Consider the following 144,179-nt stretch of genomic DNA (forward strand, 5'->3'; position numbering starts at 1 on the left):
GTGTGTGTGTGCTGAGAAGTAAATATAATGGTAGTGATCAATGCGATGGTGAGGATGGAAAATCCACTCATCACTGTAGACAACAAGCTAATAGTTAACAACTCACTGACTATCTTTAGCAATAATAAGTTTAGCATTAAGTTGGACAGTACTCACACTGTACTAATATTAAAATGCTAATGTTAATTACAAACATTTCTATCCCAGAGGAAGCACAGTAAGATTTTCCCAGTAGCACTTACTAAATGCATGTTTTCATTCTGCAGAACAATTGAAAGCCTCAGTTCAGAGTATAAGACTCCCATCATGTCTTGGCCTTCATCATCCACTGACAGCCTGGAAATGGACAGCGGAGTTGAGAGTGATATCAGGTAAGATTATTTTTACTGGTCTTCATCATCATCATCATTCCTCAGATAGAGGAGAAATATATCCTAACTGTGTGTGTGTGTGTGTGTGTGTGTGTTTTTAGCTCGATTACATCGCATGGTGAGGTCTCCATCTCTGAAGATGACCCAGACCTCCAAAATCCAACACCTATGAGGCCGGGTGCAGTCATGATCAAAGTCTGTCCGGCCAATACCGAAAATTCTGAGGCTGTCGTCGATGATGTGACGGACCAGGACCAGGACCAAGACCAAGACCAGGAAACGGACCGGGACCAGGACATGGACCAGGATCAGGACCAGGACACAGACCAGGACCAGGAAACGGACCAGGACACGGACACCATGGACATCAAAGAAGACACCCACAGTCCACCTCCAACAACACCAAGGTTAGAACTGAACTGGTAGATGGCTGTGTGTCCTGACCAGTTGGGTTAGGAATATGTGAACCTTATTTAGTTGTAATTTATCTTTATGTAATATTCTTATGAACTCAATGCATGCTTAGTATGTTTTAGTAGGTTGTGGAAGTGCACTACAACATATATAATTTGATTTCATTGATCTCATTTGTTACATTCAGTTTTGTATTGTTTCTAGTGTTGAATTACACGTAATGTTTAAGGATGTTTTCATGACAATAACAGGAATGTGTGTGTTTAGTTGTCAGGCTGAGATGAAGACGACGTCAGAGTCACTCCAAGACACAGAGAGCGACTCAACAGCTACGTCGTCTGAGGACTTCCCCGTAAAAGCTAAGACCAACACTCCGAGGGGTGAGGATGTGTATCAGCTGTTCACGGTGAAGGAACAACAGCCACAGCCACAGCCACAGCCACATGAGAGGCAGGAGAAGAAGAAGAACTGTTTCAGGCGCTTCGTCTCATGGATGAGGAAGAAATGCTCCCGTAAGATCGGTGTCGAGGTGGTGTAGGACGGTTCAGGGGCAGCACGGAGGCTCAGTGGTTAGCACTGTGTCCTCACAGCAGAAGGTCCTGGTTTTGAATCTCTCTTCCTGTCTGTGTGGAGTTTGCATGTTCTCCCCGTGTGTTTGAGTGGGTTTCCTCCGGGTTCTCCGGTTTCCTCCCACACTCCAAAGACATGCAGCTCAGGTTAATTGGACATTCTAAATTGTCACCAAACTTTTATTATTTTTATTCTATAATTACTATCATTTTTTTATTTATCTATTATTTATATGGAATCTATGTCTAGTCAATATTCACACACACACACACACACACACACACACACACACACACACACTAACCTCTCATCCATTCACAGTATTGTAAATATTGTAAATAAAACTTTAAAAAATATTCAGCTTTATTTGAATCTTAGTTGTGTTCTTCAAAATCTTTCATCATTTATTTGAAATTGTTTTTATTTCCAACATAACATGCACACACACACACACACACACACACACACACACACACACACACACTAATCTATCATACATTCACAGTACTGTAAATACTGTCTATATTGTAAATATTTGTATATTGTATGTATTGTAAATATTGTAAATAAAACTTTAAAACATATTCAGGTTTATTTGAATTTTTGTTTTAATGGAAGTCTGAAAAAACAGTGAAAGCCACTCTTCTTCAATATCTTTCAAATCATTCATGATTTGAAAGATGACTCTCTCATGAATTCAACATTTTCATATTATTCAGACTTTCTACACAATCACAGCACTGATTTCATGAAATGTATGTCTATATGTAATGTGAAAGGTGTCACTTGTGAGAATTATCCTCAGAGATCTATCATCTTATAAAGTTCACAAACATCAACTAGCATGAAACCTTGTATTTGCTACAGAGCTGTCTAAATAACACACCACAGTGATGCTGTCAAAAGTGAAGATTTAGAAAAATGTAAATATTAAAATCCTGACATTTCCTTTGTTAATGCTTTGGTAGAATAGGCAGAGTGTCATGTGATATAACATTTGGTTAAGTTTACTATGGTTAAATAGATCTAAAGGGGAAGCATTGACACTTGAGAGCTGCAGTTTATCACACACAAGAGGTCAGTCTGAGTTAAGCCTGATTTATGCTTCTGTGTCGGACCGACAGCGTAGCTACGAGTAACCCTCTGCGTCGACGTGGACTCCTATGCTGTAGCCTGACGTGCACCTCCAAAAAATCCTAAATACACGTCACGGCAACATGGACCGCAAGGGTTGTGATTGGTCCGGTCAAAACGTCAGTTCCTCTGGCAGTTTCTTTATTTATTAATAATGAACAAAAGGTATATGTTTTCTGTTATTAGCGCACATAGCGCAATGCTACATGCTACTGTGACCGGAAGATAAACAAGGATACAGATAGAGACTCCTCTGAAACCACACACACACACACACACATACACACACACAGTCAACGCAGAACTTCAAAAGGTCAATGACGGCGTAGCAACGGCGTCGCTCCGACGCAGAAGCATAAATCAGGCTTTAGCCGACTAAGTTAGCAACTAGCATCGATTTAATAATATTCAAGAAGGTAAAAAAAGCTGGTGGCAAAGCTGAGTGTAAAGGGGAAAATAGCTGACATAGCTGCTAACGGAAACAGAATCTGATCCTGAACCAGGAGGAGAGACTCCTGCAGGAGTTCACACATTAAGAATGTGGCTGCACGTTTCTGAACAGTGAGTCAGCTTTTTTCAACAGTTTTACACTCCTGGATGTGAGCGTCACTACAGCAGTTAACATGTAGCTAGGTAGCTAATGCTAACGTTAACTTTCTACATTCCGTCAACGTGGTCAGTAATTATCTAGTGATGTGCAGTTGAGCACTGCAGTAGTTTCATGTTGTAATTTATAAGATATTATGATTGATGTAGACAATTTATTATTAATACAGCATCCTTTATGTAGCTTTAGCCTTCTTTTTTAAATTATAACTGGTATAAGGGTCAATGACATGATATGAATAGTTTTGTGTCCGAGTCCATTTAAAAAAAAAATAATAATAATCTACTCATGACATCTATCACTTTATTCTATAAAACCTTTTTGTTCTCCATACATTTTTCAGTTAATTCAAATTATTATATTCTATGTTTTGGCTTCTCACAACCCTAAAATGTCAGGTGGTGCAACTGTCCAAGCAAGTGAGCAGGCTAAGAAAACTATAAAAAATGTTATTTTAATAATGATTAATTCAAAATAATGTACTCTGGCATTGTTTTATGTTTGAAGTCTTTTGGATAATGCTTTTTTTCTTATATTAATAGTTTTAAAGCTGTTAAAATCACTGCAAAACTTTTGTCTAGCAATTTACTTTTCCTAAATATCAGGGTGGCGCAACCATAACCATTGGACTTTTATTTTGAAGTTAAGAGACAATAGCTGTAAACAGGATGTTGCATCAGCCAGAGGACCCCAAGTGACCCTTGGGACTAAGCTAAAAGGTTTGTAGATCTTGTCACTACCCTAAGTGAGTCGCTACCATAGACTGTATATAAGAAATGGACGTAACATCCGTGACGTCACCCCTTGGTTTGTGGACTGCTGCTCGGAAGCCAATAGTATCGAATCTAGGCAGCGCCATCTTGAAAATTTCAGGTGGATTCTGGGAAAAAATGAACACGGATTCTACTTATATGGGCATGAGGCGGAGTCATGAACGGACGTATGGGCGGGACCAACGGTGGAGCGGGGAGGCTGCGATTGGTTGCGAGGGCTGGATCTCAAGGACATTGGTCAATCAACCTGTCAATCACAACGTAGCCACGTAGCTTGCTTTATCGTCAAATATAAAATCAGGGAGGCCAAAATTTGACAAATGAACATCAGACTGCATTGAAGAAGGCTTTAAACTAGCGATTGAGACCATAAATACATTTTGAAAACGTTTACTATATATATATTTAAAATACAAAATAAACTAAAACCATAGACATGTAAAAAGCACTCAAAAGTTCATATTTCTCACGAATCGCGATTGAGTCGGGTAAATATTGTGTTTTTTCACAGTACAGGAAACGGTTTGGAGAAATAGAAGAGGAAGGGAGTGGAGGGGCTGGGACAGAACTAGAAAGGGTGATACCTGTGTCTTTAAAAAAGTATAAAAGAGTGCACATCAAACATCAGATAAATCTTGGCCTCTTTTTCATGAACAAAACTGTTCCAAAAATAAAGCTCTATGAATGTAAAATCGATGTAATGTGATGTTAAAAACTTCTGTTAGTTTATACCATTCTTAATAGAAAAAATATAAAATATATATTGTGCATATACATATACACACATATATATGTGTGTAAATCTATCAATCTATATACTATATTATTATTAAAATGATAATATAATATACATATATACATAAAAAAGATAGATAGTGGATAGATATAATTATTACTATTATTTTGTATTATTTTATTTCCATGTCTGATTTCCAGATATTTCCATGATATATATACTTACTCTTAACCTCTGACAACTATTTATAACTAAACTATTTATATTTATTCCTATTTATATATTTATACGATTGATTTATTTTATTTATACAATTGATTTATATCGCGTATCGCGTTTTGAGTCTGGCAGAGTTTTTTCAAGTGGAGTTGCCGTACATACATAACCGTCCAAGATGGCGGACGCTACTGCGCATGTCAGACTCAAATCGGGTAGCGACCAGGCGGGGAGTTCCTGTCCTCTGAAAAGAAGCCAATGCGGAAGCAACTTAGAGCTGCATTCTATCAAAAGGCCACCAGGGGGCGATCGTTTTGTGTTCAAAAAGACTTCCGGCTCTATACAAGTCAATGGAGAATTCACCAACTTCTCATTTGATTTCTAACCTCAGTAAACGTTTTCAAAATGTGTTTATGGTCTCAATCGCTAGTTTAAAGCCTTCTTCAATGCAGTCTGATGTTCATTTGTGAAATGTTAGCCTCCCTGATTTTATATTTGACGATAAAGCAGGCTACGTGGCTACGTTGTGATTGACAGGTTGACTGACCAATATCCTCGAGATCCAGCCTTCGCAACCAATCGCAGCCTCCCCGCTCAGCTGTTGGTCCCGCCCATACTTCCGTCCATGACTCCGCCTCATGCCCATATAAGTAGAATCCGTGTTCTTTTTTTCCCAGCATGCACCTGAAATTTTCAAGATGGCGCTGCCTAGATTCGATACTATTGGCTTCCGAGCAGCAGTCCACAAACCAATGGGTGACGTCACGGATGTTACGTCCATTTCTTACATACAGTCTATGGTTTGTACAGCTGTTGCTCCTGGCTCACATCCAAACACAGCAGACACAACGGAATTGTGCTGCTCGACAGGATTGAGATGGTTGTTAGCCTTTGCTGTAAGCTAACGTTAGCCGGCAGAGCACAGCAAACTCACAACGCAAATGTGTATGAATTTCACCATCAGTCAAATGTTCAAGGGATAATTCACTCTTTATCTATTCACCACTATGCAGTCTTTTTTGTTGAGGTTGGTCTCAATAACCTCGACCCCTGCTCCCTAACATAAGCGGTTCTTTCTTCTGGTCCAGCAAATAACTGGTGCCACTGTGGAACCAGTTTTTCTGGCCGGGAGCCGGTTCTTTATCTGTTGAAGCTGGAAAACCAGTTCCAAATTAAGCAACTGGCCCAGAACCAGCACTGGAACTGCTTTGGTGGAAAAGGAGTATCATTCATATTTTCTTTCATTGTGAAATAACAAAAACGTTTTGGCCTAATTTAAATAATTTCATTTTCAATTCACACAATGTCACTGATATTTTTACTCTTAAAGATATGTTACTATGACAACAGAAACAATAAGTTGCTGTATTCTTTATCCATAAACATAAGTTCTTAGGTTCTCAGGCCTCATGTCCTCCTTTTTCTGTAGAAATTAATTCAATTGTCAAATCACTTTCCTTGATAAACAACATGAAAAGTAATAGATTTATAGAACATTATACAAATATATGTTGAACTCTGTTGAAAATAAAACTTACCCCTTTTCTGTACTGTAAATTGTTGTATAATTTATTGTAATGTATATAAAATGTATTATTCTTCTCTATTTTGTTTTCATCCATTGTTAGTTAGTTTATTTAGTTATATTTATTCATGTGCATATATGTTTTTTCTATTGTATTATACATTTATATAATACATTGTGTCATTGTTTGTGTATTTTGTTAAATAAAGTTTTTTTTAAAGTGACATCAGAACTGTATGATGTCAGAAGTCAAAAAAGTCAAAAATGACATCACAATGAAAGAAGATGGAATTGTTATCACTCATATAAAGGCACCTGTGTGAATTCTACTCATTGTACTTGTAGCAGTTGAACAGACAACACTCAAATCAACAAGCAAGTAACAAACCAAAGAAACACACAAAAGTCAAACCAATCAACCACTGTGACAAAGGTAAATCACCATCTTTCTCTTTGATATAGCAACATTTCTGAAAAGGACAGAAATGTCCAATGTTAAGATGTGTTTAGTCATTTAAAGGTGTTTAGTCTACATTGAACAGTGAAGTGAGCCGTAGTTAAGCTAACATTTAACAATCAGACAGACAGGTGAACACTGAAATATGTAATGTGAGTTAGGAACATGTTCATCTATGTTAAGACCCAAAGCAGTGGTTTTACATGTTCTTCAAAGGAAAGAAAACATAAAAACTAGGGCTGTCACTTTTTATTCGATACTCGAACACTCATTCAAACTATAATTAACTCATTCGGCTTTTAAAATGTCACCCGTAGCGCTTTGTTATATATGGCTATAGTATGCGCCCTCTTGACCCATCTGTAAATTAAGCAAATTATACGTTTTGTTTGAAAATTGAAATGGAGATATACAGATCAGCCGCAGAGCGGATAATTATGACCCCCAGTCATCTGAAAATCAGTGTGTGGAAATATTATGGGTTCTAGCCGTGGATGGTAAGGTCACAGTTAAAGATAAGGCTGTCTATGTGTGTAAAATAATGGTAATTCGGCTGAGGCACGAAGATATTCGAAATATATTCCAACGCATTGCGTGACATTTGGTATTCGTTCAAACTTGATTTTTGACAAAAGTGACAGCCCTAATAGAAACTATACACAAGCTGTAGTTGAAACAATTAAAACACTGTTGTGGTCCTTTAAAGTGAATGAAAGCAACTTCTCCAATCTCTTTTCAGCTTTCCGAGAAAAAGAAAAATGGCTTTCAGGAACCGTGTGAGAACCACAGTCTCACTCCCCAGACAATATCAGTACATGACGGTTCTGGGAGAGGGCGCCTATGGAATGGTGATGAAGTGTGTCAAGAAAGACACTAAAGATGTTGTAGCAGTGAAGATCCCCAGACGCTTCGATCACAACACCAGCTTGGAGGTAAGTCTCAGATCATTGTTAAAGTACTTTTTTTACTTTGTACAGTTAGACTAGTATTAAGTTATATTTGGTACAATATTTGTAAAAAGGCAATTATTAGGGAATAATGTACTTGGTAAAGATATAGTGAATAATAATACAACTATCTGTAGTGAGACTGAATCACCACAGCTCTGCCTTTCTGTATTGTCCCATCAGTCTAACAGTGTAACTGACTTTCAACAAGTTAACATATGAACCATCTATAAATAACTAATCTTGTCAAACTTGTCTCCAGGTTGCCATGTTGGAGAATTTAATGTCCCACAAATTGGATCAGCGCAACATTGTCAAGTTTTTGGAGTCGTTTGAAACCAGTCACGGCACAGCACTGGTCTTTGAGCCGCTGGATATCAGCCTGCACAGTTACATCAACTCCAAACCCCCGTTACGTCTGAATGACATCAGACTTATCACACAGCAGGTATGAATACACTACCACTAGATAACAGTGTCACTGTGAAACTGCTACATGTCTCTTATGTTCTATTACTGACCTTATTACTGACCATGCACTTGTAGGTGGCCACAGCATTGGATGCACTGAAGAGCATCCAAATTATTCATTGTGATGTCAAACCAGACAACATTATGATAGTGGATCGTGAGATACAGCCCCTCAAAGTCAAGCTTATCGACTTCGGCTTGGCCATCCCCAAATCAAAGATGAGGGAGGGCATGACACGTCAGACGCTTCACTACAGGTGAGTTCTTTAGAGATATTGATTATTGTTATACTGGAGTGTGTTTGTATTATAAGTAACTGTGTGCTTCCTGTCCATATTTGCTATTGGTTTAGTCTGTCCCTGTGCTAGATTTTATTTAATATTTAAAATATGACAGTGTTCCTCATTCTGTGTACTGCTTTTCTTTCACCCTCAGGTCTCCAGAAGTGATTTTGGGCCTCCCCTTTTCTGAGGCCATTGATATGTGGGCACTAGGATGCATACTGGCCGAGATGATCCTTCCCTATAGACTGTTTCCAGGATGCGATGAATATGAATCAGTAAGCCATTATTATACTATAATGGACTGTCCACTTGCTATTCACTCTGTTTATAATTGATCAAGTAATGTTACATGTACTCCTCCTGAGGGCATAAGTCTGCTGTCTAAAGAATGACTGGGTGGGGGTTTTAAAAGCAAAATTGTCTTTAGTTTTGTAAAACTTAAAGTGGTCTTTGAATACTGTCAGTACCACAGTAGTAAGGTGCTGTGATCAAGGTTATACATTAGTGAGCAGTTTTAGCAATAGCACTTAGACAAAAACAGATAAGAAGCATGCCTGTTTCATAACTTATTGTAATGTTGTGTTTTATTTCCAGCTGAGATACATGGTTCAACTACTGGGCAATCCGGCAGCTCGTCTTATTAAAAAGAGTCCAAGGAATCTGTCCTATTTCAACAAGGTGTTCTTCACAAGCTGGAGACTCAAGGTACCACAATAAGTCATATTTACTAATCTCTTTTCTGATTAAGATGATGTTTCATCCTTCCAACATTTAACAGTTAAGCAGTTAGACTCATTGCTATATATTGAACCTTCTTTTAGACGCCTTGGGAGTTCTATGGAAAACCGATGGAAGACCGCAGGAAGTACAAGCTTTCATCCCTGGATTCCCTGAAACATGTCAGTATTAATTGGGGGCGGTAGCTGTCATTGCCATTATCAGTTGATGCATTTTAATGAATTATGAGGACTTATGAAGTTTTGTGCTGGATTTGACCATTGTTTCCTTTACTAGGTACGTTTGTTGGACAAAGACACAGACATGTATCAACAGGAGCAGATGATCGAGCTGTTGAAGGCCATGCTCCACATGAGCTGGACTGAGAGGATTACACCAAGTGAGGTCCTACGTCATCCATTCTTTGGGGATTGCAACTACAACTCTAGGTAAGTGTGTGTGTGTGTGTGTGTGTGTGTGTGTGTGTGTGTGTGTGTGTGTGTGTGTGTGTGTGTGCTGAGAAGTAAATATAATGGTAGTGATCAATGTGATGGTGAGGATGGAAAATCCACTCATCACTGTAGACAACAAGCTAATAGTTAACAACTCACTGACTATCTTTAGCAATAATAAGTTTAGCATTAAGTTGGACAGTACTCACACTGTACTAATATTAAAATGCTAATGTTAATTACAAACATTTCTATCCCAGAGGAAGCACAGTAAGATTTTCCCAGTAGTACTTACTAAATGCATGTTTTCATTCTGTAGAACAATTGAAAGCCTCAGTTCAGAGTATAAGACTCCCATCATGTCTTGGCCTTCATCATCCACTGACAGCCTGGAAATGGACAGCGGAGTTGAGAGTGATATCAGGTAAGATTATTTTTACTGGTCTTCATCATCATCATCAACATTCCTCAGATAGAGGAGAAATATATCCTAACTGTGTGTGTGTGTGTGTGTGTGTGTGTGTGTTTTTAGCTCGATTACATCGCATGGTGAGGTCTCCGATTCTGAAGATGACCCAGACCTCCAAAATCCAGTTTCTGAAACGGACCAGGACCAGCACACAAACCAGGAAACGGACCAGGACCTGGACATGCACCACGAAACGGACCAGGACCTGGACATGCACCACGAAACGGACCAGGACCAGGACACGGACACGGAGCAGGACCAGCACACAAACCAGGAAACGGAACAGGACCAGGAAACGGACCAGGACACGGACAAGCACCACGAAACGGACCAGGACCAGGACACAGACCAGGACCAGGAAACGGACCATGACATGGACACCATGGACATCAAAAAAGACACCCACAGTCCACCTCCAACAACACCAAGGTTAGAACTGAACTGGTTGATGGCTGTGTGCCCTGACCAGTTGGGTTAGGAATATGTGAACCTTATTTAGTTGTAATTTATCTTTATGTAATATTCTTATGAACTCAATGCATGCTTAGTATGTTTTAGTAGGTTGTGGAAGTGCACTACAACATATATAATTTGATTTCATTGATCTCATTTGTTACATTCAGTTTTGTATTGTTTCTAGTGTTGAATTACACGTAATGTTTAAGGATGTTTTCATGACAATAACAGGAATGTGTGTGTTTAGTTGTCAGGCTGAGATGAAGACGACGTCAGAGTCACTCCAAGACACAGAGAGCGACTCTACGGCTACGTCGTCTGAGGACTTCCCCGTAAACCATAAGACCAACACTCCGAGGGGTGAGGACGTGTATCAGCTGTTCACGGTGAAGGAACAACAGCCACGGCCACAGCCACATGAGAGGCAGGAGAAGAAGAAGAACTGTTTCAGGCGCTTCGTCTCATGGATGAGGAAGAAATGCTCCCGTAAGATCGGTGTCGAGGTGGTGTAGGACGGTTCAGGGGCAGCACGGAGGCTCAGTGGTTAGCACTGTGTCCTCACAGCAGAAGGTCCTGGTTTTGAATCTAGGCTCTCTTCCTGTCTGTGTGGAGTTTGCATGTTCTCCCCGTGTGTTTGAGTGGGTTTCCTCCGGGTTCTCCGGTTTCCTCCCACACTCCAAAGACATGCAGCTCAGGTTAATTGGACATTCTAAATTGTCAAACTTTTATTATTTTTATTCTATAATTACTATTATTTTTTGTATTCATCTATTATGTATATGGAATCTATATCTAGTCAATATTCCTTCCACATTTTATTGAAATTGTTTTTATTCACAACATACAACACACACACATCATAAATCTGTCAGAAATTCACAGTATTGTGAATATTGTAAATAAAACGTAAAAATTATTCAGCTTTATTTGAATCTTAGTTGTGTTCTTCAAAATCGTTCATCATTCATTTGAACTTTAAATGGGTAATTGGACTTTCTCTCATTAATTCATCTTTCAACCATTCAGCTTTCTACACAATCACAGCACTAATTTCATGAAGTGTTCAGGTCTTCTCAGATTTTAATAGCAGTGTGTGTTGTGTTATATCTTCAGACCCTCAGTGAGTGATGTCACTCGTGACATCAACACACGTCTTCATCACTCTCTCCTCTTCAAAATAGAAGTGTTTATATCATCAGGGCTTACAACATGTTTTAAATGTCTATTTTAAAGGGTTATTCCACTCAAATGTTTTATATTTAATCAAAGACTGCTTTGACAGAATAGAGTCTTGTGTGATATAACATTATGTTACATTTACAGTTGAGAAATAGATCTATGAGGGAAGCAGCTCTCTGACACTTGAAGCTGCAGTTTATCACACCGATTTTTAAGAGCTCAGTCTGATTTAGCCAACAAAGTTAGAAATTAGCATGCATCCAATAATATCCAAGGAGGTAAAAAAGTTTCATTCTTGGTTTGGTTGCAGGCATCACTTGAAATGGGGAAATAAAACAGTAAAAGTCTATTCATGGATGTTGGTCCTTTGCAGTGCAAGTGACGCATTAGTCCCATATTATTTTTGGCTTCTGTGCACATACTTAGTTAGTGTGGGTCCTACACACTGTTTTATAAATGAGACCCCTGGTACACCCACTAACAGTGCCTGGCATGGGCCCATGTGGGTCTCTGCCTGCCTTTTGCTGTTGTCAGAAAAACCTACAGAAGAGACTGGGAGAGATTTGTTTAATACATGACCATCACCCCATTTTGGTAGTCTATTCCACCCTTTTCTGTGATGGTGCTTTGATCAGGATTTTTGGGGCCAATCACCAATCGCTGGAAGCAGTATTGGCTCATACCGATGCCGAGTCTATTCGAAGCCTTCTATTTATCATGTGGCATTATTTGTTTTTCAGCTATTCTTAACAACACTGTATATTATATGAATTGACAACTGTTCATGTATTGTCTTTGAGGGACACAAGTTAAACCATAAGCCACAGCCAGTGTTGTGAGCAGGTTAGGGATAAACAAATATAGCTTTCATGTGGGGTTAAATAAATAAAAATTATGTAAAATATAAAATCAGAATAGAAGCTAGATGTGCACAACACACCAAGTTGGAACAATAAATTGTGTATACCGTGGCAACAAAAATCAATTCCAATAGATGCAACAAAACACAGGGTCTTCACTCAGCTTTAGAGACTATAAAACTGCTACAAAAAAAGAAGCTATAATATTGTTTCAATTGAGTCAGCCCTAAATTTGTTTCTGCGTTTAGAAGATAACAGACAAAAGGCAATACAGTGCACGGCAAGAAACAAGAAAAAAAACTTGTACCTCTGTCTGTTGTCTATCTATATCTCTAACTTCATCTGACTTCTATGGACAGGTGTAGGAAGCCAGGCCCATTGCACGTTGTGGCTTTGGTCGTTTATCGTGTTGTAGGGCTGTGTGAGTGTCTCTCCATCCATCTATGTTCATATCTTTGGGGATGTCAAGAAAAACACTCTGACGCCCTAATAACAGGACCACTGCTGCACTGTCATGACAGCTTTTTCATCACGGGTCGATGAAATCTGGAGTAGCTGCGTTTTGTTTTGGGAAACTGAGGCAGTTTCCGTGGCCTTTTAGAGGAGTAGAGAGAAGAGAGAAAGAGAGGGCGAGATAGAGAAGGAGAGAGAGGGGGAGAGGATGAATCCGTATGATTCATATCTCCTGAGGCTTACTTCCTAAGCATCAATGGCACATTTTTCATTATAAATATAAGAATCTCTGCATTTTTGGCAGACAGCAAGGTCCTCTTCTCATCTACAATATTCCCTGCTGTGCTGAAAAGTCACTCACTATCTACACTTGTGCACAGTGCACTGAAGTAGGCTCGTGCTGCTTGTGTGAGAGCGGAAAAGCAGATTTTATTGTCCTACCAAAAAACACCAAGCGGCTGTCCGCATTGGGATAACTGGCTCTGATACGTAAAAGGTGCTGATGTCGCTGCCACCATGTTCCCCATCTTCACCCAACACACATTGCCTGCTACTGTATACAGTATATGCATCATACATTGCATACACAGCATGCACGAAGCCAGCGCACTATTACTTTGTGTACTCTTCATAGTAGCCTAAATTTACTCTACTCTCAGTCAGTTTAAAAATCTGTTTACTTTTCTCATAGGTAGACAAACTTCATATTTTCTCAAACTAATAAATAGTATTGGCAAATGACAAGTGAAAGTATTCTGTGTTTTAATCCAAAATGTAACTATGTCTATGGACTACATACAAAAAACAAAAATGAAAAGAAGGTTCCGAAGACTGTTTTTTTTATACCCAAGACAGATCTTTAGGATTTGTACCTGCTGTAGCTGGAACAGGGCTCTGAACACATCATCACTAAGTGGAACTGGACTTCAAAAGCATACACGATTACATTTAAATGTATCTCTTTATCAAGGCTCGAGGGGAATCTTCACCTCTTGCCGAACAGAGCTTCCTTTTAAACACACTTCAGTTCTTGGTCAGAAATGGACTCTCAGGAGGTCTGTTCAGTCTCCATTTCGTCACAGTGTTTAACTTTGGGGTAGTATCCTGCTAACAGATACCCACTTGGCAAAGAGGTCAGTTCAGGATCCAGGCTCTCTCCACATCTCTGTGGAATTCACTCAACAAACTCAATTTGAGATTAAAGAAAGGCTATATTATCCCTGGAATTAAGGAAAGGTTGTAGTGTCCTGTTGGGTAAATCCACATCCCTGATGGCCTTTTCTATGTTCTTGGCATTATCCATGAGAATGATGTGTACTTTTTCCTTCGGGATTCCCCATGCTCAGAGCACGTTGCTGAATGTGGCAGCAGCAGGTTCTGTGGTGTGTGATCCTAAGAACTCTTGAGAATGAAGATCAACTTTTTGTAGTTGGGCTCAACATGGACAGAGGACAAGGACGAGTTGTCCAAACTATTCATCTTCTACCACAGACGGTGGATGGTAATCAAGGCTTATGATAGTCCCGCTCTGCCTGCTTTAGTGCTAACTAGCTTAAAAAAAGTATACTCATATGTCTTGACGTGATCTTCAAATGTCTTATAAGGCTTGCCGTGCTGAAAAATGTCTCTATGAGGGACTAGGCATGGGATGATAACCGTGTTCAAGGTATACCGCGATTTGAAAAACCACAATAACTGAAACCGCCAAATTTTCATGTCATACCGTTCCTAAGGTATGAGCTGTTTTTTGTCTGGTCAAAGACAGGAAGTGCTGGTCAGAAATCCCTCAGGTGGTGCAGCTGCAGCATACGAGTATCACAACACCTCACACTGTCATTACAGTGTATATTCATATTAAATTAACATGTCTGTCTTTATTTTTCTTACTTTTAGCAATATTTTATAGGTGTAATCATAATACCGCCATACCGTGAAACCGTGATATTTTTTCTTATGGTTATCATACCGCCAGAATCTCATACCGGCCCATGCCTATGAGGGACTTCCTTGGAAACATTTGGCCAAGTGATTGGAGCAGCCATACCTTTCTGTTAAGTATTAGTTTGGTTACTTAACATACTCATTCTGGTATTCAACAGTCCAAAGCAGAGTGGTTCTGTGGGGATTCTGAAAACGGGGTTCACCTTACATGAGGATGGGTTCAATACTGTACCATCTACTGTACCCTTCTAGAAAAGAAAGGCCTAGGAGAAGTGAGGAGGGGCAGAAAGCAGACGGAGGGCAAAGCAGAGGGCTGGGGATGAGAGTATGTGACTGCAGAGAGAGACTGAGGAGCAGATAGTGACTGGATCATGATAAGATTGTTGTGGAAATGTTGCAATACAATGCTGCCAAAGAGGAACGAGACAAATATCTCCTCACAATACTGTCATACTTTACTTTGAGAACAGCTCAGGCTCAGATCAAGTTTAAAATTTAAAATTTTCATTTTAGTAATGTCTTAGTCATTGTTTTGGGCAATTCCTCTTTTATAGGATAGTGAAATCCTAGCTCTGTTATAAGACTGAGTTATCGTTGCCTCAAAGGCTGTCGCTGTTTATTGCCTAAAAATTGTATTCTCTCCTTTTATCCATACTTTGCTGCACTATCCTCTCTTCTAGTTTACTGATCCGTCATTTAGAAATCATTTAGAAGTAAACCGAAATAAAACAAAAAGTAAGATTTGAAGTTTAAAAAGTACAAGTCTAATGCAATTTACAAAAGGAATGCAAATTGAATAGAAAAATCAAATTTATGTTGGGATTTTTAGAATAATTTAAAAGGATAAATTTAAAATTTGAAGTCATTAAAATTTACAGATTATTATCTTTCAATTAATGATTCCTTTTCAAAATCCTAATCCTTCCAAAAACAACCTAAATGGGGAGGGAAAACAAAACCATCACTGGAAGAAGTTTTACTCCTTTAATAAACTATCCAATACCATATGAGGAGACTTATTACAGTGCTATTTTTTATCTATTTTGAGCAAATTTCTCTTATTTTGTGTCATGTGTGGGCCCATGAACAGCATGTACCAGCACATGGAGGACAGACTGAGGAAAGACACAGAACTAAATGTTCACAAATTGGATTTTAAGGGTCATGAGGGTAAATTAACATGCCACTGAGGAAGAGGAAATGTAAGCTTGTTTGTCTGCAGAATCAGCCAATGCATTTCCACATCACAGGATCACAGGATTGTAACTCTATCTTTGGCTAGAATCCACACTCTATTAAGGGCATACAGTTCAGATACTTGTGCTGAGATACCATTACGCAAAGCTGGTCTTGCAAATGTGCTCATCTCAATAATAGCGAGGCATTATGCTCATTTTCTTCATCAATCAGAAGGACAGTGGCTGAATTTAAGTTGGAGGAGCACATTGGGCTGTGGCAGCCTACAAAACTGAGTCCATAGCACTCTAAATCCATTGCCTGCAGTAGTATGCCATCCCCAAAAATGAGAGCATCTCTTTCTTAGTCTTGGGGGGAGATATGTGGTTAAAAAATGTTCACTCTCTGGCAAGAGGGAGTGATGTCCATTCTTTAGAACATGTCCCAAATATGTTTGTTCAGGCACAGAAAACTGCAGCTTAGTCAAAGTGGCTCTGTGACTGACCACTCTCAGCCCAAACTGACCCAAAATACAGGACACAGGCTCACAGACACAAGTGGTTTAGAAAAAGGGTTTACTGCAAAATAGCTTGGTTCAATATCACCACAGTCCAATGTAGGATCAGGCAGAGAGAGGCAGACGGAGCAGGTGAGCGGTACTGGATTGTTTGAGCAGGTTGGAGGATGGGTGAAGCTGGTTATGGCAGGCAACTGTGGCAGACTAGAGTGTACATGTGGAGCACAGGGAGACTAATACAAAGAACAACTGAAGTGGCCTTGATATGTATACAGCATGGTAGAATGAATGATCTAGCACAGTCCTGATGGATGAGACAGGGTTTTATGCTGCAGTGGTCTGTTGAGTTGAGTAGGTGATCAGCTGCAGGAGCATCAGTTGAACAGTGGGGAGAGGGAAACCAGGAGGCCACACCCACAATACACACACACACACTCCTAAATTGCATCCATGTTTCCCCCACTTGCATCTTCTCCTTGCATCTTATTCCCTCCAACTGTGCATAATATGTTTTTAGAGAAATGAGACGTCCTTCCCTCTGAAGTGTCATGTGAAGCAACGTCTGTTTCTTATGACAGCCACAGCTGATCACAGCTGGATCAGCTGTCAGGCCGCTTTAACAGCTGTTGCAACTTTTGATGGAGTTTGTGCCTGCACACATGCGTGCTGTGCTAATACTAATATAGGCTTGCAGTTATCACTGCCAGAGCAGCAGTGTTTTCTCTCTGCAGCCTGTTACCTGTTTGACAAACACCTGCACATGAATAAAAACACACATTCGGTGTTTTTACGGTCTACGCTGTCCTGCTTAGAGGCACAGGAACCATTTCTACAGGTAGAAATACAATATTTGAGTCTGTATTTTTTGATATTCAGATTTTAAATTCAATATTTAATATAACCCAGAATATGATTAGAGTCTCTTTTGAATAGTGGAAGTTTATTAGGTTAAATGTTTCAGGAAATACTGAAGTAATGTAACTCATATCAAGATGCACAGAACAGACTTTTTCCACAGCTGCTGAAAACCAGAGGTGTTAATAATACGATGAATAATATTCTTAACACTTTTTTGTTGTTTTTCCTGCTATGACAAGTCATAATGTAGGGAAACTGGAACAAAAGGCCAAAAAAAGAAAAGTGAAACACTCCATCGAGCTGAGGCTGCACAGTAAGATGATAATTATATGAGGTTCGAAATTCCGCATGATCTCTCTTACACAAAGTCATTTTACCCCATTGTTAATAGAAGAATAAAAATATGAATGACGAACCAATGATTATGTTGTGAAAGCCAGTGTGAGTACAGGTGAGGTTATTTTAGTTCAGCCTAGGTTCACATTGGTAGGTGATATTTGGGGTGTCTAGTAGCTCCTACAGTTCTTTCAAATGAACTGTATTGTTATTCTAGTCTGTCCTGCTCTGTGCCTTTGTTTGAGTTTTTCAATTTCTAACCCTTACTTGAGAGCAAGCTGTTGGTTAATTGGATTTTTTTTTTGCCTTGACCAGCAAGAGGAGACATGCAAGCTCATAAGAAAGGTAGGGCACACACACACACACACACACACACACACACACGAAATGCATTGCAGTTCCATTATTATTTTGCCTTGAGAATATGCTAATTATCATTGCAGTCCACTCTGTATTTGTAATTACCACCATTATGGTAATGGGCTTGATGCAGGTTAGAGAAAGCTGAATATTAACATCATTCACTTCATCATTTACTGTAAATGCTTTCAGCAGATAAGCAGTCATCTCAAGAATATACAGTGCTACCTTTCACTGCAATACATGTGTGCATATTAACATAAACATTAATTAATCAATGCATCACGCTGATGCAACCTGTTCTCATTCCCACGTAATTAAATAGCGATGCTCTGTCACTCCTCTGTGTTTCTCATGCAGACACACAAGGTGCCCTTTGGCTTCTGTGTAGAGATGCACCAGGCTTTCAACTAAATCCATGTATGTAAAGCATCTTTGGGTCTGTGAAAGGCCCTATATAAATTAAAACGTATTATTTATTATTATTACACCCCCATCCACGGTAATATTACACTAACAGTTAATTCTCCAGCCTTCCATTGACTCCAATATTAACCTGACTGTGATGCTATATTCTGTGAGTGTCAGTCCTATTAAAGAACCATCATCCAGAAGTATTTTCATCACTGTCAGTACCCTTGTTAAGAGTTTCTTTTAATGATAACCTTTGTTTGTTTGCTTGTTTGACTAACCACCTGACCACTTATTCCCTCTCTTTATCTCTCCTCTCATCATCCTAACCTCCGTCTTCTTCACCAGTTCTCCATCTTTTTCTCCAAGGTGTTGCTACCCTCATCTGTCAAGTCAAAACCTGATGTAATTTCACACTACAGTCTCTGAATTCAAAATCATCCACCTCTGGGCCCCGGAGAGCCTTCCGAGTTCTTACATCTGGTGGATTTTTCAGCTGTGATTGGCTGGATGTTACTACGTACATTACAGTATGAAAAACAATGTTTTCCCGAAGTTTGCTGGACATTTTAAAAGAACAGAATCAAAGAAAAATGAGTCCAGCAAAAACAAAGCGGGGGGCTGCAAAGAATTGCGACAATGAGGATGGTGATGCTGATGGTGACGAAGGAGCGGTGCCAGAACAGATATACAACAAACTCATGGGGGAAAAAAAAAAACAGAAAACACAAGCACAGTGCTGCAACAGATGAATACATTAAAAGGAAAGTGAGATAGTTCCTTTTCATCCATACTCAGTCTAACAATGGCATAAAGAAAACACCCATTTACTTGGTATCCTCATGGGCGATTTGTCATATTATAATAATGTCATACTGAGTTGCTTAAGCATTGTTATTTTTTTCAACCTCAACCTAGATATGCTTATTTGGAAATAAAAAATGTCATGGAGCTATGGGACTTAAAGGCTGTAACAAATAACTTAAAGGAGCTGAGGGACACAATGCAACAAAAAGCATGGTGACTTTAGTGCATACATTATTACAGATTTAAGATAACCCAGTGCTATTGGTAGCATTTAAAGGGTTTATGTATAATTTTGAATGGCAAAAGGGTTGAACAATCTCAGTAGTTTACATAGGAAGATGGAAGGGTAATGCAAAATATATATATATATATATCAAAACAGAAAGCATGAAAAAAAACTCAAGTTAAAGAATTCACTGGGGAATCTCAATAAGGACTATTCTGATATGAACCCTCTCAACTTGCTGAAACTGAATTAAAATTACATCTTATTTTTGGAAGCGTTGCAAGTGTCTTATCTATTTATATGTGTTTTTCTTATTTCCATGTGTTCTAGATACATATAGGGCAGGGAATTTGGATCCGACAAGACAGTGTGGAGGAGAATTTGTGGCAGCCAGAAACGCTCCATATTTGTAAAAGAGCTGGCAGTTGCTGTTTGGGGCACTGCCACTGTAAAAAAAATTTTTAAAAAGACCTTCCATAATGGGAAAGGAGTGCCCCACAAAAAAGAGAGAGCCACAATCACCTTTAAACATCTTTAAAATCAAAGCTGTCAGTTAAGGTTAAAGTAAGATATACATTAAAATCCAGTTGTTCGGATTTAGGTGATTGCATGGATTTACATTTATTGATGTATTACTTATTGTAGATGTCTGTTACTTATTGTAGATCCCTCCCAATGGTGGCTCCCGGAGCAGAATTTCAAGGCAGGCGATCTAATAAAGAATATTATATTAAACAAACAGTGATGTACATTAGAAAAGAAAGGGAACTGAATCAGGCAGCACTTAAGCAAGTAGACTAAACTATGAAATAACACATATTCCTCAAAGTAGCCACCTTTTACTTTGATGGCAGCTTTGCACACTATTGGTGAAGTCTCAACCAGCCTCATTATAGGAAAAAAAAATAAAGAAAAAGTCTTGAATGAGTGGGTGTGTTCAAACTTTGGACTGGTACTGTAATTATCAGTACTGTTCCTCACAGCTTTACAGTTGCTTCCAATAAAAGACGAAACTCCTGTCTTTCACCTCCTTTTATCGAGGTGTGTACAAAACACTAGCACTTACGGCTAGAGTGTTATTAGACATGTCAGTTGCAGCTTAGTATTTTAATTAGATGCAGCTCCAGTCTGTGTCATTGTGAGCTGAAAGAACAACAAAAAAAAAAAATCCGTACGTGTGGAAGTAGCAGCTGCATTTGGATTGACAGCTCAATGGATCTGCCCACAGGCAGCCGAGTGTAGGAGCTGTCGGAGGTTCTCGTGGCCTTGCAGCACTGCCTCCTCAGGAAGCAAATCATGAGTGGAAGTCTGCAGACAGACTGTTAAAAAGTACTGAAGTTCCTGCTCCTGTTACTTTGGCTAGACTCAGTTCCAACAGTATCTGTAATTCAGAGGGTTTCTTTTACTGAAAACCTAAAATAATGTTCCCTAGGGGTTTCTTCCATGTCTGTGACTATTACTTGACATTCTAAGGGTCTTAAATAAGACTGAATTAGTTCTACTGGCTGTTGCAGATTCAGAGTATATTGTAATTGGTTTCAAAAAGCCTGCAAGCTCAATATCTGCAGGCTGTCAGCTGACAAAGAATATGTACCTGGAGTAACTGTTGAACACCAGAAATCTCTGAGCTACTTGCATGCCTGTAGAAGTCTCAAATTTCTCCATGAAGCGGCACATATACAGTGCAGCTACAATTTTTATATATATGTGTATTGGATCATGCTGTGAGAATATGACAGCAGTTATAGCAGTATGCAGCTGTTAATACACTTCTTTTCCATTTGGATCTTCTAATGATTTAGTTTGCAAACTCAAGTCAAGTTGCTCGAACAGGAAGTGAGCTTTCAGGAGCATCCTGAACACCGCAGCTCATTAACTCATAAGTTTAGTGCGGAGGAGCTTTGTCTGCAACTTTTCTTAATGCTAAAAAGAAGTACCTGTGCTCCCAGGAGTTTGTGTAGGCGTCCCTTAAGTCAGAACAGAAAGTACCCCATCCACTGAATAAGCAAAAGCGCTGATTCTAACTGATTCATCTCACGTTCATTAGACAATGGTTGTTAGTGTATGTGTGTGTGTTTTTTGCGGAGAGAGAAATTCAAATACACGGGGAGCAACAGTGAATGGGATACATGTGAATCCGTAGGGAATGATTTCAAATACTGGCTGTGATGTCGTTACCAACATGGAGTCATTATCTTTTCTTCATCTGACAGAGGTTCAGTAATCACAGCTTCTGTTTGGTACTGCATATTTTCTGCCTAAATTAGCATGATAGTCACAGTAAGTCATGGTAGAAACACAAATAGAGCCTTTTCATAGAGCTCTATATAAAGTCGGCACCGAAAATACAAGGATAGGCCAATCACAGGGCCTCTGACACACACAGGGTCAAAGCTGAATGGATAACAAGTCTTTTTTTTTTTTTTTTAATGTTCACTAAGTGACAAAAAAGTGATAAAAAAATCATTGTTTCTGTCCTCTTATCACTTGATGATAATTCTGTTTCCATTGGTGAAAGAAGTACTCAGATCATTTACTTCTAGTCCAGTACACCTTGTTAAATTCAGCTAGCCAGGTGTCCGTTCTGTGCTCCAGTGTTTATACACAGCACTGGCTCTGGCCATGCAACACTACCCCAGCCAATCAGCAGCAGGGGGCGTCATCAGAGCTGTCTGTATGAGGACATGACAGTCTCCTACCTCTATTACATGTTGAATGGTGGGGGAAGGCTGGAGAACTGCAGAGTGGGAGACCAAATTCACATAGAAAGAGTTTTCTAATGAAGCAGGTACGCTTCCATTTTATTTACTGTATCACTCCATGCTGAATCTGAGACCTGGGGGTCTCTCATGGAGACCCCCACCATATTTTAAACTGCAGGCCTGTTTCTGTCACATTTAGTGAAGCATAATTTGAGCAGGCAGTGGTTTAAATCACACAAATACCCCACTGAATGTGTTTTCAACCTATTAACCATATTAATTAATCAATAAATACAAACACTGTTGATTTCTTCCCGTGGAGCTGACATGCAAACTACTTTGTACATTTCTAGTCTAGCTAGTTTAGTCCAGTGGTTTCCAACCTAGGGGTCAGGCTCCTCCAATGGTTCAGCAGGTAAATGTGAAGCTTGGTGAGATGATTAATGGGAGAGGAAAGAAGAAAAAACAAAGTTCTGATACACAAATCTGTTCTCAGTTTTTGGACTTTTTCCTCTAATCTCTGATTCCTGCTAAAATATTGTGTTATTTATAAATGAAACCAAGTGAGAAGTTCAGAGGGACATATCACCAGTGGACCACTTTGGTGGAGCTGTTAATAACTCATAGACATCTGAAATGTGACCCTGATTACACACTGCTCTTTGTGTGACATCAAAATCCAAAAAGTTGGAAACCACTGGTTTAATCTTTAATGTGTTGTATTTAAAATCTTGTTATATGATCCACTGTGTCAAATCACAATCTGTTCAAATACCGTTGTCATTCTCAAAGATGCCTAATGTTGTCCCTGGCAGTCAATCTTTAAATATGAATGCTTATTTAGAACTAACATGTGAGCACACTTTTCACAGGCTTTACTGGACATAAAGTTGAGTCCCAGTGACATACTGTACTTTCCAGTAAGTATGGTGTCCTACATGTTGTGGTCATCCTACATGACAGCTGTGCAGTGATATTACTCAATCAGATAAAAATTGGCATCAGGGCATCACGATGATGCCAGTCTCTTCACACTTTCTGAAATGGTACTGACTGACTGACTGACTGACTGACTAATCACTGGACACAGAATTTGCGGGCACACGGTTGGATCTGCCAGCACTTTACTGAGCTGTGCAGCACAAGGAAAACAGGTTTATCACTAGAAGAGAAACTGTTCCCTGACAAGTAGTCAGACTATCAGCACTTCTGCAGTGCTGCAGGTGAAAAGCAGCGTGAGGTCAGAGAGAGAGAAACACCACACTGCAAGTCTCACACATCCACATGCAACCAGCCTGTTGGCACAAAGCTCTTACAGAGGCAATTTAAAATGTATGAATGTTATAGTTTCACATTCACATGGGTTTCAATGTTGTTACCATAGCAACTTAATAACATCTACATGTACATCGCTAACGGGATTGAATCTAGCAGAATTTACAAAATGGCACAACATTATGTCTTCTTTTCTAGAACATTTATACAAAAACATTTTCTACAACTGTAGAAACTCATAATGTAATAATAACTGAGCAGTATGTAACAAGCTTGCTGCAAGTTGTTATATAGTTCAGTGGCCTAAACTTTTAAAATAAAAATGTAATAATGTGCATATTCTAATGTAAAATGTAATGCTTTAATCTGATGTGATGTTTGAGTTGGATGTAATGAATGATTAAAGAAGAAATACACAAGAGGAAAAGAAGGCTCCAAAACATGTCTTATTATAGATGATCTGCTGAGTGGTTGAAGGTTATTTAACCACCATGGAGCTATCAGCAAATAAACCAATCCAACCACTACTCCCTCTTGCTTTTTCTTTTGCATATGATGTCATGCTCTTTTTTAAGTAATGGTCACACCACAGAATTAGATTCACTAGTCTTGTGTGACTTGTGGGTGAACTGCTGAGGGTGGTGAGCTCGTCAGTAACAAAAGCTCCCGAGCTTCTCTCTCTTCTCTGCACTGGCCTGTTTAGACTTGAGGGCAAAAAGCTGAGAAGACTTGATCTCAGATCAAATCTTGTGTGTATTTTTCCTTTTGTAGCACTGCCAAACTGGCATGAATATTTGATATCATAATGGGAATGCCTTTAATGTTTAATGCATAGTGCAATGTTTCCGTAATGTTTCACATAATTGACTTGTAATAATAAGTTTTCTCATGTTACAACACATTTTAGCTAATGCACCCAAATGTGATTAGGTCCCTCATGTGCACTCAGAAAGCTATAAGCTAATTAATGTGGTAAAGGAGTAACTTTCTAACTACTATAAACCCTGTTGGGTAATAAAATGCTTTTTATTATTAGCAGCAGGTGTACTAGATATTTTAAATGTGTACTGTGCAGTTGTAAACAAACAAAAGTTATATTTATATTCAGTGTTACTAACCAAAACATACTGTGTGTAACCTTGAGGTCTAATAAACATGTCAAATATATTTTCGTCTGTGCAGATTTTTCTTTAAAGTTCTAGTCCTGCATTGTTTCCATCCATGTTTACTACATTGCAGTCTTCTTCTTCCCTTCTCTTTTTTGGGACATTAGCACCATCTGTATATCAGAATACTGTCAAGCCATTGGCAGGAATGTGGCACAAATGTCCATACCTGCGTGTACATGACTTCAATAGGGGGTGCTGATGATTGCAGCCCTCTGCAGGATGAATCCTCAGCTCCATCAGAGCAGTCAGGACATTTTTATTTCAAGCTGAAGTCTAAACTCTGTTTCCTCTGGAGAGTTTCCTCTGTCCAGTAAAGGTTGTTATTACACTTTTAAATTCAGTGATCCACAGTAGTTGCTGTTGTGACATTATTGCATGCATATAAATACTTCCAATTCCTCAGATACAACCTCTCCATTTAAAGGGTCAGTTTACCCATTCAAGAGATGCTTTCTCTCTTAAGATCTTAAAAGATAGGTTTGGGTTTTAAAAGTCTGTCTGACGTGCCATTATGTAATAGGAAATGGGTCTTGGTCGATGTAACAATTCCTACTCTGCATACTGACCCTGAAGCTATTTTCTCTGAACATGACTATACTGTGGGAAATGGGGCCAAATCCAGAGCCCTTCTGTGGAAAATGCAACCCAAAGTTCAGCTGATGCTGATCTGATGCTTCAACAGTCTCAATTAGTTAAACTGAGTTGTTATATTTGAAAGTTACACCCTGTTTTGTATGAAATTCACTGTTTTTGTTTCCACAGACTGAAGTTCCTCATGGATCTGTGACAGAGGGATGCTACTCAAGACCAGTGTTTTGTTTTTTTGGCAGATTTGATAGAGGATGAATTTTTGCAGTCTGTGTTTGGACACTGTGTTTGCAAGCTCAATGAAGAGAAACAGTATTGAAGCAAAACACTGACACAATAAACAACATTTATCATACTACTAAAACTTACTATGTACTGCTAATCATTTCCTCTATCTTGAGTCACAACCTGCTTTAATTAGCAGTGATGAGATGAGTAGATGCATAGCAGCAGCCTGTGACTTGATATAGACGATGAGTGTAAATTAAACAATGTGTTTAGCAGTCTAATTATGCAACAGTTAGTTCTGACCAAATAATTTGATTGGACAAGACATATTCCATGAGTGCTGATAAAGAGTACATCAGGGACTGAGACTTTTAACTATACATGTATCACTGAGCGTTACAAGTGTCTAGCTTGGATTGTAACTTGTATAAAATAAATGGCATTAGAGCTATATGAATAGTTGTCAGAAGAGAATGAAGGAAAGGAAGGAAGACTGGATACTATAGTGCAAAGCTCCAGATGTGCTCATATAACATCAGCTGACACACAAGTTAGAGAGGAGCAAAACTGAAGCTAACACTGAAAGGCAAACAACGTGGGCTTTGAGCTGCTTCCAGACTTGGCTAGATATGAAAAAAATATAAACATGTACACATAATATAACTTAAGGGTAGTTTTACCGCATCAGCAGCTACCTCTAACTTTGGGCTGATTTAAATTGTTATAGCAACAAGTGTCTGGAATTTAATGCAGGGTGCAGAATTCATATTAGCTAATTATGTTTTCAAAGGTGTTAGAAAAGAGATTAGAAGGGCAAGGAGAGACAGAACAACACACTACCCCTCCATTTCACCTAAAGACCAGCGCATCTTAAAATACTCTGCAACACTAAGTCTAGACAATCCATTAGGTTTATTAAACAAGGTCTGGTACAATATTCAGTTTTGCTGTAGATGCAGGGGGAAAAAGGGGGGAATCAAGATCTTAAACCTGACTCATGCATTATACACTCGCTAAAAGGTTGTAGGAGTCCATCCATGTAAAGCAGGAAGCATAAGAGCAACGTACTGTCTCATTAAACTGTTAACTAACCAGAATCACACATGTCACCAAACTGACTGTCAACACACTCTTATTTCACTGGTGCATAATAAACTGAAACATATGTAAATGATACAAAACAGCTGGCCTGTGGTAAAGTGTAGACTTTAACAAAGTAGCAAGTTAGTGTGCAGTAAAATGTTTGTGTTGCTCGGCAACAGTCCAGTTGCAAAACTGTTTGGGTTGGTGGAGTTACTAATAATGCAATAACAGGTACAACAGCGTGTACCTGTGACTGGCCATGCTTATCTGTGTAACAAAAATAATATAGTATCAGCTATACTTTAAACCCAATTATGAATTACAAATACATGATGTGCCTGCACTTAACAGCACTGTACCTATTCACTCACTTTAAATCCAACTAATAATTTTGTTTTTTAATTATATTCCTTTTTAAAACTCAAAAACACCTTCTTGAAATGTAAATAGGACACACAGAATAACTCAATAACTAAATGCAAATAATGCATTTAGTTAACATAAACACAAATATCTAAACCAACTATAAAAATATGAGACTAATACAAACTATTGAGTAAAACTTATGAGTTTCCTTTTGACTTACTTTTAACTACTCTTCAAAGTTAGGACTTTTCCCTCTTATTTGCCCAATTATAAAGCTCTTAACTAAAGACACCACACTCACTGCAACCAAAATAATTAATATCATTAAAACAAAAAAAAACAACAACATTGCAGTCTAATGCAAGCTACCAAATCAATTAGCACTGGTGCACTGGTTAGTGGTTACTCACAGTTGAAGCACGGGTGAAAGGTGAGGGATGAGTGAGGTTACAGTCTGGCGGCAACAGTCTGGATGAAGTGAAGCTGAGCAAGACCTCTACTCTTCATACACTCCAAGCAGTGTTTCCCACTCCTCAGTCTAATACATGTGCATGACAATTGTTCTCAGTCACTTCTTTACTTCTTACGTCGAGTTCATTTTGCGCTTTAGTTGACAATATGAATGCATACTAGCAGCACACAGTAACATTAGCTGCTACATCAGTGTAATCCGCTAATATAACTAGCACGCTAATGAGCTACTCACAATTAGCCTCTTCCCTATTTCACACAATACATAGTAACTACACATACAAAGATATACACGTAGAGGTATTTACCTTCTGCACGTTGCAGTATGTCTGTTACCCGTTGGGAAGACTGTCCATCCACCAAAGTAATGAACAAAACCACTTGCAACAGTTCACACAACTTCCATACAGCTCCTTTGTTTGTAGCCATGGTAGCCCGGTCATTCACTCTACTGGGGTCACCTGTACATCCCGCCCCTCTACCTTTCCGATTGGCCGGCAATATGAAGGTAACAACAAAGCTGGACAACCATAGGCTACACCCTGTAAAACACACTAGTTGAATAGCGTGACCATGAACTTCATCAACACAATGACAAAGATTGGTTCATCTGCCTGTAGTGGTTTCAATTCTTCATGAACTGTCAGCTATGAAACGTTCTAGTTTTCAATAGAATACCTTTTAAGACATTTAAGATTATTTATTAGTTTAAAGTAAAACATTTTTAGACTGGGCTACACTTGTTAATGTTATAATAAATGGTGCATGCAGAACTGCTGTATAAAAGCAGTATCACGCTCAAAATCGTGCTGTTGTAGGCCTACTGACTACCAGCACAGTTAAGATCATTTTTAGCACTTGGTCTGCGGCCTTATACCTATAACTGAATGACAGCCGTGTTTATATTCAGTACAACAGCACGACCTCTTGTGCTATATTGTTTAATTATGTCAAGAGCAGCCAATCTGGTCAATTCTATGTATAGTTGTAGTCAGTTCCAATGAAGTAAATTCACACTGAAAAGAAATGATGGATGGAAATGACATAGCACATGAGAAAAAAACTGTTTTTACTTGAATCCGTTCACACTCCCTCACTTCTTTCTCCTCTGACTCCCACACTTCTCAGAGGTCAGGAAAAGTAAGTGCTTCATCTGAGTTGAGAGATAACCATTAGGAATTATGGAATCATATAAATGTGCCCAGTTGCTGTGGTGCACACCAGCTTCTTGATATAGCAAGATGAGCTTGAGTTTGTTTACTGACTTAAAATGCAAATTGAATTTACTGACATCAGCCCTGCAATGCATAAGAATGCATCTCATTGCGACTCAGAGCCAAGCCACAGTCTGATAACAAGGGAGAAAACATGCTGCATCTTTACTTAGCCAGTGAAAACACAATAATGACTTGAATGTGGCTTTATCACCGCATTAAGATGCATTGTTTTATGAAAGTAGGTCAAAACATAAAACTCTTTCTGTATCGATTCAACAGAGCTTTTGGAGCTGTTTTAAACTGTATTTTATTAGATATTAAAGACAATCATACTTGTTCATGTGTATATTCTTGCACATCATATTCCTAATCAATATTATTTTAACTCCATGGATCCAGAACATTAGATACAGTAGTTTCAGATAGAGTTTTCTTTACTAAACTGTGATGATACTCTGTAAAATGGTTTGGACAGTAAACTCCAAGACTTTGCTTTGTTGTTGGAATTACATCAAAACAGCATAAAGTTATGTGTGGAAAAGGAAAGCAGATTTGTATACAGCGTTGTCAGAACCTTAACAGACAGAATAAAGCCAAGGTTTAGACACCAGACTGGCATCATTAATTATGGATACCATTTTATGCATCAATATTAGCACATTGGACATCCCGACATAATTCAAAGCGATCATTTGTTTGCATCAACTCAGGTAATTAGCAAAGCATGACCTACTTCCTAACCTAAGAAGCCAGAGACTTGACATCTAACAGCTTAAAAATAGGCCCGCATATAAAGAAAGAGTGAAGCTGTTAATTGCAAGAAGGAAAAAAAAGAAGAAAATGTGACATTTATTTGCTTTTGTTTGTGCAGGCACTGAGAGGCATACAAAACATAAAACGGAGGCTTGGAGCTGCAAATACTCCATCATATACCAAATGCTTTTCTTTTTAAATATCTCCACAGGCAGTTTGGAATAGATAATGAGTGAAAAATTAATTTACATAGGCTACAAAGTGTGCCTGATTTAGATTGCCACACGCTTTTCAAAGTCCCTCCATAGTTTACATCCCTGAAATCCAGAAGAGCGAAGCTACAGCACGTATACACAAAAATCAGCCTCTATAAGCCACTGAACATGTCAAGCAATTAGAGTAGTTGTAGTAACTATGACGACTGCTGGGAAAATGGGACCCTCACTATTAGAGGCACTTAATACTTTACATGATCATTATAAATGATGTGTATAATTGCCTTCATTTCCTCACTTCTTTCTCTATAGGAGTAATAGAATCATAGTGTGGCCAGCTGCTGCAGCACACAACAGCCTCTTGATATGTGCTGCTGAATTTACTGACCTCAGCCATGGATTTATTAATTAATATATCTACCGGTATCTTTTAACCAAATTTGTGCAGTATTCTTTAAAATTAGCACGATACATACTAGAATGATCTGAAAATAACACACTTGTTTTATGATATTCTGTAATGTTTTCCTGTTCATATATGTCAAAGGCAGGCAGTACAGGCATGGAGTATTTGACATTTAGCAAAATTTGATGGCATTTTGCTGTTTACGTGATCCATTTAATTGCTCACATCAGTTTTCAAGACTCTGACTCATCAATATTTGCCCAATTGATGCCCATTGTAATGCAGATCTAACCTTTTTGAACAATAACTCCTTAATGACATACAATAACACTGTGAAAAGTCAAGTCTTCAAAGTGGAGCAGCCGTATTTTTCAAGATATTTCAAGCAACTAGGCCTGGAACAATAATTATTGACTTCATTTACAATAACATACTTATCAACATCATCATGTCTATATATGGACTTATCATATGATATGGACATGACCTTGATCATTTTTTGACCTCAGTATTGCCACACTTCACATTAGCAGCTAAGAGGCTATTCATGTTACATTGGCTAAGCTAGTATAGTGTCCTCCATTCATCACTGTGTACGTCCTGAGTGGAGACTGTAGAAGAATTCAAGGTAAGTAACTCTGTCCCCAACCATAATGGTAGTCAGTGTTTCTACAGAGGTGTAGTGCCCACTCTCCAATCCCAACCCCGCTCCCCTTGCATTATTTTGCTATTATATTATCATTATATCAGTGGTTTAAAAATATCTTCAAATGACAATAATATCGTTTATCACGATTATTTCTGAGACAATATATCGTCCGACAAAAGTAGTTATCGTGACAGGCCTATCTGTGTATTATGGCTGATCACTATGGTAACATACTAGGAGTGGGAATCTTTGGGAATCTCACTATTTGATTTGATTCTGATTTATGGCGTCCCATTTGATTCAGAACTGAAACCAATTCTCAATTGAATCATTTCATGATTATTCGTGAATTATCGTTTATCGCGATTATTTCTGGGACAATATATCGTCCAACAAAAGTAGTTATCGTGACACACCTAAAAGCAACAAATCTTCTTTTCACCTGCTAGCAACAACCTCCACTGGAATGACCCAACTGGGCAGATTCATGCTATTCCCCTGCTTAGTTTCAGATCATTACAGTTTAAAAACAAGTCCTTCATTGTTAAAGGTCATCAAATCATACCATTTTACAACAGAGGATTAACAATATATTCACTTTTATTATTAAAATTTACATCTATACAATATATCCTTAATAAAACTGCAACTATACAAATCATTAAGAAGTAACCACGTGATATTACTCATTGCAATATAACCAAAACACTCTCGAGAGGCATGTATTCGTTCACTGATGCTTGAGATCAGCACACTATCACATCTTGAGACGTACTTCTAAAACAAGGACATGCACAGATAGGGTTCACAGGATCAAGCACCTATCTCTTGACCATGCCGCTGTTCCTGTGTCACTTTCACTCAAATGTTGTTTTAGCCCAGGTAGGGGTAGGGCTCCAAGAACGACGGTGTTGTTAGTCCATCAGTCTGTCCGTTCCATCAGTCCATCAGTCTCAACACTTTGAATCATAGTGAAAATATCTCCACAACTGTTTTGGATTGGATGGATTTCATCAATTTAGAGGAGACGTTCCCAAAGGATGTATAATGACGACTTTGGTGATCTGCTGACTTCTCATTCAGCTCTACTAGCATGGTAAATAGGGGACTTGTCCATCTGTCTTCCATCTGTCCAGCTTTTTTTTTTTTTCTCCTCTCCTTTTTTTTGGGGGGGGGTGTAAGTCATATGTTAAAAGCACAGCTGAGCTTGAGTAGCTGAGGCCAATGGGTAATGAGCCGAGAGGGATAATGTAGAGCTGAGCCCGACGAGCAGATCCGAAGAAACAACAAACTGATCGGCTCGATGCTAAGATTGTTCCGTTACTACTGCAGTCTCAAATGCTCGACGCAACTTGCATGCCGCAAGCTCACATGCTGCCCTCGACACACACATCCTGTACATGCTTTACTGCTAACCGTATGCCAAAAAACAAACAAGGTCTTGTGGCTCACCAGATTTGTTCATGTATCGGCATCAAACAGTAAATGCAGTGCTTGTTAGCCTGAGGATACGACTGCAGTTGGGTGGATAATTAGACCCCCTCATTGTGTGCACTGTGTGAATAATTATGCATATGTATTTAAATACTATAATCCTCTTTATTGATTTCTTATTTTGGCTCTCATGATACAATATACACAAGTGTTTCTGGATTCCTTTTTTTATGTACTGGAGAAATAATACACAAGGAGAATGAGCACAGTTTTCAAAGGAAAAACAATTTTATAAGTTTCAGCTAAAAATATTGCCTACGACTGAATATTAGAGACCCGCAACATCTTTACCGAGGGACAACTTAAAAACACTCCAAAGCGTTGAGGTACGGTTCTGGCACGTACAAGGTCAGCAAAAGATATGAGCATCCCATATTTAGTAGGTTATTTAGGCTTTTTAATTTTCATGCATTTTCAAACAGTGTAGTGGAAAACAACTCAATGAAAAAGACATTACAGAGAGTTGTGTATTACTGAGCTAAAGATTTCCTCTGATTCTTGTGTGTGGAGAGGGTTTCAAGAACTGAATGGCAATAAGAACTGAATGACAATAAGCTCCTCTCTATGTAAATGCGAGCGCCTTTTGTGCAAATCACTCCAATAAATTCTAAAATGTTAAAATAAAAACTCGTATTTAAATTAGGCACTCATACAGTATAGGCAGTATTGGCCCCCCTCCTTTTTCTTCTTCTACAACATTCACCACCACTGAAAAAACAAAGACAGCAGCGAATGTACGCGTTTATCTTACAGAACCTGGCCTACTTTTTCCTGACTTGCAAGTACAATTTAGTGTGTCCCACTGAAATGTGGGAAAAATTCAGCATTTTGAAAAGGTTTCAAACAAAATGTTTTTTAATAATTTGTGCGCATTCAGGATGGGCAGCAGCTTTTTTTTTTTTTTTTTTTTTTCTCCGCTCACTGCACTTAGGCTGTCCCTCCGTCCGCTCCCCGCTAAAACATTCATCTTTTGCTTTATACACATTTTGCAGCGACAGAAACCACAGCAGCTTGATTCTGACAGTTTCACCAACATCACATGACACAAACAGCTGTAAAGACCCAGCCACTTGTTTGCACTGGAGCGTTTAAGAAAGTGGACTACCGGCTACAGGCTTCTGGAGTGTTCCTGGGAGACTTCCAGGGCACAAGACATGTTTGTTGTAAGGAACGCCGCAGCAGCACGCCCACCTGCTAGTCCTTTATACGAGAGAGAGAGAGAGGTAAGTTTGTGGCTTAGGCCCGTTGAGTTCACTGTGATCAGATGTAGTATTCCTTCATGTTGTCCCTGACTGAGTTGTGGAGGTGTATCTCTGTCCTGTAGTCTGTGTACATGGTGTGTCTGTGCTCCTCCTTGATGCTGTTGCTCCTCTGGGCCTGTCGCCGCTGGTAGAGGAGGCGGGTCATCACAGCCAGGGCGCAAACAGCGATGAAGACCACCGCTGTGACCACTCCTGAAGAACAGCAGGGGAGATGCATTAGTACTGAAGGCACCAAGTGGACACTGTCAACTAGAGCTGTCCTCATAATCTGTCAAAGTGCTCCGTTTATTACAGCCTCAGATCAGCACAGTATTCAGAAAAATCAGGCAACCACCACGTCATGCATACTGTGTGTTGTTCCACTGTTGTTCTACTTTCATATGTAAGTCAATATGTTATATCTTTCATTTCATCATATGTATAACTGATTTCAGAGCTCTATAGACTGTATGTGTCGCATGGTGTTTGCCTGATTATGAATTCCATTGTTTTATTTAATAAAAAAACAACCCAAAAAATAATAAGCATCTAAACACTGCTACTATGATTACTCAGAGATTTATTATGTCATATTTTTGACCTCTGATTTCTGACCTCTATAGACTCTCTATAGAGCTCAGAAATGAGTTACACATGAGGAAATTAGAATGATGACATACTAAATTATATATGAAACTAATAAGAACATAATTAAAATAAATAAGGTAAAAAAGAGGGACAGGGGGTTTTTATATATATATTTTAGTCAGAGTCAGAGGTTTATTTTAATTAGAGGTTTCAGGAAACAGGATTTCATAATGGTTAAGTAATTTATTGCTTTTTTATTTATTTTTTATTGTTCACAACCTTGAGTGAATTAAAAAAGGAGGTCAGGTGCAATTTTAGGGAATTTCTGTTAATGAATAAAAATTTGGGTACAAGAATGACAGAATGAGTCAAATATTCTGCAGAATTATTCTCTGAGTTTCAGTGGCAGTGTTTGGATGCTCCTCACTGGACACAGAGATCATTAAATCATGTAAAACATGTGCCTGCAAACATGTGTGGTTACTTTGGCTACGATGCCCAACTGAGAAGCATAATTGGCAGTCATCTCACCACTGATGTACTGACTTTCAGGTAATAGTGTTTTTGTTTATATGCCAACGATGCAATTACAGGGCCCTTGATTATTTGTGTTTACACCATCACTGTATTTATGTTTTATATTTAAGATGATTACAGTAAACTTTAAATTAACATGTCATTTTGGTGGAAAACACCACTGATGCAAAAATGCAATTGTTACTTGTATAATAATTATACTAATACTACATAATTTAAAGTGGCATCTGTGATTAACACACTGTTTACAATATTCTGAAGTTCAAGTGATGAGAGCCCAAAATTAGGACAAAGTAGGATACTTAAAATTATTTGCAAATTCATACAAATGAATATTAATGTGACAAAGTTAAGCCAACTTATTTCGATTTGTGGTGCTCTATTCATTTCATAACATAAAACAAGATCACAGTATGTTTCTATTTGAAAAACTCCTAAAACAAAATACTATACTCCTTATTTTGGCCTTAAAAACTCCACATACTGTAGCATGCTAAATGTAAATACCTGTATTAATAATAGCAATGCAAATAATGTATAATTTATGCAACAGTCAGTATTTGATATAGTACTGAGTATGGAAACTTTGATTGCATTTGTTGTATGGAAATGTACAACCAGGCAAAGCTATCATTATAAATGTCCTTTACTGCATCTGTTTACTGTCTATGTATGAAAAGAGCACAGTAGAAAATAGAAAGCCTTTATTGTCTTTGTACACACAACAGAATTAAGAGTGCTACTCCTGGTTGGTGTATTCAAAACTCAGTAATTTCTCAGTATTAAAATAAATAAATAAGTAATAATAATTATTATTATTATAATAATGCATTGTATTTAAAGGCGCCTTTCAAAGCACTTACAAGGCACATATAACACAACAACAGTACATCAAACAATATAAATCAGGTGACATTTAGTGCAAATATATATATATATATATATATATATATATATATATATATATATACATATATATCAATGAAAATAGGTGTAGTATACACTGGAGTTCTACTTGATCCTTTTGCATTTCTTTATCTTTTTTAGAAGCGAGGGTTTAAACTATAAAGCTGAAGGCAGGTTAGTGCACTACTGTTTTAAAAACCATGCTCAGCCATTCATGAAACCAGACATTTGTAACAGAGTAGTAAAATTATCTTATCTCACTGAAAATACTATTTTAGGACTCAAAAAATGTCAATCATGACTAGGCCTGTCATAATTATCGACTCATCTTATGACACATGGACATGACATTGATCATTTTATTGACCTCAGTATTGTCACACTTCACATTAGCAGCTAAGAGGCTATTCATGTCACATTGGCTAAGCTAGTAGTGTCCTCCATTCCTCACTGTGTACGTCCTGAGTGGAGACTGTAGAAGAATTCAAGGTAAATAACTCTGTCCCCAACCATAATGACAGTCTGTGTTTTTACAGAAGAGTAGCTCACTCCTCATTAACCCTCCCTTACATTATTATGCCATTATATTATCATTATATCAGTAGTATAAAATTATCTTCAAATGACAGTAATATCGTTTATCACGATAATTTCTGTGACAATATATCGTCCAACGACGACTATTAACAATACCAGCAAAGTTTAACCTCAAAAACGAATGATCCTTTTTGTGTATAATGGCAAACTGTGCATGTGTAATCTCTGATGATATTTAAGTAAAATGCAGACACAAGACGTTTTACTGTTCAGGGAGCACTTAACCATCCTTTACCATTATCATCCCCACCTTAAGTTTAAATTCCAAACATAACTGTGTAAGTGGTAATGAGCTTGAGTGAAGGTGACGTCGAGAGACCAGATACAAAGAGAATCAAGGTAGAAACATTGAACAAATGACAAGTAAGCAGCTGGCACTCATTTTCACTTTCTGCTTCTCAAGGACTCACAACACAGTACAAAACGCTACCTTTCATTTTTCAAATCCCAATAGGTGCTTCATCAACATACCTCTGGCTCAGGTGTGTGTCATGAGTGTGTCTACCATCACAGGATCAGAGCACATCCCCATGTCACACTCAATAAATTGATGAACATTTTGAGCATTCTACATTGCTGTGTGTCCTTGGTAATCAGAAATCACTGTACGTTTTTTTTTATATTCTGCACCTTGACAACAAAGATGTGTTTTTCACACATGGATTACTCATTTTCAATTAAGCAAAGGGAGATAAACCTGCACAGAAGAGATGAAAAACAGACCTGCTATTACAGCCAAATCCTTTTGTGAATCATGGCCAAGGGGCTCCTTCTCTTTATTTGGTGTCACACCTTGATCTGGAGAAACAGACACCAGAGATACATTCAGAGAGAGACACATTTCTAAATCCCTTTCATTACATTAGACACATGTATGACATTAATACCCCATTTACAGCTGACAGTAAAATGTGATCTCTACCTTTGGAAGATTTACAATACATAAAGGAAAATATCAAATAGAAATAAAACACACATGGTCAGTTTCCCTCCCCACTAGTCTGACAGTCTGTTACAGTTCATGCAAAACAAATACACAATCATGTTCTTATATGCATACAAAATATAGGTTTTCTAAATGCATTGGGCAGGTGTTGAAAAATCCAGTGGTAAAAACAGAGCAGCATCTGTTCTGTCAGACAGAAGACTGTAAAGAAGCAGCTGAAGGGACAGTTTAGACAGTCTGCAAATAGCTAAATTCACAAGTCTCTAGCTGCTATTGAAAACTTTTAGCAGACAGCCAATTAGACTGGTTGTCTTGTCTTGAATTAATTGGTTCACTTGCACACAGGGTCTGCATTAGTGGGTTAGGAGCTGTAAGTTTAATTCAGGTTTTCCAGTTGAACTAAACTAGATTCATTCTTACTGTGCTGGTTTTCAACAACAACAACCTGCTAAAGGGCAGGATTAGTTAAGAGGATGAAATAGTGCACCATTTTCTAAGATAATTGGATAGGGTTAGGGTCATTTCTTCTTTAAAGAGCCTTACATGGACAAACATTATCTGCAGTTACTGTAATAACCACTAATAGCTGTTTCCAAGAAAACTAAAAAAAAAAAAAAATTCTACAGCTTATTTATTGAAATACAAAGTCAGATAATGTTTTTACCAGAATTAAGGTAAACAAATCAACTGTTACAGTGGTCTTGGTAAACCACACCTGTGGGTAACATCCAGTTACATCCAGTCGATGACCTATTTTTTCCACAATGAAAACATGGCAAAAATGTAATGTAAAGTAACATATTGCATTTCTTTCAACACAGAATGACTGTCTCTGTCAGTAATGTAATCTGATGTTATTAGCTATCTTTCCTGCTGCTATCAGAATGAATGAGTAGACTTCAGGATTGATGTTGACCATCAATCGTTCTCTAGATGTTCTCTACTAAAATATCGCTTATCGGTTATCTAACAAGTGAGAGAATCCAGCTTCAGAGTGATCACACTGCACTGGAGAACACAGGTAGCTGATGTAATTGCTACTGTTGGTGAGCAACTGTCAGTATGACAGCAGAGCAGAGTGAAATGGAAAATATGTGCACGTAAAACATGTAAACCATAAGCTCACAACAGATGACTATGGTAACTGTACACAACAAACACAGCTGTCTAAACGCTTAGAAGACGTGAAATTGACACATTTTAAATCAATATCAGGTATGAAAACAAGGTAAAAAATCCAAGATGGCTTGTCTCTGTTTCTAGTCTGTGGTTTAAAACACACACACACACACACACACACACACACACACACACACACACACACACACATTCAAAGTTCTGTGTATTAAAGAATTTGCAGCTTGTGTGATTCACAGCAATTCTTGTTTAGCATTTAGCTAAACATGGAAATAAGTGTTAAGTGTCAGTGTGTGATTGAGTTACCTTGCAAAGTGTGTGAGGAGGAGTCTGCCAGAGCTCCACAATTTGATTGGACCAATGGACCACGGATGGTGACCAGTGAGCTTCCTCGGTTGGTCAGCGCCGCTTTCAGCAGTGCAACGTGGTTGAACTGGACCGAGGAGAGGCAGCCGATAAAACCTTTGGAAGCTGCTTGCATTACTTCCTCACTGAAGTTCTCCTCTCCTGCAGACACACAGCGGATAGATAAAAATATATGTTGATACTTAGGATACCATGTTTGATCTTTACTGCAGGACATAACATATGGATACAGCAATGCCTGTGTTTTTGAGTACTTTGCTGAATGAAATGGAAGGACTTACTGATGACTTTGCCCAATGTCAAGGTTCTGATTAAGATCAGCTCTGCATCAGATGACAGCGTGTACTTTCTGTGGATATCCTGGTCGATCTGGTTGAGTAGAAAGAAATCAAATAACGAGTCGGTTACAAGAAATCCGAACCGAGGTAACAGCATCAGCCGCACATTTCAGTACATTATAGATCGAGAATTGTGTTCTTGACAGCCTCAACACACAAACCGCCCACACTTAGCTTTGAAGTGATTTAGAGCTTTCACTTCTGCAATAACATGCCGACTTAGATCACTGAACTTGATAATCTACAATAAAACATTATTGATTTTTAACCACATCTCTATGATTGAGAAAATGCATGACAACCACTTTTTGCATGGTTGGTAGAAGACTCTGGTTGCACAGTATTTTACATGTAATTAGGTGTAGATTTGGGTGTGGATGGTAGGGACAAGTTCGAAGCAGAATGGGTGTGTGTGTGTTTTATTACTTATTAACATCTGCAGACTATGTGGCTCATTAGAAAATGAAACAGCTGGGATCCTTTATTAATGTCATTAAATCATTAACAAAGGGTCTTGAGTTTCTCAATTTGTAATAAGTCAATCGCCTGCAATTATAAATAATGATACATAATTAATCAAAGGTTCTTATTATAATCCATCAAGTCTCCACTTGTTAAAGCTAAGAAGTTGCTTAAATGAAGCATACACGCAGCATGTAGCCCATTTCAATAGAGGTAAGTGGTTAAATAGTCCTTTGATATGAGGTTCCTGAGTGAAAGGGCTAAATAGACAAAGCGAGTTTCATGCTGGAGGATTTTAAACCAATTTAGCACCCAAAGCTATTACTAATGGTTTATAAAGCAGTAGTAAATGTTTTATTGACATTAATTAATTAATATAAAACCTTTATAAAGGGTGATTAATAGGCCTGTCACAATAATTAGGTTATCGACTTATCTGATTATAAAATGACAATAATATCGTTGATCGCGATTATTTCTGAGAAAATATATCATCCAACAAAAGTAGTTATTGTGACAGGCCTAGAGATTTATAACAAAGTGCTACCCATGAACTCCACATTGAACTGAAAGTTTCAAACAAGGTCTACCCACAACTGTCAACTCCCCACCTGTACATAAAGGTTTTTTCCCACTCGGTGGATTCTAAGTCGGTGGAGTCGTCCGTCGGCCAGGTTGCTGGCGGTGGGGCTGAATACGTCTGGACTTCTTTCTGTCTGGAGGTGATACCAGATCTGCAGACTCCCTGAACACAAAACATGAAAAGAGATGAAGAGACCTCCTTCAAACCGACCTCATATTTTATTCTTTATTGTAAGTACGTGTACGTTTCATCTTTATCCCTAACAGAAGAAGAGACTACTACTATACTGAGACCATAGAAATAAACCTCTATATACTGTATATTCACTTCTCTAGTTGCCAGTGTTGGTCACTCTACATTGGTTACCCATTGATTGCAGAAATGAACAACTCTTAATGGTGGGAAAACGTTCCGGGGTAAGCTAAAGGGGGCTTATTTTAGTTCATCAAGACCAGTGATAAGTCTGGGTCCATTGGAAACGGGGGGAGGGGTCCTATTTGCTTGTTTACAGATGGTGTACACAGAAATACTTTGAGTTTTTGCTTACTAGGCCTCAAATTACCACCACTGAAGCACATCTTCTATGTATTATATTGCACTCTTACTTTATTTTATCTTATTTCTATTTATGTTATCAAGTGGGTTGTGTTTCCATCTTATATTACATTCCTTTTTCTTTTCTTTTTTTTTTTTTTTTTTTTTTACATATTATGTTCTTCTTAAGTCCTTTTAATGTGAAGCTCTTTGATTTCTTTGGCTGTAGGTGCATTTCTTGTATGAAAGGTGCTATACAAAAAAAGTAACTAGTATTATTAATCATACTTAAAGCGCTACACTGGCTGGCCCCACTTCACATTTCTGAATTATTGTGGCCCCTGTCCACGGTGACATCACTGAGATCCCCCAGGTCTTCTTACTTAGAGCTTCTGGCTGTCCTGAAATCTAGGTTAAAAACTAAGTGTGGCTCTCTGGAACTGTCTTCCCTTAGCTATATATACACATTTTAAAAAAGCAGCCAGGGAATTGTTCTAAGAAATAGCTAAAAACTCACTTGGTTCATAAACACTTTGTTTTATAATGTGTGTCTGTGCAGTTTTAATGCCTTTACATCATTTTCAGTTTTTAACTTACTACTCCTATTGCCTATTGTTTCTATTGTACAGCAACTTGTAATACTTATTTCGAAAGCTGCTTCATAAATAACATTTACTTACTTACTTGTTTACTCCTGTTTATGAAGAAATGTAAATATTTATCACATAGCTCTTCACTCCCACACTGAATAAGTTCCTCCCACACACATGCACACTCACTGCCAGATCAAAGAGTAAGAAGATATGCACTGTCAAGAGGAGCAGCGTTAATATTATAATTCCCGGTCAGTAGTTGAAGGGCCTTGTGTTTTGTTTCATATGCCTCTATAGATGAAAGTCAATGGATGAAGTAATCTTTGCCTTTCAGTGTTTACAGAAACCTGACAAACATTCTGATTTCACACAAAGGAGGATTTCAGATCACTGATTCATGCAGTGCGCTAAAGTTTGGATGCAGCTTTAAGGCTGTCAGCTTAAGGTTTTGAAGTCTTTCATGTGCCACTGGCTGAATACACAGAGACGCTGCATTTTATTGATACGCTTAGTTTTTTTTTCTGTTGTTATTTTCCATTTTGTAAATAAATAATGAGTCCTTTCAAAGATGAAGAGAGAGGGAGCACAACTGCGGAGGTTGACTAAGTTATCATCAGTTTTGCGCGGAAGACGCTGGTGTTATTTTCATGCCATCACATGCCTTCAAGATAAACATTAAATAATAACTTTTAATGTTTGATTTAGACTTGGAGTGCTAGATGTTAATTTTAACGCATTATCATTTGGTAACCATGGTAACATGCATTTGGGTCAGCGTGAGTGCGAGAGGTTTTTCCTGATAATTACTAAGTAAGTGAAAAGTGGTTAAAACAGAGTTGCATTGTTCTCGTGTCCCAATTTGAACTCCCGTGCCCATTTTTTATTTATGACAGATGAGATCCGGTTGCTCGTTAAGAAATAGGCCACAACTCTGTGTTGATTTTCTCCCATGGGCCCATGTTGCACAGTAGCATTAATGATGCAGGATGACAGGTACCAAAATTTTCCAAAGAAGAGCTACCTGTTACTGTTACCTGAGTTTCACTTATATTACACTAGTGTGAACACAAAACAACCTATAACTAAGCAACACAGCAGTGTGGAGCAACACTCTACAGTTAAAGCTTGAGTGGAAGACCTTTGGCTGCACTCTGCTGGGATTGGCTGACACCCTGAATAACAGGCACACAGAGAGAGCTGGTAAAAAATGGATATATTTTGATGTTGTAAACTACTGTTGCGGCTGTAACAATGGTGGATAAATTGTTTTGAGCATTGCACAACCCTCACAACATGACTGCTTTCACTCTCCATTTAGTTCAGAAAGATGTTGGAAAGTCTAACAGAGCCACGTGATTAACGGCCAAGAGGCCAGCAAGGGAATGTCACGCCTGACACGAGATTTGAAAACTCTTGAGAGATTTATCTGGCGGTGAAAGGTTTAATCAGCATTGTGTGAACTTGTTTGGCAAGGGCTGGAACATCACAGACATTTAGTTACATGTACAAGTTTAGCAGCGTAGGATTAACAGCTTCTCAGTTTTTAGCTGGTGCCCTCCCTGCTTTAAAATCACAAACATCGCCGGCGGTTTGTCACATCAGCTGTCACTAATTAATTTGGTGAGTAACTTCATGACAAGCCAAAATTAAACTTGGCTGCTGTTGAGTTTTTGCACGCTCTCTGCCAACTGGTGTCTGCACTTGTCAAAGATAGTTTGTGAGGGAAGAACCTCCGCTCTGTGACACAACTGTAATGTGCAATCTTTTAATTGCGTAAAATTTATATTTTTTTTAATCAGGACGTTCAGTATTGTGATCAAGTAGCTCATAAAAAATGAAATTTAGGAGGAGATGAAGTAGACTCCAGCTATTAGGTAAGCAAGTATCAGATGCATATTTCAGATCAGATAGGACTCAGACAGCAGATACCTAATATTAAAGGTCCAAAACTGGGGCCAAGTTCAAACCAAGTAAAGTACAGATGTGAAAATGATATTTGTCTGTTTTTTAACAGGATTTAGAGCAATGGGTTACAAAATCAATTAAACATGAGCAAGAAAAACACTTTTTGAATCTTTGGCTCATCTTGTGTTCTTGATAGTGGAGTAACATCCAGCTTTGAATGACGTAATAGTTGTGCTACGATGTGTCTCAAGAATAAAACATGAGATTCTACTACCCCAGGAAGAGTAGCTGTTGCCTTGGTAACGGCTAATGGGGATCCAAATAAACTAAACTAAACTAAACTGAACTATACATGCCACCTTAATGCTGTAAAGTGTGGCTACACTACACGCCTATATGGAACAAACACTAGTAATATCATTAAACGCTTGCTTACACATGGAGAAAACATACCAGTGGAGAACTGCACTGTGTTTGTGCATACACACATACAGATGGATTTAGAAGTGTGTGTGATGTATAGGGTTGCAAAGGGGTGGAACATTTCCCGATAAATATTCCAATACTCCATGGGAATTATGAGAATATATGTGAATTAACTGGAAATGTTGGGTAATTTATTCACAAAAACAAGTTTTGACTGATATATTTGTGATTAGAACTATGTGTGCATGTGATGGAGGAATGCACAGTGCATGTAGGGGGTGTGGTATGTGCATAAGATTGAAGAACAGGGTAGATATTCAACTGTATCCGCATTAAATCTTGTTGTTTTAACTACAAGATGTTTTTTTCTAGATATATTTAAATTCCCTGTTAAAGGCTAACATGCAATTTTGTAAATTTCCATTTTTTTTCTGTTAATTCCCATATATTCCCATTAATACCCATGGAAAGTTGCAACCCTAGTGACATATACTGTGACCAACATGCTGATTTTGAGCATTTTGTATTTGATAAAATGTGACTTTGAAAATGCATATTTATAAAAATCAAATCATTTAGATGTGGAGGAGTGGTGGCATTTTATACAATTTAATGCTTCTGTTTACACAGTTTTTTTTAAATGACACCAAGCCCTACTCATATGACAACTAACTAAACTGCTGACATTCCAGTTGTTAAATGTATCTTGTTGGCTGTTCATGTATAGTTACTGTTTTCTACACATGTTGGAGGCTGTATATATCACTGCTGTAAGTTATTTCAGTATAGCAGGATTTATAAAAGCATTCCTTTCATATCTTCTATCTGTATGTGAATTCAAATGTATGTACCATTCCTAGCCAGGATGACAGTGATGTACTGCTGGCTGAAGGTGCTGACAGTCAGCAGCATTGCTGGGCTCTGGGAAGTGATGAAGCTGAAGGCCATGTCCTCTCTTGCTCTGCTGCTGCTGCTTTCTATGGAAACACTGGAGGCCTGTGAGCTTCTGTTCTGCATCACTGAGAAAGGCTCCTGGAAGGTGTAGGTCACTGAAGACTCTTTGTCGAAGGACACCGACACCTCTGCACACACAGGGACAAAGAACAATGGGTTTCAAAGCAGTGCTAACATTAAAAGACTAAAGAATAGCTCACAGCCTCTAGAGGCTGCATTATTGAATTACACCTCATTACACGAGAGCGTTCGATGGAACAATCCACACAATCTTATCAGTAGCGGGGACAAAAATTTAGTTTAACTTACAACTAAAGGAAAGGCAAATCAATAGTTTTAAACTTTGAACAAAAACACTATTAAATGGTAATCTGGCCATAAGTCTTTTTTTTAGAGGTGTAGTGGTGAATATATGCAGCTATATAATCCACCTCTCAGCAGGTTAACCTTTATCTGTTCAAAAATATCCAGAGATCTGCATTAGTGTTGTTCCAACAGAGCTAGGCTGCAGTTTCTTACAATATTTAACATAATATGTTGTGTTTTCTAAGAACAGACTTTTGTTCTATTACTTTACCCTTTGAGGCAGTCCTTCCTACCAGGAAATGGGTGTATCAAGCCTGGGATAGTGCTGTCTTAAGGATAATCTCATCCCTTCCCCTTTTCCCCTTTTTTCACTCTATAACCCACAAGCTTGGTAGAGGGGTATGAAATGAAAGAGTATAGTTCAAGCATGTCCAAACTATTCCATAAAGGGCAGTGTGTGTGGCTGCAGGTTTTGGTTCCAGCCAAAGAGCACAACATGATTCAATCAATCAATGACATGAGTCAAGCCTGGTGTGTTCCTGCTTGGTTGAAATGAAAAGCTACAGGCACATGACCCTTTATGGAACAGTTTAGACATTGGAACACAACTAATAAGCTGATTGTGTTAATCATGCACAGCGACTATCCCAACAGTGAAGTGAACACATCATTACATTTCATCACAAAAAAATCAATGACACAATGACACTAACTAGATATAGGCATCTCTAAGGACTTAACGCTATCCCTAATTGGCAGAGTTACATCAGATGATTTATCCAAGTGATTTAAGTTTTGTTCAATGCCTGTCACAACACTGTCACCTCAACAGGTACTGAAAAGTGTACTCCTTTAAGTCTGTGTTATGGCATCTGAAAAGCTTTTTTTTTTTTTTTTTTTTTTAAACGCTCCAATTAAATGTATTGTTCCTTAAGCGGATGCAGGGAAGGGTGGGAGAGATGTAGGCCACAATATGCCAACATCCTAATACACCATTACAAAAGCGGTCCTGTTTCACACCACCGCAGTAACACAATCCACTGTCACAGTCAGATTAGCTGTATCCAGGCATTGGTGTTACCTTCGTTTTTGAACACACTGAGCCAGAGGTAGCGGCAGAGATATAACAGTGTTAACAGATTAGCCGCATTTGCCGGGCCAAGTTTTAATCTTCACAATGAGGCTTCAAACTATTTGTCTCAACTGTGTCTGTATGGATGCTCACTCAGCCTGCTGCTCTTCCATCTGCAGGTTTTCAGTCCTCAGTGTTGCTGTCTGTGCTCGCATATTGCAGGAGATGATTTGCCGTAATGCATCTTAAATGTTCTTGGAGTTTGGAATCAGGACAAGAATGAATTACCTCTTGCGTTACTCTCATTTTTAATACGGAGCGGTAACCGAATAACCGTGACAGTGATTGATTATTTCTTTATAATATCTAATCGACATGAATCTATTAGAATAATCTACTATAAAGTGTGATGCTCTTGCTACAGTTTGACCAGTACTCGCCTTGGTTACAGGTGGTTCCCCCGTAGGCAGACTGGGAGCAGTCGCAGACGTAGCCGTTGCTCTTCTCGATACACCTTCCCCGGTTGTGACAGAGGCTGCTGGAGCCGCTGCAGTAGCCCGGACAACCGGAGCTCACTCCCGGCGTCATCCTGGCTCTCTCCTCCAAGTCGAAGCTCACGCTGTTGACCGTCAAACTCCTGATGCAGCCCAGAAAGCCTTTCTGCTGGGACGCTGTTCCCCCTGCGACAAGGACGGTCATTAGTCACATCTAATGCACGCTGGCCGTGCCAAGAAGCATATTATGGCTTTATAATCGTGGTTCCCTTTAAGGCTGATGAGGATTTACAACAAGCATTTACTTCATTCCAATGCAAATCTGTGGGCCCTAAGTGTGCAAAACCTCATTTAGGCTAAATATACAATGTAATGGACTAATAGATGGGTTTCCAAGTTCTTGTTGTGCCTGTAATTAATCATGTGTGCACAGTCTCTTCCCCCCTGCAGCTTATAAGTAGTACGTTCTGAAACTTGCCTGTATTGGGGGTGGGTATATCTGGTGACAGAAAGCTTTAATTTCCTATATACTGAAGTTACTACCTGTGCATGTAGTGTCGCTTTTGTTCTCTCAGTCTGTGCTGCTGCCTGTTGATGGTTCGGAACGCACACAGTTAATTTCTCACTACCTACCAAAGTTAATTTGGTGAAGTCTGAGTGTCATTTATCACTGCCGCTAGCTGCCACTTCTCACTAAAATCCCATTTGCCATGTTAGCCAGCTTCAGCTCACAGATATCTAGCAAGCCGATGTGTTGTAAAAAGAGAGCCACATAGAAATTTACCTCTAAAAAGTTATTGTGTTTGTTTCCATCAAGTTGCTTTATTTCTAAACGCTGAAATTGACAATATACAAGCTGCCAAGACATTTTGGCACTGTGCTTTCTGCCTATATGGGCTCAATTTAACCAGCAGAATAGGAATTTAAGTCTTGGTATCAAAAGAACAGGATATATCTGTGAATGTAAACTAAAATATGCCCTACTGCGTTATATAATTATACAGAATTATTCCACATAACATTCCAGTATCCTTCACCCACTGTCACATCTGTCAAATTCAGCATTAATTACAAGTGTGTTGGTTAAAAACTGTTGTATTTAATTCTTCTTTTTTGTATAACTGAGAATTAGATCAAAAGTAGATTTTTAATAATGCAGATTAAAGGCCAAATCATGTGAAGCTATTTTCCTTGTTTCATCAAATGTATTGTATAGACTGGTAGATGTTATTTCTATTATATGAGATATTTTAGCCAGCTCCATTTCATAGTAACTGTTCTTATCTACCGTTTTAAACTGAGTTTTGAGATGGCAGGGCGAGAAGACCTCCACATCCAATCACCTACGCATATTAAGTGAGTTCTGAGAGAATGGATCTTTTCACGGAACAATTAAATCTTTACCTAATGACAAGTTATTCTGAGATCCACAGAGGACTCTTCTTCTCATTTGTCATTTCACTCCAGTAAATTATTTCTTAAAGTAAATGATCCATTAAGTGCACGAACTGAGGCCTAAAATGGTATCTCTGTCCCCTTCCAGAGGGCTGGTGTATTATTAAGGAGACACATTAAAATGTCAGATGGGAAAAGGCTGCTGGAGAAATGTGAAAGGACAAAGAGAACAGCCATGCTCCTGAGCCGGAGAGATAATAGAAAACAATAAAATAAAGTAGTTCTCTTCACTTGCTTAAAGGATAAGTTGAGATTTTTAAGAAAGTCTATCTTAATACAATGCTCACATGCCGTATACGATGTAAGAGCCTTGGCTTTATGTTACAAATGGGAGACAAAATCCACAGTCCTCGTTCTGCGTAAAAATGCGTTTAGCTGAAGCTAATAAGAGGCTTGTGTGATTTATGTGCCAAATCAAGCGGTCTCGGTAGTCTTTATTGTGGGTGTGTTGTCACGGCAATAAAGATACATGTGACCATCAGGTTGTATCCCTCCACCTCAACCAGATCACAAAAACTCAATGTCACACAGAAAGACTGTAACGTTGGAAGATAGATTTGTGTAATCAGACGGCTGTGGATTCTTTGGTTTTAATGGACAGAAGGTATTAAACTTCTGAAATGAGCAATAATTACATATTCAGACATCCTGTGTTTTTCAATGAGAGAGGAGGAGCTGTAAGAATTATTTGTCAGGGTAGAGTATTTTTATGTAAAACACGACTGGCGGGGATGTTTAACTGGTTCACTCCCTCTACTCTGATCAACCTCTTTTCAAGTCACAGCAGGCAGCTGTTTTCAGGGAAAAAGCTCCAATTAACCCCCTGTATGCTGCCTTCTCAGTACTCAACAGTGAACAGACTGGCAAATATAGTGGAACATTTAGCAGCTAGAGAGACACATATTTATTTCAGGAGCACAAAATGGAGCTAAAAGGAGAGTATCTAACTATATGAGGTGTATTAGTGCGTTTGCGTTGTACTCGGTTCCCCCAGCCAGCATTTCCATGTGGGCCTGAATTGGAAAGTCGGACGAACCTCATCAGTCCCGATCTCACAATCCAAGATGGTAGCCCAATGTATCGATAGTGATAAATTGAAGTAATATCCTGTTTATTAGCGTCTCATTAAATCAGTTGTACACATAGCACTGTCTAACTTCTATCTGTGGACATGTTGCTATGGTGATTGTATGCGTAAAATACAGCAAAATGCATTTTTTTCAACTGGTAATGCTATCAGTGACTAACATAGCTAGAACTGGTTTACTGACTTCTAAACTGGAATGATACAATCTTGGGTGTGACGTCATTCCCAGCTCCAACTTCCATATTCTGAGGTAAATAGAACGCAGCATATATACTGTATGTCAATTTAATGTTTACAGGTTAATTTACTGCCCCCAAGTGGCCAAAAAAAATCAACCACCACCTGTTTGGATAAACCTCCTGTCTCTTGTGAACGTCTGTTGAGTGAGATGGTGAAGCCTACATACCTACAAACAGCTGACTGCTGAGCCGTAAGCGAAGGTGTCCATCAGGCGGAGCCTCCAGGAAGCGGAGGGGGAGCTGGTCGACCTGTAGGGAGGCCTCCTTCACGTTGCGCTCTGCTCTCACGTGATGCCACTGCCTGTCATTCAGAGGGAGGTGGGACTTCACGGACAGGATCGCCGGACCGTTTCCCACATCAAAGGAGAAAGTCACAACTGAGGGAGCTGGGAGGCCAGGGGGGGCAATGTACACACACACACATAGAAAGAAACACACACACACACACACACAGAGAGAGTCAGATCAGACTGAATGTGATACTAGTTTTTTCTTTTCCTTTCTGATGCGATGTGATACAATCCTGCTGGGGAAACTTGATGACCTGAATAGATTTATGAGACGGCTCGGCTGACAGCTCGTCAATATTTCACAATGTCTCTGATGCTCCGGTGAAAGATGATGGCTGCAAATATCCTGAGGACTCCTCCCTTAGGTTTGTTATGAAAACACGCTGAAATCAACAATGTCACACCTTTTTCCAACGACCTATCATAAAATGAAGGCACGCGCTGCTGCTTGAACCACCTCTCTCTGCCAATGGAAATGATTAGTAAAATGTGCTGAAGAGTACAAACTCGTGTCCATGAATTCTTTAATACAGTCCTAGAAACCAGTGTACTCCTTCTTTTATTCATGTATCCTATTTAGCTAAATGAAACACATCGCTTGGCAGCATTTTATTTTCTTTACAGTAAAAGTACAAGATAATTCGATGAATTATGTATACCTAATCCGTGTTGTGTATTCATTAAGGATTTCCAACATGGTAGTAAGGAAATGCTTTTAAAGTGTACTCTTGACAGCGTGACATTGCCGTTGACTGGCATTAGGATTACATCATGCTGGGCACGCCTGACAGCTAGTTTCACTGGGAAATTAATCTGTCAGCTACGGTACGGCTAGCATTTCCATTCAAGGGAATCAAAAAAGTATCACAGGAATCATTTTGTATACATGGCTACTTTTCATCAGAGTCCATTCACTCACAGCTCAGCTCCACTCTGATGAAGTCTTTGAGGCCCAGGTTCTCTAGAAACACTCCCGAAGGAGCGCTGGTTTTGAAGTAGAAGGAGATGTCAGAGGCGAGTTCAGCATGCGGAGTGGGGAAGTACAGGTAAGAGGACTCCTGGTAGAAGGTGGCTGCGTTCCATACGGACTCTGAAAGAAAAAGAGAATGAAAGAAGGGAGTAAAGTAAGAAGATACTTGGATGATTCACCGTCTCGTTTGTGTTAATCGTCTCTACATTTCCCCCTTGCCTTTCACCACGAGGAGGAGATGTGAAAAACGAGGAGGAGAGAGTTAGTGAAACATGACATTTGATCTGTCACGTTTCCCTTCAAAGATGGCTGGTAGGAGACCTGATGTGTGAGATCTGACATCTCTAATATTAAAGTATCTTGACAATGTGTCCCTAATGAGCCACTATGATGCCATGCTTCTTCCTTTGCTACTGAGAGAAAACAGCCACTGTTGCGAGACATCCTTTGAAGAAAAATGTCAATAATTTATAAGTAGTTGAACCAACAACCAATGCAGCTCTTACTGTGGCGGGGACACTCTTTGTATTTCACACGGTACGTTGTTTTCCACCCATTGCCAGCCTTTCGTAATCTTTCGTATGTGTTGATTGGTGCAGGTACTGTGACCCAGGCATCAAGACCAATTTCCTGTTTGGCTTGGTTGCTGAGAGCTGCGGAGTGGCTTGTTGGGGTTTGGCTGCGGCTGACACTTGGGTTGGTATGAATGATCATCTATATACTTTGCTGGTGCAGAGCAGTCTCCTCTCTAGGTTACTTGATGTGGTTAAACTTTGATTTATTTTTGTTTTCTTACACACAACACACATTACTGATGAACTGACTGTATATTTAATGTAGCTTTCTTAAATATTATACTTTAAAGAATCATGTGTTGTCCCCATATACTGTCCTTCCTTTGACATGGGTCATGACAATATGAAATCTCTCTAGCTTTTGTTCCTGGGTCAAGCAGGTCATCCACTAATAGGAAGATTGGTGGTTTCTGGCCCCTCCAGTCCACATGTCGATGTGTTCTTGGGCAAGATACTTAACCCTTAATTATTCCCGATGGCTGTGCCAACAGTGTATGAATGTGTGTGTGAATGGGTGTGTGGATGGGTGAATGTGATTTGTAATGTAAAAGTGCTTTGAGTGGTTATAAAGAGAAACTAGAAGAGCCTGCATAAGTACAATCCATTTAGCATTCGTTTGGACAGCTCATTGGTTTTAAATGATTATATAAAGTCAAAAAAGTATCTAATTTCTGTTATAAAAACTTAAATATTGTTCATTCCTCCTGGTCATACTGGCCATTAGAAGATCCCCTCCAAACACACATTCAATGTAAGTAATTTGTTTTGTGCAAAATTGCATTTAAAAGTTTACCTGAGGATCAAATAAAGCCTCAGCCACCTGAGTTAATCAAATAAGTGGAATATCTTCCACAGTGAAATAATCCCTGTGTGTGTCTCAACAGACTCTGTTTTCCTATTAAGCCGCAGTGGAAAAGGACTGTAATGTTGAAAGATATCTCCTTTATTTAACTAATCTGGACGGCTAAAGCCTCATTTTAGTTTAAAGTAAACTTTTAAATATCTCTCGGCACAAAAAGAGGCTTGTGGAGTTTGCCCACAAAAAAAGTGAAAACCTGTAAATCTGTAGAAAAATACAGTTTTGATGATTCATTAGGCGTGCTCATTATTTGCATTTGCTTTCATAGATTTTTTTCCTCTTGATTTACAGTACAGGTTCATATATTGATTCTATAATTGTTCAGATTAAGTCTAATAATTGCATACATGTCTATAATGATTTAGTATCTAATTGAATTAGCCCTCATTATAGGTATATAGGTGTTTCTGGTAATATTCTAGTACATCATTTTTACACATTTTTCGATAATTCAACTCAGAATATTTGGTGTCTTTGGAAAACTGTAAGCCTCTGTTTCATATTCTGGGGATTTGAATTACATTTGCAGATATACTACTTAAAAATTGCTGCCCTCTGTCCACAGCTCACTCTGGGACATGAAGCAGTAAATATCTACAGTCCCTTTCATGCAGAGCCTCTACCAGGCTCTAAGCCCCCTGAGTTACCCCCACACCCCCCACCCCATTTGGCAGCCCTGCCTGGCTGCACAACATGAGTCCACAGAGCCAGTGAGTCTTGTAACAGAACAGATGAAGTTAAACTCTCTATTCACAGATAAACACATAAGCACAAGGTAAACACATCTTTTGAACACGGGTTTGTCTCTGATCAACAACAACGGCCTCCATCTGCAAACCAAATCTGGCACGGTAGCTTCAATGCTGAGGTGATCACCTACTGTCTCCATAGCAACGCAGAGGGCCGATGTGGTAGACAGCCTGTGAGCCCGTTCGGTTGGTGTCTCCAATCACTATCTGGCTCACTGGTAGGTGGTCTTTATAGGAGAGGATTCCTGTGTCATTTGCCCTATGACAGACCAAAAAATAAATAATTAAATAAAATAAATAGTAACGCCATGAGCCCTCGGGGGTTGGATGCCTTTACGGGGGTCCAGATAAAGGCATCCATTCTTCTGCATTAGCACTGAGCACAGAGTAAACACATTAAAAAGAGAGCAATCTATCACAATGCAGACAACTCCCTCTGGAAATATGCTAACTGAGCTGAATCCAGGGAAGCTTTGGAGTGGATTAACATACAAAATGCAAAGAGTGTCTAATACACTAAAACTATAATACTGCTTTTGTTCACCCATTCAGTGCTTGGAAATTAGGTTTGCAATTGTAATATTAAATATAAGCTATAATTAATATTTTGAAATACACATTGGAATATTGACATTTTGAAGAAATTGTCAATTGTGATCATCACGCCACTCTGTCCAAAACAGGAAGTTACTTATTTTAATTCTATTTATTTTCAATTTAAAAAAAACAAAAAACAAAAAAAAAAGTAGATAAATGCAGAAAGATGCAGAATAAAAACACTTAAATTCCAGATTTTTTGAGGTGCTTTTGTGATTTGTGCATTTTAGGAATATTCTAGACTTGAAAATGTCTATTCGCGTTTTAATAATGTACCATGTGTCTGTATCAGCATCGCAGTTGCAGAAGTAGTTCATGTCTACGCAGTTCTCCTCCAGGCTGCAGGAGCACTGTTGAACTCCAGGCAGGAAGCCTCCCCAGTAGCTTCGCCTCTCCCCTTGCCGGTCCAGCCACCAGGATAGCGGGCTGCCATCTGCAACCATACACCAAGACAATTAGACACCTCTGCCACAGCCTGATGCCTGATAGTGCCAAAGCTCAGGTATTTAAGTCAAGGTCATGAGTATAGAGCACTGCACTGTTGAGCTTTGTCGCATTTATCTTAAAATACCAAATATACATATATGCGCATATTCACATGCAACTGCCCTGAAAAACAGATAAACAAATACAGGAAACAAAAAAAAAGAGAAAAAAACATCATCAAGTATGCTAGAGAAGTGCAATCTGTAGGAGGCAGCTGTTTCAAGAGGCTTATAGTACTTGTAGCACAATAATTAGCATAAAATGTAGCAGGTAAAATTGAACTGAGGGTAAAAGAAAACAACCTCACAAAATAAAGAAAAACTGCCTTTTTGGGATCATTAAACAGATAAAGTATTTAAGTGCAGGGAAAGACAAAAGCCAAACAATTCAGCCACTTTTGTGTATTTGCATATATACGGAATATAACGCCACAAACACACACACACACACAAAATGTAATAAAGGGAAAGCAATTAAAGGACTAAATAATACAATTTCTTATAGAACTTTCAAACGTGCACCTATTTCCTCATGAGCTGAGCCCTCTGTAATCTTACTAAATGGGATATTTTCTTTGTGTTTTGTTTTGGTCTTTTCATGCCAAGCTGTGAAAGGCGCGATTTATTACATCCACTATGGGGTTAAGTGGTCCGGCTTCAATCATCTGTCACACAACGTGACACCGCATTGGAGATGAAGCCAGCCAGCGAGAAAAAGCCCATTAAGGCGCGTGTCACTATACATAATCAAGTGTCACATGCTTCCCACCCGGCATACATTACGGATGTGTTTTTTGTTTTTTTTTAAATGTATGGATACACGTGTCATATTAGTAGTCACGCGGTGAGGCTGAGACAATGTGGGGTGCCATCAATTCACTCCGCTTGCTCAACAACACCTGGCAATCTGCTCCGAATAGGATGCAATGACCTATGACTAACAGTCTAATGCCTTATTTAGACTGAAATTGGAGAGGCAAAATTTACTTGTATGCAATACCAAAGTGCAGACAGGACAATAAATCATGTGGACGAGAACTAAATTAGCTATAAAGTCAACATTTGCATTACAGAGGATGAAAATAACACACTCTTCATTGTCTTTACCCTCTAACCCTATCTCTACTATTCTGCTGATGGCTTTAAAATACTAATCACACACAGAAAGAGGTTTTGCAAATGAGAGAGAAAAAAAAACGAACAATCAAAACCTCCTGTTGGGGTGATGTTAAATAATGCAAATCTGTGAACAGTTGAACACTCTTGCAAAAACCATGAAATGACTGAACATTTGTGTTTTAAGTGAACAGCGGAGACTGATAAAAAAAGATGGCAGAGAGAGAGGGGGGGGGGGGACATGTTATACAGCCAGTACTCTGAATGTGAAGCGGATGTGACCTCAGCGCACACGCCTCAATCTGGAAACCCAGTAGGCTTGCTTGGAACAGCTGTTGTTGTTGTTTTGTCTCCCTATAAATTAACTTGATGAATAAAAACTGTGTTCAATAATTAATTTTGAATATGCTGTAAAGTGTGTTTGTTGTCAAAAGGGATATTGTTTGTGTCTATAAAGTCAGGGGGGTTTTTTCCACGGGAGATGACTGCGTTCAAAAACAAATGTAACCATTAAGCTATTGGGGTCGTTTCTGAAAGTGTTCACGCGGCTATGAAATAACCTATTTTCTGTCTCTCTGTTGGTGTCTGGTGTGATAATGATCTTGTTTGTTTGCGCACACATGGCATCGAGGGAATTGGGGAGGAATCTGGGACTTCATGAATGTTTCATGATTTAAGTGCAAATGTTTGAATGTTTGGGACGCCATAGGTGTCAAAGCACTGCAGGATGAAGGCACATAAAAAGATTGGAGACCACCTTTCTTGTTATTGTGAAAATATGAATGGAGAGCAAAATCGGGAGGAAAGGGTGTTGAAGGGGCAGCGGCTCCCAATGTGGCGAAGCACAGACAGCGCCACTTTCAATTCGCAGTTTAACACGGCCAACAAACACTTCTGCGATGCTGTGATGTGCAGTCGACTCACATAACATCCACGCTCAGTCCATATTCAGAGCCACTTTAGACTGATGCAAAGAAATGGGAATGTGGGATAAGCACACATTTCTGAGCCTCTCTCGCTCTTTTCCTCTCCCCTTTCTATTTTCTCTCCCTTTTGGCTTTTAATGTGTAAAAATATGTATCTGGACTTGTGTAACCAGTGCTGACCTTGGCTCCAGAATCAGAATCACCAAAATAAAATTACAGGAACTTCAAACTGTGTTTTAAAAGTATAATGACTTCCATTTAATTATCAGTGCATTATTAAGCTATTGTTTGATTGCTAGGATCGTGTGATAGTAGCTGTTTTTTCTCCATAAATGAGAACCTAAAAATACACTCTCTGCTCTCTGAAACATTAATCAAGGTTTAATCACACATTAATTGATCAGTCAGATCAGCTATTGATGCTTTCTAACAGATCTGTGGTTCAAAATGTGGTATACAGACTTTTTATGAGGGGATTCTTAGACCAGGTCAAAATGGACCCAGAACATTCTACGAGGGTGTAGAATATGAACAGTATGTAAGGGTTAATAGCTTAGCTACAGATGAAGAATAAATGAAAGTATTGATTTTATACTGTGTTTATTCAGTTATTTATTCATCAATACTGCAATTCCAAAAAGAACAATCTCAACAAAGAAGAAACATTACAAATATGCCTAAAGCCACAAAGCAAGTATCAGCTCAGCCATAAGTTTAGAGACTCTTCAGAAGACCCTTTTGGTTAGTTAGAGCACTAGCATCCAACTCTGCAGCCTGCCACCAAACGCATCACGACATGAACACACACACACACGCGCACCCCTGCCGTGTGTTTACTACGCAGCCTCAGCTAGTCTGAGACAGGAATCACCCTCCGGAAGAAGCGCTGAGCCAGCTGCTTCACTGAACCTGCGGCGGATCTCGTTGGGCTGTCACGCTGGCGACCGGAGGATCACCGAGCCTGCTTCTCCACGCTCTGCACTCTCCTGAAGGTTCATCCCATCATCAGACATCCATCACCACAGAAACAGTAGGAAACCATCTGCCGTGCTTTCTGTCTGAGAGCTGATGCAAGTTCTCAAATTCATTTTCTGTTTGCTTTAGTTAGTGAGTCTCAGCACCTCATTACGCCTTTGACTCATTTCTGATAACGTTGATTCATTCATCCTATCGGCAATAACTTATTCAGTTCATTTTCCACATTAATAATTCATTAATTGATGAATTCATTCTAATTGTATGTATGTGTGTGCTGAGTTGTTCCCTATTCATCTCTGTCCCTTGGTAGTTCAATACAGATCCTGATTTATCCCCAAGTGGCTGTATTTGTGTATTTCTTTACAACAGAGATGAAGATAGCCTGTATTCACATTCATGACTTTCAGATATGAGACTGATTCATCTCATGTAAATCATTCTCCTCCTAATTGATTGATTCAATTCATAAATGAACTCTGTAAAGAGTGTTTATTGGACCTTCTGACAAATGATTTAAAAAAATGAATTAAATAACACTTTCTTTTTTGAGTTGTTTTCTTTCATATTTGATACATCTGGAATTTTTGCATTTTTCTTTTCATAGCATGCACATAAAAACACATTGAATAAAACATTCTTAAGCCCTTATAGGTCCTGCATAAAGCTCATATCATTATCAACAACTTCTGTACCTGCTGTGTCTGATTTGATACTCACATTTTCAACACAAATTTATCATAAAATAACGTACACAATATTTAGTCATTCAACTATTCCTACTTAAAGTCCGTGTAAAGTAAGAATAAATATGTGTTCCGAGTTTGACATACCACAGAAAAGTGTGTTGTTAACCACCCTGGCAAATTTGAATGATCAAAAAAATCTTCAAATATATGAAATTAGGCTTCAAAGTTGTGTAAAAATCAGCCTCTTTCTCTGCTACCAAACCCCGAGTTTGCTGAAACGCCCTTACCAAGTGTCACCTGTCAATCAAAGTCACCACCTCTACCCAAAACATGGACGCTAGGTCTGAGAGCTTTCTGTTGCTAGCTCGGAGGCTAGCTTGACGGCTAACAGAAGACTGTAGTAGTAGTGTGCGCTGAATGTATTTATACCTCTACAGCAGCAGGGGCGGGTTTATGCTAATTTTCTAACTAAGTCCTGAAACACAGAAGTTTGTGAAGCCTAGCTCCACAATTCAAATCTAAATGGTTGAAATGCTTTTTACACCTTTTTTAGAAATACATTATTTATGACCTATTTAATGTTAATTAAATAATTTAGAAGAAAATGTCTGAATTCACACAGTCTTTAAGTATCAGTACTATTTTAATGTTTTTTCTTACTTTAACTCTTTTTCTTACTCAAATCCATGAGTATCCATGACTCAAATTGTGGCTCACCGATTAATAAACGTCCATATTGGATGCCTAAAATAAAAGGTCCCCTGGTGGTTAATCTGTGCACTACATGTATCTGATCGTGTATAACAAGTTTTTCAGGGAAAAAATGATCACTGATGATGTAAAGGTCTCTAAAACTCATGTATCAAATATGATTAACTTGGCGTTACGAGGTTAGTTCATTCATTAATGAATCAATGAATCAATGGAGATGGTTTCCCTTACAATCTTGAGTGCGTACTATTAAATTCCAAGTGTAGTAGATGTAAATTTAAGGACTTTAAAGTGGGGATTATACTTAAAAAAAAAAAAAATCATGTCAGGCACACATTATTGTTCCAAGCAGAGTATTTTATGGTCTCGCTGCTACCTGAAGCAACACTCCCTCACCCACGCAGCCTTTTGCTTACTTTAAATGCAAGGCAGTATTTCATCTGAAAGCCCACTAAGCCTGAGAAATCTCTTCTTCCTCCTATACGTGTTTGGTAAACTACAAATCTGTGATTCGCAGTTAACATGTGGTCAGGGGTGGGACCGACAGCAGGGCTGCTCTGCCGACTCTCAGCTGGATAAACATTTGCTCGCTTGCCTCCCGCTCTCTGTGACCATCTATATTGTTTTATCATGCAACCGCCCTTACAAATCTGTTGTTCTCACTCACACACTGGACTCTTTCTCTTAACAAAACCATAAAACTCACCTTTCGTGTTAAAGAGATGAGACTTCCTACAGTGGTAAACCACTTCCTGTTGGCACTGCTCTGACCTTGACACGATGGCGTGCAGTTGTTCAGCCGAGGCGCTGTAGTTGAACTTCATGATGTGAGGTCTCTCAAGAGAGGAGCCCTTGACGGTGACTGGAGCTGTGCTGTTGTGATTCAGCACCGTCCACACCTTCTCATCTAAGAAAAAAAAAAAAAAAAAAAGATAGAGTGTGAACACCATCTCCATGTTAAAGTGTGTGATCTCATCCACATCTGCTGTGTTAAGGTTAGACTGTTAACAAGAACACTTTACAACTTGAACTTAAAATATAAAACACAATCTGTTTGCATTCACTCACTGCACCAGCAACAAATACAATAAACACAATAAAACTGTCCACAACTCTCTAAATACAAAAGCACATATTAAAGTGAGGTTGTTTTCTAGGGCAAATAAAGTCTCTCAATTCAGATACAAGGAGTGTGATTTACTTTAGCACTGTGTTAGAATTAACAGTTACATTTACATGAAATAATTAACCCTTACATACTGTTCATAGTTGGGTATTTCACAGTATCCCCTCATAATTAGTTTCTATACATAACATCAGACTTAAAGTTGGTAATTAATCCAGAGTGAGTGTATTCTTTTTGTTAATGGAGAAAAACGATATTTATAATCACAGGATATAATGGAGACCACGCCTCATACTGCACCACTGCTCTCTCCTTTGTCTCAGCTCTCACATCCCTCCCTCCCTCCTGAACCCTTTCTAACATTCTCTCTCTTTTGTTGACTTCAGGAACCATAGGGGCTCCATCCAGGACAGGAAGAAGAGACGGCTCCCCCACCCAGAATCTCACTCCACACTGGTTCCATCCCTATACCCATCACATGATCGGTACAGCATCCCCCGCCTCCATCCGTCCAACTGGCACCCTGACTCTGACCTCATTCTTCCATCCTTTACCCTACATGCCCAAACCTTCGACCCTCATCCCTCAATCCCATCATCCCTTCATCACAACCCCTTCTACTATTGTTGCAATACATCTTTAAACTCATATCTAAGTCAAATGTAAATAAACAGTCATTTTGAATAGTGGTGTTTGAATTTTTGAATAAATATTATAATATAACAGTCAACAAAAACATGTATCAGTTGCACAAAAACATTTTTAGAAAGATGACATTTTTTATTTTTGTATATTCTGGGTCACAAATCGTGTTTTTTCATCTCTCAAATGTAAAAAATGGGCTCAAATTAGACCCTGAACAGTATGTAAGGGGTTAACCTTTGTGTTCAGTGTTGTTTTTTACATGAAAAATTCCAGGTAGCTATATTCTTGGTGTTTTATCATGTTGTCATGTGCAGCCCTGTGATAAATCCACTGTTTGTGAAGCTTCTAAATAATACTCATGTTATAGTTGGGTTCTGAAAGGCATTTAAACTTTATGCTCATTTCTGATATTGCAGTCAGTGGCAGTGCATTATATTGCATTATAGTGAGAGCTACATCTATGTAAATGATGTAGGCAGAAACACAGCAACGCATATAAGTGCACTGCAGCCTAATAAACTCACTGTAATTTCAAATGTACGTGTGACTTTCATTTCAAGCACCTCTTGGCTTCTTTTGAAAAACTGTTAAAGTAGACATTCAATTCAGTAGATCAGCGACGGTAGCCATGGTGACGCTGTGACCCCCTTTGTGTTACTATACGTCTCTGCATCGTAGTTCAGTTCATTACTGAGGCATTCGGTGTTGTTTCCAAAATCATCAGTGTTGCCGATGACATTTTATAAACACTTGCGCTTCTGCATCTGTGAAAAACTAATGAATCCACTTGTTTCCAAGCAACAATTTGATGACCTTTTCTATTTTCTGTGCGCAATCTGTGAACCCAAAATCTCTCACATTTTCAAAATAAAATCTAATGACAAGCCACCAAAAAAAAAAATCATTTTACTAAGAATCTTGCTGAGTGAAACAGCCTGATTATACACTCACCTACAAAAGGGATGAAAAGTTTCTACAATAAAAATGAGCTTTGTTTTTGAATCCCAACTTAGTATGCATTATGATTAGTTCATGTTTACCCTGCTTTACAGAAAATCCCTCTCCACTTTGTGATTATTAACATCAGGTTAACAGGTTTATTTACATCTCTAATGGATTCCTTAATTGAGGTCAAGTTGAGGAACACCTACTCAGATATACGAAGGGAAGCCTGAAAAAACAAAATACTGGAAGGAGACAGCAGCGTTCTCATCTGTTATGACGTCGGCCGTACATTAACCTTGCAGAGGACACGGTAGCTTAGGAAGTTGACAGCGATGTGATGAATACTGCATCCGTAGTGTCAAACTTTACTGAATACCTTTTGTCCTACATGTCATGAGGAGGGAGTGTAGATCAGGTTGTGTTTCTTTTTCCCTGACTGTCAAATGTCACACCTCAGATGAGACAGATCACATTGTCTCCTTGCCTCAAAGAGATCACACTGATAGGTGTGATGGAGTGATAAAATTAGATCTAAAATTCTAATTGCTTTCACACTATAGGCATGGAGCTGTTTAAACAAAATCCAGCTATCGTAATTAACCCATTAAGGTCAAATGGCAACATAGGCACAACACTCATATATCAAAAACTACTCAACATTCTACGAGATCCATATTATGGATATTTGTGCCTCCAAGAGCATGTTTTTTAAAGATTGTATTGACCCTTATACCCTTACCCTTATCTTTTGTCTTCCTCAGCAACACATAAATATCAGGGCATGGTATTTCAAAAAAGGATGTGAAATTGGATGCGGATATTCCCCCACATGATGCTGTAGGAGAAACCGCAAACAAGTCCAAAAACATCACTTGTATACAAGGAAATTCAATCAGACTGGCTAGATCTGTTAAATGTATTCAACACATTTCTGTTCCTCCTGAGGATAAACACACTCCATTACTACATTTCCCTGTAGTACTACTCTCAGTTTGAAACCTCAGCCTTACACACAAGATATTTCATAACTTAATGGCACCACAGTTAAATTTACTGCCATTTAATGCTCCTGAGCGGATGGACCCTTTTGACTTTAATGACCCAATGTCTTAATGAAACGATTTCTGTGGAACCTGAAAGGCACAAGATTCTTCTTTTGTGGCTCACTGAACTACGGGGTGCTTGAATTATTTGTTTGGGACAACGTGGTAGCTTCTTTTCCATGTTTTTTTTCCCCCAATTAAAATTAAAGACAGTATAATGACACATAACTCTGCTGGTAGATTATTTTCTCTTGTTTTATGAAAGTGAGCTTATAACCCTCATAACAGATATGAGCTGTCAAGTTATTACATTCTTGCAGTGCAATCACAGTGACATGTATAAAAGACTTCACACAGATATGTTGTAAACTCTCAGAGACTACCCTGAGTGACTGTAATAATCTCCTACTAGATGGTAAACTGTCATAAAGCTCTTAGGGCATGGATCAATGCAGAGTGAAGTGGACTGCAAGTGAGTGGACTCTCTTTACTCTGAGCTTTCTGCCAGTTCCCAGTGGAAAAGAGTAAAGGTGACAACATGTGGACTACAGTGATCTCACCTGTCATGTTGCAGTATACCTGTGTGGGCCCCAAGGGACCACTCCCATCTGGATCAATGGAGTAGTAGCCCGAGGAGCTGCCAATCAGCTTGTAGGCCTCACAGGACAACTCGTAGATGGCTGGAAGAAGCAGAGCAGGGACAGAGAGAAGCTATTCTTAACAATCAGCTCATGCTCCAACAGTTTTCTACTGTCTGAGTCATCTGATGGCACATAATCATCTTCATTTAAGTGTGAGCTAATCAGACCATGCTGTTTCCAAAAAAGGTGATGCAGTGGCTTTCTTTCATGGATGCTTTAGTTCTATCTTTTGATCTCTATATATCCATACTCGATATATTTCCATACTCTGAGGCAGGTTGGTAGAATAACACCTCTGATTGACTATAAAAATGTGAGGTGTTTCCATTGTCCAGTGGAAAGCATATATCTTAGGGGTGGGTGAGATGGCAAAAATGTCGTATCATGATCTGTCATGGTGTTTTAACACTGATTAATGTATTGTGTTTTTGCTACCACTAGGTGGCAAAAAAAGGAGTGTACAAATGAGGACAACAGGTCAAAGTCAAGTAGAATGAAGTATAAGGTCCAGCAAACCCAAAATGTAATATCCCGAACAAACCAAACAAACGACCAAATTGCAAACTCTGGTCACACTGGCCAATGAGAATGTTTGATGGATGAGTTTTAGCTGGGAAATTTGGATTGTATTCATTCCTCAGGGAGATTTTGACACTTTACATAAAAAAAGGCTTATTTTTAATTCAAGAGATGCTCTTTCTGTCATGTTACTTCTGAAATATAAAGAGAACTGTGTTCGTCTGCATGTAAACAAGAAATCAGTATTCTGAGGCAGGGGAGTTTCACACATAGATTTCAACAGCCGTCTCCACAGCGAATATCAAGGCGATGTTGCAGGGTGTCAAAATGTGACACCTGTGAGGAAAAACTCCCACATGTAGAGTCAGTCTAAAGTCAGTCAGTCTAATGCTATTTAAGGATATAGTCAAAAAACAAATTCTCAGAAATGTGAAAGTGAGAAGAACAGCTATGATTGGGAGGTCATGTCAAGTGGAAGTGGAACATGCTGTTGCTTTTCCTCTCAGCCACGATGAAACATATGGAGGCAAAAAAAAAAAAAAAAAAAAAAAGGTGAAGATGTGTGAGCTGAATCAAATGACACAGCTCAGTAGACCTACGGTATCCAGGGAGATGCAGAAGGTGTTATAGCAGGTTTGAGATTAGGTAAGGAAAGGAAAAGTGAGAACGACTGCTCACAGTTGTGACAGGTGGCTCCAGAGTATCCCGTTCCTGAACAGTCGCAGGAGAAGGAGCTCCAAGACTGAGAGCAGCGGCCTCCGTGTTCACACAGGTTAGGAAGGCATCTGTTCAAAGAACAACAACAAAAAAACAGGTTTTTACAGTTTTTCATCAACAGTTCATTTCTTGATTAATAAATGAACCGTATAGTCGGCATAGGGTAAAAGCCAGCATAGATGGTTGTTTTGTCTCATCAACATCCATGGGATAATGATTGGCCTGAAGTCACATGACCATATACCCAGCGCATCTTGGTAGATACCCCATTCGCTGATACATGTCTGGATGCACATAATTGGTTGTTTTTAGTAACCTTTTTGAATAGTTTCCTGCTTTTTAACAACCCTATTTAAGTACTGTTTGTAATGTGTTTTATAATGACATCCGCAAGCTCTAACGTGTTGGTCTAATAATAAACTTGTTCTATACTACTACTACTACTACTACTACTACTAGGGTTGCTGGAGCTTTTACTTTTTTTTTGTCTCACCAACATCAAAAAATGTTAAAGTTACACCAATGTAACACGTACATATGGGTATATAGCCCCGAGCCAATAACAACGTGCAGTGTCTGAGGTCAGCAGTGTTAGCGTAGCATTACATCTCTGTACTGTCTCTGTGTCATGGATGTATAAAGAGCAGCAGGCCTGTGTTGGTCTGTTTGACCGAGGGCTAGGCCGTGCTACACGCATGCAGAGCAGGGAGGCTACAGATAGGATGAAGCTCTGCATTCACAACAAATCCAGCGATGCAGCACCTTCCTGCAGGTTCCTGCAGAGCTGGGGGTGAGTTTATTTGTACTTCAGAAAGGAACCGCAGTGAAAAAGTCAGACAATAATGTTTTCTGTCTCTGATTCAACTGTTTTGTTCTTGCCACCACTGCCCTCTCTCTCTCTTTTTCTCTGCTGGAGTTGGAGCAGGGGAGGAGGGGCCAATTTGGAATGCTGTTAGTTTACAAAGCTGAGAAAGCTTGCATAATATGCCTTTAATTAAACTGTAACCGGAGAACCTTAGGGATTTTTGACCAAATGACCAATCCTTTATCAGAATAGTTGCTGATTGTTGTTTCTTTTCAAACAAGCAACTATTTTCAGATAATATACTTCTAATACACTTTTATCTACAAGGTTTGCCAATTTTACAGCAATTTGCAAACACAAGCAGCACAATTTGTTGACAACAAAACATCATACAAACCTCTGAGGTATTTGTATTAGGTACAAATAGAGATATTTCCTTTGTTAGCATTTGCATGGCAGATCTTTTATTTATCAGGTAAGCGAGACCCCTGCTCATTGTTCTCTTTATTCTTTTTTTTTTTTTTTTTTTTTAATGCTTTTATGAACGCCAGTTTTGGAACTCGGCCAAAAAATAAATTACTGTTTGTTCGTGTTTTGAGAAGTTGCACTAAAAACCCAAATGACTGCAGAATAATGGCGTCTCATACTGTGCCCTCTGGATTTGAAAAGGCTGACAGTGGTGGTGTTCCTCTAAAAATAAAAGTATTACTGTCACCTTCAGAGTACAACGCCTGTTTATGGGATTTTTATCACAATGAGCGCTTCACAGAAATTCCAAACCACACTCATCTGATTAATAGTCCCTTCCTCAAGCCTCCTCCAGTTTCATATAATTGCCAGCCTTTCAAGCAAGCATCTATAATTTCATACACTTTCATCTGTTACCTATTAACTGCAGCGGAGGAGGCCAGCCGCAACACGGATAAGATTGCAGCCGTTGGTTTAATTACCGTCAAGCTATTTTCTGTTGTCGTGTTCTTGGATGGCCTTACAGGTCATCAAACTACAGAATAGTAGCCAGCACACCTAAGTGCACACTGATCATAAATTGAGTCATCAGGTTTAATTGGACACATAGAAAGAGAAGATTAATTCTTCTAAAAGGTGAACTTTCTGATACTCTTAATTCTAAGCATAACTGCAGTCATTAAACGGGCCATAGCATGTGAAATGAAAATTAATATCAATTCAATTTTGCAAAGCTGAGTAAAGCTGCCTCACATGTCCCTTCAGCATAGAATGTTGTACAGGCATAAAAAAAGTATTAAAAAAAAAAACGTCCGATCCCAAACATTGCTCTTTTTTTTCCCTATTATATCTAATTTTGCTCATTTAGTGTCTGGTTCAGTCATTTTCTCACCAAGCCTGTTTTCAATTACACTGTTTTCAGTTTTAAAAAGGCTCTGATAAACCCACCGTTACACTATCTACCCAGCACCAGATGGAAGATAAAGATAGAACTAGCTGATATAACTAGTGATATAAATATGGAGCATCTAGCAGCTAAGAAGTTGACAGAGACCAAATCAGAGCAAAAAGAAGAGTGAATTATGGACTCTCTAGATGAATGATAAAATCGATCTGTGTCTGCTCGATGACATAACAACTTTGTAAGGCATTAAATTGTAAGAGAGTTGGAGTTATTCTGCCCCCTAGTGACCAAAAAGGGATCAATGCAGCTTTATAGTGGTTATTACAATGATTAGAAGTGTCTTTATGTACCAGTAGCTTTTAATTTAACCTGTCTTTTGCACTCATTCCTCAAAATATCACATTTGATTACAAAAACGATCTCATTCTGTTGTTGTGTTATTTCCTGCAGTGACAGTCTGGCAGTAGTGTTGTGCACTGTTGTGTTTGCATTTCCACAACCTGTGCTAGAAAACAGGTAGGTAGAAATCTGACAGAAAAGCGATTCTCCTCAGGGGCAAACACAAGGGAGAAGCAGCAGTATGCATGTTTGTCTCATCCCTATAAATGTTCCAGGCCACATGCAGACATTCATGGAACTTGTGCGTCTGCAGAGCCTGTTCACGCGGGCCCACAGCTGTGCAGGGTAATGAGGGATAGCATGCCACACGGGGCTGTAGGGAGCAGCTTGTTAGCATAGAGAGTTTCTGTTGCAATTTAATTGGATGATCCTGTCAGCACGTTTGTCTCCATTGGACAAGATGTCAGTGGCTTTCAGGCTGCTCTGTAGACAACACACCGCTGTCTACGAATTTACAGTTTGGACACAGATAAATCTGCTGTCAACAAGGATAATATTTCATAAACCTTTACGTTTGATGCATCTCATGTTCTGTTTCTTATAGCGTGAAAAGTCTATGGTGACCTAACCTAAAATTAGAGTGTAAAACAGAAATTTTAACCACTTTACCTGTCTCTTATCGTGCAGGTGTCAAACCGAAGCTCATTATAATTTCCCAGCAATCCTTGCTGCACATGGCTGAGGTTCATTGGCTGGCTGTTGATGAATATAAGCCGCATACACCCCTGGAAGGCTGGAGATGTGTAACGACAGTCCAGAGTGGGACAGCCTGGATGGAAATGACACACTGTGTATGAACTATAAACCTTTTGAGAAATATTCTATTCCAGTATGTTAAAGAGAGAGAAAATATGGTGTCTTAACGCTGCAAATACATTGGTAGCGCCCACTAACCTCCAAAATAAAAGTTGCCTCTTGATTCCAGTTGTTCCCACACTTCTATCATGGAGGATGGCTCATTATCCACAGTCAGAGTGATAGGTAAATTCCTCGTGTCGAGACTCACAGAATGCCACAGTCCGTCGTTGACTCTGTAATCTAAAGAAGAACATTTCAGATAAGGCCTCATGAAAATGACAAACAATTTAGCAAATGTGTTATTTGTGCTCTAAGTTTTCTTGCACTGATGAGTCGGTGTAGCCGTAGATCTCTAGGCTGTGAAGAATTTCTACCACTGCGAGCAAGCTCATCTCAAAGTGATATAGCGATTTCTCAGCAGCCACCCGTACCTGTGGTATCAGGGCTGCACACAGCCGCAGGGGAACATGATTGTTTATTATTAATTCCACCAGTGTTTGGGATTAGTTAAAGATACCCTTCATGGTTTTGTTATAGCTGCCAGCACTGCCTCATAATCCACAAAGTTCCTTCCCACAGTTGATTTTCCTTCAGTGACTCAGGAGACAGTCACACTCACAGAGCTCCCAGCCTTCAACATCACTCTAAGCTTCAAAATAACAAACAGCAAAAGCTCTCCCTCCTCGTCTCCTGTCATCATATTTTATCATTTAGACGTGTTTAATCTCTAAAGAAAGGATGACTCCGGTGACTTTTGATACTTTTAAATGCCTTTAAGTACATTTCTAAGATTGTATACACAGACTTTTACTTTAAGTCCTCCTTCACTCACAGATATGTTTTTCTTCTGGTTCCTATAGATACATGTTTGAGCTTCACTGTGCAGAATAATGTATATTTAGAGTTGTTTTCATATTCAGTTTCTCTGTTACTTGGCTATTTTTACCTTGAGGTATTGCTATTTTCACTCAAGTAAGGGATCTTAATACTTCTGCCATCATTGATCAGCTCCAACAACTAGACTGGTTGTGGGTTAAATAAAGCATGCAATGTAAGCAACACTCACATGTAGCACCATGAATGGTCCGTGAATGTGCACTAAATCACGTTTTACCTTGAACCTTTGTGACAAAGTGGATGAGAGCACAACATTTCTCCACATTTGCACATTTAAGCCATACTGTAACTTAACTATGCTTGTTAATTGTTTTAGCAATAAGTTCATCAGTAATCAGTAACTTGCAGATACATACTACTCCAGGTTTGTTTATGTTTTGCATTATATGTGGTTACAGTTCACATTCCAGCAAACTGTTTGGTTAACCCTTACATACTGTTCATATTCTACACCCACGCAGAATGTTCCAGGTCAATTTGACCCAGTCTAAGAATCCCCTCATAAAAAGTGTCTATACCACATTTTGAACCACAGACCTGTTAGAAAGCACCAATAGCTGATCTGACTGATCAATAAATGTGTGATTAAACCTTGATTAATGTTTCAGAGAGCAGAGAGTGTATTTCTAGGTTTTACACCACTTATTTTTGGAGAAAAAACAACTACTATCACACTATCATGTCTTATTTGACCTAAGACATGAAAATATAACATAACAATAATGATTTAAATGTATTTTATAGAAACTGAAAATTACAAGAGCTTTATGGAACTGTGGGGTTTATTGTATAACCATTAGAGCCATCAGTCTTCACTGCTACTGTACATCATAAAAAGAAATCCTCATAACTACTATCTTATTAAAACTATTAACTAGTCATTGAACTAAAAGACATGGCAATAGATACGGGTCACATTTGACCCAGAACAGCCTCAATGGACAAACATTAGTAACAACATTTTAAAATATTTACATTTTTGTGCATTTTGGGCAACTTTAGGAAAAGTCATCATATTTCAGGGTATTTGGGGTGTTACCTGAACAGTATGTAAAGGTTAAAGTAAAACACAGACAAGTACTGTTAAGTTTATTTATTGATACAAGTAGCATTGTTAAATGGCAGTTGGTTTAAGGGAAAGTAAATATGCTTCTGCCTAATAGATTGAAGGGCCAATTTAAGGGGTGAGATGGAGGTTTAGAGAGAACACGAATCAGAGGATGATGGTGTAGCTATGTGCATGAGATCATGCCTTAGTTTGTTTATCTTGAGTTAAGCCAGTTACATTTGATTGCTTGTATTCTCTTCATTTGTTTTGAGACACTGGACTGAATTAATCAGTTTTTACTCACTGAAAAAGAGTCTGGGTCGAGCTACTTCCACATGAAAAGACTGATATTTATTTAACACATTTCTGCCTGCTTTTCCAAAAAAGTTATTAAAAAACTGGCATATTTAATTGGACTCATCACCCTACTTCTCTCTATTAAATTCCATCATTACCCAAGCCCAAACATCTCTCTCTCTGTATCTCTTTTTAAACAACCTCACCCTTTGCTAAATGTTTTATTATTTTGATATCTGTGAACTGACATCCAGCTGAAAATCGATTCAAACTTTTAAAAAGAATCAATCAAAACCCAAAAAAAGAAAAGACGAGTAATGAGGCGACTCCGCTTGATCCACAAACAATTTATCTTTTAATCTACGGTGACAGCTCATCTTCGCCGAGCTTTCAGGAGCACAATGGCAGCTGTGAATGGAAATGACTGAGACACTTTTACCCCGTCTGACTGTGTGTTGGTCCCAGACTAAATTAAATTAGCATCCAGATTGAGCTGTGCTTCGACTTGGCAGCTCGGAGCGGACATGACGGCCATGCGAAATGCATGCTGGCAGTTTTTGTTTAGTTAGTCAAATAACAGTCAGCTTTCACTCAAGAGCCTGATGATGTCTGTTGCTTACAGTGGAACCTTTTTATACCAGAAGACTGCGAGTGCTGTCAAGGATTTTTTTTTCCCTCCCCCCCTACTCCATTAAATGTTTCAAGGAATAAGCTCTGCAGTCCCGAGGGACTACTGGCAAGCATAAGCAGGAGTTTCCCCCTCCCCTTTCCTGCTCATACCAATGTCAGATCTCCCTTTCCCCAAGTGTGACGTGTCAAATCACAATCTATATGTTGCACTGTTTTTATATCACATCACTATTACTATTTACCTCTCCTATCTTCTTCTACATCTCTGAGTACCCGCTGCAGCCTCTGGGGAATACACTTGAGTGTCACAGTTTCATGTGATTGAAAGCTGTTGTCGTAGCTGCCCCAAGTCCTCTCCGTTCCCGGTTGGCAGAATGAGATCGACACGGAATCTCGTTTCCAATGTTGTTACTCATTGGAGACTCGTGCGCTATGTTTACGCGTGTGAAAATGAGGCCCGTATATACTGTACGGCAGATCATTTCTGGCTTGAGCAGAGAACTAGAGGAATCGATACTCTTTCCACATTAGCGCTCCTGTGCACTTTAGCTCAAGTGCCAGCACCTCATCAAACAGGGGCCAATTGCATTTCTTCTCGTGCTAGTCTACACTGTCTACTTTTGACAGTGAAAAGGAAAGTTTTAAAAGCATCGAGGTGATGGTTCAAATACAGAGAAAGTGAGAAGAACAAGAGATTAAATATGGACGTTTAAATTATTCATAACAAGTTTGGTGAGCCCTGAAAATTCAGTTTAATGATTGCACTGTAAGACTTCTGCTGCGCTGCGTTTTGACATTGTCGTGAAGTATGTGAATCTGTCGCACTGTGAAGAGAAAGTGGGAGATTTAGATAGAAATAAATCCTCAGTTTGTTCACAACTTCCCTCTTTTTCTTGTCAGTGTGAACAGAAGGTGGAGCCCATACAGGAGAGCACAATGATTTCACTGCTGGGGTTGCACTTTGTTAATAATTACACTTTCCAGCTGCATTTGAGTCACCAAATGGCAGCTGTTTTAAAATCCTACAAGGGGACACCCTAACCTTGCACAGCACGCTCCTGTTTGCTCACCCAGCCGATCTTTATGCACCGCAGGAACAATAAAGATTTAACAGCTGTGAGTCCAGTTTTTCTGTGTGTGAAACATTTGCTGTCTGCTTCAGAGAAAACGTTTAGCAGTGATTCAGCACTTCAGTCGTGGAGAAGAGCCAGCGACGTCCTCCATCAAACATCCAAAATTTTACAGGCTAGAATTACATCTCAGTATGATTAAAATATAACAAGTCTCCATGCTGAGTAGTTGGATGAGACACAACTTGAAACATAATGTTATCAGAGCCGTAAAATAATATTTTATAAATGGGACTTGCATAATTATTCAATCAAGGAGAAAGAAACACTTGAGAATCCTTATGAAAATATGAAGGTATATAAATAAATAGGCCCAAACCCCTCATCTAGCAACGCCACACTATAATAATAAGGTTAGTATTATTTGCAAACTTGCAAAAATTTACTTCAAGTATCAAAAGTTAAAGTACTAATTATGCATAATGGCCTCGCTTACAGTAGTGTTATATTAATTATGTACTGTATGTACAGATATATGGTGACTGCGGAATGATTCATCCCTCTTGGAAATGTTCATGTTTTATTGTATTCAAAAAAATGAATAAAACAGGAATTAAAGCAGGTTTTTTTAACACTGATCAGCAGAAAAAGAAATCTTTTAATATCAAAGAGATTTCCATGAGGTGATCTAAATGACTTACAAATATAAGATATTAAATCCATCATCTGTTTTACATGTCAGATTCTAACAGCTGTGAAATAAATGAAGTGGGTTAAAAAGAATTTCCTTCTAAAAAGTGGAGTGGAGTGCAAGTGTGAAATAAGTAAGAATAGTATAGAATAGTATAGCAAAGTACTCGAGTAAATGTACTTTGTTACATTCCACCACTGAGATACTGTCTAGCCTGATACAGTTTGGTAAATTAAAGCAGGCAGAAATAGATGATATAAAAAAGAACATGGCATCCTATCTATGGTTGTCTTCTCCATCTATATTTCTCTGCAGCCCCTATCTGCTGAAAGTCCGGCTTCCCCAAAACAATCATGGTTATCTGTGATATCTTTGCTAAGCAATCCCATACAGGGAAGATTGGATGATATTTTTCTCCAAGTAATTCCGAAAAAACAGACTTTTTTTTTTGTTTATTGAAGACAAAGGTGATAAAAGTAAGGGGGGGGGGTGAAATACCTGGCTCAACCCAACTAGTTTCATGGATTGGAGCAGCACCATGTTTCTTTGTCTGCCTCAGTTGAAGCTGTAAACACTGGGCAGAGACAAGCAGACCTATTTTGGTGTCCTTGCCTCTAAGGTCTAAGTCAGAGGTGTCAAACATACAGCTCGTGGGCCAGAACCGGCCTGCCAATCCGGCCCACTGGATACCTTTGCAAAGTGTGAAAATTGCAGAAAAGTCATTTCAAATTTTCTGCTGCTTCAGGGGATTTTTTCCCCACCATGACCAGAATGCAATTCTCTGAAAAAACAATAAATACACACTGTGGTGATATTTAAAACATTCATATATTAAACATTGTAGAAAATGTTGTTAGTCAGCAGCTTCTCTGCAAAATAACCTAAAACTGAGACATAACATAGTTGAAACTGCACTTTATCTTAAAACATCTCAGACTGTTCATCTATTTTCTAGATAGATGGTTTATTATTGTGAAGTTATATATTATATATATTATATAGAGGTTAATATGCAATGGTTTTGACTAAAGTGAGTCTAAGTGAAGGTTGGTCTTGTGTTTAGGATGAATACAATAGGAGCAGCTGTTACTGAGCTGTGCTTGCCTCACTCTTCTCTTCCTTGTGAGGATTTTAATTCATGCAGAAAATAAAGTTTATGGCTCACTTAAGCTAATAAAACATGTCAGTTCTATGACATTAAGTGCAGTCTTTAACAACTCAAATGTGAATGCTAGAGATGTAAAATGTTTTCTATTTAATGCCTTGTATTCAAAGTAATTGCTTGCGTAGTTTAAAAGTGATCTAATCTGTGGAGATGATCAAATCCAATTATATAAATGTAGAAAATATGTAGTTATCTTAATTACTCATCACAACAAAGCTCATTTTTAAAATCAAAACCCAGGGCATTCAAAGACAGAGAATTCAAAGATAATGTTGGCAGGAAGTGGTGAGGGTTAATGTCAGAATTTTCTCTGTGAGAGTAAATTAATTCAGGCACAGTCCTCATAAGCTTGTGTTGTTTTATATGTGTGTGTGTGTGTGTGTGTGTGTGTGTGTGTGTGTGTGTGGCCTGCAGACTCACCGGCCGAGACCTCTGATTTCTGATGTCCTGAGCTGTGGAGGGTCAGGAGCAGACGGCTGTTGCTGATCTGCAGCTCCAGTCTCTGTGGTTCTGGGTTCAGCTGAACAGAGAGCAGCAGCCCGTTTGTGTTCCACGTCCTGAACTGGAAGCGGACAGAGAAACCCCCGGTGGCAGACGCTGCGGGCGGAAGCGACAGGAAGCTGCTGCTGGAGCTCAGGAAGGTGCAGGCCACCAGCTGGGGCTGCGAGCACGAGAAGGTCACGTTGCCCTGGAGGACGACAAAGCCAAGGTTGCAGATTTACACTTAGCACAGTCTGGTCTCATGTGGAATGGAGTGCGATTTGTATGGAAATCATGTTGATGTGCACAAAAAAATGGAACAGATGGTTAAAGAGCGATGAGCAAAAACCTTTCCCTCACCCCAAGCAAAATCATATTGAACTATTTAAACTGAGCAGCAATTTGTACTTCAAGCTGACACATTTGGAAATCTACAATATGATGCTTTTGCATATTTTAATTAATTAAAAAAAAAAACATAATGATTTAAAGAATAGTTTGACATTTTGGGAAATATGCCTGTCTTCCTGAGAGTTAATTCATGCATACTGTTCATATTCTACACCCTCGCTGTTTGTTCTGGGTCAATTTTGACCCAGCCTAAGAATCCCCTCATAAAAAGTGTCTATACCACAATTTGGGCCACACATCTGTTTAGAAGGCATCAATAGTCGATTAAACCTTGATTAGTGTGTCATAGAGAGTGTTTTATTGGAGAAAAAACAGCTACTATCACACAATATCATGTCCTATTTGACCTAAGACATGACAATACAACATACAATAATGATTTAAATGGATTTTAAAGAAAGTGAAAATGACAAGACCTTTATGGAATCATGGGGTTTATTGTATAAACATTAGAGCCATCAGTCTTCACTGCTACATCATAAAGAAAGAAATCATCATAACTAATATCTTATTAAAACTATTTACTATTAATTTGACTAAAAGCCATGTCAGTACATTTGACCCAGAACAGCCTAAATAGACAAAAATTAGTCACACCTATACAAAAGTATAACATTTTAAATATTTTCATTTTTGTGCATTGTGGGCCACTTTAGGGAAAACTCATCAATAATAGAAGGTAATAGGTAATAGAAAACGATTTGGGGTGTTTTTACAGCTGTTACAATGTCAAAACGGGTTCAATTTGACCTGAACACTATCTAAGGGTTAAATGAGAAGATTGATACCACTGTCTATACCGCCTCAGCCAGTTAGCTTAGCATTAAGACAGGAAACAGGGGAACACAGTTAGCCTTGTTCTGTCCAAAGGTAACAAAATCTGTCTATGAGCACTTCCAAACTTCATTTATTAATATGTTAGGTATATCTTGTTTGTTTACAGGAGGTTATATGCTGGAAGTTACTGCATCCGGCCAAGAGATAGTCAACTAACTGTTTGGTACTTGTTGTCACTTCATATTTACAGATATGACAAGCGCTGAAAAAAGTGAACAAAAGTATCTCCAAAAATGTCCAACTCATTTTCTTTAAGAATGTAATATGGGTACACCTGTCACAATATCTACTTTCTATAGCCTCTTAGCTGCTAATGTGAAGTGTGGCAATACGTGTATCATATGATAAGTCCATATATAGACATAATGATGTTGAGAATTATGTTATTGTATGATAAGTGGATAATTATTATGACAGACCTTAATATGGGGCAAACTGAAACTATTAAATGATGGAGCTAACAAAATCATTCTAAGCCTTCTTCTTTTCTTGTCATTTTAACATTATTTCACTTTAAATGTCAGAAAAGACTTTTTGAGCAATAGTAAAAAAGTCAGTGGCTCAGAGGCTTCATAAAGTCCAAAGTAAGCAAGTGTAAAATTAAGATGAAATAATAAAATGATTTCAAATTTGCTTGCTCTAAACCAATATGGTAGAGCAACCACGATAAAACTGAGTTAGGTTTACATTTCAGAGTTTAATTCTGTGCAGTGCAGAGGTGGTGTCAGGGACATCCAACCAGACCAGTCATGTCTGCTGAGGTCAGAGTCTTATCAGTCCCAGTGCCTGCAGGGATACACAGAGCAATCAGCTCTTTGACTCTCAATGTGATTCTCCTCCATCAACCTCAGGGAGATTGTCCCATTGAAATTCCATTACAGCCTCCATCATGGCAGCCGCTCTCTCCACCTCTCTGCTTTTGTTGTCAGTGAAGGACTTTTAACGCAGCAATCAGACTTTAAAGGCAGGGTTTGGCTGAGATGAGATGTGGCTTGAGGCTCGTTGAGGGTTGACCATGTGATCTGTGTGGCAGGTTGAGAAACCATTCACACAAATGGACTTAATGATATTGTTTTTATCATCACATTGGAGATGTAATGATTGTTTTCTCTTTTCTTTTCACTCTAATTTCTCACCAAAATCACTTAAATGGGACATTTAAGCTTCAGAAAACACCACAGCAAGGAGAAATAAAACATCTTTAGTAGAGTTATCACCATGGCTCTAGGGATGGCAATGCCTGTCTTTAGATCCTTAACCTTACATACTGCTCATATTTGGATCTTTCACAGCATCAACTCATAATAAGTTTCTATATATAATTTGGGAACCACAAATCATTCATGAATGACCTCATCAGTCATTAATAAATTGGTGATTAATCCTTGATGAAGCTTTTAAAGAGCAGAGAGAGTGTATTATTTAGTTTTTTTAATAAATATGAGTGAAAAACGCAACAAAAAATGTATATCAGCTGTGCACACATACTTTTAGAAAGGTGTAATATTACTAATTTTGTATTCTGGATCACGAGGATAAGTAATCAAATGTCTGACTGAAAGAAAGGTTTAGAAAGTGTGTTTTTTCTTCTCTAAAATGTAAAAAAATGGGTCAAATTAGACCCTGAACAGCATGTAAGGGTTAACAGAAATAAGAAATATTTTTTAAAAACTATGAGGACTAGGATGACATTTTCTACATGCATTCATGGTCCCCAGATGATGCATCATAATGTCTGTGGTAATCCCTTAACTCTTCATCTAGCACCATCATCAGCTGCTCCTTTGTGTTTAGCACATTAATTGCAGATGTTACCTTAAATTGTCAAACACTGTCAATTTGATACCTGCTAATCGTCGGCATGTTAGTATTGCCATTGTGAGCACAGCAGCAGTATTTACCACATTTACATGTGTTGCCAACTGTTTTCACTGGGGAAGTAACTGAATCCTGCTTATCACAAGACGTCCTCACATGCTAATTTGCCTATCTGAGACATGGTAATATAATTACACACACACACACACGCACGCAAACACACACACACACAAGAAACTGACTCTAACTAGCTATATTGTTGGCTAATTATGTTTTTTCCAAGCAGCTGTCCTCAATATACAGATAAATCTACCTCTAATATTAAATAATACATTATGCAGGCTGTTCCATAGACTGTAGCTGAGGTATAATGATAAATGAGAGATGATACAGACTCACTATAGATATCTGTCTGGTTTTAACAAAGCAAAATCAATCTTAAATGGTTAAATCATTTCAAATAAAACCAAAGGAGGAGTTTCCTAGTCAAACAATGTGGATAAGTCATAATACGATCATTATATATGGTCATTATATTACACTTATTCACAGCTCATTGATATCCCTGGATGATGATTGGTTCACTGAATGTGCTGCAGCTCTAGCCCACTGAATATAGTCAGTCCTGAGAGCCACAGCCACATTAACTAAAATATATTGGTGACTCCCTCCAAGGAGAGGAGTTAAGGTCTACCCACAACGTCTCTTTTTTAAAAATAACTCAGGAAAGATGTCTAAAGGGGCTGTAAAAGTCCCAATTGCCAATGCAGACTACTCCAAAACACCCTTTTCTCCATCCATTCAACAACCTACAATGCTAATGTTGCTACTTGTCCAACCTAGTAGCTGCACCTGCATGGTGAATCTATTTTTTTTTTTGCTTTGTCTCCATATGAGGTCACCCTGTAACCGTGCAGTTCTGGCAATTTAGAAACACTAGTAATTAGCTTTTCATCCATCTTTCAGTTCAAGCAGCGGTCACCAGTGATTGGCTGTGCCCTCAAAAGGTCACCGCGGCTCAGGTCATAGTATAGAAAATATTAACTTTCGGCACACCTTAATCCCATCGCACTGCAGACTGCAACACACAACATACACCATAATGAGGAGGCTCACGCTGTTATTACCATGATAATGTAAAGACGCCTTCAGCCTCATTGTTAGTGTGGATTTTTTTGTGCTGAGTCGTGAAGAAAAATTTACTGCATGACTCCACTATCATTGTCTGATTTTTGGCCCGTGTTGATATAATTAAGTTTAGTTCAACCACAACACATCGGACTTGGAGATGAGGCATGCAAGATTACAAACTGCAGTGTAACATCTATAGTGATAACAGTAAGATGAGGTTGAAACAGAGAGAAGAACAGTTCTAGCAGACAATCTCCAAGTCACAAGCTTGATATTTTCCTGCATATATATAGCTGTTAGCAAAGGTGACATGCATATGAACGAGCGTTCTGCATGGTAAGAGGGTTTTCAAATGACAAAGGCTTTCACACCTTTCTGAGCTTTTCAATGCATTAAAAAAGCGTATGCTTCAATCTCCAGGAACCCTGTTAAAATATATATACATGATATGGTTTACATTAGCTCATCATCAATATCAGTATCAGCATATATGTCACTGGTTAGTAACAATGTAGAAGTAAAGTGTTGAGTTTATCATTTTAATGTATAACTGTGTACTGTTTTGGCCATGCAATCATGCTGTCTTGTGGAATGTGCTCATTGCCATTGTTAAGAAGTTCAGTGCCACTTCCTCGCCTTGGTCCGTGTCAGGATAAGATAGAAGTTCTGAGTTTTGGGATGTGTGGATGTATGACCATTGCCTTGATCATGTAGGTCTGGGTGTCCTGAGGAATGCTCTCATTGACTCCATTAAGAGGCCTGATGATTACCAAGTTCCTGGCCTATGCCCAGATAAGGTAAAGGTTTGAGGTCTTGGCAAGAGCAGGAAGTGTTTAAGTGCCAGTAGGGCTGGGTATCTTTTAAAAAATTACAACACGAGTACCAATCCAAGTACCCTTGAACCTAGTATCACTTGAGTACTCCATTGGATACCCATTCCACATTTGGTGCACTTGCTTGTATCTGGTGTAACAGGTGTGTAGTGTAGTCACACTTTAGAGCGTTTAGGTGGCATCTTGACTGCTGAACTAAAATTCACCCTGACTTCACCACCACAGACGGAGTGTAGCTGCTGTGGCAGCGGGCTCATCACATGCTGCATTAAATCAAAGAACGCTTGTGTTGATTGGCTGTGAGCAAGTCCATACAAGTAGTCATATTTTCTAGCTCTGGGTGCAAAACGGATCGATTGCAGGTATCGTGTGACTAGAGACGTTTCAATATTACTTGGTATGTATCTATTTCAGTCAATACCTTAAATGTATTGAGCACCAATACCCAGCTGTGATGGATATGTACAGCTCAGTTCATTTCTTGATGTTTAATAGTCAAGTTTAAGATAGACTTAAAATGTTTTAAGTTATGTGTTTATGTAAAAACCTCAACATATTGTATATTTTCAGATTTTAAAATCTCAAACACTGACACCAGTGTCTTCCTAAAAAATCCATTATTTATTTAAAAAAACAAACAAACTAGGACACAGTTTCAAAGGGGTGGATCTGATACATTGCACACTATATGCTGTGTTGAATAAAAGTGGATGCAATAATGCTTGAAAATTGGAACATCTGAAAATCTATAAATGCAACTTACCACGCTGTGTATCTGTGGCTTGCGTCTCTTCGCAAGGTCTATGATATTGATTCCGTTGTAATAGAGGTTTTCCATGCAGCCATGGAAGTTCTTCCTGAGGAAGGTGCCGGGCTTACCGGGCAGTGGGATGCCTCCAAAACTCAGCTGTAATTAAAGGAGAACAGAAGACACAGAAATTTAGCCCATATTAAATATGTAGTGCAAAAATGTGGATTTATCCAGTCTATTTTTTCATTCACTTTATTAAAAAAATCATCAATTAAACTCACATTTTGGCTATATTTTACTGTACATAACCATAATGCATGAACTGCTGCACTTGGTGATTCATAAAGTGAGAAAACAACAGCCATTCACTGGATCTTAACATACATGGATACAGTATGTATACTTTTGGACTGGGGCTGGTTTTCATGGTGTGATCTTTAGGCTTTTTTCTCAGCACACATTTTGGCTTTTACTTGTGTTACTAATAGCGTAAACAATGGTCCTGTCCTATTTAAGCATGCCAGTAAGCCACGACCATGTGTCAGTGACTCGATATGCAACCTGTACCCTGAAACCGAAGCAGCTAAACAGGATTAAGCCATCATTCATTTTATTATCTACACCTGTGCTTTTGTCAAACATTTGCTATGCTACAGACATTTGGGGAAAGCATTTTTACTATTTCAACATGACTAATTTCTCTGAGCAAAAAACCATGCACCATAAAATAATTGTGTCCTGATTTTGGTCAGTAAGAACTCGACTGGCCTGCACATGGAGCCCTGACCTCAACTCCATCTAACCCATTTGGTATGAACTAGAAAGCAGACTGAGAGAGCCAGGCCTTATAAGCCCACCATTGCTAATGCTTTTGTGGCTGCATGGGAGCAAATCCCCGCAGCTGGGATCCAACCCAGGTGGAAGACCCTGCCAGAAGGATCTTGTAGCTGCATATTAATGCCCTTGTTTATCATTTATATATGGGAAATGTTCGGGCGTCCACATACTTTTGGTCATGTATAATTCAGGAATCGCACTGCATGCAACCTGTGTGTTGTTATTTTTAGAAACTAACAGTTCAGCCCCGTCTCGCTTGCTAATGTATACTTGTCAAGGTTTTCGTTCTCCACGTTATATATATGCAATACACGAGCATGGCGGCAGATTTATCACTCAAAATTTGTAAAGGGTGCTTGATTTCAGACAGAGGTAAAATAGAACATTTACAACAGGCGGCTGGCCATTTAACAAGCGTCACTAGCAGGTCTGATCAGCTACAGCTTAGCTTCATGTGTCAGAATGATTTATTTTAAAGAGGACGTAACATGCACATCATCAAGTCTATATTTTCAATCTGGAGCTCTACTGGAGATAGAAAGTTCAGAAAACTCCTTATTCATCTCATACTTACACTTTATGCAGCCCTTCAGTTCAGCGTCTGTCTGAAGGCCATTATAGCCCCCATCTCTTTAAGCCCCCCCCCCCTTCTCGATGAGCCCACTCTGTTCTAATTAGCTCCCAGAAGCTTCCCCTCAACAGACATCCGGCAGCTCTGGAGCTAGGTAAACAAACAGTAAGGATTTTTCACTTCTTTTTCCTGATCTTTACTTCAAATATCAACTTCTTAAATACACGCATACATGTCTGAGCCCAAATCTGATGTGAAATATGCCAGTGGACAACGTGAACAACTCATGGAACAACCTGAACAAAGATGGGGGAGTAGAGTATTGTTGCAAATGAAATGTCAGAGCAGGTTGAAGCCTGGACTTTTGACTTGCAGGGAACATTTTGCATATGTTCACCTCAAGCTCTAGAGTGTTGACCATGTTTTACATAAATATCTGGCATCATAACAGTATACAAAAAAAACTGAAAATAGAAAAGCATAATATGTACCATTTAAAGGTAGAATCTTGTCAAGGGTATTAACTGATGATGCACTTGATGACAGCATACATAATATAAAGCTAAAATACTGAGGTTAGCTCTAACACATCCACTCATTACACCTTTGCTCTTCTACTTTCAATTTTGGAAAGACAAAAAATAATCTCCCCCCCTAAACCACCGTCTAAATTTTTTATATATGGAGTATTGCTTTTATTACATTCCCATACACTAAGGGAGCAACTGTAAATAGGTCAAAACCCCTAGTTATGGTTGCTAAGCAATGATTGGGCAATTGCTTTCTTGGGGAGAGGATTAGCGAGCAATCAATCGATGGGTCTCCAAATGAGTGTAGAAAGGATATATCTCATAATCCATTTTGTTCAAAGAAATGGTTTGAATATGTTTTTAGAATCTTGAAACTGGAATGAAATAATAATGCGAACTGTGTGTGAGTGTGAGTGTGTGTGTGTGTGTGTGTGGCACTTAAAGCAAAATCTGCAATTGTCTTCAGCATACATTGTAGAGATATGATATGTCAAATGCTCTGCAAACATCTTTCAAGGTTGGCAGTCCTCTTGGCAATTCTGCCTTTGAGAAAATAAAAATGATTCATCTCTGCCACGTTTCTTTCTTTTCTGTCATTATTAGTGGTTCCTCTAATAATTATACGAGCATAGTCGTGTTCACTCCCATGGGGGGTCCTGTACTCATACAGCGCCACCAGGTGACATCCGCTAAGATGAAATAGACGTCACCAAAGCAGCAGGACCAGACAGGTGTGTCAGAACACACACTGAAACTGAAATTATGTGCTGACCAACTAGCAGGGTAGCAGGGGTGTTTGCCAGCATCTTTAGCCTCTCCCTAAAACAGGCTGTAGTCCTCACCACCCTGCTAACCCTAACCCTAACCCAAAAAGACATCAGTTAAAAGCCTTCATAGCAATTGTTAGGAAGTGTTTGAGTGGTATGTACTATCTCACATCAAGGGGAGGTAGCATATCTATGAAGGGTGCACTCTCAATCACACTTCATACAACACTGACACACCTGGACTATCCACACACATATGTAAGGATGCTATTCTTTTGATTTTAGCTCTGCTTTCAATTCCACATTTCCCCATAGACTGGTAGATAAACTCAGCAACATATGATTAGCCACTTCACTTTGCTCATGGTTTATGGACTTCTCCCTCTAATAGACTACAAAACATGAGCAATCACATATCCTCGACCCTCATCCTGTGTGCCGCAGGGATGTGTGCTCTGTGCAACCCTCTTCATTCTCTTCACCCATGACTGCACGCGAATCCACCTCCCCCCCAAACACTATAGTGAACTTTGCCAATGATACCGATATAGTGGAGCTTTTATCCAACGACGAGGAGGCTATAGAGAGGAGGTCCAACCTCTGGTCAAGTGGTGTTCTGACAATGATCTGGTCCTGACCGCAAAAAAAACTAAAGAGATCATTGTGGATTCGAGGAGATACAGGAGGACTACACATCTCCCTTTCCAGATAAGTGATGAGGAGGCGGAGAGTATCAACAATATCATGTTCCTGGGAATCCATATAACAAAAGATCGTCCCTTAACACCTCCCACCTGGTGAAAAAGACTCAAAATAGACTTTTCTTCCCAAGAAAACTCAAGCAAGCCAAACTTTTCATTCAGCTCCTAACAAACCTTTACTGAAGCATCATAGAGATCATGATGCTCTGCCATGGTGTGGTATGCCAGCTGTACCAATCGAGAACCGGAAGGACTTGGTCCAGATGGTAAAAACAGCATAGGATTAGGGTTAGGGTTAGGGTTAGGGTTAGGTGGTGAGAACTATGCTCCCAAATTTGGACACAGTGTATGTTAGCCATCTACCTAAGAAGGCCAGCAACATCATCAAGGACCCAATCCACTCAGGTCACAGTCTGTTTGTCAATGCCATCGGGGGAAGCGATATGGAGCCATCAAAGCCAACAAACTAAAAAACAGCTTTTCCCCCGGAGCTGTAGCTTCTATCCCCTCCACCCTCCCATAGCTGTTGAGGATTGAAGACTGTAAATATTACCACCCATCCCCCCCTCCCCAACCACTGCTAATGCACTCCAACACTTTATTACATACATCTAACTTGCTGTGCAATGCCGTTTTTTTTATTATTTATTATCCCATTTTTTTTATCTCACTGTGTTTTTCTATCTCATCTCGGTTTTTTATTTTGGTCTCTATTGCTGCTGGTCAAATGGCCTCCAAATTGGTAAATGGGCTGCATTTATATAGTGCCTTTCTAGTCTTCTGAACACTCAAAGCGCCTTTACAACACATGCCAACATTCACTCGTTCACACACTGCTGGCGGAGGCTGCCATGCAGGGTGCCAACCTGCTCATTGGGAGTTCTGATGCTCATTCACACCAACACAGGCACAGCCTTCGGGAAGCAATTTGGGGGTTCAGTATCTTTCCCGAGAGCACTTTGACATGCAGACTGGATGGAAATGCTGATCTTCCAATTAGCGAATGACCTGCTCTACCTCCTGAGTCGCAGTCACCACTGACAGTCACCAAATGTAACTCCGATGAACACCAACAATGACAAAGTGTCTTATATTTTATGAGATGCCTTTCAAAAGTGTGACCCCTTTCCAGGACTTACACACAATAACTCTCATTACTTAGATGTTTAGCTCTTTTCAGATAAGTTTATTAAGTGGTACACTCAATTTACCAAGCTGTTCTGACTATATCACTTTCAGTTTGTGTAATTTCATCATCCTGTGCACTCACCTCATAGTCCACCTCCAGTGAGTGTCCTTCCCCTTTGGTTTGGAAGTGCTGTGAGTGGGAGTCCACTGTGAGGTTAACCTGCTTGTTGAAGCGCTCTACGTGGACAGAGTGCCAGTGCTGGTCATCCAGCAGGCTGCCCACGGTGACAGCAACACGTCTACTGCTGAACCTCAGCCTGCTGTCGTCTGGAAAAACAGCAGGGACACAGTGAGTGGCTACACATCCTTCACAGCAAATCTGTAAATGTGTGAGAGGGCAGCCAGGCAAAAAAAAAAAGCCCACACGGACGCATGCACAATTACATGTTGTCCATTCACACAGATTATGTGTTCTGAAACGGGTGAGTAGGTATGAAAGTAGGTGAGGGGCTGCATCTAAACAATGAATCACCCTGGCCACAGAAAAAAAAAAAAACACATGACTATTCTGATAATTGAGTTCAAATATCAACTAGAAATGTCAAACATGTTCTGTTTCAAACATATTAAAGCTTCATCATTTTTGAATTAAATGGAAAAAAAAATCAGGCTTCAATATATTCATACTTTTGCATGCCTTTTTAAAATATTGGTCAAACAAATGTGGCAATTTGAAGAGAATAAATCTCGGTGCTCATGCTGAATAACCAATTAACTGAGAAAAATACACTATGATAATAATAATCCTCCAATCATTTGCTCCATCAACAGCACAGTTTGATGAAATAGATTAATGACAAGCAGCACAGGTAATCATGAAAAAGGGTTCAAAACTACACTTCTGTTTAAGGATTAATATCTCATCAATGAATGAAAGGTTAGGAAACACAGGCATGGTTACCTAAGTTAAGGTAGAGGTCTAGTCTTCCTCGGTGAAGCTCCAGGGTGATGTAATCTCCTCTCTGCCCCTCTCCATGCAGTAAAACCCCTTCAGCCTGATGGCTCTTGAACCGGAGAGAGATCACGTCTTTCACCGTTGACATGGACTTCTGGTTAAACCGATACAGCAAGGAGCTTCTGCCGTCAAAGTCTGCCACGTATGACTCTGAAAGAAAAATCACAATAACTTTTGAATCAGTGTTATACCTTGTAGTGTCTGCGAACAATAAGAAAAATGTGTTATTGTCACCATCTGGAAAATTGCTCCGACAATTAAGTCTGCTTTCTTTTTGATGATGAATTCATATTTGGACAGCAATGAAAATGCGTGTTCATAATTGGCTGTGCTCAGTAAACAAGTTTTGAGCCGTCTCAATTTTCTCATTAAATTCTATTTTGATGCGAGTATTTTTAAAAAAGACTATTTCTACATGTCACAAGCTCAAATTTGAAAACAAACAAACAAAAAAACCCAGCATACCACTACTGCTACTCATATTAATATGACCGGTGCTACTATTATACCTCTTTTTGCTTGAATAAATAAATACCCCCCCTCCCCTTCTTTTTTTATTTCATGATCACTGTCAAAATTAGCAGAACGGTAGTCTGGCAAAAAAGAAGTAGAAGAATAGTAGGCATAGTAATGGCATGCCACAGTTAAAACATTACAATGGGGAGCAACAAGCTAGGGATAAAAGCAAGGATGATGACATAAGAAGATAAAGCAGAAGATAAGGATAATCAGTAGACAAGCTGCTTTCTTGTTGTTTACAGCATAGTCGTAGCCACCAGTTATAATATACTAGCTTTAATAGTATTTACAATTACCATAAACTGTATCAAAGTAACTCTTTTTCCACAGTGGAGCTAACTTCACAGGTTTATCAGTCTATAACAGTCATGCAGCTCTGTTGATCACAGTTTAAATGTGGTCTAGTGTCGTGGCTGTCGCATCGTAGCAGCGCTGGGATTCAGGCTGTTCTACTGTAAACTGAGTGAGAAAGGAAAACAGTATTGTACACACAGTGATGAGAACATTTGTGTTTACAGATGTCTTAGTTGTGCTAACAGTACACAACAAGGGGAGAATCCCAACCTTGATTATATTTTGTGCTATTTTATGCTTTTCTCATTCTTATACAATTTATTCCAAGTAGTACAAAAGAACATATATGAGACACTTTACGCACTGCAGGGATTTCAGTAGCAATGTTACCTGTTTTGTGTGTCTCCATTTCAGTTTCTGTAACTTAAATAATCCCTTATCTATATTGTAATTCATAACCTATTTTATGTTTATATTGGGAGACACATGAATCTAAATCGAAGAACAAGGGAGTCTGTGAGGCAGCATTAATGTTTCGCTTATCCAACATACACTACAGTGCTGTGTGGTGGTTGAGCATCATAAAACTGCTCACTGTGGGATATTCTGACGGTCTTTCACAGTGCATTAATTCACTGGCTCATCTAGTTAGTGCTGCTCCACAATGCGTGGGAGAGGTTTGTCAGTGAATCCCCCCCCTCCTCCTTTTTTATTTTTTTTATTGAGCATTACTCAGGATATAAATGTTACTGTGTCTGAACTACATTCCCTTTTGTCAGGTACAGTCACAGAGGTGCAGTCTCTTCTTGTGGGTCTCATTACAATCCCCAGTGATGACATTATCTCAGAATAATATCTCACAATTAAATCTTTTAAGACCCAAATCATTATTTAACTGTTATTTTGAGAATGAAAGCATCGTTTTGTGATTGCAATCCTATGCTTTACTAGCTTAAGATAACTGATGGTGTCATTTTAACACATTCACTCCTGGGATTGAAACACCCAGGCTACTGTACCTTTGACTACATCTTCTATCTGTGAGGCATGTCTAATGTGTGCTACAGGTGTCATTATGCCTGTCACGATAATATTGATACTTTTATTGAACGATACATTGTCTTAGATATAATCGCGATAAAGGATACTATTGTCATTAGAAGATCATTTTATATACTGATATAATGATAATATACTCCACTCAGGACGTGCACAGTGAGGAATGGAGGACACTACTCGCTTCACCAATGTGACATGAATAGCCTCATAGCTGCTGATGTGAAGTGTGGCAATACTGAGGTCAAAAAATGATCAACGTCATGTCCATGTATCATATAATAAGTCCATATATAGACATGATGATGTTGATAATTACATTATTGTGACAGGCCTATGTGTCAAATGATTCTATGTGGCGTGACGCAATGGAGTGTGATGCAGATGTTTAGTACAAGCTCTTTCTCTTGTGGCTTAGCACAATGACTTAGTAATAAAAACCACCTGGGGAGGAGTATGACAGCATGTTATCCTGAGATGATAACACATTGAAGTTATGACGACCAAAACATAATCCAATTATTATCTTGGGATATGCTTGAATTTTGAACATAAGCACAATTTAGCACCATGACACAACAACTTAATTCAGTCATCATGGGGGAACTAAATGAGGAAGTGATTTTGGCATTAATCCACCCAATGCAGTAGCACTGGCATCAATAATAGAATTGTAATGATCCAAGCTGCATTGGGTATATCTTTATATCTCCTTTTTTTTAGGTCATCATGCTGCACTTTGCTGCAACACATATAAAGAAAATCTGCTTCACTCAACGCTCGGTTGTATAAAATGACACAGTGAACCTGCTGTCTACATCAGCAAAGACCTGTCAGATGCCTTGTAAGAAAAACAAAAAGAGGTCTGTCACAGGAATTGAGGAAAGTGTTTTTGGATTCTTTTTTTCAACTATTATGGAGTCTTCTCAGTTTGCTGAAAAGCAGCTAAAGTCTATAAAGCAACATGCAATGTTTTCACCCTCCATGTTAAAAATAATTCTCCCTTTCCCAATGACAAATCGATGCTGATAGTAATAGTGCCACCACCAACAGCTGCCGAAGAAGCATTTCATTTAGTTTTACTGGAGTGCTGAACATGAGGCGAACCCATCCTCACTAGGGCCGGGTATCAGTACTTGATTCCTTTAAGGTATCGACCAAATAAATCCATACCAAATAGTATCAAAACGTCTCCTGTCAAACGATACCTGCAATCGATCCTGTTTGTGCCCAGAGCGGGAAAATATGACTATTTGTATGGACTTGCTCACAGCCAATCAACACAAGCTTTCTTTGATTTAATGTGACTTGTGATTGGCCCACTTTGAAGACTTGTATTTGTGTAAAAATAATTTAGATGTGGAGGAGTGGTGGCATTTTATAGCATTTAGTGCTTCTATTCACATGATGGGTATCGAATGAAGTACTCAATTGGTATGAGTATCACTTCAAGGCTACTTGGATTGGTACTAGTATCCTAACACCTTGCCCTAATCCTCATTGTGTCTTTTGAATTGCGTCTTCACTACTGTTTGAACAACCAAACAACCAAGTCAAGGAAAAATACTTCTTACTAATCCCCACTGAAGCATATAACTGCAAAGCTAGATGTATAAATGAATGAACCTTGTAGGTGGTGCGACCACAGAGGTTTTGATGTGCAGACTGAGTGCTTTCAGAGCGTGTTATTTACTGGTGGGGGTATGTGTTACTCACTGTAGGAGCAGCCGTACACCTCCACTCTGAGGCCCATCCAGCCACTGGGGTTCCAGTCGAGAGGGACGAAGCGAAGGAAACGGGTTCTCACCGAGTGGGACAGCTTGTTCTGGACAACGGCCTCCGAATTCACATTCCCGACAAAACTCTGCAGGTCCCAGACACAAAAAAGAAGATGGTGTCTATGACGGCAGCAGAATATTCAGACAGCGGTAGAAAACATGAGAGAAATAGCAAATGACCTCCGATTGTAAATGAATGGGGAAATATGTTCATCAGGAAGCAGAAAATAATACTTGAAAGATAAGCAGAATATCTCAAGTCTTTAATAGCACAGAAAACAACAAAGCGCTGATGAGGCGAACCCAAGGGCAATGTCTTCGCCCTCTCCTTGAACGCACCATTTGATGTAAAAAGATAAGAATCATCGTCTGGTATTGAAATATGAGAGTCTTCACGTAAGATGGTGGGGAAAGTGACCAGTGAAGCAGCAAAATAAGGATTCTTACATTGGGTTTTCTCTCAGTAAAGCAAAAAAAAAAGAGTACACTTGTAAAATGTCATTCTTCTTTTTCATTTCCATCCTTCCTCAACATTCAGTTTGCAGCGAACAAAGCCAGAGGATATAAACGCAGAGAGAGAGAGAGAGAGAGAGCAGGAGAGTGACAGATGGATGCAGAAACAGAGACAAACAACCTCTCCTCTCAAATGACTGATTACCAGCTTCTTCATAACCAGTTCAAGGTAGGGGACAAGTCCAATCAATAAGAACTCGTACTACAGTACAAAGAACCATAAAGATAGATCAGCTTGAGGCTTTTCTGAACACAGTCAGACACGGCCAATAATTCAACTTTCCACAATAGCAGAAACACAATAACATACAGCATTAAAAGGTACGTTGAGTAGCGGCACAAAAGGCTGACCTGGGCTTTTAGAGCACTCCAAAGCAGAGGCATCATTAAATACACCAGGCTATCTGCTTCTTGGTACATAATCAAAGCAACTGTCTGACTCATAAGGTTGTTATTGGGATTTGAGCCACTGCTTTGCTGTTTTGAACCGTTGACCGAGTGGAGCCTGGTGGGTGAATCTTAAAACAGGTACAAGCAGGTTTATTTATATGTGCACTATAATCCACGGCTGCACAGGAGGGATTTACTAATTGCACCGTGCTGTACACATTTGATTATAACAAATATATTACTTTAGCACAACAAACAAGCTTGTATAGTGCAAATTTGAGGACTACGTCTGCCTTGAAAACAAAGACATTCATATTCATGACTCGATGATGATTTGGGTGTTTTCCCCCGAAGCTGTATTTGCTGGTGGGTTGTTGTTGTTTTTTTTGTTTTTTTTGAGAGAGAGAGAGAGAGTCACACTGATGAAAACGTGCTACCGTGCTCTTCAGACAGGGCTCGTGCTACGACCTTGTCTCTTTTAGTCTTTGTGTGAGACACACAAGGGTGGAGCACAAGAAAGACAATTTGATTGCTCCACATTTAAATGCTATGATTATAAGTGAAAAAACAAAACAAAAACAAACGTAAAAGCAATGAACTATAGCAAGCAAATACAGCATTTTAGATAAAAGCATGTTGTCAAAGTTGAAAAATCAAAGTATGAGTTTAGTGTGTGTTTGTCTTCTTCCTCTGCTTTTTATTGTTGTAATCAACCTGGCTCAAATGTATTGCAGCTGTGTATCATCATATCTGAATGAGTGAAAACATTTTGGATGATTGATTCAGGGTGTATATTTGGGTATGGACAGTAAGCATGCCCCTGCCAATATCAAGGTGTTACTGGGTTGTTCCGACCAATATTTGTATTGATCTCAAACAATCTACCCGTTTTACCTCCACGTAATATTAATGGTAAGATCTCTGCAGAGTTGCCAGATTTGTGTGTTTTCTGCAAAAAAAGTGTGCCATTTAGTTTAGTTTATAGTTTAAATGTTTCAAATTTCACAGAATTGAAAACAGCTTGATTGGACAAACTAAGATAATTTAATACTATATTTAATTTCAGGCATTAGATGTTGTTAGCTCATTTTTGATTGACGCTCAGACGTGCTGTTTAATTAAACTACTTTATTAGCTGTTGGAGAAAATTCCTCCCAAAAGCAAATTAAGACATCTGGTATTTTTTTAAAGAGCCCAAGTGTCAGTAACAGTTAAGCTTAGTTAATAAGAATGTTCTGTAATCAATCCAAACATTAATCTTCGAAATTAGTGGGATAAGTGGATCAAGAGAGATATTATTTCATATGTGTCATTAAGACATGGATATTATTTATAAATGAAATTAGCCCCCAGTTTGTCCAAATGATCTGTTTATGAGGCTGGGGTGAAGCAGCCAATTTAAAAGGGTGGGGGTTCTAGTAGGGTGGGACATGATAGTCTACTACTATAGTTATAATAACCACTGCTTCAACTTAAAATAAAATAATCACCATATAACTGTAACTCAGGAGAATTTATTTAATGTCTGGTAGCAGTTTATTACATATATCCAGTTAATTATGAATTACTGGACTGGAGCATAACTATCCTAATTATACTTCCACTTTCATTAGAATGAAAGAGAAAACACACTGAACCCTGGTTTGATAACAAATCAGTATCTCCAAATAATTGCTTTAATAACAAGGTTTAGGTTATAATGAATTCAAGCTGGACCTGTATTATATTGCCCTTAAAACAGAAGTCCATGGACTGGTTAAACTGAAACACAAAAAAGAAATGGAGAAAAGATATGCTGAAAGTTGCTCAACAGCCACAGAGAACAAGCAGCCCCTCTTCATCTGAAGTCTTCCTCAAAGCTAACAGGATAATATCAGACAAACAGGTTATTTGAGACTAGCCAGTGTAAAGTTAGCAACTAGTTCCCACAAGCTAACTACCACAGTTACAACCACCTGAGTCACTATTAAGCTCAATAATAGAGAGTAGCGTTACTGTGCTCTTTAATACATAATACAAACTATAGCTCATTGTAACTGTAGCAACATATTTCTTTGGCATTTGGCTGAAAACTGTATAAACCAGGTGAGTTGACTTTCTGTACACAGAGGCAAAAGTTCACCTAGCATGGTGGCTAATTAGCGATTATTTTAACTAATGTTAGCAATTAGCTTGCTCAATCAGTGATTAGCATACTAATAAACATGCATTCGGTTGTTAAAACTTAAACGTAATACAGGCAACACATTACCATAAAACAGTGTTACATCTAAAAATTTGAAGGCTCTTCGCATTAGTAATGACAAACTAGCTTACATTTAGATAGTCTATTTAGTTCTGTTTAGTGACTAAAGTTATGACTTGACACTCCACATAACTAATGTTAAATAGCCTTTTCATACCCCTGACCATCACAGCCAGCTGTAACTGACAGCAGCACCGCGTCTGACTGCTGTCCAGAAACTTTACCATATTGTTTCCCTTTGGCTAATCAATCAAACCAACGATACCAGTGAGTATTTTACCTGTATTCTACCCATAGACTGTATGATTTTACCCAATCAGGGGTAGAGTAGGGCGGGTCTTCACAGAATGCGGGTGGGATGATGCTGCATTCATGACAACTCGGAAATACGGGACAACCCCCGTCCCGTATTGATTCTGAACGGCTGCACTATTTAATCCTCAATTAAATATTCTGTATTTTTAAGGGCGGGATGGCAACCAACTACCACAGTTACAACATTTGAGCCACTTTTAAGCTCAATAATAAAGAGTAATGTTACTGTCCTCTATAAACTATAGCTTGCTATATTAAATGCAAAACACGCATTACTTACTAAAATAAGGGGTGAAACTATGAAATCTAAAGCAAAATATTCCTTTGGCATTTGGCTTAAAACGGCATAAAGCATGTGAGTGTACTTGGTGGCTAATAGCATGGTGGCTCTTTAGCAATTAGCTTCACTAACGATCATGCTAATCAACAGTTTGGTTAAGATTTTCCATAAGACAGACAGTCTTTAAATCATGTTTCTGTGAAGGGGCAGGGTGTTGCAACACCCTTAACACCCACGGCTGCCACAGTGTCAGGCATCATTTTATCATGAAAATCCTGTCAGCAGCAGCATGAGCAGCACAGAGACACACACACACACACAGACAGGTGAGCTGCTGCAGCCTAACAGTTGAGCTCTGATGTTACAGTGAAGGATCTAGCCATAAGTTCAGGAGTTGAATGAAAAATAATACAAATACAAGTTTTTGAGATGACTTAAAAGAGATTTGAGCATCACTGTGGCTCTGTCATGGAACTCTTGAGTTGTGTCACCCAAATCCACAAACCGATATAAAAACTGAGTCTCTGGTGAGGCTTGAAAACCTTACTGTATCTTGTTACAGAGCTGCACATTACCTACAGGTGTCTATACATTTATTTCACTATAACATTTATTGTGACGGTTTAGATTATTATTTTTATACCTTGGTCTGTGATTTGTAGTTACGTCTGATACCAGACTGAGTAAAGGTTTCAGCATATTCAGTAAACATCTTTCAGGTCAGGCTCTTTCATTTGTGTATGTGTGTGCGTACATGTGCCTATGAAGCAGAAAAGGAGACAGAGAACAGTAAGGTACACATATACACAATTATTTTGGCCATCTAACAAAAATATTCCTAACCAAACCAAGTTAAAACCCTTGCCTTTGAATCTGAATGTGTACAAAGATTTTGATGAAATGAATTCAAATATTTTGAATGTGCAAACAATATATGACTTATAAATCAATTACATTTTTCAATCTGTAAGCAGATCTGAAGCTGTGCATGATGTTTTGTGAACAAATTAAAAAGACATGCATTCATCATTTCTAATGACTGAGCTTAAAGAAGATTTGCACAAAGGTTTGCGGTTAAAAAAAAGGCTTACAGACTTTACAGGCTTACACACATCTGGTTTGCCGTGTTGTCTGCTTATTGGTGACAAAAGTTCATACAGTACTCAATTGTATGTGTGAATGAATAAATGCTTTTATTGTCGAAATTTGCTGTCTCTCATAAAAGAAAACTGTTTCTATTCACTCTGTTCAAACACACACTCAAATACACACAGAGAATAGAATAGCTATGAGGTCAAATATGATCAAAAGTGCTGTAAAAAAAAAAAAAAGAAAAAGAAAAAAGATGAAGTGCTTTAAAGAAAAGGATAGGCTAAAGTGCAAATGCAGTTATTGTGCTGCTATTGGGGGAGGGGGTATAGGGTTGGGGGGGGGGGGGGGGTAAGGGTTCAGTTCATGTATGGCATGAACCTCACCCTTACATCTACAAATCAAGTCCAAGAGTACAAATACTGTTGTCACACGTTTGATGCTTGTGCCAAATTCCTTGTTTGTAGGTATGGGGCTAGAAACATGGATGATATTTTCAACATAAACCAAGGTTAGGCGCCATTGTTCATGTCTGGCCACCATTTTGTGATTAAATGTGACTAATTTTAATAAAAATGTAACTTAAATGACTAGTTCACACACATTATTATGCTAAACTGTCTTTTTTTTCACTGGAAATGGGTATTAATGTTACTCATTCCTCTTTGTTCACAAAACGTCATGCACATCTACAGATCTCCTTGAGGACTGAAAAATGAAACCTTCAAAAAATTGAATTCATTTGAATAAAACATTTGTACTTTTCACACATTTGGATGTAGTCATACAACATGTTTTCACTCATTCAGATGTGATAATACACAGCTACAATACACTTGACCCTAATTTGAGCCCAGAGTCTTTCCACTTGTCTCCCGAAGGAAACATTTGGAAAATGTACACTGCGGTTGCTGTTCAGTTATCACATTGCATTAGCTAAGAACACTCAGTCGGGCTCATTAGTATTCAAGAGCGATATCACAACAAGCACACCACTGGTGAGCCTGTCCTGAACTATGACGTTTATGTTTTTTTCCTCCTCGGAAACAATTGCAACAGATCATCCTGTGTGTTCCAGCTGGGAGATGAGGCAATGTCTGTGAATAGAATGCCTGAGGGTACACAAGATATTCCAAGGGACCAGAGGATAAAGGTTGGCCCTCATCCACATAAACAGTCGTAACCCCACAGTGACTTCATTATTTCTATTTGTGTTTCTGTCACCGTGGAACAGATTCCCCCCTCATTCATTAAGACTCTTTATTCTTTCTCTCCGATGATGAGCTCCCTTGTGTCACTTTTTCCACATACATTTATTTTAATAAATTCACTGTGGAATAAATCCTGCTGCCGGCAACGAAGACGTACTGTAGTAGACGGTATGTTCCAGAAGGTCATTGGTTAGTTAAAGAGCCTGGGGGAACACATGGCAACGAGAAAGCTGGAAGTTCACGACCTTGCCATGACTCAAAATTCCACTGCAATTCCCAAATGCCTGCCAGAAGTAATCCAGACCAGTATTGCCGAGGTCTTAGATATTGAGATTATCTTTAGGAAGAATATTTAAGATCTCCATATTTGCTTCCATACTGTTATTTTGCTATCTGCTCATCTATTGCATATCTGTCCATCTGGCATCCATCCTCTGTTGCCTTTCATGAACTTCCTTTCATTTTTCCCCCCATTACAGGGTATTTTTGGGGGAAGTTTTATCCAAATTGAGGGTCTAAGGATAGATGTCATTGTTACTGAACAGACTCCTGGGGCAAATGTGTCATTGGTGATATTGGAGTATATAAATAGTGTTTTACAGTTAAGGTTAGATAAGGTGACTATCACAACTTTCAGTGTGCTGATGCTGTGTTCCTGGACATTTATTGCGCAGGCAGCCTGGAATCTTGTTAGGGGGGTGGAGGGGACTGATGGGCAAAAGTTTGCTATGACTGATCAACCTCATCTTCTGTTTCACCTATTAAGTTCACTATATATACTTTGTTGTTCCAGGTCCTGGTTGCAGAGTCTCGGGGATGTTCAAAGCACATTATTTCTATTCCAGCCAGTTTAAGAGGGTTATTTAGTTATTTCTGTTCTCCCTGCACATTCTGCCATCAGTATCTCTTGTTTTTGTCTTTGAAGTCTGAAATTACTCATATGTATTGTTCTCCACACTGTGTTCTCCAGTTACCCCAAAAGAACAGGCAACATGTTCACAATGGCAATGTTAACATGCTGATTTTAAGCCTGTTTAAGTTGATCATGAACACAATCTTATTTTTTAACATTTGCTATTTAGAACTCATCACTTTACACGTGAGTCTGATGGGCCTGTCATTCTAGGTATTTGACTATAAATCAAAGTATTGGAAAAAATAACATTTTGACCTGATGGTGCCACTAGATGAAAAGTCAGTGGATCATCAAATTTATTAGGATTTATTGTCTGGGAACCATGAATATAAAAAGTTTATGGCAATCCATCCATCAGTCATTTCAATTAACACCAAAAATGTCAACCTCATGGTCAGAGGGTCACTTAAGTCATTGGGATTTAATACATGGGGGAACACAGATGTCTAATAGGAATCCATCTGTACCTACAGTAGATATTCACATCTGGACCAAAGCAGTCTGACCAACCAAAATTGCCTAGATGTGGCTGACGACTATTTAAAAAGGTTATTTAAACTTCTTGTGAGTTCACACTGCAGAATGTTAAAAGTGCTAAGATGTTATTAAGTTATTAGGATCAATTAAACAGGTGTAGGTTTTAATTTAGATGAATTAGCACTCATGCAAGTTCTAATCCTTGTTATATCTCCTCTACTCTCATCTACCTGTACGGCTAACAAGAATGAAAATTTGTGTTTAAATTCCATCCTTGAGGGGAAGAATTTATTTCACACATTTATTCACAGCAGCATTAAAACTGATTTTAAATAAGGCTTTTCAAGGATAAGGATAATGGTAATACGGACCCCCTGCTAGAATACATTCCACTTTCCCTGAAATGAATATTTGCAATGAACATCAAGCTAATTTACTGTGGAGTATATTGCAAATATTCAACAGGAAATTAGGTTAAACCAGGATTTAAAACAAGGGCTCTTAGAGTTTACTTTAAAACACTTTTTTTCTATTTTTTTCACATAAGTAAAGACATTTGAGAATAAATCAGTTTGAGTCAGTCGCGTTGCACAGCGTATGAGATTATAAAAGTCAACAAATCATCTCCTCAAAGCTTCTACAGTCAATTTAACAGTTATTATCAGTCTGTGCAGAAGTGCCATCCTATTGTTTCACATGGCCGCCTTGTACTTTATACTGCTTTGCTAAGAATGCACCCACAGATGGTCATCACTGTGACTAAAGAAACAGGTATCTGAGTCTTTATAGAAAGAAAAAAGGTTAAATAAAGAGAGAAACTAAAGTTTTTGTTCATGTTTGCACATGAAAGCATGCATGTGTTCTATTTATATCAAACTCAAATTGTCTGTGTAATTTCCGCTTGTTTTTGAGTGTCTCTGTAGTGCAGCTTAAGGATGAATATGCCAGTAATTCTTTCCAACACTTTGATCCACAGCAAGATATCTTCATAACTACTGCCCAGCTGGCTGTGGATAGTTGCCATGGTTGCCATTGATTTTGGTTGCTCCAAGACTCTTTATTCTCTCTCTCTCTCTCTCTCCCTCTCCCTCTCTCTCTCTCTCTCTCTCTCTCTCTCTCTCTCTCTCTCTCTCTCTCTCTCTCTCTCTCTCTCCCTCTCTCTCTCTCTCTCTCTCGCCTACATTTGGGAGACAATCCAACCCCCCTACCCCCACCCCCACCACCACTCAGAGCTTAACTCAAAATTGATACTAGATTTGTATTTCATAAGGAAAGTCTTTCTGACCTTTCTTCAAGCACCATCATTTACATTTGCACTTACACACTCAGGGGGCTTGGAATTTACTAAGCATGTTCATGTCCTACAAAGGGTGAACCTTTTCCATTTTGGACACAAAAGAGGATCACTTCAGCATCACCAAAATCTCAATTTTGCATTGGGTGGATTAGGGTAATGTGGGACACTTCTTGCCATTCTGACTTGTTCACCATATTTACATATGAATCCAATACATGATATCAACACCCAATATCATTATGAAATCCTTCAGATGTTTCATTGTTTAATCAGAAGACAATTTTTATATATTGTACTTAAAAGGAAAATGGTTAATGTTAATGTTCCTTGTTTCAAATGGTTTCATAATTTATAGATTTTGTAATCTGAGACACATTTTTTAGGCTTAGAAATACTTTGATTTAAAAAATGAATGAAAACAGTTTCCTTTTTTCTTTGTTTTTTGTGTGTTTTAAAGTGCACCTGTATACTAACAAACTACTGTATGACAAAGCAACCTTATCTGCCTACATGTTTTTTTGCTTTCTGCATCAGATTAAAGGTTAAAAAACTAGCAGCCTGAATGTTCATGTGTAATGTTAGACAATATACCTTATACAGTTTGAATATACTAGTTAGCCTTAAAATAACTGAATAGAAAAAATATAAATGCACTGGAGCCTATTTGTCCCACATTAGTCAGTGTCCCACATTACCCTAATCCACCCTACATAATATCTGATAAAGCATCAATAACAACATGATTTATGCTCTCAAGAGGATAAACTTAAATTTTGGCCCCACTGTCTTTCCTTTAGCGCCACCTTTAGGGCAAACTTACTACATGAGATGTTCTATATTATCACATATATTAAGCCAGACCACTGAAAAGATCAAAATGTACACTCTGTGTTTGTTTCATTCCATCTCATTTTTTAAACCCTGCATCCGGATGCCAGTAGGATTGTCAACCTTTTGTCTAGCTTTTTATGGAGCAAATTTTTTTCCATGGAGTTAATTTGGCTCGGCATTAGCTCAGAGTGGCTGAGAGATAGCCTTCATGTCGGCAGCTGCTGCTCTCTCATTAGTCCCCCTCAGTTCAGTTTCTGGCAGTGAGACATTACATTTGTGCTCCGCTGTTCAAATGCCAGATGGATGTGAGGTAGCATCAGCCAAAGAGGTCGGTGAAAGCTGTCGTAAGTCAGCTTGGGTGTGTGAGTTTCATTAGAGATCGCAGACAAATTAGCTGCCATTCATCCGGTGCTAAGTTTAAATCCGAGTTCATAAACACGGAAAATAAAATAAAAATTTAAAAAGACAGCGCCTGTTGTAAATGGTATGATATGACACTGTCTGCCTTGGTTGAGTGCTACATGAATATTTGAAATAAGTACAACATCTCTCTTTTCTCTCTCTCTCTCTCTCTCTCTCTCTCTCTCTCTCTCTCTCTCTCTCTGTCTCTCTCTCATGAGTCAGTCACAAAGGGTGATAGCAGGTCATGTTGGTCGTATCGGAGCACAATGCCTCACTACACAGCAGCTTTTCCTCCTTTTTCAGTCCTAACGATATGAGAACTGACAGTGTGCGGAGGAAGCTGTGAGCTGTTTAACATGATATTTTAACGGGTCAATCACAACACAAAAAAATCCTGGTTTTTATATTTTAACTTTACATAATAATGAGACTGAACTGTTTTATTTCAGTTATTCAAATAGCTGCTTATTTTATTTAGCAAATATTTTAAAGTTAATTCTTGTCCTTCACATTTGGGCATTTATAAGTACATTTAAAAACATTCACCAGTTGTTTCTATAGGTAAATACATCAAAATCACCCATCTTAACCCTTACACACTGTTCATATTCTAACTCATAATTCATCTCTACACCAATTCACATTCATAAACTCCCCATCAATCATTAATACATGGTTGATCATGGGTTAGGGTTAGGGTTATGGGAAAAAAAAGATTTTGGATTCACAATCACACAATCACAATTTTATGGTCCAGGAGAACATTGTATAGAATATGATGAGTATGATGAGTTTGAATGCTGATTATTGATTTTTTAAACACTGGTTAAATGTATATAAAATGTTTATCAGCTGCACAAAAATGAAAAAAAGATCCATTTCATTTCCATTTTTGTTAACTGTGTCACATTATAAAAAGTCCTGCTGAAAGAAATGTGTATAGGGTGTTTTTACAGCTCTCAAATGTAAAAAATGAATCAAATTTGACCCTGAACAGTATGTAAGTATTAAATGCAAAAAAGGAAAGAAAAGAAAAATATGTATCCGTGATTTCCTAGAAAAGCTGGTTTGTGTGTTGTTGGTCAGGGACTATTTTCAGATGCAGATTAATACACATTTGGTACATTAGTGATAAAACATTACTAAAACAGCTCCCATTAAATTGTTAAAAGGCTTGTGGAGGGAGGTTTGGATCTGGCTTCAAAGGAGATACACCTGACCCCAGAGTCAAAAACTTATTCCAAACTCATGTTTGATTTCATCCTTCGTTCTTACTTTTGATAATGCATTTTTAAAAAGCTTTGGAGGAAGATAAATAATTTAAAACAACACGCAGCACCAGACATCATGTCCACCCTCACATCTCTGCGCTCTTTTAATTTCAACACGATTGGCTTCATGCATGAACATTTTTGTATCATAAACCTTTTCTTGTTTAGTTTTGTTTTGTTTTTAGTTTTTTCTTGTTCCAAGTGTCGCAAGACAGATTCAACAACCTGTCAAATTTGTCATTTGTCGTTTCAACATGATAAATGTCACCTGTTTATGAGTAGGTGCTCCTTGGAGAGATTTAATCATTAGCATAATAATAGCCCATAACATTGCCATCTAAGACGATGTGTGCCACTCTGTCTGTGGGTGAGTTTCATTCACAAAAATTTTAATAAAGAATAAAAAGAAGGATTTCACACCAAAGAGCTTCAGGTTCAAGTCCTGCTTTTTGAAATCAGTAGACAAAAACATAACAAATTTATCATTGTCAGTAGTAAGGGACCCGAAACATTTAGAAAATATTATTACAAGTGCCAGCCGCGTGTCATCAGAGCAGCACTGTGCTGTGACAGTACTAAAGAGGGAATGGTTTGACATGAGGTTAGATGATAAAAAAGCAAAGTGGTCCATGATGGGAGGCAGTCAAGGGATGTGACAGTCAAAGAGATATTAGATGAGAGAATATTGTAGCCTAACAGTAGGTGATGTTCGACAGTCAGGAGACACACAATGATATGGGACAGACACCTGCAGGAAGACCCAGGCAGCAGCCGGAATGAGACTATTTTCAAAAGGCTGATGAAATGTAGAAGTTGCTGTGTTGAAATATGCCAATAACAATCATAAAAAACCTGACAGTGAATTGTCAGCTATGATGAGGATGATATGGTGAACAGATGATGACTCGTACGAAAGCCATCATTTGTACCTAAGAGAGATTTCTAAGTATAAGAAAATGGTTGAGTGCTGTAAATTGTCACTCACATGCACCACTTAGGAAAGAATCTGTTTGGTATGAATGCTTCTTGCATGAGGCCCAATAAAAAGAAAGACCACTTTGCAGCTCTGACATGCCATTAGGCGATTACACACCCGACTAATTGGACTGACAAGTAGAAAAACTCACTGAAAAACAATTTAACATCTTGTTAGCAGCCCTAGACATAACTGGGACAAACACTAGAATTAATGACATATGCCAACATCAGACTATTTTCTTAAACCCTGAGTCCTTGAACAGGCTGTCATAACACCATGAAATTACATGGAGGACAAAAAAAACAAAACTGTGTAATAATTGCACTGACACCAGATATTTCCAGCACCTTGGAATGTGTGAGAAGAAGTGTTACCTGACCCTGACCTGCAGTGCCATCAATATATTGGTCCATAGCAAGAAGAGCATGAAAAGGACATGATTTCTTGTGACTGTAGGATAAATAATTTGTCTGAGTCTTACCATAAAACTCCTGAAAAATCAGTGCATATAAATCCACATTCTCCAGTGTATCTACAGTAGAGTACAAACGATTGGGCACCCTTTCACATTCAAGCGAAGTAAAGAACTACATTGTTCTTTACATCCTAAAGAGGACTAGACACATTTTTAAAAAGCCATGAAAAGCCAAAGAACAAGCCTTGGTCTTTGTTTTGTCTGAACATTTCTACACCCACCTGCAAAGAACGCCTCCACAGTACATGTCTGATGACTACACTCACTGAAATTCTTTTCAAAACGATTCTGGTTGCATCGTGTTGTCAGCAGCGTACCACAATGCATCCAAAGTGACCTCACAGCCCAGCTGATCAAATGAAATGCACATGTTGACTCACCCCAACACCATCTTCATGCCTGTACTGTTTCCAGGCCCGACCCGTGTCACTGTAGAGCAGCAGGTAACTGCTGACCCAATCCCAGCTGTCATAGCGTCCCTGCGTGGCCACTGCCGTCACCTCCATCTGCTCCCTGAGGTCCACCTGGAGCCAGGGCTCTTGGTCGGTTACCATGGGAGACCAGCCCCCTGCTCCTGAAGGAGAGCGGAGAGGTACAGTTAGATGGGGGATCCATTAAACATTCATTTTGTGGATGATCAGTCTGGATTGTTTGTGGTTAATGCTCCGTCACCACTGAGCTCACATTGCAAAAATGAGCAAGAAAAAGTCCTGATGTGAGCACAGAGAGGGCTTCCAGGTGTAGTTACACTCTTGTATCCACAGTGAAATACATACAGAGAGCAGAGATCTCTCCTCTTTTCAAACTGGTGTCTGTTACACAAGCTTCTCTTACACAATGTAAAGTACCAGTCAAAAGTTTGGACACACTGTCTCGTTCAAATGAATGGTAAGGTGTGTCCAAACTTTTGACTGGTACTATATGTTAATATCAAGGGTTTCTGAAACATTACTAATCTACTACTGTAGCAATATTGAGCAGTTTCAAAAAAAATTGAAGGGGATGAATCATACAAGTGTACAGGTCTATATTTATATTCTAGGGCTCCGATGATCATATCAGTATACCGTTTTTAAAAAGTCTTCTTATAGCTCTTACAGCTTTTGATTTTCTGTAGCCCCCCTTCTCCATGTGAGCCCACCCTATTCTGATTGGCCGCCCCCCCCCCTTGTATACAAATAATAGTTGTCGGATTTCGCTTCTTTTTTTTGTTCTTTACTTCTCAAATGCATTTGTACGTATGTATTCGAGGGCAACAAGAACAACTCATGGAACAACCTTAGCAACGAAGGCTATGGAACAGATGGCCATTAGTAAGCATGTGCGAACAGTCTGACGTCGTTAAAGCATTCAGAGCAGACTGAAGTCCTTGCTTTTGATTGTCGGGGAGCATTATAGCTACAGACATTCACTATCATAAATAACAGATAATCACATAAAGCATGACATATCATCCTTAAGTAAACAATTTTTTGAATTGGCTGACTGTAGCATTCATAAGGTTTTGATTGTATATATGTCTAAAGGTCATGGGAGCTGTAGTTGTGACGTTTATTCTCTTTTAACCTACAGTAGAACACTACAAGTTTCTGTGTATCAGAGGAGCAAATGGGACTGAAGCAGCAAGCGATGCAGAACCCATGTGGCTGTTCCAAAAAAGTTCCAAATGTATAAGCTCAGAGCTTTTGTGATGGAGATAAAAAGGGACAATTAAAACTGAGACAATAAGAGAGAGAGGACAGAGACAAGGTCACTCCATGGCTGCATGAGCGGTTACTGCTGAAAATCTATTTGGATCAATCCATGCAGGAACATTCTCCGTGGTACTCACCATCTCTTCTGTTGAGCTTGGCATTGTAAGCCGCGTAGCTGACTGAGGACTGAGAGGAGCTCTGAAAGGATGAATGGGGTAATGTGGACGCCAGAGGACCATTGCAATTATCTGTCAAAGAAAAGCAAACAAAAACACACTGTTCAGAAGCAAGTAAGAACAAATTATATTTAGAGAATGTAAATTAGTTGGGAGGAAATGTCTAAAATGTGAGAAACTGTGAATTCAAAACATTTCCTGTATTTTTCTGTCTTTCACATGCTAATCAGATTTTATGAAGAGTGGTTTTGAAGGGATTATACTTTTTTAGGTTTATCCCACTGACTGAAATAGTAGAAAAAGGCACCCTGAGTAGTTAAACCTGTTGGTCCAAAGTGCATCATTACCTGCCGTTGGTGGAGTTAGCAAGGGTTAGGGAAAATAACAAGGCTGCCTCACTTATCCTGCTCTCAGATGCCTCAAACAGTCTATTAACCCATCCGGTGACCCTTGAAATCATGACAGAAAATTCTCCTTGTGTGTTCATAGTATGGGCTCTTTTTAATCCTCTGCGGCGGTGTGGCATTACAGCACATCAGGCAACAGGCAGGAGCAGATTGAGAGTCCAGAGATTTAAACCTGTCAATCTCATCTTCCTCTGATCTATCCTGCCCGCCACAATATGAGCATTGAGTCGTACAACAACAGCTGCACCGCTGTTTGGCTTCAGTGAGCGCGGAGCAGCATTAAGGCCTGTATGTGAGAATGTGATGAAAACTGGCACCGGCCTGATTACAATTATCCTTGCACTCTTTCCATCAGCTCCTCTGAGTGCGAGAGGCTTTTTACTTTAGGATGCCATTCTACTTCAAGTTTAGATGGATTCTGAACACATCTGGAGTGGCAATTGGCCATCCATCTGGTCGACAACAGCCCAGCAGAGCTGACAGCTTGTGCGCCTTCCTCCTTTTGGGTGTCCCGCTGTATTTCGACTGACCTGATTTGGCTGCTCTCAGATCACTTGTCAAGAGATTTTCCTAATCCCAATTTCAAGTGTGACTAAAGTGGATCAAGCTGTTTTGTTCAAGACTCAAATTGTTGGCTGTGCTGCAATACAGTTGCAGATGTTCATCGGGGAAATGGAACACTGGAATGCCATCTCAACATGCCACTGCCGGGGTTATTATGCAAGCGCAGGGCTTTTAATCTGTCAAAAGTATCCCAGATCCCACTTTTGATCCCAAAAGGATAAGTCTTACTCTTCTTATCTCCCGTTCAATCTGTATCCAGCCATCCTGTCTTGCACGATGCTTCACCATCTGAAGAGCTGACTGAACCTCTCTGATGTGAGCTTACACCTCAAAAGCCTAGTCCATTGCTTTGCTCCTCTATTCCATCTCTCTCTTTCTATTTCTCGCTTTCTTTCTCTCCACACACACACATGAACATATATTATATAAAACCAGAGGCATTTTGATGGTATAACATAGGCTCTAAAATTGATAGTGAATCATAAATCAGTAAAATCCCTGATGTTGTTCACGGCTTCAAACTACAGACCTGGTTCCTGAGCCAAATGGCTGCCTGTCACTCAGGATGACTTATGGATGGAAGATGATTTGTCTACAAAGCTGCTCTTCGGCTTGTAAAATAACTGAAAATCCTCTGAAGCTGACTTGATGATTTATATGAGAGGCTCAGTTGTTTGAATCTTAAAGGCAAATGAACCCAGATGTGCGTATTTCACATGTACACAACTAACATTGCAAGGGAACGCTTAATCTCTCTTGAAATCAATCAAGTACATCAAGAACTGTGAATTTTTAGTATCAGTCACAGAAGTGCTAAAAATGGATGGTACTTTTTTTTTCTTTCTTTTTGCATGGACCATCAGGAGGCTGGCTCAGTGTTGTCATTATGACACACCAGAGATTATCACTGAATGTGTAAGGGATAAAAATAATAAGTGAGAAAAAGTAACGCCTGCACACACTGAACGACAAAGGCAAACGACAGGTGTTATGCTTTTTCATATACTATAAAAAGACCAAAACTAATTGTATGTTAGACTGTTCTTCAATTCTTCCTGACTTCTCTGTCTCAGCCACAAGTTACTGCTGAAGACAGAATTCTTTAAAAAATAAATTCCCTATACTGCCTGTATAGTTTTAAAGGCTCTGTGATTTCCTAAAACAGCTGGAAATGTAGCATTTGTTGTGGGTTCCTGCAGACTAATGGAGCCTCATGGTAGTTTGGGCAGACATGGAAGCCAGTTTATATTCACATCTCTCATATGACCTACCTTTTTGAATAGGCCTAGAGATCTATCTAAACATGTTGCTCATTCAGTCTGTCTATAACAACTGTAAGTTCTTTGTAATATGTCTTCATGTTCCTCAAACATTGTGCATCTCAGGCAGTCGCGGGGGCGGATTGTGACCTCACGAACCGTCTGTATCAAGCAAGTTCAAATTTGTATGATGGTTAAAACCTTGAGTGTCCTGACTGACATATACGCTCTTATGCGCTTTTACAGCAGAAGAATGATGTGCAGGATCGACTAAAGAGTAAACTACAGTGCTTATGTTCATTGTTATAAAAAGGGCAAGTCCCTCAGTGCAACAGTCAAGGTCAATTCAATGTTTTTAATATGTTTCAGTCAACATCAGTGATCTATGGTACAGAGAAATAAGCTATTGTATATAAGAGTATGTAGGCAATACTTGTTTGCCAGTTAATTGTTGGTTTTGCTCTTTTTAAGGGATTTGCTGTCAATAAGAAAAATATACAATATCGTCAGCCTCATCCTTTTTCATCCTTGTGTCAATCCATACACTGTCCTTCTGAAAAAAATACAAAGAATATATATTTTTAACCTTTATTCAAGGACAGTTCACTGCCACTTTTGCAGGCACACCCACATCCAACCGTGTCTCTTAGAAATGACTTCATTCAGTGGGAAAAACGTTATCTGTGAACATCATCCAGGCAGTAATTATGTTTGCCAATGTAATAATTGGGAAAACAATTTAGTGGAATATGAGCGTAGTTTCTAGGAGAAAGGGTTGCTTGATCACACTCACATAGTTACACAGCTGGAAGCTGATAGTGGTATCTTTAGCCATCAGTCACAAAGGACATACAGTACATACAACCCTTTGTCCAATGTTCTCATCTGCCTATCAGCATGCATGCCTGTGTGCACAAAACAGAGGCTGTTTAACAAAGAAATCAAACTCAATTATTAACTCAAATGTGCCTTTTGTTGCGCACGTGGGGTGAATATTTAAAGCTGTTGTTGCCGAGGCATCAGTGCACCTGATGATGACTATACGCCCAAATCAAATAAACATGGCTCACCAGATATGAGAAAGTCTTGTTTTCTTTTGAATATCGAGTCTTGGGAAATGTACGTGTATGTGTCGGGATTATGAAAAAATGCCAAAGAGATTTCCTAAAAAAGAGAAACATGAAATTGGGTTCTGGAGTAGCTTCTAAATCTGGCCTGGTCCTCTTATCTTTGGTGGATCAAACCTGTGACTTTAATGTTAGTCATGCTGTGGAAACACATGTTTAAGGTGCACAATGAAAGTGGTTGTTTTAATTGAAGCATTTTTATGTTCTTAAGAAGTTTTGTTTGTCATATTGTATGTCCTTGTCATTCCAAAAATATTCTGAAGTTAAGTCTAAGAAAATGAAACTTTATCTATAATGGATCCCTTAAATCCTTTCTATCTGTCTGTGCTTGCACATAAAAACCTCACACTGAATGTCTGAACAAGCTGTGTGTGTGTGTGTGTGTGTGTGTGTGGGAAGGGGGGAGGGGGGGGGGGTGGTTCTTGTAACTGATGTTTCATATTTATTTTGAAGAATAAATTACTCTTTTTTTCCCATTTAGCAGATTTTTATTCTAGGAAATGTCAAATGTCTGATATCAAGTTTCCATAGCCCGAAGCAAAGTCTTCAAATAGCTGAATTTGTCTGACACACACTCGAAAAAAAACTCATACCTTTACAGTAATCCATAGACCTAAAGACAGCATTTTTTTTACTTGATAAATGAGTCAAAATAGTCATCTATGAGTTTTTAAAGTGTTCACCTAACCCTAACCCAACATAGTATAAAGTCTTCAGGCTAGAAATGACTATGCTTATTCTCTGCTATGGTGCAATGAAAAGCTTTGTAGCAGTGATAAACCCCTGCAACAGCAAAGACAGTCTGACTGTTGGAGGTTGCAGAAGTTCAGTCAACACAGACCACAGCGTCAATAATATCAAAGGGTGCAGCGATAATATCTTGTAACAGAGTGGCCTCAGACCTCTGTGTGGTATCGATAAAGCCTCATATGATACCTTGCATGGACTAACAGGCTTTGGGGCTCAGTGACCTCTGCTCAGCGATACCTTGAGTAGATCTGAGGTATCAACTGACAATTAGTCCCAAACGCTGGCTGAATTCAAGGAAGCACACGTCAATACAAGTGATTGAAAAACACGGCCTGCTTTACTGTAGCACTTCATTTCTCTGAACACCACTAGAACCCCACGGTGCTACATCCAATCTAATGGGACATCTATTAGCATTTACAGGAAGCCCACAGGATGTGTTACTGGGTTATTGACGGCTTCAGTGAATATACACATCTCATCTGCCAAACATTAATTATTCAACGCTTATTCAAGAATGTTCTGCGACAGGATTTGTGTTAATTTTCTGCTGGATTACAGGATTTCCGGGAGCATTTTATATAACAGCTTGGTTAAGATAATAGGGTAATAATGGGCAATGCTGCCATGTACTGATGTTGTAAAAACAGAGGGAGTAATCAGGAGGGCCTAATATCTTGGTAATGCAAAAGTAGGGTTTAATCTTAATTAAGACATCACTGAGGGAAAACTCGTCAGAATTAATGTTATTTTGGGTGGGTGGCTTGTTTTTAAATGGTCCTGAACTCAAATGAGACAGAGTTGAAATCAAATACAGTTTAACTTCAAGCTCATTTCCAATCATAGCAACAAGCTTGACACTTCTTTACTGGAAATGTCGGTCTATACAGTCCATATGTTTCACTTTAAACTGCACCTTTTCCTTTTGAGTAAAAAACAACCTATATTTATCATTCAACTTGCAACTGACTGCACACAGTGAGTACCTGTCCAACAAAATGTAGCATCTAACCAGACAGAGAAAATAGTAGCAAATGTATGTAGATATAATAGAAACAGAAGTAAAGCAATGTATTTAGTAATTTAACTTTAGATAGATCTAGAATCTCTTTGGAAAGAGTGGTTTCTTTAGAAGGTAGCTACTATGTATTTTATCTAGCCCATGCAAGCTGACTGAGTTTTATCCACACAGCTTTACCTGGCATTTTGTCTCAGCGTGTTGGTGTACACGCAGTCACTCGGGTCGAGGCGCATTTATAGACAGAATGCTAGTGTCAACGTGCTGCCCTAGGGTATTTTGAGATATTCATTGGTTCAAAGCAGGTTGAATAAAGGCCACACTGCCACAGATTAAAGGAAAACACACAGTAAAACCATATTTACACACTGCAGTAATATAGACTGTGACTGTTTAACAAAGACTTTTCACATTTACCTATTAATACATTGAATTCTATATCCATCCATAGAGTGTGAACATACACTTGCACTTGTGTCTGAGTCACAGAAGACTTCACAATATAATTGCATAAACTAATTTTGTGTGAAATCCACTTAGGTGTGAGCAGGCCTTGGCATTTTATCCCTTTTCTTTTAACACCCAATTTATTCATTCTGGAGACTAAATGTTAAAAACAGAATCTTTTTTTTTTCTTCTTTTCATTGCCTACGTTTTTCATCACTGCAACCAGTCCTTGCTGATTATTGCATCCATCTTATTGGCACAGTCGATAGATAGTGGGTGTTGATAATCCTCTCAAACCCTCTGCCAGTAACACTGAGAATGAATAGAGGATGAAAACTTACAGACTCTACAGTTATTTGAAGCATATTCATTGCCCTCTATAGATTGGGAACTGGTGCAGCATCATTGTGACCAATCCAGCTGGAAATGTAATGGCCTCCATTCTGGCGCCACATTTGTCACAATAGATTTTTTCTACTCCCTTGAGACCGGGACGAAATTATTTCTCTAAATAGTCTTATATCATGTATCCATTGTATTTTCTTCTTACTCATAGCAATCACACAGTATTTTGTTCTGTGCACTGAGTCTGTGTAGGACAATAATGTATACCCATAGTTTTCTGCATTCTGACTGTGAACATGGTGGCTTATTATCATTTTCTTTCCAGTTGATTTTTCATGCACTCAAATAACGTGTAAAAAAAACAAAAAAAAACCCCAACAGTGTGAAGACGCTACCTCTGTCCCTGTATGGTCTCCACAACACAGCTGCCTACTAATTTAATACAAATTGATCAGAAGAAACAGAATGCTTTGAATCAGATGAAATAGAAACTATAAATGTCTCCTCATCTGTAAGGGTGTATGTACTTAATTTAATCAAATAAACATGTTTGTAGTAGTTGTCTTTATTCAAGCTATTCTTAGCTTCTGAAATCCTTCTGATGGTATAATCATCATCATTACAATTCTGTGGGATTATACTCTGTTCTGTAATCAATGGAAACTTTACTTTAACTGTGAAACATTCTAATATGTATATAGTTTTATATTTTAATAAATAATATGTTAAATCTTAGTTTAGTCCATCTATTTGCTTCCTGACCTGACCACTGCACAGATTGCACATTTACTATTGTTACTGTTATTGTGATTGTTCTCTACCTCAACTGATACTGATATATGTATATTATTTTCTATACATTATACAATATTTGACCTTATCTTATCTTATCTTATCTTATCTTATCTTATCTTATCTTATGGTATGGTATGGTATCATATTTTATCTTGTCTTATCTTATCTTATCTTATTGTATGGCATCGTATCATATTTTACCTTATCTTATCGTATCATATCTTATCTTATGCAATCAATTGGAAAGTACTCGTAGCAGGGACATGTTATTTAGTTTTTCACCTACAGTCCACCCAGTGATCTGCCCAACACCAAACAAAACATAATAACAATAAAGCTATCCTGTAAAATATATAACCATCCAATAAATTACACTTGCAAATATGCATTTTTTAACAATGGTGCTTCATTAACAACTGAAATTCAGAGATATTTAAATTTTTCCTAGTATGAAAATGCTGCTATTACTCTTTCTTTTCAGCTTAAGTTCAGTTTTTGGGGGAGGGGGGGTCAAGTGTGAGAGAAACTATTCATAAATAAAAAATTAAAACCAAACATTTTAATACACATCAAAATTCATATTTTTCATGTGACATCTGGTTTATGTGCAGAGTTCTCATTAAATACATTTTCAGTCTGAATTTTAACTTCCTCTTGTCTGTAAGAAATATGTGTACTGTATGTTTAAACATGAGGAAAGATGCCTGTGTTCTCAAAAGCATGGTGCTCTGCCTCATTAACCTTTTCATAAATTCAACAGGCCTTGAATGTGTACAGCAGTAGGTGTTCCTTGAGTACCATGCTTCACATTCATTAGCTGAGTGAGTCTGCAGCAGATCTGCTGTGATGCTACACAGTATATACCAGCTCTGCTTCAACATGCGCCCGACTGCTAAAGTAATAGAAGTATCTGCTCACTGAGGTAACTTAAGGCATGAAATTTTAAGTAAATACATGTGTGTGGTGCTATGTCATGCATGCCTGGTGCAGGAGTCTCTGCTGTGAGGGAATAGCTGAAAGTGTATTCCACCCACAAAGCCTTGGTGAGGAGTGTCTTATCATCTGGTGAAATGATGCCTCCGTTTTTCCCAGCCTATAGCAAAAACACATTTCCACTCCTAGCAGGACACATTCCCTTACAAGCAGCCTCATATTGGCCTGTGACTAGGCCATGGTTGGCATTATACAAAAGGTTCAAATAGGTGGCTGGGATTATATGAATTATGTAGTGGCTCTACAAGAATGGTGCAACAGCAGTCCATTTTAAATTACATATCATCATTTCCAAATGTATTTCTGTGTGAGAGTCTCTACTGTGTTTTGCTATCATTTATGGCTGTGCTACTCTCCTCTGCTATCTGTGCTTCGTTTCAGGTAGGGCTGGAGCTCTCCATGTGTGTGCTGCACACACAGCGCAACAGTGGAGAGACTGTGAACAAGGTGAAGCACTGGAGTTGATGCCGGCAACAGCCAAGAAGAGTCATTTATAAATGTAATCTATGCAAGCCTGACTCCAAATGATGAAAAATATTGCTAGAAAGAGTGTGATTTGCAGCACAACAGAATAAATGATACAATATAATATTGAACCATAGACGTTTTTCTGTTATTACACATCATATTGCACAGCTCTCCTTCCCACACAGACTGAGAAGTGGCTAGCCAGCTTTCTACCCCAGATTTCTCCTTCTTTTAAAACAACCTCCTGTCTAACTTTGAGCAGGTATCACTATTATTCGCCAAACTAAATATAGCACACAGCAACCACGCAGTGATAAAACTGATACAGACCCTTCTGCCTGACTCCTAATAAGACCTTCCAGTACACTCAGTAATGCTCATGGGTTTGGTATTAGTAGCCAGAATAGTCTTAGGGTTGTTCATAAAGCATTCATAGAAAGTGTGGTGGCTTACAATATAACATCATGGTGTGGGCAGCTCTGTTGTCAGTGTAAAAACACATTACCCAAAGATGTGGACACTGCCAGTAAAATCATTAACAACTACTACAGAATCAGTTGGGGAATGCTGCACAGAACTGAATCCAAAAAAATCCAAAAAATCAATGTATTTTGAAAAGGGAGTCTTCACCCCACTATATGATCAGTTTGAATAACCTCTATTTTTCTATTTCACTGTTACTGTTACTGATATTATAAGAAAAGAATGCTTTTGTCTCCATGTTTTAAAGGTGCAGTGTGTGCAATTTAGTGGCATCTAGGGGAATGGACTTGGCAGAAATGGAATATAATATTCATAGTATGTTTTAATGAGTGGATAATCACCTTTCATTACTTTACAATGAGCTCAATATATCTACATAGTGAGCAGATCCTCTTTCATTGAGCCTGTCATGTTGCATTGTTTCTACAGTAGCCCAGAATGGACAAACCAAAAACTGGCTCTTTTTTTATGAGTTTCACTGCCATTGTAGCTTTTCCTACATGCTTGGGAGGGGAAGGGGAAGGGGAAGGGTATTTAATCGGTTGCAGGGTGAAACCACACTGCTAGATGCCACTAAATCCTACACACTGGTCCTTTAATAATGGTTTATTCTGCTGAAGTCTAGTCAAAACTAGGGATTGGTGAAAAAAATGGATTTACATGAGAATTGTGATGTTATATCTTCTATGATTCTGAATCAAATCAAAAATGAAAAAAAAATCTATTTTCTAACTCTTAATTGATATTATTATGTTGATGGAAAGAAAAAGTTGGATGCCAGCTGCGAGGGCATAGCAGCACCTGGAGGCTGGGTACTTTTTTTTCTCTCCATTTAATGACTTAATTACCTTTGTAAGACGAACTTGAGGTTAATTGTGAATACTTGATTAACCAGAAACTATTATTAATAAATTGGAGCAGTGATCTCCAGCAGTAACAAACGAGACCTGCTGACCAACACACTGCAGCACTTAGACAACTTCAACCAAGTCTGTTGGATGGAAGAAAGGAACTATTTTCTATTTTTACTTCAGAGGCGTCTTAAACAACGATGACTTTCCACGCAGCTAACGGTGAAGTATAGACAGGCTGCTCTCCACAACGCTGATAATAAGACCTTTTTAATAACCTAACTCCAGAGCAAACAAACTTCTATTTTCTCAAAAGACATTTTAACTGGTGATGTTGCTCAGTAAATTACACTTTCATTTCATTATTCTCGTACAGGCAGAAGACCGTGAGACGCTTCCAAATGAATGCAGATAACTTTCTAAAATTAAAAAACCCACATACTCTCATCCACTTTTCTCTGCTGTCAGCGCTGACCATTCATCTTAACTGCCATTGATGTTTCATATCGTATTTCAGTGGACTAAGGACACCAGTGAATGGTTTGGCACACAGCGTACTGGAGTAAGAGACTAAAAATAATCCTCCTTTTTCTATACTTTGAATTGAGAATTGATTTTGATTCAAATGGGACGTGAGGAATCTGAATCGAATGGCGAGATTCCCAAAGATTCCCATCCCTAGTCAAAACCAATTTCTACTTCAGTGGAGCATAAAGGGGAAAATAATTGTTTCAGTGCATTGGTGAATAGCTCCTCTGCTTCCAGTCACTTTGCAATTACTGCAAAGGTGATGCCAATACAATATCAACTATACTCCTATCTATGCAATGATATACTGTGCTTGTCATTTTGAAGAAGGATCTCTTAGGGGGATGAGGCTGTTATTATCTCCACAACCTGACAAAGGCCGCCACAAACCAACCATGACACATCTCTGCTCCCATCCTTTTGTTTCTCTTTGGTAAATATGAGAGCAGCTCTTTGACCTCCAGGACCATCTCACCATTTCATCTCAGCTCAGCGTGTCGGACTTGATCACTGCACACATTTGAGAACCACGGGGCTGTCATAGATGAGTAATGCAGCAGTCAGTTTAGCTCACTTCTTCACCTTAACGTGGACCGTTCAAACCCCGAACACACGCCGTGTCACGCAGGCCCTCAGAGAGCAAAGATCGACAAACAGATCATATGTTGTCATGCCACTGGTGTATTCACATATTGGGAATCGTTATATATTTTAAATGGAATGAAAGGTCAGGAGGCTTGCTAGTGGACTACTTCATTTTTCACTTTTGACAACATAAAAAATGTTGTCTGCAACTAGAGGAGAGGTCATGGGGTTATTAAATTGACATAAGGTGTATCCTCTTGGGAGCATGCAAGAATGTGTCCTCCAAAAATGATTGAAATCTGACCATGAAATTATAATTTCAAATGATATTATAGATTATATATCGTTGGAAGTTGACATCTCGGCCTGACAATGAAGCTAGATCATCAATATCCAAAATGTTAATGTTGATCCTCTGGGGAGAATGAATCAGAAAATATTGAAATCAGACATAAGTGACAATTCACTTATGAAATGATGTGGGGAAGTCTAGATTTGGAGTGTTCACAGTAAATTTCATTGAAAACTGGCAAGTAGACCAAAGATCTGGCCAAGAGTCCAGTCTGTTCTGCCATGATGACTCAAACCATCTACAATCTTTCTTTTCTGAATAATATCACACACACACACACACACACACACACACACACACACAAACACACACACACACACACACACACACAAACACACACACAAACACACACACACAAACGAATAAATACCACAGGATTAAGGCCAAGGGACACATTTGGAAAGCAGGTCTTTTTCATTATTTATTTTTTACAAACTTACTAATATAACATATCAGATCATTCCAACCTTGTGTGATGATGAAACATATTACACCGTGGCATTTATGCTCACCACACCGACAGAATGAGTTCACGCAACACCCATTTACAGTCTAATTAGAACTGCTCTGTTTTTTCCTCGTCCACTATTTTCCCTTTTATGTGCTTTGGCAGCGCTCGTGTATTGACCTGTTCAGCAAACTGAAAATGAGATATCGGTTCAAACTGTTGTTAAGATAACACTTGAATCACAGCTGCTGCGTGTTCCACTTGAAGGAGGTGTTATTTTATTTACATCTTACATTTACTGCAAAATCAATAGTCAAATTTCAAGTCTGTTGTTTACTCTGTCCACCTGTAAAACTAATGCAGCCCAGCATTGAATCTGACTTCCATGAAGGTTACAATGCTGAATGTTTAGGCTGTAGTTAGTGATGCTGTATTGACTCCTACTGAGAGGTGTTACTAATAGTTTGTCCATCTAATTTCACTAAATGGTAGACTGGTAACTGGTATTTATCTAGCATTATACAGATTTTTTCTTAAATTCAGATATGATGTCTTTTCCTCTTTAAATATTATCTCTGCTCATCTCTTCCACTGCAGATTTCTACACAGTAATTCATGTTGGTACCATGGGTCATGCATAAATAAAATAATTGCAAACAAACACATATGACATGCACATATTTTGCATAATCACCACAGATCAACACACATTTAATCAGACTGAACCATCTTCTGCAAAGCATTTCAAGAGATACATGTGTTCAACTTCAGAATTGAAACCTCTGCATTCAAAAAAGAAGAAGAAGGAATATGTTTTTTGGTGATGAGCTTTCAATCTCCAGCATAAAAAAACACAATAGATGTGCGACATCACAGCACTGCTTCAGCTCCAGTGGGCTGTGTAACAGTGGCACAGAGTCGACTAATAATAATAACGCCTACTGTACTGTACAGCTGTGGCCAGTCAGCAGTTTTTCATCTCCAACACTCCATCAGCAAAACATGTCCAAAGACTGACTCTCACAAATCCCACATGAAAGCTTTGAGTGCCAAATAACCCTAGGTCTACTAAACAGCTATATCCAGGCTGCACGGTCTCTCCGGACTGCATTTGACTTGTGAATGAAAAAGAAATAAACCTGTTTGCTTGACCTTCATCACACACTGAGAGCTCATTCTGCTCCACAGGAACACACCAAAAGGGAAACATGAATAACTTCTCCATCGTCTTCATACTGACACAAGGGAAACCACCTTAAAGTACACTCTTGGACTTCAAATGACCTACAATACGTCTGGAATAGTCGCGATGCTCCCTGTGCCACAATAGGAGGACGCATTTGGAACATCTGTCTGTTTTCTACACATCAGCTCTGCCGTCAGCTTCATGTTAAGAGACTGAAGAGGAGAGGAACTTACAGGTGAGCTCTGAGTAAGAAATACTCACAGTGAGTGGCGGCGGATGCTCCGCTAAAGACGCTCAGAGTATAGAGGGTAACCATATGCAGCAGAAAAAACATCTTCCCAGCCGTGGTGTGGTATTATCCGTGCGTCTGCAGCCAACTGATCGGTGTCGGGGGGTAAACACAGAGGAGAGGTTCCTCCTCCCCTTCTGTCGAGGGATAGAAGGAGTCTGATGTAGAGGAGCAGACCGCTCCCACGACGACACTCCCTCACTGTGAGGTACATTCTCTCTCTCTCTCTCTCTCTCTCTCTCTCTCTCTCTCTCTCTCTCTCTCTCTCTCTTCCCTCTCTCTCCATCAGTTTCAGTCTTTTATTGGCAGAACCACAGAATTTTGATGCCCTAGCACTGCTATAAAAATGCAAACACACAACAATCACGTAGATCCACAGAGAAAAGCAGTGCATGCAGCAGCAAATATAAGCTTATGAGATTTTAAAATTATACATATTCAACAAAATAAGCTCCGAGTAGCAGAGGGCTGTGGCATTGTGGTAATGCCTGCATTCTTATTTATAGTTCTTGGATGTGTGGTGGAGCACTAAACAATGTAAAAACATTTCCCTGGAGTAATTAAGTGGTTTTTCATCTTGTCACGTTTTATGCCAAAGGCAGAAAATCTACCTGGTTCTCTGTCTCAAATTCAAATGAGCTTGTTTGGCATAATTACTGTTAATAACATAATTACAATGAGTACAGTGATGCTAAAGCTTGTTGTACAGGGTTTGTAATGTAAGTAGAAAAACGAAACAAATAAAATAACTAAACTCAATGGATTAGTTTAGGTGGTTTGCAAATTTCCACACTTTAGGCTACAATATTACATTTTACAGCCACATTTCTATACAACACAGAAGGCTAAACCATAATAAAGAGCAGCATATGGCTGTGAAGAAATCAATACAAAAAGGATAGCATATATTAAAATGTTACATAGTGTAGAGTTGAATGTAATAACACGAACCGTATACTAAAAATAGAAATGTCAGATTCCTTACATACAAGTACTTTTAACATTTCACCTTTGGTCTCAGTTCCCAAGAGAGAGATTCTTGGCATTTAAGTATTGTATTGTTTTGTATTGTATAAGTGGAGACCTTGAGTCTTTCTACAGGCTGCAGTTTAGTAGGAAGTGTTGCTCTGTCTGTACCTGCTATTCTTGGCAGAACTGGCCCAGTCTGTTTCTTTGTACTCTGTCTTGCCAAGTTGGTCTGTGTCCACCAGTCTCAACGGTCAAGTTATGGTCACTCTATCTTTTTTAAGTGGTGTCTTTTTTTAGTTATCTGAATTCACAGAATTGCCACTGCACAGGATTTGTGACTGCTAGACAGTAATGTATGAGGAGCTTGTATAGGTGTAGTATGCATAGTCAGAAATAATGACTATACTGGGTACATTGTTCAATTCCAAATACAGTATACAACACTATATGATGATGTTATTATACCACATAGTATAATGAATGAAGATACATCTTTGAAGAGAATATATATAGGACTAGATGAAACAGAATTTAACAACAGTTCTTCTATGAAGCTCTATGGTAAACTCCTTAGAAAAATGAACTAACATCTAAAAATGAAGGCAAGCAGGCAGATTTTCGGTACAGTTTCATGTGTTGTTCTACTGGTTTTCCCTCAGGCTCTGACACATATTGCTGCTTCCATGGCAATGTCAGTTTGTTCCCTGGATAGTGAGTGTGTGATGAAGTATTGGTATTTCTTAGTATACAAACATCATTGCATTGGAATACCATTATAAAATTAAAATAAAATAAAAGAAATAATTGTAGAAATATTTGACAAAAGATATAAGATGATTCACAGTCATTTCATATGAAGGGAAGAACCAGAGAGAAGAAAATGGATTAAGTTAAAATCAAAAAAGAGCAGCTCAATCTCTTTTGCTTTAGATCTTTTCAGCACCACGGTGGCGGACAGCTCCATCTTGTAAATTACTGTTCCTGTGTTCCACACTTTATTTCAATTTCCAAGTTCCTACAAATTTCTAGAGAGGAACTGATTTGAGGAGAACTAATAGAAACTCCAAATCTTTCAGGTTACTGAACTCTGACAGTAGTCATTTTAAATGACATTTTCAATGATTGTACCTTTTACTTGTAACAGATGTAACACATGTCTATTTATTTATTATTACTTGCTGTCCTTTATCAGCATCTGTTTATTGTTGATCTGTGTTTTTGACATGTAACATATTAGATGTTGTTTGGGTGATTGTGGACGGGATAAGCTGCTAATGAATTACCCTCCTTGTGATCAATAAAGTTATCTGAATCTGAATATTTCTCTGAATTCATAGTAAGCCTCCTGGAAAGGAGTATGTAATTAGAACTAAAATTAGGGCAGTGTTACAGGATAGGTTCAAATTTTTTCAAGTCTGTCTTAAACACAACATTCAGGTGCCCATATAAACATTTACACCTTTTTTTGTTGCTATAATCATTCCCATTGTTCTTACTGGCCATAAAGAGATCCCTTCATAATGCATTTACAATGTAAGTGATGGAAGAAAAAATCCACAAGCCCCATATGTATTTAAAAATGTATTTGACGGTGAAGCAGGTGGATATCATTCAATATTATAGTGTCAGAGTCTCTCTTTTTGTTACACTTCCACACAGCTCAACAGGGAAACACAAGAAAGGAATATTAAGCAAACAGCTGAATCTGAATACATTTTAGCTCAAAATCACGACTGAATATTTTGACTCCAATCACCTACGCTGTAAATACATACTGTATGAGATTTGGGATTTTTTTAATAGGCAGTATGACCAGGAGGAATGATTATAGCGAGGACAACCTTTCAATATTCATATGGCCACCATGTTATTAAAAAAAAAGAAGTGAACCTGTCCTTTAAACTGGTGCATTTCCAGGAAATTAATTCAAATTAATTGCAGTGTAATGTAGAAACTTTTTTCAAGTTCAAATTCTACATATATGGAGAATAGCAGAATAGTTTAATGTGATAATGAAATGATATAATTATGTTCACTTGGGTTTAAATGGAGCAGTTATTTGTGTAGAAATCAACATCTGCTCATAAACTAAGAACAAATAGCTAAACTTGACTGTCTCAGAACTTTGTCAATATGTTCCTATAACAGTAGAAAGTTATTCCCAGTATTTTATACTCAAATGTTGTTAGCAGTACATGGTACATCAATAAGAGAATATTTTTGTTACTTTTACTTAAAGGCTATGAAAACATTTTTTCCACTTGGTAACTGAACCTTCTCTCTCTCTTTTTTAATGTATTTTACCCTCACTAGCAGCGTGGCTCTAGGGATGGCAATGTCATTCGATTGGTTGGTCGGTCCACTACTTGGTCCCGACTGAAATGTCTGGACAACTTTTAGATGGATTGCCATAAGATTTTGTACAGGCGTCCATGGTACCCTGAGAACGAATCCTAATTACTTTGGTGACCCTCTGACTCTTCATCTAGCACCACCAGCATGTCAAAATTCTCACTTCTGTGAAATTTCTCAGCAACTACTGGATGCTTTTCCATGAAATTTGGTAGAGACATTCATAGGCTCCAGACAATCAATCCTAATGACTTTGTTGAATGGTCTCTCTCACCCGGTCAAGGAACATTGTGAATTATTATTTATTGTGTGACAAATGATATTTCTGTCTATGGGCTGCTGACACTTTAAACTAAGACTTGTTAGTATTTGTATCTGTTATAACAGCACAGGACTGTGCTAGTAATATACTCCAGCTGACTAAAGCGGTTAAGCCATTGAACATTTGTGAAACTAACATTAGAAACAATGCTGGTGATTCAAGTGGGTGTAACACACCAGGCTGTGGCAATTTGGGAGATTTTATAATGAATGCTTTGTTGTCCCTCATGTGTGTTTCTCTTTTAACACCCACTGAGATAAACTCTGCTTCATTGTTGCTGTATGAATTATAACATATTACAGAAAACACCTGAGGTTCAGTTTCCTTAGCAGCAAGTGCGTACAGGCATCATTTTATATGTATGACATTTAAATGTATTACATATATATATGTATATATACACACATAGTAAATAGGGGCTCTCTTAACTGGGGCCAACAAGCAATTACCTGCCTTGCCAAATGGTCCACCCTTAATCTCAGTAAAGGTCCTTCTCACACCCGCAAAGTGTAATTGTGACTTACTTCAACCTGTTTTCTGGTTAGTTGGACACTGAAGGAGAACACTTCCCTCAAGAACACTACCAACAGAAGTGCTCAGGCCTAAATGTGCGAGTTCTTTGCATCTAAGAAACTCCAGCTCATCCATCATCTTGTAAGAGTGAAACTCTCAGCAGTGTCTTGTTTCCCAAATTAAATTCTCTACAGTGGTTACATCAGAGAATGATTCACTCAGTAGTTTTGTGCCAGATAGAGGATCCTGAAAAAGTTGCAATCAGAGCGGTGTCACATATTGAGGTGATGTGTGAGCACCAAAAAAGGGAAACCCATACGAGTCCCAGCGGTAGCATTTCACACCTGACAAGTGGATAAAAGCTTTGCAATTCTAGCATTAGAAGGGCAATTAGAGTCAGTTTGAGTGGACCTATTGTTTTCCTTTGTCTTTTCGGGCTCTTGTGTCCACACGATGCAAACATAGTTCTCATATTCAAATTGTACACAGCTGTAGTCATTGACTTACATGCCCTTAATGTTCTCCTCCTCTGGAGTGAGCCCCACAGAGAGCCGTAAAAGGGTCAAAGGAGCTACACATGAGCAATAGAACGGCAATAGCAAATTCATATTGTCAGCTACTTTATTTTAATTGCATGGATTATACAACTTCTTTCCATTGCTAATGTTTCTTGTTGTATGGCTTTTTTTCTCTCTCTTCTTCAAGCTGCTTTATGGCTTTCCCAAAGTATTAAGCAAGGCTTAAGCAAATTATGTCCCTTCTTGCCTCCATTTGAATCACATTGCTCTTGTTGTCCATGCCATGAAAAATGTCCACATAGGAAATATGGAAGCGGTTGTCATTATTGGTAATATAACAACAACCTATATAAAACAATTACATTTTTAATTCATACAAACCCAGTAGTAAGTGTTTGATGGGTTTGATCATGTGGTTTTATTACAGGAGGTTCTCCTTTTTCTATTGTAACCTGACTAAACCCTTAGACTTTATTCTGACAGCAAACAATCATCTTTAGAGATTTTAGAGAGAACCAATAAACAGAGACAAAGGATGCAATACAGTGTATAACAAATCAAACAGCATAGTCACATGTTATAGTTGTTATAGATTCAATTAACCCTCCTGTTGTCCTCAGGTCAAGGAAGGAAGGCAGGAAGAAGGAAGGAAAGGAGGGAGGAAGGAGGTGAGGGGAGGGAGTAAAGGAAAAAAGGAAGGGAAGAAGGAAAGGACGGAGGAAATAAAGAAGGAAGGAAGGTATGAGGGAGGGAGGAAAGAAGGAAGGGTTGAAGGAAGGAAAGGAGAGAGGAAGGAAGAAGGAAGGAAAGGAGGGAGGAAGGAAGGAAAGGATGGAGGAAGGAAGGAAGGGAGGAAAGAAGTAACAGCCAAAACAGACGAGGTCAATTTGACCCGGGAGGACAACAGGAAGGTTAAAGGGTGGTTTTCATATCTCAGTTTGTTCACTTTGACTATTTTTGGGATATTTTAGAGGCAGAATATGAAAAGATAAAGCAGACATTAAAAAACACTAACACTTCCACACTTCCATCCCTTCAGATTTACCTTCCAGCCCCCATGTTGAAAACAACTGCTTTAGATGCCAGCAAAACACATAAGCAACAAAAATATATCACAATAAAGTCACAGTTGATCGTGAACATAAAATTGTGTTACTAAATCAAGTTGCATGACCGAGCAGCGACAATGAGAGCGCCATCGTCATCCGCTGAAGCACAAGCTTACTGCAAACAACGCATGCCACGGCTTCCTCCGCTGCAAATAGTCACAGTTTGACAGTGATGTTGTGATAAAATGCCTGAAATAAAGACTGCAGTTATGATAAGCTTTAGACAGCTTTATATCGAATTCCTTTGCATAAAGAAACCCATTGAATGTTAGTTAAATTTGTGCCAAGTACATAAAACTCTCAGCAGGGTAATTTCATAATGGCTTGATGGTGAAAGAATGTATGGGACAAAGCAGACGTCTTATTTACACTCAGGCTAACGTGATTTAGCTCTGGTAATGTTCCTGTGGCTCATCTTATATTATGCTCATAACAATATGGTGCTGTGCATAACAGAGGAATCACATTTGTGTAAGGATCTAGTGAGGTAAGTGCAGAGTTTGCATTACATTGTTCAGCAGGGCAGTGTGTAAAAGTCAATTCTTCTCAAATATTTAATAATCTATGAAAGTGCTGCATTTATGCTTCCTCCCTCTTCATCAACTACTGCTCTTTTCCACTTATGTTTAAGTACAAAAGTAGCTTGGTGTAGTTAAATCTCCAATGCGGTAAAAGACTGACACAAGACATTTATGCCACACACACTTCCATCTAACACACATAAAGACTTCAGTGCATTCATAAAACAGCTAATTATTACATTTGATGGAGCAGATATAGTGATAATGATGTGTAATGTGGTCCCAAGGCACAATACTTTGCAGGGTTTTCATTCACTCGTTGAGTCCCCACTATCTTGGTCGACAATCAGAAACTTACCTCTTTATATGCTGCTTGGCATTTGCAGAAAAGTGTGTGATAAATGACAAAAAAGTCACATCTCAGTCTGCTTTATCCTTAAAAAACACATTATCATGTCATTTTAAAAAATCGGTTCAGGGTTTTTTTTGTTTTTTTTTTGGTCTGGGTGCATAGCAGTTTCACATCCATATGCCGCTTGTCATCCAAATCTCATAAACTGCTCTAACAGGCAGTGAGATAAGATCAGTTATTTTGCACACTAAAACCTGACTAATGCTTTCACACTAGAATAAGTACTTGAAAGTAAGTTACAGCCGTGTGTTCCTAACTCGGGCGGGAGAAAGAAACACATTGATGCTGAATAAATGGAAAAAAGGTTTAAAAGTTCAATTTACTCTTCTGTAAAATGAGTGGAAATGACAGTCCTCCTGTCTGAATCAACCTCTTGTGATTATAAAAAACATTACATGTAAATAAAAGATAAAAAGCCAAAGAGATATTAAAGCAATTGTGGTGTCCTAAAAATATTGTTGTTGCACTATATAAGCCACCTGACCAGCTGTTAGTTGCAAGTTCAAACATAGTGTAATTACATCATCAAATAAAAATGGGTTTCACCACACAAACTAGAGCTTACCTAGTTGTAAATATGAATAATAGTTACATTTACAGCTAAGGGAAGCCAAATGTAATCTGTCTGAACCAACTGACAAAACTAGCTAACTAATACTGTATGACCAGTTTAAAGTAAGCTACAGTAAAATAGTATGCTCAACACTTCTGCACTGAAGTGATTAAAATGCTCTTTGATGATGAAAACTGGGAAGATTTTAAATTAAAATGCTCAATATGCCTAAAATGTTTGAATTAATGGAATTAATGACTTTTATCCAAAGTGCTTAACAATTTGCCTCTTACACACACACACACACACACACACACACACACACACACACACACACACACACATACATGCATACACACTCACACATGGCACAAAGGTAATATTCAAGGCACTGGCCTGAACCATCTGGTGAATTTTGGGGTTCAGTGTCTTACACAAGGACACTTTGACATAAGGACATGAGGAGCTAAAGATGATTGGCTGTACCTGCCCATGTATTACAATGTAGAGTTTATGTAATTGCAAAAGAGATACAGTAACACACACACCAAGAACAAAACTCCTAATTTACCTTCTAGAATATAATAATAATTACAGCAACAAGGGTAGGTAGGGTAACTTTATTGATCCCCCTAAAGCAGGGATGTCAAACTCTCTTCAAGGTCACATACAGCCCAATTTGATCTCATGTTGGCCGGACCAGTAAAAAGATGGAAGGAAGGAAGGATGGATGGAAGGAAACAAGGAAGGAAAGAAGGAAGGATGGAAAGAAGGGAAATGTGATCAGAAGGAAAGATGGAGGGAAGGAAAGATGAAAGGAAGAAAGGGAGGAAGGACTAATGGACGGAAATAAGGAGGGGAGGAAAGATGAAAGGATGAAAGAGAGGAAAAAAGGAAGGAAAAGGGATTAATAAGGAAGGAAAGAACGAAGGGTAAGGGGAAAGGAAGAAAGGAAAGGAAGGAAGGAAACAAGGGTGGAGGGAAGGAAACAAGGAAGGAAACAAGGATGGACTGAAGGAAACAAGGAAGGAATGAAGGAAGTAAGACAGGGAGGAAGGAAGGACAGATGACAGAACGGGAGGAAGGAAAAGAAGACAGAAAAGAAAGTGGGCTGAATTAGACCCCTCGGTGGACCGGTTCTGCCCAGAGGGAAAATCAAAATTGACACAACAATATTCTTTAAAAGTGATAAAAAATATAATACTTAATATACAATAAAAGTGTGAGTGGGACATTGGTACCAGTCTCTTCAACACCATGTAAGAGATGCCACAATACTGTATATGGATTGTATTCCATCTCTAAAGGGGAGACTGGTTTAGAGTGTCAGAGTCTGTTTTGTACCACACATTTAAATATAGAAGCTTGGTAATTTCACATGAATGCATTGTTTTTGCCCACTAAATGCTCTCAGAGTGCACACCGGTGCTTTGGGAAGAAAATATAATATGAAGCTGGAGAATCTGTTATTGAAAATCGCTCCAGGCCAAATAGTGAAATGTTTGTTGAAATGTGATCCTGAGGGGCCAGAAGCTTTAATAAAAATAGATCTGTCTATGTAACTGTTTAGATTAAGGATGATTGTAAAGCTGCATTGCTTGCACTTTCATGCACAGGGCTCAAATTGGAACATAATGACAGCCTGTGAACTTTTCTAATGCAGTATCTTGACAAAAAAATCAGACCTTCCTAATCTTCTGTTAATATTCATTCTAGAGTCAATAGTAATATGTCCTTCATAGATAAAGTTCATTTCACTTTTCACCAAAACTTGAAATTACATGAAAAGAGAAGAGAAGTTTGGTTTGAATAAAAAAGTAAAAAAGCAGGGCTCTCTTCTGTTCTTCTTCTTTCCGGCACAGTCAAAAGCTACAAACAAAGCTTCCGATTATGCTGCAAATGACTTAAAAAATAAATGTGAATCTGTTGAATGTTTGTTCTGAATTTTTAAAAAATCTATTTCCATTTCTTCTTTAAGCAATCAAACTCCCTGGATTGCTTTTTGATGAAAAAAAAAGCATATTCATGAGAAACTGTCATTTTCTCAAGCAGACAATAGTGGAGGCAGGTGTACGCAGCTGCTAGAATCATTCGGGCCCATGTGGCTCCTATCCAGTATTGTAATATATTGCAAGCATACTCTCCTCGCCCACTGGGTGACCCTGTCAAACACAGAGAAATATACTCTTTGTCATACTTGGGCTCCCACCATTTCACGTTTACAGAGAGGGAATGGAAAGACCTTGGCTGAAAATCACAAAGCTGAAAAAGTCGGATCTGTAGATTGTGCATGTCCGTGTGCGACTGGATGAGTGTGTGTGGTGTTCACGTTGTAGGGATGGGATAAAAAAGAAAAAAAGCCTTGTGAATTAGGGGCTGTATTCACAAGGTTCACCAGCTCTTCTTATTGAAGAGTCTCCTCTTAGAACTTAAAGCTGCTGAAAGGCAATTTCGCTGTAGAATGGAGAAAACTGCTAAGCTAAGCGTTGTGCTCACATTGATTGGTTGACAGGGGAAATAAAATGTTCATCAGTGTAGATTACATCAGTGGGAGTTAAAAAATATTTAGGTAGCTAGCTAGAGAGATAGATATGGAGAGATTTACTCGGTCTGATTGCTTTTACTTCCAATGGAAAGTATAAATCCACCAGCAGTGACACAGTCAGTATCTTTAAACAACTCATTATCAATGCATTCTTTAAACAAACATGACTACATTTGACTTGATTTTAGTGCTGAACTGTGTTTGGATTATCTCACACTAAGGGGTCTTACTTTTAAGACTGATGTGGATTATTTTTCATAGTGTCTCCTACTAGAAGCTATACTCAGCTTTAGAATATTTTGTGAACCCAGCCCCCCAGCTGTTTTTAAGGAGTCCTTAATAACCTCGCTTAGAAGATTAAATACAGCCTGGTTATGATTTGATATATTTTCTCTGTAGTTTAGTCAGAGAGTTTACGTTCACAAAGAAGCAGGTGGCTGCATTTAGTTCATCTGATGAGTTTGGCCCTGTGTGATTGTTGATCACTGATGCAATGCTTCGAGCCCTTTCAGATCAGATAGAATTGTATATCAATATGTATTGATGTTAGTAACAGTAAAAGCGGTGGCGGTTTGACTGCATCGATGTGAAGCATTTCATTAACTGTACGCCCACGTGAAGATACTTGAGGAGATAGGACAGTACTGTATCCTCTGATGTTGGAAGGTGGTGGAGTAAAGACAGCAGGAAAATGAAACTTCTTCAATGAATCTTCTTGAACCAAGAAAACATGAAACTAACCGGGAAGAATAAATAAAATGAAATATTGCACATAACCATAGTCAGTGTTGGGGAGTAACTAGTTACATATAATGGTGTTATGTAATTTCAAAATAAGTTACAGTTACTTCTGAAAATGTTGATGATTACTAAGCGGGTTACATCTGAAGTCACACCTTTAAGATTTTGACATAGGCTTATTTGGAGCACACATAACCCTAACCCTAACCCAAAATCTACATTAACTAATGAATACATTTTCAAATGAGAGATAAATCTTGCTTTATAACAAATGATCTCCTTTATACATAATGTCAGTGTCCATGAAAAACACCTGAACTTAGATTTTGGTGCTTCATGGGTACACTTAACCTAACAGTTGAAAACAGTATTAGAAAATCTAATTTAATAGGTGACATTACTTTGATTAAGTAATTGAAATAGTTACATTACTTATTACATTGTAAATAGGGTAACTACTAATCTGTAACCTATTACATATCCAAAGTAACCTTCCCATCCCTGACCACAGCTATAAACACACAGTGAAAAATATCCTATCTAAACTCCTGGATTTCTTCTGGCCTTCTTTGGAGGAGAGTTTATTGATCAAGTCATCAAAGTCCAACATTCAGTGACTATGAGTGCATGTTCAGACATGTCTGTATCAAATACAGTGTTATAATTGGGGTCATTTTCATCATCTAGACTTATGTCCAGCTCAGAAGCACAGCTCTTTCAACTACATTACTGTCAAGTTCAGGCTCTATCATGAAAAAACCTTAAACATACCACAGAGTTCTTATATGCATGGCCAAGACAGCTGTATCATACCGTATCCATATTAAAGGTTTCAAGTTGGAATTTGCTTCTCAGATCAAAACAAAGCTTGATTTTCATCTTTCATTCTTCTTGCATGCGCTTTCCGGTACACTGAAGATTGTGATTGTACAATCTAAGAGTCTTACCTCATCACCTGGAGTAGTCTTCATACTCCTTCTGATCTCTGGAGTGGTTCTTTTCTAGATGCTGACATCTGTCTTGTGTGCACAGAATCAGTGTTATTCAGTGTTACTCTAAAGAAGGACATGCAAAGGTTTTATTCTGACGCACATAAAAGCAGGAACTGTAGATAGCCCTTGAGTAAAATCCACCCACGACGTTGATTCTTGAGTAAACTTCCATTTATAAACACTTTAATTTGGACTGAATGAATGTGAAGCCTCCGATGGACATTCTTAGTTGCTCTGCCTGGGAAGGACAGGTGTGAAGACTGCCTTGAGACCTCATGGTGGTAATTAAGAAAATGCATGCTCTAAAACTTACTTGCTGATGACAACCTTTTCGGGTGTATGGCTGTATGAGTTTATAAAAGAAGGCCAGGTCTTACGCTTTACCTTTACGATATATAGTGATGTAGAATAGAATACTTTTCAATGACATTGCTGCCGTTAGATAACAGTTTTCTCTGTCTGTGCTCGAGGACAGGAAAGAGGTCAGTGTGAGTGCACTCAGCCAGTGGTAGAGCTACAAAAGCTTCACATAGAGGCTAATTCACAGTGCAGCCCTCCACCATCAAAGTGCTCAGTTGTGGATTTAATTGAGAGCAGCTAAGCTCCCAACTGGGGATTCAACACTAAGGCAAGCTGACACTAGGAAATCATACCACCTCTTCATAACTGAAGCTCGCTTTTTTTGCTGAGACAAAAAAAGAAGAATTTATAGCTACAATTACATTCTCCTCTCTCATCACCAACATACCTTCCCCTCGTGAATATCGTAGAAACTGCTGTGCTGCTACAAACGACAGGTACATGCTTTTATCCCCAAGTCACTTTTAAAAGAATTTTTAGGAGGTCTTTTAGATAGAATTATTAAGTGAGGCATCAATAAACTCTAGTAATTGGCTGCTGGAGTTCAGTCACCAGTCTCCTGGTTAAGTAAATGGATTGTCGTCATACTGGCTGCGTCAGCTCACTATCTTCCTTGTGTAGGCACCATTTCTTTCCCTATCTATATCTGTTGATTCTACAAAGAATAACTTAATATAACTTATACTTCCCTGAGGTGTTGTCCATATATTGTCTGGTTTCTTTTTGTGCCCTTTGTAAACTTTCTTCCTTCGACCCAATCTACCCCAAAGTACCTGTGCCAGTTTAACATCTGCACAATTTTCTTTCTGGAAATAGCTTTGTGTAATTATATATTTCTGAGTTTCCTGCTGAGTGTGCCATCTTGCATTCTTTGAGATGAGCCATCTGCACTTTGCTCAGTCAGTTTTGTACTCTGTTAAGTCAGGATTCTCCTTGTTTCTTTCATAAATGATTCTCAGAGTCCCTCAGCTTTTAGCAAGGACTACCTGCACAGAGGCAACCTCTGAGTGGCCTTGGCTATTTCCCATTGTAATTATCTCCTACAATGCAGATTTAAGGCTATGCAAGGACAAGGTGAAATATGAGAAGCTCGACAAAGTATGAGCATAACAAGAGATATAAATATTGCTTAGGTAGTTCTTGAGAATATTCAGTTCACGACCAGATTTCTCCTTCTCTTGTAAATAAACATCATTGCCTTCAAGAACCTGGCAACAGAACACGATCAATGGGTATAAAATGAGCCTTAAGTACGAGCTTGGTAATTTAAGTCAAAGAAACATAAGGTTGTTACGAGGTTGGCGTGAATCACAAAAGACATGAGGGATGAAGATGATGATGGTGTGAGACTGTCTTTGATTCTTTGATGAGAGCTAAGCGATGGGAGATTAATCACTCAGATAACCGTAATGGTGCAAAGAAACGACTGGCTTTGGTGAAGTTAGAAAAGGACACTAATAATTCAACAGATGGGGAATCATTTTTCTCTCAGGCATAAGGAGATTGCAGAGCTGCAGCCATAGTGGTGTGAGAGAGGTAGAGGTAAACAACTGAACATTGGATTTTTTCCCAACTATATGGGCTTTGCAAAACAAAAATATTTTGAGCAGCTTCTTTTTAATCAATGAAGTTAACATTTAAACACCATGCGTTTGTATTGTGGGACTGTCTTCCTGAGAAAGAACATGTCTAAACTATTCCATAAAGGATTCATGTGCCAGCAGGTTTTTTTTTTTTTTTGCAACTAATCAAGAGCACACATGATTCAACCAATCAACTGTCTAAAGACTGAGATCAGCTGGTGTGCTCCTGCTTGGTTGGAATGAACCACATGGCCCTTTATGGATTAGTTTGGACATGCCTGCTCTATAGGGGCTCATATCATAGAAACAAAGGTGAAAAATCAGGTTTTTTATATAGATTATAGAAGAACGATAAAGCTCATATAGGGAGGAGGTCTGGAGGATAGATAGGTTAAAACCTAGAGACCTGCCTGTGTTATGCTGGTAGCGGCTAATGTAGCCTCAAGTGGAGATTTCACATATTTACAGTCATGTTCCCAAAAGACCAGTAAAATTGGTGGAGTATTCATTTAACCAAATAGTTATTTTTATGTTGTTTTTTGTGCTTAAACTCAACCAAACCATAGCCATATCATTTTTTCCAGCTATGATTTGTAATAGTTTTGGAAAGCTCAGACAAATGATGTGTTCTGGAGTTTATAGACCAATGACGTGTTGTTTTATTAGAGGGACTTGTGTATGGTATTGCCTGTAGCCAAGATTGTGAACTTTAAGATTTATGTTTACTGACTGACATACTGCATATTGCTCACCTACTGCTGTATCAGAATTGACTTTTTTAACTGAAGTATGCAGCTTTCTCAACTGCATTCTTTTCAAAGAGTCAAATAGTTATAACAAATCATTGTAACATTCCCTTGTACTATTGTTCCATTATATTTTCAGGAGCCTTAACGGTTTCTGTTGAGGAACACAGAGGTTGTCATTACAGAGTTCTCAAATGCAAATTGGGACAAATGTCTATTGATTATCCTGGGTAACCTTGACATCTGTCTCTGGATGCTGTTGAAGTTTTCAAAGCTAAGAACATCATTACAGTATAGCTGTGAAGAAGCTTCTATGGTAAATATGTTAAAACTTTGCCAAAGAACACTTTATCTATCTGGCTAGACACATTAGAGCTAAGAGGAAACATATTTATTTTGAAGAATCTACATTTACCAACCATTTAATTTAATAAAGTCTAACAATGAGACGTTCATTCTCCAGAGACAGCAGGTTGGGCTGTCAAGTCTCTGACCTGGAACCAGAGTCTCACACTACTATTCAAAACACTGTGTTATCCTCCCCTGTGTCAGAGAGGTCAGCTACTCCCTGGAGGTCAATCCTGATCCTCTTTGCAAGGAGTAAGACACTCTCCTGAAATATGTATGTCTCTATGTGCGGCAGCGTTGAAATGCATGTCTCTGACTCTCTTTGCTCCACACAACCATTTTTCTTACATCTCTGACACACATACAAGGAGATATAGGTGGAGTGGTGTAACTGTAGGTTACAACTGGCTGAACATGTCAATCATCAGGCTGGGGTCAGCATTGCTCCAATGTTGATCACATCTATTATAAATCCAGATGTTGACTTAATTTCTAGTAGTGAAAAATATCTAATAATGTGCTTTTAAAGAATATATCCAAAACTAGTCCAAACTAATTGTGACATAGGGTACATTGTAGAATAAAAGGAAAAATAGTACAGCAGCTACACTTTCATATATAATCCACTGGGATCTTAAATGTACTTCCTGACCAATATCCTTAACGCCAGGATCATCAACACCCTCTGCAGTTTTTTCCACAGCCTCTGTTAGATGCTCCTGTCTGCGGCTCACACTTTCACTGAACCATCTGCTCATAGAAAACACCCACAGGGATAAATTCCTCATCAGACAACAAACTCTGTGTGACAACTTTACCCATGTCAGGAAAATCTAACATATCTTTTCAGAGATAAATAATCTAATTGGCAGCTAGATGCAGTCACTTATGTTATCCGATTTGTAAAACATATTAAAAAAATCCAATCGATTGTGTACACAAACAATTTTTAGATGTGAATATGAAGTAAATCCTCAGACGTTATGAGATAAGAAAAATATATCGATCAGTTGATTGAGTAGCTTGATTCTTTGTCATCTTTTGCTCCATGTCATCTGAAAAATAATGGGTGCTCACTACAGCACAGTGCATCATTACAGGATTAATGTGTATTTTGGCTGCTCAAGGACACCTCTAATCTGATACCTCACCTCCTGCTATCTGTTAATGCTGAAGGAAGCCAACACTCATCCTGACAAGGGTGGATGTAGACAGTGAATGTCTGGAACTGTGATATTTCTAATGGCAGCTCTTTGTGGACAAAAGGCAGAGTGTGATTATACATTACCGACATCATCATTGATATCCTGTCTATGCCATTTTCTTGCTTATAGCCACAGACAAAAGCACAAGGAGCATCCCATTTCTGTACTTTCTATAACTACATGTCCAAATGGATGCAGTCATCATAACAGGACATTTGTGACTATTTCCAAAGCTTGATTACCGGCGACATTAGCAGAGTAAAGAAAAAAAAATTGTTGAATCAAGAATGATGTCATGTTCAAATGAAATCTCACAAAAGATGATTTTAGTGCCACGCACTTGATAAGTGCAGCAGACTTTATAATGGATGTTGGTGAAAAGAAAAATAATGTTTTAAAAAAAATGGCTCTCAAAAACGAGGGCTTTCTGTAGAATTGAAATTCATGAAATTCAAGCTGGTTTCACACTGACTTCATTTGACTGAGAAAAGAGAAACAGTATGATTGCCCCCCCTCAAAGCTCTCTGTTATCTCTCACATTTGTCTATTGCTGTTCCAGTATGTGTTTGCATAATGCTTTCCTCCAGTGTTTACCGTCATCGCCAAGGAAAATCATCAGCTCATCCATGTGGGCTACAAAGAGGTAAAAATCACAAACACTGCTTCCACTGCACTCCTAGGAATAAAACACTGTGTGGTATTGACTCAGTCTTAACCCATCTACTAATGTCTAGTGATAAGCAGATTACAGCCTAAACCCCCCCTAACAGACCCCAGAGGCAGCGATGTTAATTAGGCACTGACAATGAATGTGCTCAGTTAGTTTTATTGCAATCTGCCCATTAGATCAGAAGACTTCAACGTTTTTTGATTGTGGAGACTTCAAACCGAACATGGTGCCTGTTTCAACAAAGCTATTTGCAAGCACTGATGCAGTACATCGTAAATGGCGGTATAGCCTCTTGGCTTATTCGTGGTCATCTCTCGCAAATTGTACACACATTTGCAAGTCTTACATGACAAGTACGGGATTTGTTTTGATTAATGAAATGTGTCAACATGAGCAAGAGGAAATCATCTCATGTAGCCAAATACAGCTTACATGTTAAACTGTCCAAATGACTCACACACCATGCCATTTACATCTGATTCAAATCATGGAAGTAGTAACAGTTACAAGCTGCAGCTGTCGCCAAGTGCTTGGTCATGAGGGAATGTTGACCTGCTCTATGTGAAAAGTGCCTTGAGATGATTTTTTGTGTGATTTGGCGCTATGGCTATTTCAAAAGGCTTGGACTTTCTGTTTTTGCCTGAGACTTGGCAGAAGAGCTTGGAATATGCCCCCTAATCAAACTATGCCAGCCGGACTTTACTTTTATTAGCACTCCCAGGACCTCAGGCCAGGGTGAAGGACTTGCCATGGTTTTTTAGGAACTGCTTTCAAAGTCGGACAGTTGAGCACTGGGGCTTTCTCTTCATTTGAGCTGCAGCTGACCGAAGCCGGTCGTTCAAATCAGTTTGACTGTATTTTAAATTTACAGCCACCCTAGTTATATAATAGCTCTTTTATGTCTGAATTCATTGATTTTTTATCCTCTGTCATTGTGTTGGACATAGTTATTATGGGTGGTGATTTAATATATGAAAAAATATGCTGCTTTCCATAATGTCACTGAGTCTCTTAATTTTATTCAACATATGTCTGGTCCCACACACATTTGGGGTCATACCCTGGACCTTGCCTTCATGCTTGGTTAAAATATTGATTCTATATACTCTGAGGAGCTGCATGACGATGAATGTGTTCTGTTCAGTCTGTCTCTCAATTTAGGTTGTCTGCCCAGTAAATGTGTAAATTGCTCACGTGTTAAATCACCTCATAGCTGAGAAGTCTTCTGCAGCTTTTCACCCAAAAGCAGTGTTATCTTCTTAAAATGACATTACTCATCTGCTCCCTATCTTTAACGCACATTGGCCCACCATTCTGGATAAAGTGGCTCCCAGCAAAATGAGACTCATTCCCTCCGTCAATTTATCCCCCTGGCTAAATGACACTATTTGTTTTTTCTGGGGTAAATGTCAGAGGGTAGAATGACTGTGGAAATCCGCCAAGCTCCATGTGCACTGTCTCTATTACAAAGACCTTTATACTGAGTTTAACAATATGATAAAAGATACAAGGGCTTCTTACTTCGCCAACCTAATATCGACTAGTAAGCTCACTCCACTCCTTTTTTGCTTGTCCAACTTGGACATCAATTTTCAACTGCTTCTCTCCCATTTCCCTGCAATACCTCATTGATGTATGAAACCTTCCTCCAGCATCGTAGATATTTTACCAACACCCATGCCTAAAAATGTACTTGGGCCTTTTGATTCATCCCTGGTCTCTATTATAAATAGCTCCCCGCAATCTCATCCCAGCTGATTTTAAACATTGCAGTTGTTCAGCCTCTTCTGAAAAACCCCTCCTATCTTTACCAATCCCCTTCCAGAAACTACAGGCCTTTACCTAAGCGGCCTTTTTATCTTAAAAAAAAGAGAGAAAGAAAGTTTTTGCCAAACAATGTACGACTGTTTTGAATGCTTACAAAATTAAAATTTGAGATAAATTCCATCTGGCTTCCATCAGAGTAAACTTGAAACAGCTTGTCTCAGAGCATCCAATGACATAATGATGTGTGCTGATATGGGTGGATGCTCTGTTTCGGTGCTGCTGGATTCCAGTGCAGCTTTTGATACTGTAGATCACAGCATGATCCTGATTGCAAGGCTTAGGTAGTGGCTAGATGATTCTGGGAGTATGCTGGACTGGTTCTTCTCTCTTTCAGATGTCTAAAAGCATAATATCTTGTTCTGTCTTGGGTTCTGTATCATTTTCTTCTCTTATGTATCTTTTAAGCCTGATGAGACTGATCTGTTTTGGACAGTGGGTAGACTGCCATAAAGGAATGGATGGTTAACAACTTCATACTAGGCATGGGCCGGTATGAAATTCTGACGGTATGATAACCTTAGGTAAAAATATCACGGTTTCACGGTATTATGATTACGGCTATAAAATGTGATATTTTGAAATGTCTGTATTTAAAAACAAAAAAAAAGTTTTTTTCCCATTGAATGGTCTTTTATTTTTAGTAAATATGTATCTAAAATAAATGATAATGAAAAATAACTGAATTATTTCTAAATAAAAAAAAAAAGTGCAGTCCTTCAACTGAGGCTAAACCTGCAACTCAAGTCACGACATAAATTGATTATTTTTGTGAGAAAAAAAACAAAATGCAAATAAATGCAATCACTGAACCTGTGGCTCAAGATATCAGAACATAAATAATTGAAAAAAGTAAAAACACTTCTAAGATAAATATAAATAAATAAATGCAGCAGGAGCTTAAAACTGAATCAACAGTTTTTGGAGACTTGCTCACTATAGGATGTATTTCCTCCTCGCGCTGCTACTGTCCGGGACCTTCTTCCTCCAAGACGCGGCCGTCTGTCTTTTTACAGTAGCCGTAGTATAAATACAGCCGACTTGGTCCTTTTAGACGGGGGGAAAGTTCGGGGGGCTCGCCTCCTTCAGCCATCATACAGCCTGCAGAGCTACCTGCTTGTGACAGCAACCGGAGTACGGGAGGGGTTGTCTTTACGCTGCAGCTGCACACGACCAGGGACCTCCACTCTCTCTCTGACCAGACGTCACATTAAAAAAAAACCTGCTCATACCACAGGAACGGTATGACGGAAATTTTTAGTGGTTTTGAAACCGTGACTTTTTCATACCGTGGTATACCTTGAAACCGGTAACCGGCCCATGCCTACTTCATACAACTAAACATTACTTCAGATACTGTAGCATCCAAAGTTGCTCAATGTATTGGATCCCTTTCTTCAGCTGTACAGTCTAGTCTTAGAAATCTCTTTCAGACTATGTATTTTGATCAACATATCAAATCGTTAACCCGTCCACGTTTCTTCCATTTTAGACACATTGTCAAACTCAGGTCTGTTGTATCTCAACCTGGGCTAAAGATGATTATTCATGCCTTTATATCATCCCAGCTAGACTATTGCAAATCCCTTTTCACGTCAGCAAGTCCCTGAACTGTCTACAACTGTCTAGAAAGCTGCTACAAGGCTGTTGACCAGGCCCATCTGAATTACTCACATCACAACCATCTTATCATCTTTAAATTGGCTTCACATCAATTTTAAGATTCATTTCAAGGTTCTTGTCTTTACATATAGAGCCCTGCATGGCCAGGCACCAGTGTACCAGCTCCATCATTATAACACCAGTAGCTTACTTAGGTTTTATGATCAAGGCTTACTGGTGGTCCAACTCTCTTGAGTAAAAACAAAAGGCTTTGAAGTGGTGGCTCTAACACAGTGGGATGCTCTTACAATCTGCCGTCTATTGGTGCCTTTGAAAAGCAGCTGAAGACTTATTTATTCAAACTGGCTTACAGTATGTTTCACCTTGTGCATCCAAGTGTTTGTAATTTTGTGTCTTTCTGTTGCATATGATTTATTGCTTGTTTTATTTACTGCTATTTATGGTCTTATTTTCTAATGATTTTACACTTGTCAAGCACTTTGTGACTGCTCTGTGAAAGGTGATATACTACTGTAACTGTCAAAAGCGTTATATAAATAAACTTTGCCTTGCTTACTAAATAACTTATATAAGGGTGAACCATATGGTGACACAGGTTAATGTCAGGGGATCACCATAGTCAGGAGGATTCATCCTCAGGGAACCTTGAATGTATGTACAACATTTTGCCAATTTTGTGCCAATACTTTTTGTTGGGATATTTCACAGGAAAAATTGAAATGTTCACATGCTGGTTGCAGGAAAATGTGTAATCCCAAAAATCATTAGGATATATCATCTGGGCACCATGGATACCTGTGCCAAATATTATAGCAACCCATCCAATAGTTTTCAATATACTTCACTATGGCCAAAAACATCATTCTGGTGTTGAAGGAAACATCTGTGAATCACCAAATGGTAGGGTGGTTAATCAAAGGGACACATTTTCATTTTGGAAGGAGGCGGGATAGGTGGATGGCTTGATAGATGGTGAAATGTGGACTTGGCTGAAAGACACCACTGTTCACTTCATGTTTCTAAGTGTTAAGTTTCCAAACAAGAATTGGGAAGGTTTTTATAAAATTTCAATTGTCATGGTGTTTACTGTTGCGCTGACGACAAATGATGTAACTTTAAGGAAGTAATCTTTAATCCACACTATGTTTCAAGTTCTCATTTAAACCAAACTGTGATCTTCTCCTAACCCTGACCAAGTGGGTATCTAAATTTAACTGCAGCATTGTCACACCATGCTATTTAAAAAAAAATGCCAATAGAGGCAGCATATTAGAAAACACACCTAAGTTGGACCGCAGGTACAATCAACATATGTGGTTGCTTCAATATGAGGATTTTTTGGGTCGATAGACATTAAGTACATCCCAAATCTCTTAAACTGCATCCATGTTTCCTTTACTTTTCCTTGTGTCTTAGCCCCATTGAGAGTTTAGCGTTAAGCCTCATCTGTTTCTGATGACGGTCACAACTGATCACAGCTAGATCAGCTGATCAACTGTAGAGACTTTTGATAGAGTTTGTATCTGCACACATGCACTGTGCTAATACTAATAAAGTTGCACAGATGCAGTTTTTTCTCTCTGCAGTCTGTTACTGTATATACTATGTTACCTGTTTGACAAACACCTGCACATAGATAAGAACATGCATAACTAATGTGGACTGTGTCCTGCTTGGAGTCAATATGAAACATTACTACTGACAGAATGTGTTGATTTCATTTACTCGTTATCTGCATCTGTATTTATTGATATTCTGATTGTGAATGCATCATTTAATAACCCCAAAAATGTTCACAGTGTCTTTTGAACACTGGAAATTATTTATTGGGTGGAATGTTTCAGGAAAAGTTGAAATGATGTAACTCATAATGAACCCGGTGCTCATGAATTTTCAGCTTTACACCTCTACAGATATGCTGATAAATTATGTAAACTGTAAATGTGTTAAACATGTGTTTCTTCCAATGTGACAGACAGACTCTTCCTTACATTCATTTTATTTATAATAACTGTTAATTGGGGAACAGATCATGAAAAGAAAAATCTTTCAAATAATGTTATAGTTTATAGTATATGTTTATAGTTTTTTTGTTAATCAGATGGACTATTAACAGATTTTTAACTAGATGGTGAATCAAAAAACAAAATATCAAACCTGGGAGTGATACAACTTCTAGTTCAGGTGAAGATCGAAGAAACAGTAAATAAGAGACTTGAGATGTACCCAGAGCTATCCCTTGAGCCACACTGGTAACATGGCTTAAAAGAATGGGCTGAAGGCTATGGAGGTATGTACAGTATATTAAGAAATGCCAAAAAGTAAAATCATACACTTGACTGAAGCTCAGCAATAAAATGATTTCTTGATCATCTCAGTGTTTCACACAGAGACTGGAGCAGGTGGACACGAATGCAAAAGAAACTGAGACACAGGAACATGGCAGAACAGAACAGGGCAACTTAGCAGATGTCTCTACAAACACCAAACACAGAGAATACAGGTGAAACACACAACCTTATAACTGGAAGTAAAAAGGTAACAAAACACAAGGAGAAAACATTTCAAAATAAAACAGGAAGTAAACTAAAAGTCCGAACACACACATAGAAAGTCCTAGACAATCAGAGCCAAAAAAGTTGTGGAGATTAAAAGCTTTTCTACTTATCTGTAGGATTATTTTGAAGCCTGATTTCCTTCTTTTAGTCTCCCTCTTGTGTTATAACGTCTTCAAATTGAATAAACAATCCAGAGCTCTCACCACTGTTGTTTTAGATTAGAATTGATTTTGAATTCCCATCATTGAGTAGCTCCTTCATTTCCATTGTGCACCTTTCAGGTTAATTTTCATGCAATTTGTATCCTCTCTTGCAGACACTGATATAACACCAAAGAAATCAAAAACAAGCAATGACAAGTAAATCTTTTTTTTTTCTTTTTCTTTGCTTGTTTTTCTTTGCCCAAGTAAAGAAATAAAAATTGACTCATGAGGGAAGGGGATGTTCAAGAACCCCCCCTTACCAAAGAGATGGTACTGGTTTCCTCCAGAAGGCACACTCTAAAGAATCACACGAATGCTTCATCTCCCTTTGATGTCTCCCTGTGATGAGATATAAACCCTGATGGCAATAACAGACCTCTTTGAACAATAAAAAATCGAATCACAGCGTAACAACACCAAAGTGACTCCACAGAGAGGCGGTGCTTCTGCAAACAAGCTGTTCCCTCGGGTGGAGGAGGCTACATCTGTGGGGTCACTGATGCACAGCTGAATCATACCACGAACTTTGCCTGCCCTGTCGCAACTCATTTTCCAACAACTTCATTTAATTGTATCATGATCAGTAAATATGGTATTAATAGTAATATGACATTATAGCCTTTGTAGAGAATATGACTGTAGAAAATGTGAGTTACAGGCTTCTTTGAGAGTGCTATAGGATCAGACCATATGGTTTGAGGTGAAATGCGGTTGGTAATTAGGATGGATTGGTAGCGGGCTTCACCTTTTAAAGCTATTACAAGCTATTAATGAAGTGAATGTGTTTTTTTCCCTCCTGTAGCTGAAGTGAAAGTTTATGTTGACAACATTCAGTGAGCTGCTACTGCGCAACTGTACTCATTTTTATCTGGATTTAACAATGCCAGAGGTTGATGCTTTGCATTTCAAATTTCAGAGTGTTATTTGAAATGTGAGATTCTTGTAGAAGTCATCTAACATGTCCTTCTCAGTAATGATTAGATCAGGGTGATTCTAAAGTAGTTCTTTCAGGATTAACTAAGCTTTTACTCTTGTTTTTAAATTATTTACTGCTGGTCTGATTTCTTATCCTTTAATCTATTTAATATTTTTATCTTAGGTTTTTGTGTGTTTCTCTTTTTGTGTTTGTAATTCAAATTGCATATATTTCAGCTTTTACTGACTTGTGTACACAGGGTGCCACACAACACAGTAAACACCTTTATGTTGGCACTACATGAAAAACTGAAAGAACACTAAGTGAATAAAAAACAGAAGAATAAAGGGTGAGAAGACATTATGTTCTTTTCCTCTTCAGGACAAATGTGTATTACCCTGGTTTCAGACTCTTGAATCTCCACTCACATCTCTGATTTGTTCAGCATTTCAATGAAGTGAAGTGAAATGACAATTCATTCTGATTAGCAGGCTCCATTTGGACTGAAGTGAAATAAATGGATGGCATTGATTTGGTAACTAAAAATAGATTCACATTTACATTTTTAAATGCATTTCATGACATTTCATCAGTAGTTAAAAGCAATAAAATAAATTAAATAATTCCAAAAAAACACAAACAATTGCTACATGTTTTTCTCTGTTGAGTAAAACAGAGAACAGAGGTAAATATGATCCAGAAGCCTTTTAATATAAACTATTAAAGTTAATGGTGCTATATGAGATTTTGAACATGAATAAAGCAGCAGACAAGTATTTGCTACGTAAAGACATAGTGCAGTAATAATGTCCTGAGTAGAGAATGAAGTCACACACCTTCTGTGTGTGTTATAATGCAAACTTCTCTTTCTTTGTTTTGGCAGCTCAGCTACCCACGCATTCATGTTAGTGCATGTGAGTGCATGTGTGTCCCTCCCTATGAAACTGTGAAACCCTATGTAACCCTAACCCTCCCTGTGTTAATGAAGAGAATAAGTGACTGATATTCCATTTAGAATTGTAAAAGCAAGATGTCAGGGTGTAGAATTTCTTCCACTGAAGAAACCATTTTCTTCAGCTAAAAATGCCTCCGTCAAAGATAGACAGATCAGATTCAACATTGGCTTTTCCAAGATGGAGAGCCCCAAAAATTGCCAAAGGGCTCCAACTTGACTCAGAGCTGGCTTTTCTTCTCCTCCAAGTGTAGGTAACTTGATGGATATATAATGTTACATGTCTGTTTCAGTAGAGACTGGCTAGAGTAAGCATGATAACATACAAACTGATACTGATATTATGAATGTGTATAGCTAGCAGCACCAACAGTATTACAGTGTGGGCCATGGCCTACTGCAGCTTGGGTCATAACATGTTATCAGTCAGGATGACCTTGTGGACTACCAACCATTGTCAGCTGTCCTATCATAACCATGTTCAATTGCTCTAACCAAGCTACATAGTAGAACAGGGCAGTATTACTAAACAGCTGCATAGGCCATGCCGAAAAAATAGATGCGCATAGCTAGCGACTAGCACTGTACAGATAGAACAAAACAGTAACTAGAGGCTATGACATGGGCAGTGTGTTCTTCTATTTTATTTCCACACACTCACGTTGCTATAGCAGAAAATGGCAGCAGAATGAAACATTTTCAGTTTGGTTGTATAGTATGAAATGCTGAATACAGAGCTAGACAATGGTTGGTAGTCCGCTCCAAGCTCATTTTGGCTAACTGTTGGCCATGGCCTACCTCTGTCATGCTAACAGGGTAGCACACCTTACGGTAACCGTAACAGGGCTACCTACTGCTTACCATGCTTCTGACCTTACTTTACAAATATAGAAACAAAAAAGTATGTTTTAACTAATTGCGTAATGATAGAGCCTTAGGGTCATTGTGGTCACATGTGTCACCTCTTTGATTGATATTATGAGGTGATTGGTCTATAGATGAAACGCTGGCCCTTTTCAAGCAAAATGGTAATAATGTTAACTGTTTTCCTTTTTTCAGCCATGAAAGGGGCCTTTTGGCATCAACACTATTGAAGACTATTCACTTGGGAGTTATGCATCCTGAATTGTCAAACATTGACAAGGTTTCAACTTCTGATTGGAAAGGGGTCTTGACAAATGCAGTCTCTTTGAACTTGTGTAACTTTTCTTTTTTCTTACCAATCATGGACTTTTTTTACATGACAGAAACTGAAGTGAAAGCTGTGCAATTTGTGTTTTCACAGTGTTGATAGCTGATTGCAGTGTTACAATGCGTTTGTAGGATGGATCAGTTTCACAAGAAAAGTGTTGAACAACTTGACCAAGACATGGGTGAGACTACACTTGATGCAGCAAAGATTTAAGGGCTACAAGACAGGTGAGTGTTGTTGTTATATTCACTGGTTGAGAATATAATATCAAATTTGTGTTCATTATGTTTTCATTCCTGCCTGTACATTACAATGTAGTCTGTCATTGATATTCATTATGTTTGCATTACGTTGTCACTCTATGTCATCATCTTCACTGTCTTCCTTGAGGGAGAGTTAGACCACAATGAGGACCAAGTCACACTGGAAAATTGTGTTAGTAAAAATGTCTGATTTTATGATTTTATTGTAAGGGCTTATGTTTTATGATGCCGTTTTGAATTAAAGCTTCATCTCTGTGTGACAGGATTGAATTGGCCTCTGAGTCTGAACGTATCTCAGGAGAAATTGTTTGGATTAAAGCTGATCAGAATAAAATGTTTAAGCTGTCTAAATGTGTTTGTGTTGCATCCTACTGGTCATAATGCTCAGTACTGCAGTTACTCCACCATGGCAGACAGGGAAACCAGACAGTGGAGAAACACCTAATTTCAACTTGTGGAACATCTTGTGTGTCAGAGTAATATCTAATATCTTCCCATTTCAGACATGCAGAGTGGTACAGACCTTGGGATAAGGGACAACCTTGACTTGTGGAATGGTGCCAAGGACCTATTGAAACTGCAGCAGTATGTGGAATTCATTTTCTATGAGCATGTTTGCTTTGTGTAGAAACCCAATTGTAATGTTTGTTATGATCTCTTTAGGTTGCATTCGTCAAAGGTAATAGAATAATCCTCACCTACTCTTCCACTTTCAGCAGTGGACAGTAGTTAGCATGGGCACTTTGGTCTGTGGCTATGCAGCCCCATATGCAGCAAGCTGTAATGCACTGTGTGTTCTGCTACCTGTCATAGCCATCATTTACTTTCTCAGCAAATTGTGCTGCAGTAGCTCTTCTGTGGGATTGGATCAGATGGTCTAGTGTTCACTACCAACGTGCATCAATGACCCTGGCTGCCCATGGCCCTGTCACAGGTTCACTAGTTGGTCTTCCTCAGACCACTTTTTTGTAGTCATCGACCACTGCATACTGGGATGGCCCCACAAAATCTACCAGCTGCTCACTAGCTGCCTAACACACTCCACCTCTTGGCAGGTGCCACTTCACTTGACATCATTTAATGTGCTACAATTATTTGTCACCTTAAGAGTTGTAACAGCTATTGTACAACAGCATTTACAACTCTGCGTATTTTTGTTCTTTCTATATATGTTGGCTGTCTGTGTACATTAATAAACCTGATATGACTTATTTTGTGTTTATATTCATCCTTGTACTTCTGGCCAGTATTTTCCATGACAACATGACAGTGTTCATAAAAAGTATAAGCAAACGCTCAACTGATCTGGCCTACTTAGTATGGAGTGTTCATTTCACTCACTGTTCCTGTAATTTCACATAAGTGAAATGTTTTTTCTTAAATTGGTTTATTTGATTTTAAACAACATACAAAATATACTTTTCAAGTTTAATTATCGTGTATAACATACATTGAAAAAACAAGAATGTGTGTAGAATGCAGGACACATACAGTAGAGTAGAAAAAGACTTGATTAACATGGACAAGAACACCAGAATAGACACAAAATACACATGTTGGTCACTAAATAAAGTTAAAGACCATTACAAAATTCACACGATAAAGAAAAAAATAGACCCACCAAAAGTTCAGTAAAGTGATTAAAACATTCAATTAAAGCTGTTATATAGCAGCAAACACCAACCCCTCAGCATGTGCAAAAAAACGTTTCCCATGTTTTATTACATTTGGCAAGTGAACCCTTTAGTATACCCATTTTCCCCACTTCAACAAAGTGAAAATTAGTCATGAGGGATGAGAATGTGTTTGAGGTGATTTCCACCTCAGTAAAATCAGACATTTTGCTAATAAGGTAGTAGCAGAGAGGGAGGCACAACCCCAAACAATGCTGTGATTGCTGTTAGTTAACATTGAGTCCTAATACATTCTGAAATGTAGTTAATGATTACAAGCCAATAGGTGTATAGGGAAGGGCATGACCAACTCATATCGATGTGTGTAGCACTGGACTAGTGACAAGTAGGGTCAACATCAGTATAAATCCTAGAAAGACTTTACTGAAATGTGTACCTTGAAGGATTTTGCATTGAGTCAGACCATGTCTAGCATAAATAGATGAGGAGTTAACCCAGCACAGAATGACATCCCATAACTTCTCTGAAATCTCTTCCCCCAGGTGGAAGCTGATTTTTTATATTATGTTAAGAGGCTGGATTTAATGAATTGATAAGATCATATACAGTAGATGTGAGATAATACCCTTAGGGGTTAAGGAAGAGTCAATAGGGGAGGCCTCAGGGAGAAAACGGGGGCTGGAATTAAGAACAAAGCTGCAGTCTCTAAGTCTCTAGGTCTCTAGGTACCTAAATAACAGTTTAGGGAGTAAACTGTAAAGGGAACTTCTCATAGAGCTGCTGCATT

General features: G+C 38.6%; 1 protein-coding gene across 1 annotated transcript; it reads right to left on the reverse strand.

Annotated features, from left to right (window-relative positions):
* Positions 1 to 33,448: 33,448 nt before the first annotated feature.
* cntnap5a (contactin associated protein family member 5a) lies at positions 33,449 to 101,572 on the reverse strand. Its single transcript, XM_053328212.1, has 22 exons — positions 101,384 to 101,572; positions 88,251 to 88,398; positions 84,612 to 84,815; positions 83,793 to 83,977; positions 79,129 to 79,272; positions 73,272 to 73,543; positions 67,154 to 67,290; positions 66,869 to 67,028; positions 63,645 to 63,751; positions 62,367 to 62,486; positions 58,754 to 58,954; positions 53,422 to 53,578; positions 52,680 to 52,807; positions 50,315 to 50,485; positions 49,273 to 49,491; positions 46,271 to 46,510; positions 44,350 to 44,580; positions 40,069 to 40,202; positions 38,939 to 39,026; positions 38,598 to 38,798; positions 36,932 to 37,006; positions 33,449 to 33,793 (listed from the first exon to the last, which is right to left on the reverse strand). Exons 1-22 carry the CDS (start codon positions 101,555 to 101,557, stop codon positions 33,600 to 33,602), a joined length of 3,690 nt encoding a protein of 1,229 aa, XP_053184187.1. The 5' UTR covers positions 101,558 to 101,572; the 3' UTR covers positions 33,449 to 33,599.
* Between the last annotated feature and the right edge of the window lie 42,607 nt (positions 101,573 to 144,179).

This window comes from Scomber japonicus, chromosome 11, assembly GCF_027409825.1.
Source record: "Scomber japonicus isolate fScoJap1 chromosome 11, fScoJap1.pri, whole genome shotgun sequence".
NCBI lineage: Eukaryota > Metazoa > Chordata > Actinopteri > Scombriformes > Scombridae > Scomber > Scomber japonicus.

Coding starts and splice junctions, on each gene's coding strand:
- cntnap5a (XM_053328212.1), bottom strand. CDS start 101,557: ATGGTAACCGACCAAGAGCCCTGGCTCCAGGTGGACCTCAGGGAGCAG. Junction 53,579..58,753: donor TCATCTCTTTAACACGAAAG/GTGAGTTTTATG, acceptor GTATGGTTGCAG/ATGGCAGCCCGCTATCCTGG. Junction 44,581..46,270: donor GGGAACCACCTGTAACCAAG/GCGAGTACTGGT, acceptor CTGTGTGTGCAG/AGGTGTCGGTGTCCTTCGAC.